The following is a 119,431-nucleotide window of genomic DNA, read 5'->3' as shown; positions in this document are numbered from 1 at the left end:
CAAGGACAGTCAACCCATCCCTAACACCTGTTGGTGCTCTATCCTCCTCCATTGCTGGCATTTTCCTAGGGGCGCACTGCCAGAACAGACTTGACTCATCAGCATTGTAAATTAGTTTGGGCGAAAGTTTTTCATCTGAAATTAACATAGCAAGCTCATCGATACATTTTCCGGTGGCCTCATGGTTTGCAGACACTTGATTACCACAAACTTTCAAAAACTTGATGCTTCTTGGATTTCTGTAACCAACTTGTCACAATTTCCCCGACGGGATTGTGATCTACACTTGTGCTAGAGGGAGAGGCTGATCTGGTCCTCAAGTCCTCTGCCGATCGGTGACATCACAGCCAGGTTGTGACTTATGGTGCCGGGCTCCAATGCATGAGGAGGGGTGGGTCCGTGTAATCTGACAAACGTGAATGCTGATACTCAGTTTATGAAAGCCCTTGAGTGCATTGGTGTTATAATTAAGTTCATTTGATTGAATCCTCACTCACATTCTGCAGTGCTGCTTGGAATTACTTGTGTACAATTTAGTAATGGTCAGAAATCCTGGGGACCATGTTGGTCTAGCTCCATCCACATAATCTCTGGATGCGTTGATTACCGAAGCAGGCCACAATTTAAACCACTTGCAGAGAGAAGCTGTTGCCGATTCTGATAGCCTTACTGTTGCCCCCTATCAAGACTACTCCAAGCTTTCACTGTACGATGGCAGCTTTGGCCTCAAGAGTTTTTATGCCAGGTCGCTCTTTTAATCCATGCAGAAAGCGTAGACTGCGAAGGATCAGTTCGCCTGCACACACAATTGTCGTAGTGCGTTTCTGCAAACACTATGAGAGCATGCCAAGTTCATGTAATGTGTCATACATCAGACCTAAGTCTATAGAGAAAATGTTTCAAGGAAATTCTCTTTAACAGACCCTCATAGGTTTTCCTGTCAGACACAGATATTGTTTAATCTTTCATTGCCAGTTCCAAATGAGCACATAATGTTTCATAGTTGAAGCACACAGCCGTCACTGTTCGAAATGAACTTGCTGCCCATCTGGTGCTTAAAATGTGGCCTATTTTGGAAATGTGTTGTTCTAATTCAGCAGCGCATTCTGCTAGTTGCCTCTGATTGAGAGGCGATCTGTTATACACAGAGTATCATTTATCCCTAAAGGAATGGAAATGGTTCTCTCCACTAACTTCTGTCACCGAATCGCCCACTGCAAATTCTAATCCATGGTTCAGGCAATGCCAAATAATAATATCTGGGTATTGCTCCATAAGTCTGTGAGCTATACTTGATTTAGTGCCCAGCATAACACTCACTCCATCAGTGGCAAATGCTATAAGATGCTGCTTCAGGTAGGAATCATCAAAACCATGTTTCGCGAAGATACTTAACTATTGTATCAGCTTTTTGATCTGGATGTTCAACCAGATCTAAAAACATGAAGTGTGGATCATCCTTATCACCCATACATCCCAGTTAAACTACTAGAGCAGTTTTGCTACTGAGGCTTGTAAATACCTCAATAAGAATTGAAATTTTACTCTCGGTTACTTTGATATCCTGGAAAATGTTCTTCCTCATCTGGGTAGCTATGTGGTCACTAACTTCGGCAGCACTGTCACAGGAATGCAACCCAATTCCCGTGTCAACACCATTTGCACTTTGAGGTTCCAGCAAGCCAAAGTGGTCAGAGTAAGGCCTGTTGTTTTGAGCCAAGTAGTAAGCAGAGTGGAAAACTGCAGAAGCCATCTTTCGATGAGATGTGTTCAGGCTGTCACAAAGTTTTCCAAGAGTGTTTTCCTCCTCGCTTTTTCAGAACTTGTAGCACAGCGATGTGAGCTTTCAACATTTCATGTTCTACAATTTTTTTTTCCTGAGTGATTTTAAACGTGCACTCAGATCGGATCCATTGTACGTCACTTTGTATAAACGCCATTCATTCGGAAGTTTCAATCCCTTGGATGTGAAAAGTGATAAGCTGCTAATATTTGCACATACTTTACACCCAGGTTTTTCACCCTTATAGTCTAACCAAGGATATGTCACTTTTTTCCACTTCCACATTTCCCCTGTCCACACTGGAAGGCCAGTAATGCAGAGATCCAGGATAATGCTCTGGGGACCAGTGTTCGAATCCCAACACAGTAGATGGTGAAATTTGAATTCAGTAAAAAACCTGGAATTGACAGTCTAATGATGACCATGAAACCAATGTCAATCGTCAAAAGAAAAACCAAGCTGATTCACTAATGTCCTTTAGGGAAGGAAATCTACCATCTTTACCTGGTCTAGCCCACATGTGACTCCAGACCCACAGCAACAATGCCCTCTTAAATTGCCTAGCAAGCCATTCAGTTATACCAAACTGCCGAAAAGACTAAAAGGAATGAAACCAGATGGATCACGTGACATTGACCTAGTGTTATGACACAGCAGTTGGTAAAGCTGTGTTATTTAAAAATCCCAGAGGGAAACTTTAAACAATTGTAATAATCTATATTTTTAAGTAGTATGTTTGGGATGCAGCTCTAAATTCAGGAATCAGACCATCAGTTCTCAAGAGGTTTTTTATATCAAACTACATGAGACATTTATTAATTTACACAAGTTAAATGTATACACATGGCCACAAATTACTACTATCATAACATTTAACAAATTCCCAAACTAATCTCCACTAAGGCAACAGCAACTCATAGACTTTAAGCAGACACGAGGCAAAGCATTTTCACCTTACAAATTCAAAATGAAGTTCCTTTCACTTTGGTTCCTTTGCAGACACAGTGATAGGCTTCAAGCTTTGATATTACATTGCCTCCGCTCTGCACACATAAAACTGCTGTCTGTTATACCCAGCACACCTCATTGAATGTAAATTCTCATTTTATCACCAGCCCCTTTGGACTCCACCTCTTCTAACAATAAAACCCCTTTCATAGTACCAGTTTTATTAGTAATATAAACATTGCTTGGTCTCGTCACTTATAGTGCCTAGGTGTCATGAAGTTATTAATATATATAATGTTGGAAATTATTTTTTAAAACAAAGGTTTAGTCTGTGGGTGTGTCTTAATTGGATTAAAGCCAGCTAGTCTGGGTGCTTTGATGTATACCAGTTTTGATGTGTAAGAGAGTTAGAGTGCATTTGCATCTTGTTGAATAAAGCATTCAAGAAGGGGAGTGAAATCTGGCACCTAGCTAGCAAAGGGCAAACTCAGCCTTGTCGACCCTGCAAATTCTTCTACCAGCTTACTAACATCTGGGGGCTAGTGCCAAAATTGGGAGAGCTGTCTCACAGACTAGCCAAGCAACAGCCTGATATTGTCTTACTCATGTAATCATACAGATAAGAGTGGGGAGATTATGCTTCAGTTATACAGAGCATTGGTAAGTCCACATCTGGAGAATTGTATACAGTATTAGAGTCATAGAGTTATACAGCACAGAAACAGGCCCTTCGGCCCATCATGTCCGTGCCAGCCATCAAGCACTTATCTATTCTAATCCCATTTTCCAGCATTGGTCTCCTTATTTAAGGAAATATGTCAATGCATTAGAAGCAGTTCAGGAAAAGTTTGCTAAATTAATACCTGGAATGGACGGGTTATTTTATGAGGAAAGGATGGACAGGCTAGGCTTGTATCTGCTGGAGTTTAGAAGAGTAAGAGGTGACTTGATTGAAACATATAAGATCCTGAGGGGTCTTGACAGGGTGGATGTGGGGAGGATGTTTCCTCCTGTGGGAGAATCTAGAACTTGGAGTCACTGTTTTAAAATAAGGGGTCGCCCATTTAGGACAGAGACGAGGAAAAAAAATTCTCAGAGGGTCATGAGACTTTGGAATTCTCTTCCTCAAAAGGCTGTGGAAGCAGAGCTTTGAATATTTTTAAGGCTGAGGTAGATAGATTCTTGATAAGCGAAGGGGTGAAAGGTTATCGAGAGGATCTTATTGAAAGGCGCAGCAGGCTTGAGGGGCCAGGTGGCCTATTCCTGTTCCTAATTCATTTGTACTTATGTTCGTATAATGTCCCAGCCTCCACCATCACCATCCCTGGGTATGTCCTGTCCTACTGGCAGGACAGACCCAGCGGAGGTGGCGGCACAGTGGTATACAGTCTGGAGAGAGTTGCCCTGGGAGTCCTCAATTTCGACTCCGGACCCCATGAAGTCTCATAGCATCAGGTCAAATATGGGCAAAGAAACCTCCTGCTGATTACTGCCTCCTCAACCCCCCCAACCACTCCAACCTCAGCTGATGAATCAGTGCTCCTCTATGTCGAACCCCACTTGGAGGAAGCACTGAGGGTGGCAAGGGCGCAGAATGTACTCTGGATGGGGGACTTCAATGCACATCACCAAGAGTAGCTCAGTAGTAACAGTACTGACTGATCTGGCCCAGTCTTAAAGGACATAGCTGCTAGACTGGGTCTGCAGCAGGTGGTGAGGGAACCAATGAGAGCATACTTGACCTCATTCTCATCAACCTGCCTGCCGCAGAAGCATCTGTCCATGACAGTATCGGTAGCGGTGATCTCCACACGGTCCTGGTGGAGACGAAGTACTGTCTTCGCATTGAGGATACCCTCCATTGTGTTGTGTGGCACTAACACTGTGCGAAGTGAGATAGATTTTGAATAGCTCTAGCAACTCAGAACTTGGGTTCCAAGAGGCACTGTGGGAAATCAGCAGCAGCAGAATTGCACTCTTCCAAAATCTCTAACTTAATGGCCCGGCATATTCCCCCAATCTAGCATTATCACCAAACCAGGGGATCAACCCTGGTTCAATGAAGAGTGCAGGAGGGCATGCCAGAAGCAGTACCAGGCATACCTAAAAATGAGGTGTCAACCTGGTGAAGCCACAAGACAGGATTACTTGCGTGCCAAACAGCAAAACCAGCAAGTGATAGACAGAGCTAAGTGATTCCACAACTAACGGACCAGATCTAAGCTCTGCAGTCCTGCCACATCCAATCATAAATGGTGGTGGACAATGAAACAACTCACTGGAGGATGAGGCTCCACAAATATCCCCATCCTCAATGATGGAGGAGCCCAGCACATCTGTGCAAAAGATAAGTCTAAAACATTTTCAAGAATCTTCAGCCAGAAGTGCCAAGTGAATGATCCATCTCGGCCTCCTCTGCAGGTCTCCAGCATCACAGGTACCAGTCTTCAGCCAATTTGATTCACTCCACATGACATCAAGAAATGGTTGAAGGCACTGGATACTGCAAAGGCTATGGGTCCTGACAATATTCTGGCAATAGTGCTGAAGACTTGTGCTCCAGAACTTGCTGCACACCTAGTCAAGCTGTTCCAGTACAGCTACAACACTGGAACCTACCCGGCTATGTAGAAAATTGCCCAGGTATGTCCTGTACACAAAAAAACAGGAAAAATCCTACCTGGCCAATTACCGCCCCCATCAGTCTACTCTCCATCATCAGTAAAGTGATGGAAGGGGTTATCAATAGTGCTATCAAGTTGCACTTGCTTGGCAATAACCTGCTCATTGACGCTCAGTTTGGGTTCCGCCAGAGCCACTCATCTCCTGACCTCATTACAACCTTGGTTCAAACGTGGAAAAAAGAGCTAAACTCCAGAGGTGAGGTGAGAGTGACTGCCCTTAACATCAAGGAGCCCACACCGATTTTGGGATCAAGCAGCCCTGGCAAAACTGGAGTCAATGGGAATAAGGGGGAAAACTCTCCGCTGATTGGAGTCATACCTAGTACAAAGAAGATGGTTGTGGTTGTTGGAGGTCAATCATCTTAGTTCCAGGACATCACTGCAGGAGTTCCATCCATCATAAGATCCGAAGTGGGGATGTTCGCTGATGATTGCACAATGTTCAGCACCATTCACAATTCTTCAGGTACTGAAGCAGTCCATGTCCAAATGCATCAAGACCTGGACAATATCCAGGCTTAAGCTGACAAGTGGCAAGTAACATTCAAGCCACACAAGTGTCAGACAATAACCAAGAGAGAATCTAACCATCACCCCTTGATATTCAATGGCATTCCCATCACTAAATCCCCCACTATCAACATCCTTGGGGGTTACCATTGACCAGAAACTGAACTGGACTAGCTATATAAATACTGTGGCTATAAAAGCAAGTCAGAGGCTAGGAATCCTGGGGCAAGTAACTCACCTCCTAACTCCCCAAAGCTTGTCCACCGTCTACAAGGCACAAGTTAGGAGTGTGATGGAATACTCCCCACTTGCCTAAATGAGCGCAACTCCAAAAACACTCAAGAAGCTTGACACCGTCCAGGACAAAACAACTGGTTTGATTAGCACCCCATCCACAAACATTCACTCCCCCCACCACCGACGAGCAGTGACAGCAGTGTGTACCATGTACAAGATGCACTGCAGGAACTCACCAAGCCTCCTTAAGAGACCCCTTCCAAACACATGACCACTACCATCTCGAAGGACAAGAGCAGCAGACACATGGGAACACCACCACCTGGAAGTTCTCCTCCAAACCACTCACCATCCAGACTTGGAAATATATCGCCATTCCTTCACTGTCACTGGGTCAAAGTTCTGGACCTCCCTCTCTAACACACTTTGGGTGTACCTACACCACATGGACTGCAGTGCTTCAAGAAGGCAGCTTACCACCTCCTTCTCAAGGGCAATTAGGGATGGGCAATAAAAGCTAGCCTAGCCAGTAATGCCCACATCCTGTGAATAAATAATAAAAGCACATCTGCACAGGAATACAGATCTAAACTTAAATAAGGATAATTACATCCCCTCCATCATCACTCAGTGTGACAGGACTTGAATGTTCTTTACTTTCTTCACTTTCTTTACAAAAGAAGGGGCTTATGCTTTTTTGTTTCATGGTCATTATATTGCTATCAGGCAGTTTTGAAGTTTTGTTTGTTTTTTTCCCTAATTATGAGTGTAGCAGGCTCATAAGCTTGGGGGTTTTAGAAACTGTCCTATTTCCTGTGGTCAACTGTTAGCAATTCTGACTGAGGCCTTTCCCCCTTCAGACTGACAGTGATTACTGAGCAGGCCTGCGGATTTTAGTCTGTTTTATTTCATAAGCTGTTAACCTGCCACTTCGAGCCGGGTGTTGGGGGAAAAAGACAAAATAGGGAGTGTTATGATCCCCAATGAGGTTACCCCTGGACAAGGCTGATCCCAGGGTGGAACCCAGCTTGATGGATCCTTTTATTTGTTTGTTTAGATACATGGGGAGGGGCTACTGAACAGAGTCACTGGTGTCAGCTAATGAACTTTTAACAAAAGCGTAACACATTTATTAAACAAGAAAGGATGAACTACATTACAATACTCCTTTACCCACAACTATACCTTTACAGGATATGTACAAGTTTGTAAGGATAATTCAAGTTACAAAAGCTATTTCATAACCTAATGTCCACAGTAAGTACACAATCCATGTAAACCAACTGGCGACCTGTGGTTAGGCACACCACACTCTGAAACCAAGTGACAGATGCCACGTCAGACAGATGCTATGGATCTCTCCTCAACTCCCCCCAGATGCTTGTCACGCCCTGAGCCAACCAGTCTCACTGCACACCGTCTTTCACATGAGGGTTTCCAATCTTCATTCTCCAAGAACTCGCCTTGGAATCTTTTCCCAAATCAATGCTTTCTCTCAAAGGTTCACCTCCAGGGTTTCGAACTCTCCTTCCAATGTTCATCTTCCCTGGATCACCACATGCATTCAAGCTGTCCTCCACATACTCTATCTCTCTGACTCAGCCGTCAACAGTACACCACTGGTTCACATGCCCATAGAAAGAGTTACAGACCTTCAGCTGTCTCTTTGGACCTTCTGGCTTCTTGCAAGCTATTCTTCCTTTAAACCTGCTTTCAGCAGCTTTTGTCTCTTTACATCTGAAGCTTGGAGCCTTTCTCTCTGCCCCTCACTCTTAACGTCACTTAACAGGACCTTTTCCAGGTTCCTGTCTTTCCCACTGGCTAGAAGGTCTGCTAGGGACTTTCTCCTGTTCCACTGCCCTGGATTTTGGGATCTTTTATTTAGCATGTGACTTGCTATCTGTCCCTTTTGCTCCAGCCTCTCTCTGGCAGCTACTTTCAACCAATTTTAGTTTGGCACTGGCTATCTGTCCCTTCTAGGTGGCTTCTGTTTGGCAGCTGTCTTCAAACTGAACTCAAAACTGCTTTTCTAGTTCTTTCCGTGTGTGTCTGTGGGAGGGACCTGCCTCTCTGGACCCCTGTTGCTAGGCAACAGCACTGTTTTTTTCCAGTCTTGTTTGTTCAACTTAGCTGCAACTGTCATAAAACTCTCATTTGAAACTCAGGCATGTTTTAAAGTGAAACTAAAATACAATTTGACCTTTGCTTAACACATAGATACAGAAATATGAATCAAACTTAAACCATAAAGCTAAAACTCATTCATAACTCACACAAATGCAAATTTAACTTACTTAAACTATCTCTATCTCCTAACAGTAGACACTAAACAGGCATTGACGGTGGTGGCATTGGAAACAGTAAGTAGTTTTGGCACGCTGTTCACCTTCAGGGTTTCAATGTCACCTTCAGCGATTACTCTGGATCTCCACATACACTCAAGCTTCACCTTCTAAGCACACTTTCAGATCTTCAGCCATGTCAAGCAGAACACCATTGCCCCAAAGGCAATTAGTACGGAGTCACCAACCTTCGGCTGCCTCCTCCGGTCTTCATGGCTTCTTTCAAGCTCACCTTGCATCAAGTCCACTCCCCGCAGTCCTTTCTTGAACTTGGATCCTTTTTCTTTACTCCTCTCATTTATCTTGACTCTGTGGGATCTATCTCTGATCCTTATCTTTGTCTGTTACCTGGGACTTTACATCTGGTACCTTTCTCCTGTCCCCCTTGCTGTGTTCTCGGTCATGGTGCTCCTGCTCAGGTCACCTGACCTGTACTTTCACGGTGTTTGGCTCTTTAAGACCTCTTCATCTGCGTATATGTTCAGGGCTGTTCCCAGCCCAAGGAACAATAAATTGCAAACTGCGCATGTGCCTGCCAGTTCCAGGCCAGAGCCTGTCAGCAGATGTAGTTCCTGGCCTCTGAGCTTGGTCTCAAATCCCGATCCAATCGGTGAACCACTAATCCAAATTCTTTAATGGACACTGCAAGGTTTCCGGCAATGCCAGTACCTTCCTTGGCACGAGTTGGCACTTGGGTTTGGCCCGGGGCTCCTGAATTGTTGGTCGGTCGCTTGTCAAAAGGAGGTGCCGTAGCGTTGCACCTGCACACTCCACCAGCACTACATCCCTGGTCATTGATGAAGCAGCTGAACATGGTTGGGCCTGGGACACTACCCTGAGGAACTCATGCAGCGATATGCTGGGACTGAGATGCTTGGCCTCCAATCACAACCATCTTCCTTTGTGCTAGGTATGACTCCAACCAGTGGAGAGTTTTCTCCAGATTCCCATTGACTCCAGTTTTGCTAGGGCTCCTTGATGCCACACTCAGTCAAATGCTGACTTGATGTCAAGGGCAGTCACTCTCAACTTACTTTTGGAAGTCAATTCTTTTGGACCTGTAATGAGGTCTATAGCTCATCTGTCACTGAAACCCTCATCTGTGCCTTTGTTATCTCAATTGCAATTGCCTGTTCCATTGTATTCCTGGCTTGCCTCTCACATTCTAGTCTCTATGAAAATGAAATCATTGAAAGCTCAGATGCCTATGTCCATGCATCAAGTCCCATTCACCCATCACCTGGGTGCTCGCTGACTGACATTGGCTCCCACTCCAGCAACGCCTCGATTTAAAAATTCACTTTGTTGTTTTCAAGACTTTCCAAGGGTTTGTCCTGACCTACCTCCGTGATCCAGCTCCACAACCTTCCAAGACATCTTTGATTTGATATTCAGATTTGATAGAGGTATTCAAAATCATGAGGGCTTCAGACAGGGTAGATAGAGAGAAACCATTCCCACCTGTGAAAGGGTTGAGAATGAGAGGGCACAGATTTAAGTTAATCAGCAAAAATGATATGAGAAAAATCTTTTTCATGCAGCAAGTGATTAAGGTCTGGAGTGCACTGTCTGAGAGTGTGGTGGAGGCAGATTCAATCGAAACATTCAGAAGGGGATTAGACAGTTATCTGAAAAGGAAGAATGTGCAATGTTACAGGGAGAAGGCAGGAGAATGGCACTGTGGGAATTGCTCATTCGGAGAGCTGGTGCAGACACGATGGACCAAATGACCTCTTTTTGCGCTGTAACAATTCTGTGATTCTATGATCTGCACTCAGCTAATTCTAACCTCTTGTGCATCTTGGATTTTAAACTCTCCAACATTGGCAGTCATGGCTTCAGCAGCGTGGGGCCTAAGATCTGGAATTCTCTACCTAAGCCTCTCTATGTCTCTACCGCTCTTTCCACTTTTAATATGTTCCTTAGGATCTACCTCTTTGACCAAGCTTTTGGCTACCTGCCTCAGCATTACCTTATCTGGCTTAGTAGTTAATTTTGTTTTATATTGCTCCCGTGAATCTTGGAATGTTTTATTACCTGGCGGGTGAGTAGCAAATAAACCAGAGCCAACATGAGAAATTTTATTTTTACGCAGTAAATGGTTAGGACCTGGAATGCACTGCCTGAAAGTGTGGTGGAGGGAGATTCAATTGTGGCTTTCAGAAGGAAATTGGGTAATTATCTGAAGAGAAAGAATTTACGGGGCTACAGGAAAAGGGACTACGTGAATTGATCTTACAGACAGCCAACACAATCAATGGGCTGAATGGCATCCTTCCGTGCTGTAACCATTCCATGCTGATATTTGGTTCAGCTTGCTTTGCCAAACCCACAATGTCCAACATGCCCAGTGGAAGGCCAGAGGTGGCATGGCTATAGAAGTTCCTCCCCTAAGCACCAAAGAACAATAATATGAGCTGCCAGTTCCATTGATGTCCATGCTGATCTTACAATGGACTCTCCGTTATGAGGGGACCCATCTAAGATGATGAAGTCACATAAAGCTCGGATGTACTTGAGTAACAGGTAGGGTTGCTAACAGTGATTAAATATATTCTTGGAGGTTTCATCACATGACTTGCCCCCCCCCCCCCACCCCCCCCATGCTCTTGCCGTTAATTGGCACAATCCTTGAGATGCACTGCCTTCCTATGCTAATTGGTGCGGTAAGGAGTGAAGAATAATGCAGACTCTGCATTCATTGAGCCATGAGTGCAGACCTGACTTTCTGACACAAGAACTTGAGCCAGAAGATATTCACGATTGTGACAAAACTGCAACTTACTTGCCTGATACTCCAGGTGTGACAGTGGCCTCTTAAGAAATATCACGGTTAAAAACTGGAAGGACGGAATGTGTAATTGGAATCTTTAGGGACAGGTGAAATAATGTCATTCTGCTCAGCAAGTCAGCATAACTGCTACCAAATCTCACTCACCGAAAACTGGTCCACGGCTAAAATTGGGGTCTAACATGCTTGAATACATTGAAGCACGAGGGAAAAATGAATCATGTATGCACAGAACTTCATCCAGATGAAAACTGTTTGTGCTTTGTTTGTTAAACAATTGCCAATTGGATGATTCTCTACTGTTAGCCAAAAAGCCTCCCCCACCTCACTGCACCCCCACCCCACCTCACTGCACCCCCCAACCCTTTGCAATATTTTTATACATGATAAAGAGAAACGTTTGAAGAAAAATGACAAATTCTTTTTTTGATGATTTTTCTCCAGGATTGCACACAGCAGTGTCCTGGAGATTGATATTCAATCGCAGGAGGCTCCAAGTTGGAGTGTTGGCAACCCTACCATCACCCAAAGTTGATGTATAGACAGCCTGTGGCTGTGGCTGGGTGAGGGGTGGGGTGGGCGAAGGGAGTGACCATTCCCCTGCCAATTGGACAGAATGTGCATCAACCCAATGGGCAATATTGGGCAGAGGGGCTTGGCCAAGGTGACCAACTGTCCCTCCCCCTCAGTGTCCTTTATTTCAGAGGCTTCTGATGCCGTGGCCATGGGTTTAGCTGTGCAAGACCCCGCCCCCCTGCCGCGCGCGCCCCCACCTCCTCCTCCTCCCGGCTGCGCGCGCGCCCCTTCCTTCTCCTCCCGGCTGCGCGCGCGCCCCCTCCTCCTCCTCCCTGCCGCACGCGCCCCATCCCTCATCCCCCGCCGCGCCTTGTCACGTAACGTCACGTGTACGCGCACGTCGTAAGCGCGGGATTCGTCAGTCCCCTTAGACACGCCGTGTGTGGTTGCTAAGGGGAGAGGGAGCCTGTGCGGCTAAGCCAGCCCCAGTCTCCTCAGGAGGAGCCGGATCGTCCGAACATTATTAATATTCTTTATTATGTAAAAAAAAACTACCCCCGATTTTAGTGAAGGGCGGGGGAAGGGGAGGGGAAGGGGAAATGAAGTGAAGAAGCGGATGATGAGGCGGGGGCTGCGGCGATGTGCGGCGTTAACCCCGGGAGCCGAGGCCTAGCGGAGAGAGAGAGAGAGCCCCGAGAGTCAGAGTCTCAAAGCCGGTCCGCCGACAGCGGGGACCCCGACATCCCGCCAAACACGAGCCTACACTGCGGGTAGCAGTTTCCTCAACACGCCGGACCGGAGGTGAGGATAGGAGGGTAGGGGGGTGAAGGGGTAGGGATTGGGGGGGGGGGGGGGTGGGGGGGTAGGGGGTGAAGGGTGGGGGGGGTTAGGGGGTGAAGGGTGGGGGGGTAAGGGGGTGAAGGGTGGGGGGAGGAGGGGGAGTAGGGAGTGGGGGGTAGGGAGTGGGGGGAGGGGGTAGGGAGTGGGAGGGGGGAGGGTAGGGGGTGAAGGGAAGGGGGTAGGGGGTGGTGAGGGGAGGGGGAAGGGGTGGGGAGGGGGAGTAGAGAGTGGGGGTAGGGGGTGGGGGGGAGGGGGGTAGGAGGGGGAGTGAGATGGGGGAGGGGGGTGTTGGGGGGGTGAAGGGAGGGGGGGTAGGTGGGGTGGAGGGGGGTGGGGGGTGGAGGGAGGGGAGTGGGTGGGGTGGTGAGGAGTGTAGGGGAGGGTGGTAGGGTGTGAGGGGAGGGGGAGGGGCAGGGGGGTGAGGGGGGAGGGGTAGGGAAGGGAGGGGGGAAAGGGTGATGGTGAGGGGTGGGGGGAAAGGGGGATGGAGAGGGGTGGGGGGAAAGGGGGATGGAGAGGGGTGGGAGGAAAGGGGGATGGAGAGGGGTGGGGGGAAAGGGGGATGGAGAGGGGTGGGGTAGGGTGGGGGGAAGGGGGTGGTGAGGGGTGGGGGGAAAGGGGGTGGTGAGGGGTGGGGTAGGGGCGGGTGGGGTGGGGTAGGGTGAGGGGAGGGTGGGGTATGGGGGTTGTGAGGGGTGGGGGGAAAGGGGGGTGGTGAGGGGTGGGGTAGGGGGAGGGTGGGGTGGGGTAGGGTGAGGGGAGGGTGGGGTAGGGGGGTGGTGAGGGGTGGGGGGAAAGAGGGGTGGGGATGGGGGGGTGGCGATGGGGGGAAAAGTGTTGGGGGGGAAAGGGGAGTGGTGAGGGGCGGAATGGGGTAGGGTGAGTGGTGGGGTGGGGTAGGGGGTGGCGAGGGGTGTGGTGGGGTAGGGGGGTGGTGAGGGGGGGAAAGGGGGTGGGGATGGGGGAAAGGGGTGTGGTGAGGGTGGGGGGAAGGTGAGTGGTGGTAGGTGAGTGGGGGGGTGAGGGGTGTGGGGAGGTGGGTAGGGTGGTGAGGGGTGGGGGGAGGTGGGTAGGGGGTTGGGGGGGAGGTGGACAGCGGGGTGAGTGGGAGGGGTGAGGGGAGTTGGGTAGGGGGGGTAAGGTGGGAAGGGCTGGAGATGGGGGGAGGTGGGTTGGGGGAGTAAGGGCGGTGGAGGCGGGGGAGCAGGGGAGGGGTGAGGTGGGGGGGAGATGTGCAGAGGGGAGGGGGAGTAGGGGTAGAAGTGGGTAGGGGGTTGGGGGAGGTGAGTAGGGGGGTGAGGGTTGGGGGGAGATGGGTAGAGGGAATGAGGGGTGGGGGCGAGGTGGGTAGAGGGGATGAGGGGTGGGGGGGAGGTGGGTAGAGGGGGTGAGGGTGGTGGTGGTGGGAAGGGGTGGAGATGGGGGGGAGGTGCGTTGGGGGTGAGGGGGTTGGAGGTGGGGGAGCAGGGGAGGGGTGAGGTGGGTAAGGTGGGGGGGTGGAGAGGAGGGGGGGTGGGTGGATGGTGTCGGGGGGGTGAGAGGGTGGGTGGTGGGATGGGAGGTAGTGGTGGGGAGGGTGGAGGTAGGGATGAGTGGAGGGGGTTGGGGGAGGGGGTTTGCGGTGAGCGGTTGGGGGTGAGGGGGCAGGACAGGGGGTGATGTCAGGGTGGGGGGCAGTGGGTATGGTGAGGGAGAAGAGTGGGGATTGTGGGGGTGAGATGAATGGGGCAAGAGGAGCAGAGAATAGAAGATCGGGGTTACGGGGGAGGGGCGGGTTTGTGGGGTGGAGGGAAGAATGGGGAAGGGTCGGGCGAGGGGAAGGGGTGAGGAAGGGGAGCATCTTCAACCCTCCTCGTTATCTTCTCAAAAAATTCAGTCAAGGTTTGAGTGTCTGGCAAAACTAACTCCATGAAAGAACATCCAACCATAAGAAGTACAAGGCTAAGGGTGTCGATTTGAATGTTGCTTGTCAGGCTAATGTAACTTAAGGAGCCAGAAGTTATGGGGATAATACGGGAATGTGAAGTTCAGGTACAGTAATCAGTGATCTTGTGGAATGACGGTGGAGGCTTGAGGATCAAATTGTGTTTAGAGCCATTGTTGAGGTTTCAGATCATTCATTGTAGTTTAAAGGCCATTTTCTGGTTGCTGTGGTACACTTAACAGTTTTCCTTTGATTTTTAAAAAAAAAATCCAAATGAAAATTTAATATTAACTTATATAATATTTTTGTGGAGTGATAGTTTGGGCAAGGTAGGGAGGCTTATTTCAGTCCTATGTCTGAGCAGACAAATCACAAGATGGGTACAGAAGAAGGCCATTTAACTATCTAGTTCATAATTCAGAAATAACATGCGCTGCCACCTTCTGTGTTTCATCACGGTACTTTTAAAAGTTTTCTAATTCCACCATCTACCCCCCCGCAAACAATATGTCCTTCCTGTTTTCAAATTAACCACCAGATAAAAGAACGTTATCAGGCTTCCATTTGCCTTTCACTAGTTTGAACCTTTTTGCTGTCATTTAATTTTCTGTAGTTTTCTGGAAGAACCTATTTGTAATGCTTATCTAGATTATTTCCAGGGTGTTGTCTCTGGTGCTTAATTTCAAGGTCGAAAGGCTGTGATTTGTCCACCCTTTACACATCCTTTGGTGCTGGCTGTCAGTCTTGTGGTCTATTTGCAAGGCCTCCAAGTTTTGGATGTCTCCCTATTGTCAGGCCAGAATTGGACAAAGTACTCAAGGTGTGGCCTGACTGGTACAGACTATAATTTATGCATGGATTGCTCCACTTTGCAACCTGTTCAATTTTCTGGTTGCGAATCCTATTTGGTGTATTGAATTTCTGCTTGACAAATAGTGAACATATCTTGTGAGAATCTAGATCTGTTTCAACTCTAGATATTTTGACATGTCTGCTGACAATCCCACCCTTTTCCCATTGTGTGATATGTTTGTGCTTCTATATAAGATTTCTTCTGCCCCTGATTGCACTTAATACCATAATTCCATTTTATAGGTGCCTGGCTACCTCTTGAGATGTACTTGTCTCCCAACTCCATCCTAATTGTCTGTAAATTTGAACTATGTAGTGTAACAACTGAATTCAGTATTTCTCTCCCTTTCTTATTTTCAGTTATCATTAGCAGCTGTTGACTTTTTCATGGAGCTTAAGAAAGCATACATTTGCCAGATTTATTTTTGAGCTCACAAATATGGGCCAGGAAATGCAAATAAACTATAGCAATCAACTTTTTTCCATTATCTTTTTGCACATTACCATTTACATTTGTGTCTGCAGTTATCAAATTTGATCTCTTAATTTGGGTTTGGAAAATAGCTCTTAAGAATTCTGAGATTCAATCTTTTTAAAAGAGCCCTGTTAATGCTGCAATGTTAACACCACCTGTGTTGAAAGTATCGAATCTTGGCTGGGGTGTGCTCTCTGATCTCTTGGCCAAGTGTCTGTTATGTGTGCGTGAACAGTGTCAGTCTAGTTGAAAGAGGCAGGCATTGAAGACAAAAGTGGCCCTGCATCCACCTTGAGAAGTCCACACAAACACTTCTGGATTAATGAATGAAAAATCATTTTTAAGTTCTTAAGGGCCATATGTAATGCCCACGTTGTCAAGTTTAGATCACATAACTCTGCATAGACTAGGATTCAAACCTGTGGCCACTGGTCTGTATGGTTAAGCTATTTGACTGATTAGATCATCTTTTTCTGACTGGCACAGACATGATGGTCTGAATGGACTCTTTCGCACCATAACTTTTCTATGGTTCTATGGCTAACATAAGATGTCGGGATTACTTTCAAAGGGACTCGACAGGAAACTTTATGCATGCGTCTCAAAATGTTCTGCATTCGTGCTTGGCCCAATTTTTTTAAAATCACTGATACATTCGTGACCTATAATCAATGTGTTTCAGTTCAGAAAACTGCCAGCACAAATTAGATCTCACTGGAAAATGTTACATGTAATATGCCACGTCGCTTAAGAATATTCTTGTATCATAAGGATCATGTTAATAGAACAGTTAATTTTATCAGTTTAAACTTCTCAAATTACTGATAGCTCCGGGAACCTGGTCCTAAGGTGGCAGGCAGTCCACTAGAGAGTATTACATTTGTGTGCTGGCATTTTACATGATCTTAGTCAACAAAATGCTCCTGAATATAAGGCAAGAGCGAGCTTCATAGCCATGTAAAATGTAATATGCTAAATGCTCTGGAAGACATGGCAAAATTAGTTACTCCCAATAGTCGCATCCATTAATTACATGAGAGATCTCACTGGTTACTCTTGAGTTCAGCATTGTGCATAGGAATCAAGGAAGGCAATGTCTTTGCGGATTCGGGTGGGAGCCTGTAAACCATTTCCGCAGACCACATTTTTAGGCTGTGTAATAGGTTCCATTCATGACAGCAGTCTCCACATGCAAAGCTGGCTGAATAAATTGCAGCTTATAATTACTGTTCTGAGGTATTTCTGGCCAAAAGTTACTCTTCTGTTTATAAATGCTGGGGGTGCTGAGAGAAAAGGGAGGGTTTTATTGTGAATTGTAACTAGAGAAAAACAAACTTGCATTTATTTAGTGACATATCAGCATGATCCCAAAGCACCTTGTATCTAAAGAATTACGTTTGAATTGTAGCTTTAATGATATATATAAATGCAGCAGCTAATTTGTGCAAACCAGTTCCTAGGAATCAGCAAATAAAAGGACTGGAAATTAATCTACTTTTAGTAGCTGATAAGATGCAGAAAAATTCTCTGTTCAAATGGTGCCATGAGATCTTCATCCACATCTAAACTAATGCACCAGACCTCAATTTAATGCCTTACCTGAAAATGGCAACTTTCACGATGTTGCACTCTCCTTTTTACTGCAGAATAGATTGTGTGCAAATCCTGGAGTGAGACTTGAAGCTGCAGTCTTCTGACTTTTCTGATAGCAGTTGATTTAGTTTTATTAGTTCCTCCTCCTATCTCTTGTGTTCTTGTGTACATTGTATAACAGCTTATAAAAAGATATATGCAAGTGACTTGCCTCAAAATGCATATTAATGTATTACATATTCATGTCATTAATTGTACAATGGCTTCATAATGTGTGTGAATGTAGGTGAACAATAACTTTGTGAAATATACATATATGTTTACTTGCAAGAGCAGTGCATTGCAATGTCCAGGCCTCCTGGCTTAACTATTTGCACTGGGAACAATGTACAGGACGTGGACAGAGAAGAGGGAGCTCAAATGCATAATTCTCTCGAATGATGAGTGTAGGTAGATAAAACAATAAAGATCAACAGCAAGAATAATAGTGGATACTTGGGTAAAGCAGGTGAGTAAGATAGTGCATTTGGTGATTGCTGTAGCAAAGAGCTGGAACAGACATGATAAACTAAATGGTCACTTTTGTGCTGTAAACCTCAATGGGTTTGGAGTTGAAGCAGTTTTTTAAAATCTTATTTTTGAGAGTTAATTTGGATGAGGGAAATATATTAGTTGTATAATAAAAATAAAATACTGCAGATGTTGGAAATCTGAAATAAAAACAAATTGATGAAAATGCTCACCAGGTCTAGCAACATCTGTCAAGAGAAACTGAGTTAACATTTCTAGTCCGATATGACTCTTTAGAACTTTACCAGTGGTCATGTTACTCTTCATTGTCAGAGGATGGGTTGCTTTAATGGGAGAGCAGTTTATACTGAGAATCTCTAAGGATGGGCTCCAGACTACTTAGAATTTCTCCAATTCTAGGTAGAATAACTGACTTCTAATGCCCCACATGTGTTTCAGCCATGTGGGGCAGTGGGGCTATATGTGCTATAGAGAAAAGGGATCATTTCAGAGCTGGTAGTGAGATTTTTGCTAACCTGCTAATTATAATGGTGGGATGAGGTGACAAGGGGACTTTATTCCTAGTTGACTGAACCAGCACTGAAGTTGATCCATTGTTATTAAAAGACCAGTCGTGACTTTAGCATTCTAATAGAACACTAGAATGGCTGGATTCGGGACCCCAACCAAAATGTGTTGTGGGTGTTGGTCTCGAACTCTTGAGGAATTGTATGGAGAGATTAAATTTGTGGGTCTTGTATAAACACGGTATGGGTGATATATTCTTGAGTTGGATTTGGTGTATTTTTCTGCAGGTGGTGATGTTTAAGATTTGACTCCATACCTCTTGCCAAGGAGAGAGAATGAAGGACTGTGCCAGAAGACTTGGATTTGGGCATTGGCTGAAATTTGTGAAGCCGAGTCCCTGTTTTAATTTTTGGTTTTATGTCATTGAAAGCTATTGAAGCATATTCCCAGCTTTGTTCTTGGCTCAAGGAACTTGGAGATGGGGAGTCCAGCTCATGGAATTGTCAACGGGAACTTTAATAAAGGGGACAGGAAGAATATTCATCTTGCATTCACCCTGTCCAGGAGAGATGTGAGCAAGTACAGTGTGCCATCTGGTTGGATTGACAAATGTGTTTTTTTTTAGGGGATGAAGGGTGGTCCTTTTTGTGGTGAGTATTTGAGGGCATGCCCTCTGCTTTGCTTTAGCTGTTGGTCAGTAAATTTAAATGATTTGTAGATTCAGGATTTTAAATACTGGATTTCAACAAATGGCTTATTCACATAGAGTATGCTGTTGCTCTGAGGCTGATTTTTAAAGAGCACCTACATTGATTGACTGGGATTATACTAGAGGGAAATAGCTTGGTCAGGGCAACTGTAATTGGAACTGCTATTAATCTTTATAGTCTTCGTGTGAATGAACAAATGTGCTATTCAACATTCAACAATATTGTCAATGCAAGAATCTATTTTACTTCAAGAGCCAAGTGCTTCCTTCCAACGTATCTGATCTCAGCCAGCCTGGCGGTAGCAGTGCTTATTTGGCCTCAGCACCTCTGGGCTACAGAGGGAAAAACAGTCAGGATTCCAACTCATGATCCATAGCAAGTGCCACGCACTGGAAAGCTATTACATTTGACTCCCACCAAAATGACTATACTCTTGTGCTCTTTCCTTTGTCTCCCTTTTTTTATTCAACCACAGAATCTCTGTTTAATTTGAGCCTTCAGCCATGTGTTTTCACCTATATAACACTGCCCAACTCTGCCCTTGCCTAACTGTTACTTCTGCTGAAACCCGTATTCATGCTCCTATCACCTCCAAACTCAACTTTCCTTCTGTCCTCAACTCAGACCTCCAAAGCATTGCCCTGCATCCACAATTCCCTTGCTTGTGTCCTGTGCTGCGCTACTTCATTTGCCTATTGCCCAAGTCGTGTCACCCTCCACCAGCTTCCTCTCTTCATACATTGAGCTTAGGTCCCTTGCTGTCTTTAAAAATCCCTCCATGGCCTTGCCTTGTATTATCTCTACAATCTTCTCCAGCCCTAGCTTGCATTCTCTGCTTGTCTGGTTCTGTCATATTGTGTTCACAGCCCATCCCCAACTTAAAATCAACTCTTAGCAGTCTTTTTTATGCACTGTAGAACTTTTTACCTTTTGCATTGTAGTATCTGTTCTCCATCTTTTTAATCCTTGCAAAAGAAGTGATGCATTCAGTTACTTCGCCTAATTTTTCTGCTCATTGTTCTCCTCGCCACTTTCTTTGGAAAGTATCCTGTCCTGTGGTATTTGCTATGTTAAAGTTGCTGTGGGCGCAAATTACTTTAGATCTGATGCTTTTGAAAACATTTCTATTTTAAGTAAATTTCTTCAAATCTATGTTTCTTTATATGTGATGTTTTCCATCTAAAAGTTGATTAGTTAATTAACTTGAGTTAATTAGGGGGAACTGAAGGGGCTGAATGACAGTGTTGCTGTGTGTTACTGTTAAGCTGAGATTTACAAAATTTAAACTGTTACAATTGAGGTTTATAAGATTGTTTCTTTTGGTTTATAAGATTACTGTATTTTGATACTGTAGCTTTAATGTAGGATAGATGAAAGAGGTCATGTGACCTGTGCTTGAGTCTGCCTGACAGTAAACCTGGGTGGTTTAGTTATTAGAATCAAAAGGACTTAGATTGTTTTGTTGAGAGGGAGATGCAAGGTATTTACATTTGGAGACAATGACAGCAGTTTTTAAAATCTACAATGAGTACACCCTGGGTCTCCCAAAGTCCCAGAAAGATGTTATCGGTATTGAGTTATAAATAGTTGTGTCGTAAACTATTTACTTCTGAGATGAAAGGAAGTTGGAATCAAAGGTAATTTATATTTCTAGTTGGATACAAAGCCAGCATGTTTCCAGTTGTCATGGAGAGGGTAGGGGAAGTCATTTTGAGATCAGGATGCAGGCTTCCCTATAATCCCAGGAATATCATTGACAGGCAACTGTTGCAGTTTTGTCTTGTGTGCTCTGCAGCCATTTGAGAGCGTGCAAAAGATAGAAGCAGCTAGGCCTCTACCTCAAGAAGAGAAAATGCTGACTATTATTCACTACACAGACCACAGGTAGGAACTCGTGCACAGATTGAAGACTGAGTTTGTGAGGAGTTACAGGAGGCTTGAAGATTTGTCTATCTTGGAGTTAGAGGAAGAAATCTGCAGTGTAATCTTCACAGTGAGGGAGTGTTCTGGGATTAGAGGTTACCTGGATGGAAAAATAAAAAGGAAGCAATCCATTGGAAGCTGGGAGAATCTGTGAACTGTTTGCAATAACTGTAATTCCCATGGAGAGTGTGATAAGTAACAAGGAACTGTTTATTTTTAAAGTATAACCTGCCTATAAAAGAGTGTTTAGTCAGAAATGTTTTTAGCCATTTGAAAGTGAAATTTTTAAAACTGGAAATCTTGATGTGTTCTTTCGGCTGTTAACTGGAATTTCAAATTTCTCTTTAAAGTTATCGGTCTCTATGGAGATCATAATACCTAATGCTACAACTCAGATGTGCTGCTCTATCTGAACAACAAAAGAAAGCTGGCCTTGTACCTTGTTAGTCTAAAGGAAAATTCAGAACCTATCTGCAACATTAAACTTTTGAGCTGTCTTCTGACCCCACCCATTGTAGTAATTGCCCATAAATTTATTATTGTACCTTACTTAAGTCATAATTACTTAAACAATAGAGTATTTGTCAATCACTTCAATCAGGTGTACCTTTCCAAAATAGTGACTTATTAAGCCACTTGCTGCTGATGCCCTGTCAATAAATGCAAGTGCTAAAATGACCCTTGTGTTGGGCTCCATTGCATGATTGCAGAGCTTAAAGATACAAGTGTTTTGTCAGCACTACTTGACCTGTTCTGTCAGGCACACAGGGCTGAAAGCATTGTAAGTTTAATTACACAGCAGAAGGATTTATAGTGCCTTTGTGAGTGAGTGAGTAATGGCTGTTGACGGCATAAGGGGGAAAATCATGCCTCTGGAACTGTCCTACTGGCTTATTGACCTGAACAGTTGTATTATTAACACAAAGCTCTGGTACATTTTCAGCTGAAGTAAGTAGTAATTATTGGTCCCTTTTATGCAGCCAATGCCTACAAAAACACTGGTTTCAGCAGCTACTCCGTTTTTATGTCAACAATTTAGTTTCTGCTTGTTCAGCATTACAAGGTTTTTAAAGAAAAAACACAGAATTCCTGGTCTTGTATTTTCCAATCCTAAGTAGTAGTGTTTTTGAGTTGAACTGTTGTTTGAGATCATTGTAAGCTGAAATGCATGGAAATGGATGGAATTGCAGAATTATGCTCTCGAAGCACTGATTTAAAAATCACATAATAAGAATAGTATTTTACTAATTCAATCAAATTCTGACACTGCAAAATTTAATTCTTTCATGGGATGTGCATGTCGCTAGCAAGGCCAGCATTTTGTTGCTCATCCCTAATTGCCCTTGAGAAGGTGGTGGTGAGCCTTGAACTGAAGTCCATCTGGCCTAGATACACTGTTACAATGTAGGCTGTTAGGGAGCTAGTTCCAGGATTTTGACCCAGCTACAGTGAAGGAATGGTAATATAGTCCTAAGTCTCAGGAGGTGTGGGGCTTGGAGGAGAACTTGAAGGTTGCGGTGTTCCCATGCATCTGAAACAGTGGTGGAAGTTGCTGTCAGAGGAGGCTTGGCGAGTTTCCTCCTTCAACAGTGCCTTCCAATCCACAACCCCTCCAACCGAGAAGGACGAGGGCAGCAGATGAGTGGGCTAAGAACCGTTACATGCATGCAGAAAATTTGTGGCCAGCCACAGTACTGTTCTACTATTTGTTCAAAACCTAAAGAATATCTGGTATCTGATCATAGCTCTGCCAATAAATGTTAAGAATTACCGTGAAGGTCTGCAGCTTGGAATGTCATATGGTCATTTGGAATGCTCCATTAAGATGATGCTGATGTCACAGAAATGAATTGTTAACTGCTTCTATGCAAATATGATGAGCTATTAAAGGGCTATAGGGTGATACATAGGTTAGTATGCAGATTTTAACTGTTGAATCATGAGTCCTCATATTAGGTAAGTGCCCTTTGGAATGAGTTTGTTGAAATTTGGCAGAGAGCCCATAACATAATACTGCAAGTAGAAAGTGACCAAGAAAGGCCACAGGACAGTTGGTGTGATTTGGAAGAAAAAACAGCACAGTAGCTGGAGCAGATTAGGGAAGCTTCGTCCAACATCTGACCTCAGTGATGTTTCATGTTGAATGGCATCCCCATAAATTATGCATTCTCTCAATTTCTGTGCATTTACACATGCACACATGTCCACAAATGAGGGAATGAGTGGTGAGTATTTTGAATGACAATTTAGAATCGAGTTGTTTGTCCATTCACCTCATCCTCAAATAGTCTTGAATCCTGGATTTTGGTGTCAAATATCAAAGGACCAGACAAATCGTCAACGTAACTCCTTGCTAAGGTGCCATTTGGCTTCACTTCTCATCATGTGTCTAGGAGTGAATTATGTCCAGGTTTGGCTTACTGAACTGTCTTGTATCACCCAATTTTGATTGCGTTTGTCTTACTGTCCATCAATTAGGATACCTGTTTTTGCATTTGTTCTTGAGATGTGAACTCAAGGCCAGCATTTATTGCCTATCCATAATTTCTCTTAAGGTAGTGGCACCATCGCCTTGAACTGCTGCAATCCATGTGGTGTAGTGTTAGGGAGGGAACTCATTTGGTGATGTTCCCAAGCATCTGCTGCCCTTGCCCTTCTAGAGGTTGCGGTTCAGGGATGTGCTGTCGAATGAGCTTTGGCGAGTTGCTGCAGTGCATCTTGTAGATGCTCTGCACGGCTGCCATTGTGTGTTGGTGATGTAAGGAGTGAATGTTTAATGTGATGGATTGGTTGCCAATCAAACTGGCTACTTTATGCTGGATGGTGTCAAGCTTCTTGAGTGGTGTTGGATATGTTGGATATGCACTCACTCAGCATTCAAGACTTGTGTCTCGTAGATGGTGGACAGGGTTTGGGGAGTTAGGAGATGAGTTACTCACTACAGAATTTCTAGCTTCTGGTTTGCTCTTGTAACCACAGTATTTATATGGCTGGGCCAGTTAAGTTTCTGGTCAACGGTAACACTTGGGGTAATGATGGTGAGTGAATTACCTTTTCTTGTCAAATCACCAAAGAAGTCAGACAACAGAGCATGAACTAATATGTATCTATTTCAAAACTACAATTATCACTACTTAAAATTAAACATTTGAGTGTATAAGTAATAGGAGAGATACATAGTAGTAGGAAGGGTCACTTAGCAAGAGGAAACAATAGTGCCTACGAAGGCAGCTCAGTGTAATTCAGCATTAACTGGATCACTGTTAGATGAATCTCTGATTTCAACTATAGTCTAGGATTATATTTCTTGAAAAACTGACATTAACAGCATTGGATAGCCAATTGGCTATATTAGAGTCTATTTGGTGGTCATCAGTGTTTCCAGAGTTTATACAATTTTGTCTTTATAGATGATAAATTTATCTGTTTGTTCCCTTTGATGTCATTGTTCACCAAAGTCAAGCTGATGAGCCGGCTTTGGTGGGGTTTTCAGTTGCACTTGAATTCTCGACTCTCACTGAATTCGCCTTATGCACTAGTGAATGTATCTGAGCTAGTTGGCTTAACTTCATCTGCCTGAACTTGTACAATTAAGTGACATGCTTAAGTTTTACTCTAGCTGGCTTGTATGCTCTCTTGTTTTCTGTCGTAAATATACCTTGTATTTGTAGTCATATGAAAATATAAATCCTTTCAGTTTAATTGGCTTCAGAAGCTATCACGGCTATATAGTTAGTTTTGATTTCCTGGTATTCAGTTTAACTATCAATGCCATTCTGTTTCCAAGCACTACTGAGTGATTAAGCATAAATAGGCTCAATTTTACTTGCTATCTATTTTGATTAATGTGACATTCTTTATTTTTTTTAGAGATTTTATGTGTGTGCATGTGTGTATGTTACATATATGTAAATGAAATTTTGTCTGTATGAAACTAATATCAGGAATTGTAAGAGTTTTCAATGTCCTGTTTAATCCTCCAAAATAGTTTTATTTGGTTTGGGGAAAGGAGCATGAGGGTAACTGTAATTACCTAAGGGTTCTGAAGGAATAATTTGTGTCAAATATCAGTTCAGTTCCTATGATGGTCACTTATTTCGGAAAACCTTATGGTTGTGATAGCCATTTCTTTAAATAGCATTTTGCCAACGATAAAAGTACTAGCACTTACGAAAAATAAATAATTATTGAATAATTCCTGCAATGGGAGGATTGGAATAGGCCCTCAGCTGCATTTGGATACGTGGGCAATTCTAGTTGTGCAAAGAAGAAAGCTGAAATTAGCAAGACTACATGTGAAGTTGATATATATCAAGGCTTTTATTGATTCAGCAGCTGTGAAAAAGATATGTGAAACTATGGCCTGAATTTTGCAGGTAGTGACAAATGAACAGCACTTAAACAACCCATATACTTTTAGTGGGCTTTTCTGTGACAAATTATGAGAGAGAGCCATTTCAGTGCAAGCTTCCCGTACAGAGAATATTGGATCTCTGTAAACAGAGCAAGTGACAGTGTGTGCCCTTAACCAATTGGATTGAAGAATCCTTCTTAAGAAATGCATACTCTAAACCAATGTGTAAGTTAAAATATTTAATTACAACAAAATGGGGAAAGGAAAATGGGATTGAGAGAGGGGGATAAGAGTCAAAGATAAAGTAAAATTATTTTTTAATTTTAAAATATCTCCAACAATTAAAACCTGAAGGAATCCGACATTAACATTTGTAAAAGTATATTTTCAGTAATAGAGAGGTGGTTTGGCAATAATTAAGACTTAGCACACTGTTGTCCATTCAAATGCAAGTTAATTTTTAAACCCCAATGTTTTATAATGTGTTTAGTTCATAACAAGTGGGTGAGTACTGTAATTTCACTCCCTCCGTGTGTTTGAATGCCGAGTCTCTGGGGAAGGTACTTGTGCGGCAAAGTTCGAGAAGCAGCAAGCACCTGTCGATTCTGATCCAATTTTCTAGCACGTGGCCTGTAGCCCTGTATGCTATGGCGTTTCAAATGCTCATCTGAATACTTCTTAAATGTTGTGAGGGTTCCTGCCTCTACCACCCCTTCACCCCTCTGGTTAAAAAATCTTCCTTCAAGTCCCCTCTAAACCTACTGCCCTTTACCTTAAATCCATGCCCCCTGGTTATTGACACTTCTGCTAAGGGGAAAAGGTTTTTTCCTATCTACCTTCTCTGTGCCCCTCCTAATTTTGTATACCTCTCTCAGGTCCCCTCTCGGCCCTTTCTGCTCTAGGGAAAGCAACCCTAGCATATCCAGCCTTTCTTCATAGCTGAAATGCTCCAGCCCTAGCAACATCTGCTGAATCTCCCCTGCACCCTCTCCAGTGCAATCACATCCTTCCTATAGTGTGGTGATTAGAACTGCACAAAGTACTCCACCTGTGGCCTAACTAGTGTTTTATACAGCTCCAACATAACCTCTCTGCTCTTACACTCTATACCTCGGCTAATAAAGGCAAGTATCCTATATGCCTCCTTAACCACTTTAGATCCCTGAAGGCAGCAGCATAGGTAGCTATGGACATGTACATCAAGGTCCCTCTGATTCTCTACATCCTAGGGTCCTACCATTCATTGTGTATTCCCTTGCCGTGTTAGTCCTCCCAAATTGCATCACCCCACACTTTTCTGCATTAAATTCCATTTGCCACTGCTCTGCCCATTTTACCAACCCATCTATATCGTCCTGTAATCTAAGGCTTTCCTCCTCACTATTTATGACACCACCAATTTTCATGTCATCTACGAACTTACTGATCAAACCTGCTATATTCACGTCTAAATCATTAATGTACACTACAAACAGCAAGGGTCCCAACATCGATCCCTGCGGTACACCACTCGTTACAGGCTTCCAATTGCAAAAACAACATTCGACTATCACCGTCTGCCTCCTGCCACTAAGCCAATTTTGGATCCAATTTGCCCTGGATCCCATGGACTCTTACCATCTTGACCATTCTCCCATGGGGTACCTTGCCAAAAGCCTTACTGAAGCCCATGTGTACTACATCAATTGCACTACCCTTATCTACACAACTAATCACCTCCTCGAAAAACTCAGTCAGATTTGTTAGACATGATCTCCCCCGACAAAGTTATGCTAACTATCCCTGCTTCTCCAAGAGATCATCAATCCTGTCCCTCAGAATTTTTTCCAATAGTTTCCCTACCACTGTTACACCCACTGGCCTGTAATTACCTGGTTTATCCCTAATACCCTTGTTGAATAATGATACCACATTCGCTGTCCTCCAGTTCTCTGACACCTCTCCTGTGGCCAGAGAGGATTTGAAAATTAGTCTCAGAGCCCCTGCAATCTCCCTTGTCTCATAGAGCAGCCTGGGATACATCTTATCTGGGCCTGGGATTTATCCACTTTTAAGCCTGCTAAAACCACTAATACCTCCTCCCTTCCAATGCTAATTTGTTCAAGTATATCACAGTCCCCCTCCCTGATTTGTACACCTACATCGTCCTTCTCCATAATGAACACAGACGAAAAATAATCATTTAAAACCACACCTACGTCCCCTGGCTCCATGTACAAATTGCCACTTTGGTCCCTAATGGGCCCTACTCTTTCTGTGGTTATCCTCTTGCCCTTAATATATTTATAAAATGCCTTGGGATTTTCCTTTATCTTGTCCGCCAGCATTTTTTTCATGCCCCTCTTCGCTCTCCTAATTTTTTAAGTACCCCCCCTACACTTTCTATACTCCACTAGGGCTTCCACTCTTTTCAGCCCTCTATATCTGCCATAAGTCTCCTTTTTTTCCCTTATCCAATCCTCTATATCCCTTGACATCCAGGGTTCCCTGGAGTTGTTGGTCCTACCCTTGACCTTTACAGGAACATGTTGACCCTGAATTCTCTTTATTTCTTTTTGAATGACTCCCACTGGTCTGGTGTAGACTTTCCTACAAGTAGCTGCTCTCAGTCCACTTTGGTCAGATCCTCTCTTATGGAGATCGGCCTTCCCCCAGTTCAGGACCTTTATTTCTTTTCCATAATTACCTTAAATCTTAGAGTTATGGTCACTATCCCCGAAATCCTCCCCCACTGACACTTCTACCACTTGCTTGGCTTCATTTCGTAAGATTTGGTCCAGTAACAGCCCTTCTCTTGTAGGACTTTCTATGTGCTGGCTCAAAAAGCTCTCCTGGCTATGCTTTAAGAATTCAGCCCCCTCTAAGCCTTTCACACTAAGATTATCCCAGTTAATACTGGGGAAGTTGAAATCCCCTACTATTATTATGCTATAATTTTTAAACTTTTCTCTCTCTTCCCCCCCTGACTGTTTGGAGGTTTATGGTATATTCCCAGCAAAGCGATTGTTTGTTTTTTAAGTTCTACTTATATGGCCTTATTTGAGGAACCTTCGAAGATACCATCCTTCCTTACTGCAGTAATTGACCACCCCCCTCCCCGTCATGCCTGATGATTTTATACCCTGGAATATTGAGCTGCCAATCCTGCCCTTCCCTCAACTATGTCTCTGTGATAGCAACAATATCTTATTCCCAGTATTAATCAACGCCCTCAATTCACCTGCCTTACTTGTAGGACTCCTTGCATTACAATGATGTAATCCAGCCTTGCATTGTTCCCTTGTTCCTTAACAGGTCTATATTTGCCCTGCCTTCTAGACTGACTTAATTTATCTTCTATTTTTGGCTGTGCATCACCCCATACTGTACCTCATCCCCCTGCCAAATTAGTTTACACCTCCCCGCTAGGATATTGATCCTGTTCGGATTCAGGTGCAACCAGTCCAACTTGTATAGGCATCAAATTGGCAGAAACAGTGATCCAGGAAGCTAAAGCCCTCCCTCCTGCACCATCTTTTCAGACACACATTCATCCCCTCTATCCTCCTATTCCTATACTCACTAGCATGTGGCACAGGGAGTAATCCAGAGATTACAACCTTTTGAGATCCTCTTTAATATGCTACCTAGCTCCCTAAATTCTTGTTGCAGGACCTCATCCCCCTTTCTGCCTATGTTGCTGGTACCAGTGTGAACCATGACCTCTGACTGTTCGCCCTCCCCCTTCAGAATGCCCTGCAGCCGTTCTGTGACATCCTTGACCCTGGCACCAGGGTCAACACACCATCCTGGAGTCATGTCTATGGCCACAGAAGCGCCTGTCTGCAGCCCTCACTATTGAGCCTCCTACCGCTATTGTGGATGCACTGCTGTCTCTCCAACTGACGCTCAATTTCTGAAACCTATTGGTCAAGCCAGTGGCACTTCCTGCGCATGTGGTCATCCAGACTGCAAGGAGTGTCTAAGAATTCCCACATGCAGGCCGTACAACCCACGGGACTAAGCTCCCTTGCCATACTTTTTGTTTGCTTTTAATTAAAAGATTATTTCCTTAAATTTAAGCCAAGTAGAAAACTATTTATATTTTCTTTAAAAAAAATTGCTGAGACTCTTACCTTCTGTAATGTTGCTTTAAAGTGGGGAAAAAACAACTTAACCCACCACCTACTAATCTGCTCTCTCCCTTGTCTTGACGTCACTCCTTTCGAATTCCAGTGCCGCCAAGTGTCTGGGTGAGAACTGGCTCCCTCACAGGTGAACTCCACTCTGCTCTTTATAAAGCCACTCCGCTGCCTTACAGGTAAACTCCCGCTCTTTATACAGTCGCTCCGCTCCCACTCTATACAGTCGCTTTGCTCCTCTCCACTGTTTATACAATCACTCCGCTCCCACTCTATACATAGTCGCTTTGCTCCTCTCCACTGTTTATACAGTCGCTCCGCTCCCACTCTATACATAATCGCTTTGCTCCTCTCCACCGTTTATACAGCCGCTCCGTTCTCACTCTTTTTTGTTGTTTAACCTTTATTTATTTAATTTCCCCCTATCCTTAAGTTACTAATTTAATAATAATCAAGTTATAGTTACTCAGCTGCTAATTTAACTCTAAAACAAAGCTAAAATACAGTCACCTGTTTGCTCTCCTGCGACGTCACTTTGTTTCTTCAGTGTTGGTTTGAATCGCTGTTTTAAACTGAGAGAATCCTGGCTCTCCTCTCGCTGCTTTAAACCGTGAGAATCCCGGCTCTCCTCTCGCTGCTTTAAACCGTGAGAATCCCGGCTCTCCTCTCGCTGCTTTAAACCGTGAGAATCCCGGCTCTCCTCTCGCTGCTTTAAACCGTGAGAATCCCGGCTCTCCTCTCGCTGCTTTAAACCGTGAGAATCCCGGCTCTCCTCTCGCTGCTTTAAACCGTGAGAATCCCGGCTCTCCTCTCGCTGTTTTAAACCGTGAGAATCCCGGCTCTCCTCTCGCTGCTTTAAACCGTGAGAATCCCGGCTCTCCTCTCGCTGCTTTAAACCGTGAGAATCCCGGCTCTCCTCTCGCTGCTTTAAACCGTGAGAATCCCGGCTCTCCTCTCGCTGCTTTAAACCGTGAGAATCCCGGCTCTCCTCTCGCTGCTTTAAACCGTGAGAATCCCGGCTCTCCTCTCGCTGCTTTAAACCGTGAGAATCCCGGCTCTCCTCTCGCTGTTTTAAACCGTGAGAATCCCGGCTCTCCTCTCGCTGCTTTAAACCGTGAGAATCCCGGCTCTCCTCTCGCTGCTTTAAACCGTGAGAATCCCGGCTCTCCTCTCGCTGCTTTAAACTGTGAGAATCCCGGCTCTCCTCTCGCTGCTTTAAACCGTGAGAATCCCGGCTCTCCTCTTGCTGCTTTAAACCGTGAGAATCCCGGCTCTCCACAGTAACTCTAAAATACCTCCTTTCACTTTCATCTCCGGTTCCATTGTCTTCGCACCCCTTTGAAACTCAAATCCTCTGAAAATAGAAAATCTTTTATGCCTCTATCTTGTCTTTGCTTTTGGGTCAATAAAATATAATATCCCCACTACTAATTACCTATGGAACTCCTGCAAATTGCAAACATGTTCTTTGTGACCTCTGAATCCCCTTTGATATTCAAACAAACTCACAACTTGCCTAAAAATGCAAATGTTGGATCTAATCTATTTACTTGTGCGTCAAACTTAACACTTCTATCCTTTTCATGTTTTAACCCCCCCCACCCCAGACAACCTGACTGCTGTCAATCTCTTGCCCAGCTTAATTAAATCTCACACCTAACCTTCTTTACAGAGTAACGCAATATTCCCCAAAAATATTTTTAAAAAACACCCATTCTCAAAGTAAGCAGTTCGATCCTGGGGATTTGTCAGATTTTAGTCCCTTGAGTTTCTCCTGCACTCTTTCTCTGATGCTATTACCTTGATTTTCTCACTGTTATTAGTCCCCAGGTTATGCTTGATTTTTGGTATGTAACATGCCTTTTACTGTGAAGGCCGACGCACGATATTTGTTCAGTGCCTCGACCTAATTGGCTGTGGGTGGGAGGTGGTAGGGCACATTCAGCATGGAAGTCATTGCTGAATACTTGTGAAAGTGAATGGAATGCCATCTAACAAATTTGCAAATTTGTGACTGTCCTATCTGTAGCACTTATGACTTTATTGGTTTCTCATTAAATGTCGTATTTGGCTTAGGGTGCTCTGTGCATTCTGTTGTTTTTATGTGGAGATTGCTTGTATCTTTATGCTGTTCATTTTTCATTATAATTGTATTTTTTTCTTTTTCCAGGTTCAGTGAAGATGTTTCTTTCCTATTCTTCCTTCTATTGCACAGCTTCTGTTGAGTTTGCCAGTGTTGTGAATAAAATGGCAGTTCATGGCTGCACTCAAGACTGAGGATTGTTCTACAGACCCCAGTTACAAAAACAGCCACAAGACTTCACTGAACTCTAGTTCAAAACCCTTCTATTCTGTTCAACTACTGGAGGGTAGGCCAGCTTATTCTGTTTCCCAGCATCCACTATGGGAATGGGATGGCTATAATGTGATTGTACCTGTAAGGAAACAAAATACTTGCTCAGGAACGTCTCAGCATGTTGGTTGTCACCCGTATCCTTCTCTGCCTGGAGGTAATGGCAAATCAATACCGTCGAGTACCCACACTGGTTGTCGTTCAAATGTTTTGATCAGTCCTTTTGAAAACATACCCATTCATAATCAAAATGGCCATGGCTATAGATCTTACCAGAGACTTGAGTCCCTGGGTTCACGGTTTAGTAGACTAGGAAGTAAAGCTACAGCGTCAAATTCAGAATTCATTAATTACTTTATCCCCTCTCTCCCCTCTAGAGCAATCTCTTGTGAAAACCTGATGAAACCCAACGGTGCCATTACCCCAGTTTCTCAGCACTGTGGTTCTCGTAGTGCAGGTTATGAAACTTTGCTCTTGGGCAGAAAAAGCCTGAGCCATGCAGGTAAACCTACCTCACTATATTGCAAACCTTTGCTGAACACAAATGCGTTCATGAGATCCACCAGTGCCAAAGTGCCTATGCACCAGAAATGGGACAAGACTGTCAAGCCTACAACTTTAAATGGAAACAATGAGTTTGGAGACTCAGAAAATGCAGCTAAATACAATGGCAGCAGTGCTAGGGCTATCTCTGGAAATGCTGTTAATGTTAGCACAGACCTTAAAATCGAGCGACCTTTTCATCAGAATGAACATTTCCATGGTAACTTGAAGAGTGCTATCAAGCTAACGAAGAACAATGTTGGCGATCCAGAACTAACGTTTACAGAAGCTACAAAAAAATTAGCGGAAGACCGCATTCTGAAAAATCATGCGTATGAGCGATGTGTGACATTTTCAAAAGAAACGGAAATTTTACCTTCCCAAGGCTTCCATTTTCAGAATGGTCCCTTTAGCAGTGCTGCAGGATTGCTGAAAAGAGCTGTGCCAAATCTCATTCAGGAGAAGAATAATTTCCAGGCAGTCTTAAAAGCTGAGCGGATTTGTACCAATGCATATTTGGAGCCTGCAGCTAAAGAGAACAGTGCAAGTAAAGAAAATGTCAATGCTCATACTAACAAAACTCCTATTGGCATTTTATCCACCAATGTGCACATCCAGAACAATAGCCCAGTCAGTTTTATGGGATCCCCTCTCTTGCACCATGAGCCTGACCAAACCAAGAAACTGATCTCTGTTTCTGTCCCTAAAACAAATGTTGGCTCAGTCACACTACAGATAGCTGCCATGCAGCTCAAGTGTGCAGATAAGATTGAAAAAGCTCTGGAAAAGCCCAAGAATGAGACCGGCTCTCAAGACTCGGAGTAAGTATTCTTTCAGTATTTCCCACCATGTATTTGTGTTGTCAGTATCCCATCAAATATGAAGTTAAGCTGTTGCAAAGAACTGATTAACGTGTAAAAATGTGGTTGGGAGGTTGGGGAAGTGATGGTTTGGTGAACAAACTATCTGGAATGAGTTGCTGAGCCTAATGTTTGTTGCTTAGTTCTCAAGCCATTAGGGATGCTAGCATACTTTGGAATGATTGCCTGTATTTCTGCTGGCTTTAATTATCGTGCACTTCTCCTTTAACTCCACTTTCTAACTTAAGTAAGCGTTTCCATGTGTTTCTTGCATATCACACTTGTAAGCATTGCAGCACATTTTCAACTTAACTTTGCATTAAGCTCCAGTCCTTTTTGAAAGTGCCATTTGAGTTTGTATATTCATCTTATCTAGCTGCTCATGATCTGTAAATTTTCAAAATGTTTGTGTATTTTGTGCCCACTTGGCTATAGTAACAACCTAGTGCTTCTCTCAAATTTAGTAGAATGTGTACTGGTTTGTTTTCTCCTGGAGAACTCTAGGAAACCTAGGTGAATGGCCAAACCCTGGAGTGCAGTACCCTAACAAAGTTGATAAGTGACACTTCCATTCCCTTCCTTGACCTCTCTCTCAATTTTTGGTGATAGACTATTCACCAATATTCATTACAAGCCCACCGACTCCCACAGCTACCTCGACTACAACTCCTCACACCCTGCTTCCTGTAAGGACTCCATCCCATTCTCTCAGTTCCTTCGCCTCCGTCGCATCTGTTCCAATGATGCCACTTTCCAAAACAGTTCTTCTGACGTGTCTTCCTTATTCCTTAACTGAGGTTTTCCATCCACGGTGGTTGACAGGGCCCTCATCCATCTGGCCTATCTCCTGCGCATCTGACCTCACCTTCCTCTCCTTCCCAGAACCATGATAGGGTCCTCCTTGTCCTCACTTATCACTCCACCAGCCTCTGCATTCAAAGGATCATCCTCCACCATTTCCACCAACTCCAGCATGATGCCACAACCAAACACATCTTCCCTTCACCCCCGTCGGCATTACATAGGGGCCGTTCCCTCCGGTCTGACCACAAGCACGACCCAGACCTTCCTGTCACTTGCCATTTCAACACACCCTGCTGTCATGCCCACATGTCCGTCCTTGGCCTGCTGCAATGTTCCAGTGAAGCTCAATGTAAACTGGAGGAACAGCACCTCATCTTCCAACTAGGCACTTTGCAGCCTTCCGGACTCAACATTGAGTTCAAGAACTTCAGATCATGAACTCTCTCCTCTGTCCTCACCCCCTTTTTTTTCTAATAATTAGTTATTATATTTTTTATATATATTTTTTAAAAAAAATTATTTCCATCCATTGTTTTATCTCCACCTTTTTAGCCTATTTCGATCCCTTCACCCCCCCCCACTAGGGCCATCTGTCAAATTGCTCATCCTGCTTTCTACCCTTCATGTCACCATTATTACATTCTTTAGCTAACCCCTTTGTCCTTTTGTTTATGGCATCTTTGGCAATCTCTCCTTTGCTCCTATCACTGGCCCTCTATCCAGCTCCATCTGTCCCACCCCCCTTAAGCAGCTTATATTTCACCATATTTCTATTCCTCTTTAGCTCTGAAGAGCCATACGGACTCGAAACGTTAACTCTGTCTTCTTCTCCACAGATGCTGTCAGACCTGCTGAGTTTTTACATCAATTTTTGTTTTCGTTTTTTCAGATTTCCAGCATCTGCAGTATTTTGCTTTTATTTTTGATAAGTGAGAAGTTGGGTGCAGGGAAATGGGATGTGGGGGATGGGAAGGGAAAGTAATCAAGGTGTAATGTGAACATTTCATCAGTTTTTATAGATACACTATGATAGATATTGGGCGGAGAGTTTTCTAGCATGTGCCCACTTGCAGATGGAAAAACAATCAACAGGAAACTGCCTCTGTACACTCATGTCAATTTATGAATATCTGAGGGTGAATATAAATAATGAAATCAGTACAAACATCTTTTGCTAAAACTGCAAGAGCAAAAATGTAGCTGTTTATATTATTGAGCCTCTGGATGGCATTACTTTCTTGGAATCACCACCAGGCATCAGTTGTTCTCCACTGCAACATGCTTATTATAAACAACTAGTCTGCTCGAAGATACAATAGTGACAGAAATATCCGCATTCTTCTTTCAACTGTTAATGGTTGGCATGCTCTACGTTAACTACTCTCTAATATTCAGAGATGTTGGCTGTCGTTGCTTGCACTTTGGTTCCACAGATGCCGGCTGCCCTCTGGTTCCTTAACTGACCTGCTGAGCGCAGTGGACTTCACAGATGTGCTTGATCCTTTCCTCACTCGCCATCCATGAATTTGCTTCCTGTAGTGATATAGAACAAGAAGCCTGACCAATTTACCTCACTCCAGCTTGGAGGTAACATATCCAGTACTAACCCCCTGCTGAGATGAACTCGGCACATCAGGCTCCTGCTAGTGTGTGTCTGCTGTGTGAAAGCAAGATCAAGCTTAGTTGTGATACACCAGCCTTCTTCCAAACCTCCCTGTATTAGTACATACAGGAAAGGTACACTGAAACTGTGCCTGTTGTTTTGTTCTGGCCATAGAAATTAATCCGACCTCTGAAGTGAAAAACTCTTTAAAATTAAACTTGTAATTTCTTCCCATGAGTAGACACAAAGTGTTTGTTTCTCTACAAAACAAAGCAAAAGCTTGCAGATGTTGGAAATCTGAAGTAAAAACAGAGAATGCTAAATGGTCTGGCAGCAACCGTTTGTTTTTCTAGTTTTGGGTTCATATTAGCAACTGTGAGGCTCCCCAGGTCGCTCAGCGTGTTTAGTGAATAGCAGAGTTGTTCAGGCTGGCAGTTTGCTATTCAGTCCTCAATCTGTGCTGATCTCAGCTGGGCATTACAGTAACCTCAGTACCTCAACTTAGAGAGGGGAGAAAATCATCCAAGATTACCACTCCCAGTCACAGTGCATCAAACTGATCACTCAAGTGTGTCTGCTGCAAAAGACCATGGTCCTGAACCTTGTGGAGTGACAAGCAGAGCCAGATTTCCACTCTGTTCCTAGTTTCTTACCTTCAAATCCAGCCACTCCTTTCTCACCTGAACTTCAAGCTTTACAGTACTAGCAGGTAGGTTTAAAGGTTCAGCCACTTTGAGAAACCAGGGAGAAGATAAGTTCGTAAGGTAAATTGGTATGATTGGGAGGGGGTGCTGGAGATCAGGTGTTTAGGGGGGCATCCAGTGGGGGATGGGGATGGGGGTATATGATTGGGGGGATGGATGGGGAGTCTTATCGGGTTTTGGGGGGTGCTGGTGGTGGGTGGGTGAGAGAGCGGGTGGCGTTGTGGTCAATGCTATAGTTACCCAGGAGTTAGAAGAGCTTTTAATTTTACTAACTTTTCCTGGGTGACTATTCTGGTAAGACAGTCGGAATCATCTGAAGTTTGAGATTTATATTGTACTTTCAATGGTTCCAATTACAGGCAGGTGCCCAACAGAGGTTTGAACCTCCCAGGCAATTGCTGTGCCGCCCTTACTGGGGACTTCCAGGGGAGTGGGGTGGTTCCCCAGTGCTTATTTGGGGCTCCCCAACCCCGTCAATTACAATGCCTTGAAGCTCAGAAGCTATGGGCCCAAAATCAGCCTCGACTACAATGCTTTCTCCTCTCCCTTCCCTGCAGTCAAACAGCCTGTCAAGAGAACTGGCTCATACTTGGGTAAAAGGATGGAGGGTATCCATCACAAGTTAATTTCTCATAGGGAAGAGGAAAATAAAGTTTATAGAGACAATTTGAAGCTGTTGGATACCAAGTCAAGCACTTAGAATTGTTCTAAAAATATACCTGAAAATCAACTGGCGAATGCCATATTGAACCAGCACGACAGATCTATTTCCCATCGCAAACTTTCTTCTGTTAATCTGGTTTGAATTGAAACTGGGGACCCAATATGAAAGGAGCACACACTTAAAGCAGTGTACACCTGCCCCTGAAGCATTTTGTTTGCATTGCCAAAGCAGACCCTTTGAGAGAAAATTGTATGCTCTTACCAAAATGTGAGCATGCACATTTACCCTGCATTTTTCTACATGAATTCCTTATCTCAGCTATGCTATTCAGGTGAGAACCAAATGCAATAAGCGATTCTCCTCCTGTACTGTCCCTGCCTTATTAAAAAATATCAAACCGAAACAAGACTGCTATTTGTGCAATTGCTACTGGCCAACTACTGAGATTCCCCCTTGTTTGTTTTAGAAAATAGGTGGAGAAGATGTAGTTTTTAAAAGAAATAGTTAGTGCTATTTAAACTCAAACTGCAGTGCTCTGATGCAGGCTATCTAAACCATGCTCTGATCCTTAACAGGCCAGACGCTGATGAGGAAGAGTTTGCAGATGAACTGGAGGACACCAGCAGCCAGGAGTGTGATGGTAAATTCAGTGCATCATGTCCTTCAGTAGTGTTTTTTTTTATCTTTGGGTTCCTCCTCTGTCCTGAAAGGACCAGAGACCATAAGAGCAGAAATTAGGCCATTTGGCCTATCGAGTCTTCTCCGCCATTCAGTCATGACTGATAAGTTTCTCAACCCCATTCTCCCGCCTTCTCCCCATAACCTTTGATCCCCATACCAATCAAGAACCTATCTATCTCAGTCTTAAATACACTCAATGACCTGGCCTCCACAGCCCTCTGTGGCAATGAATTCCATAGATTCACCACTCTCTGGCTAAACAAGTTTCTCCTCATCTTTGTTCTAAAAGGTCTTCCCTTTACTCTGAGGCTGTGTCCTCGGGTCCTAGTCTCTCCTACTAATGGAAACATCTTCCCCACGTCCACTCTATCCAGGCCTTTCAGTATTCTGTAAGTTTCAATCAGATCCCCCCTCATCCTTCTAAACTCCATCGAGTATAGACCCAGAGTCATCAAACATTTCTCATATGTTAAGCCTTTCATTCCTGGTATCGTTCTCGTGAACCTCCTCTGGACCCTCTCCAGGGCCAGAACGTCCTTCCTGAGATATGGGGCCCAAAATTGCTCACAATATTCTAAATGTGGTCTGACCAGAGCCTTATAAAGCCTCAGCAGCACATCCCTGCTTTTATATTCTAGTCCTCTGAAAATAAATGCCAACATTGCATTTGCCTTCCTAATTACCAACTCAACCTGCAAGTTAACCTTAAGAGAATCCTGGACTAGGACTCCCAAGTCCCTTTGCACTCCAGATTTCTGAATTCTCTCCCCATTTAGAAAATAGTCTGTGCCTCTATTCTTCCTACAAAAGTGCATGACCTCACACTTCCCCACTTCTTTGCCCATTCTCCTAACCTGTCCAAATCCTTCTGCAGCCACCCCACCTCCTCAGTACTACCTGTCCATCCACCTATCTTTGTATCATCTGCAAACATAGACAGGATGCCCTCAGTTTCTTCACCTAGATCATTAATGTATAAAGTGAAAAGTTGCGGTCCCAACACTGACCCTTGCGGAACTCCACTAGTCACCGGCCGCCATCCTGAGAAGGACCCCCTTATCCCCACTCTCTGCCTCCTACCAGACAGCCAATCTTCTATCCATGCTAGTACTTTCCTCTAAAACCATGGGCTGTTATCTTACTGAGCAGCCTCCTGTGTGGCACCTTGTCAGAGGCCTTCTGGAAGTCCAAGTAGAAAACATCCATTGGCTCTCCTTTGTCTAACCTACTTGTTACCTCCTCAAAGAATTCTAACAGATTTGTCAGGCATGACCTCCCCTTGATGAAACCATGTTGACTTTGCCCTATTTTACCATGCACTTCCAAGTATTCTGAAATCTCATCCTTAATAATGAACTCTAAAATCTTACCAACGACTAAGGTCAGGCTAATTGGCCTGTAATTTCCCATCTTTTGCCTCACTCCCTTCTTAAACAGGGGGGGTTACATTAGCGATTTTCCAGTCCTCTGGGACCCTCCCTGACTCGAGTGATTCCTGAAAGATCACCACTAACGCCTCCACTATCTCCTTCAGAACTCTGGGGTGTAATCCATCTGGTCCAGGTGATTTATCCACCTTCAGACCTTTCAGTTTTCCTAGCACCTTCCCCTTGGTAATGGCCACCATACTCACCTCTGCACCCCCCCCCCCCCCGACTCTCTTGAACTTTGGGGATGTTACTCGTGCCTTCCACCATGAAGACTGACACAAAGTACCTATTCAGTTCCTCCGCCATTTCTTTGTTCCCCACCACTACTTCTCCAATGTCATTTTCCAGTGGCCCAATGTCCATTTTTGCCTCTCTCTCACCCTTTATATATATATCTAAAAAAAACTCTTGCAATCTTCTTTTATATTACTAGCTAGTTTACCCTCATATTTAATCTCCCTCCTTATTTCTTTTTTAGTTGTCCTCTGTTGGTCTTTGTATGCTTCCCAATTCCCTGGTTTCCCACTGACCTTCGCCACATTATATGCTTTCTCTTTAGCTTTTATTCTGTCCCTGACTTCCCTTGTCAGCCATGGTTGCCTTGTCCTCCCTTTAGTATGCTTCTTCTTCCTATGGATGAATTTTTGCTGTGTCTCCCAAATTACTCCCAGAAACTCCTGCCATTGCTGTTCCACTGTCTTTCCTGCTAGGCTCATCTCCCTGTCAATTCTGGCCAACGCCTCCCTCATGCCTCTGTAGTTGCCTTTATTCAACTGTAATACAGTTACATCTGATTCCAGCTTTTTCTTCTCAAATTGCAGGGTAAATTCTATCATAGTATAGTCACTTCCTCCTAAGGGTTCCTTCACCTTAAGCTCCCTTAAGCTGCCTCATTACACATCACTAAATCTAGAATTGCCTGTTCCCTAGTCGACTCTACCACAAACTGCTCCAAAAAGCCATCTCGTAGACATACCACAAATTCCTTTTCTTGGGATCCACTACCAGCCTGATTTTCCCAGTCTACCTGTATATTGAAATCCCTCATGATCACTGTAACCTTGCCTTTCTTACACGCCTTTTCTATCTCCTGGTGTAACTTGTGCCCCACATCCTGACTACTGTTCGGAGGCTTGTACATAACTCCCATTATGGTTTTTTTACCTTTGCAGTTCCTCAGCTCTACCCACACAGATTCTACATCATCTGACCCTACATCATTTCTTGCTATCGATTTAATTTCATTTCTTACTAACAAAGCAACCCACCCCCTCTGCCAACCTGCCTATCTTTTCGATAGGATGTATATCCTTCGATATTTAGCTCCCAGTCCTGACCCCTTGCAGCCATGTCACCGTGATGCCCACCACATCATACCCGCCAATTTCAATCTGCGCCACAAGCTCATTTACCTTATTTCGTATACAGCGCTGCATGATACTTTTCTGTAGCCATTGGCACACGTTTGAACATTTTGACATAAGATGCCTTATGAAAAGTGCTAATAATGGAACAGCTGGGTGCAAGCTTATAAGCAGTTTTTGTGATTATATTTTAAAGCTTGTCTCTTGTTTCAGCTTTAGTCTCATTTTATTGAAAAGAAATGTTTGGTCCCTCTTTTAGTGTAAGATTTTGTTCCCAGATTTTAATCTTAGTCATGGGAAAACACAAGCCAAAATTTGTTTATTGCTTTCCGCAATTTCATTCTAGACTCATAGCTTTTTTGGAGAAAAAAATCTTTAAGTTACTGTATTTCACTTTGCATAGCTCAGGAGGCCATAGGAAAGGGTGAGAAATAATAAACTGGGGCTCAAATGACAATTCAGATGTTCATATGTTCCATTTTCTCATGGGTCTCAACTTATACACTAGCCACTAGTGTTATTTCTAGAAATGTTTTTTTTTCTTTCTACCTCTAAACTTTAAAACTAAACATTTTATGAAGCTTAAAATCAAAATTGTTTAGTTGACATACTTTAGTCAATGACACTTTAATGGTCTGAGTACAGGAACATAAGTAGGAGCAGGAGTTGGCTATTTGGCCCTTCAAGCCTACTATGCTATTCAAAAGACATGGCTGTCATATAAATATAATTTTCATAATGTTATTGGGATTTATTATTAAGTAGGAATAGTGGGGTCTGGATAGTCTGTGTGTGGGACTTAATTGAATTAAAGACAGCTGGTCTGAAGGCTTTGATTTATCAGAAGAGAAGCTAGGTTTGAAATGCTAAATAAGTAAACATCTTGAAATAAAAATACAAATTGCAAAACAGTTGTGGCAGTTGTTTCACGTTTCCCTCTGGGATTTGAGCAACTTGGTATTTACCATCCGCTGTGCCATAACGTGGCTGACCTTCTATCTCAACTCTGCCTTCTCACACAATGCCCATAGCCCTTAATTCCCAAAATATCTATCAACCTCTATCTTACTTAATGACTCGGCATCCACAGCTGGCTGGGCAGAGAATTCCAAAGCTTCATAACCCTCTGTTGTGAAGGAATTTCTCCTCATCTCCATCCTAAATGGTTAACTCCTAGTTCTGGGCTCCCCAGGCAGGGAAACATCCTACTGAAAGAACAGTCTTTCTTACTGATATCTCCCTTTTGTTTTATTTAGGCTAATTTGTGATTCAGTTCAATATATTTTTTCCCTTTTAAGAATTGCACCCTCTGAGATGCAACTGAGGGCTATGCTCATTACTGTTAAAGTTGATTTTACAACATTTAAGAAGCTATATAAATACTAGTTGTTGGTTCTTTTCAGAAGATTCAGAGTGTTCCACCATCTCAGATTCCTTTTCTACTGAATCAGCAAATGGTTTATCTAAGGTGGCCTTTAATGAACTACCTGAATCTGCTGATGCCAAGTAAGTTTGCCAAAACTTGTTATCGCATTTGACTGAAGACCTCACTGAGATGCTTTGCTCTATTTTCCTTGTCTTCTCTTCTTAGTCTCCTCTCATGAATTTAGTTTATTCTCTCCCCCTCTTCCCACATCCTGTACTTTAAGAAGCGTTACTGTTTTTAAATATACTAATCTCAATGAGCAAAAACAGTTTATTATTTATGTTCAAGATGCATATAGGTATAATGTCAGAAGATGTAGGAAGAAGCTTTGCTTTTAACATGGGACATAGTTGATAAGGTTTTTTATTAGGGTCAGAAACATTTCTTAAATGGCAGTTGGAGACTTGTGCAGTTGATTAGATGTTGGTTACTTTTGGGATTAAAATCCTGATTATAGAGAAGAATGAGTTTTTCACTGAAATAGGTGTACTACAGCCAACATGTGCACAGTCTTACCTACATCTTTTTTGGTTTTCATGTCCTTTCAAATGATGATTCCCTAATGATTTACCATATGATTTTTAGAGCAAAGAATCTTCCCCATCTCCAGTTTTTAGAAATGAATGTTCTCCTATTCATTCCACAATCCAAAAGTTACTGACAATGTAAATCTCTACTTACCTCCTCCTGGCAGTTAACATTTTCATTTTAAAGGTGTCTTTAAAATTCATTCTTGCCTGGTTAAGTATGTTACAGTAAATAGGAAAGTTATGATCTGTCGTCTCCTCCCATCTGAGTTGTGTGAGCTAGCTTCCAGCTACTCCACCTCTAAGTGTTTGAAGTTCTGTATTTTTCATGTTAACGTTTTGAAAAATCTTTGCATTTCTTTTAATTCTCTAAGTCAGCATTATTTCTTATGACGGTATTTAGAATTTATCACGGTACCCTGATATACAACTAATTATTCTCTGTCCTCCTTCTGTTTCTCAGGAATGTTTTTGCTTCTTGCTACCCGCAAGGACCTGAATGTAAAATTCAAATTGTTAAGCCAGCCTTGATAAAAAGCCTGTTTCATGATATGCCTCTGACGATTTACTTTGGGACTTCAAATGAGAAAAGTAAGGAAGAAAGCCTAAATTTACTTGTATTTTTAATTGTTTTAGTAAATATTATATAAATTGATTATGCTGTGGCAATGTTGAGAAACAAAAATAAAATTTGCATCTTTTTTCCTGTTACTGTTTGAGTCTCATACTTTATCTTTTGTTTTCCCAATAAGTCTCCTTCCTCTATCATTCTGCATGACTTTTCCTTCCTCTTTTTGCTACTGAGACCTGGAACCACACTTTGAGGCACAGAAATAATCTCTGCCTCGTGAATTCATCCTGAAGCTGCTCTGTAAGGGTTTTGTTTTTAATTTCATCTTGATTCATGGCATTTTTTTTACCCATCGCTAGTTGTTTTGGACTAGTTGGTGGTGGTCTGCTCTGTTGCAGCCCCTGTGGTAGGGGTGTCCCACAGTGCTATTTTTTTTGGAGGGTGTGGGGAGGTGCAGGAAGGAGTTGTGTGACACTTGGGTCAGACCAGGTAAGGACATCAAGTTTCATCCAATAAAATCATGTTAGTAACGGCCTTCGCAGTGAATCATGGTCACATTTAATGCATTTTTTTTCAAATTTCTGCATTATTTCAAAATTCATATTCTTCTAGATTTCCGGTCTGGAACATAACCATTACACAACCACCACAAACAATCCAGGCCTGGGAAGAAACAGAAAATTTGAAGGCTGGCCCTGGCACTCAATTTTTAACCTTTCCAATTTTTAATAATAGGCACACATCGATTCAACTAATTTTATAATGGTGTGAAAGAAGTAGACTCCATATTTGAGGACCGAGAAGGAGAAAAACCGTGTTTTTTGGGCAAGAGAGAGGGACGGCTTCCTAGTTTGAAGGTGGTGAAGAGAACTTACCAAAGGAGTGAATAGATTTGAGAGGGGGCGTGGGTCGTGGCCAGGGGAGAATAAAAAAGAGATGGCAAGACACAGACAGGAACGGCTTTGCAGGAAAGGATGGAATTTGCTTGGTTTTGGTTTCCTGAACGAAATCGGCTGATCAATAAAATTCATTGTCCTGCAGTCAGATGTGCACACAATTAAGAATTTGAAATGTACATCTAAAATAACTAGACTGAAAAAGTATTGCCCTACTAACGAATGCTATCAGCTGATTTTTAGCAGATAGAAGTCGATTGATACTCAAGAATTATGACATGACTGCCACTATTACACTTTCTTTGTGTGATCCTAGATAGCAAGTATGAGTAGACTGTTTGAGCTTAGTATTATCGCCAAACCCAGCAGCTGTCATCGATGCACTCATTTCTTCCTCCCCCAGTCTCCTTTTCCTAAAGCAACTGCCTCATGCTAGGATAAGCAGTTGTCTGCTGCTACTTCTCGGTAACTGTCCTTGATGCTAGAGTCAGCATATCGTTCAATCATGGAGAGTACATCATAGCCACCCTTCTGACATCCCAACATGCACTTTCCAGTGGGATGACTAGATAGGAACAGGAATCCCTGAGGTCAGTTGCATCTTCCAGGTATTAGCATTTGATCATGGAGAGTTGAGTATGAATTTGCATGATCCAACAGCATTGATGGGCTGTTCTTTTTTCTGGTTTGTATATTTGATTCTATACAAATCCAAGCAGTATGTGTACCAGTTATGTCATCACACAACTGCCCAGCTTGTGGGCCCTGTAAAACAAGAATTTTTTTACTTGGCAACAATAAAGTTTAAAGAATTCAGTGCTAAGCAATGGAGGAGGAGGACTGTAAATGCATGCGGTAAATATACAAGAGCAGGAGCTCTTAATATTCAGTTTGTAGCAGTGACTGGGTGAGCGTTAAAGCCATTTCTTTTCCTGCCAGCCTACTCCCACTCCCTCCTGAGGGGAGCCTGTCTCATTTGTAGTAAATGCCATACGGTAACTCGTAGGTGGCCATTCTTTAGATGTTGGCTTGGTCAGTGATTTTCAACAGGCTGTTTGACTGAGGCAATGGCCATGCATTGTGCTGTCCTCACAAAAGGACTGTGAATGCTGGGCCACTTGAAATATATATGACTGATTTTGTTAAGCAAATGAATATGAAAAATGGAAGTTATTATGCTTGAAAGAAATCATCTTGGGAAAGTAGAGGTCAAGATAAATGGTCAGCAGCTGGAATAGGTATCACAATTTAAGTACCCAGGAAGCATCTTGTCAGAAGATGGCTACTGCCATAAAGAAATCAGAGCTAGAGTAGCAATGGCAAAGAATGCATTCTTCAATCATAAAGAATTGCGCAGCATTGGAATAAGTAGGAACCTTAAATAAAGACTGTGTATTAGGAATATGGGAGCAGGAGTCGACCATTTAGCCCCGTGAGCCTGCTCCGTCATTCAACTAGATCATGGCTGACCTTTTACCTCAAATCTATCCCCATAGCTCTTGATGTCAATAGTATCTAGAAATCTATCGAACTCTGCTTTGAACATACTCAATGATTGAACTTCCACAGCCTCGGGTACAAAATTACAAATATTCACCACCCTCTGACTGAAGAAATTCCCCTTGTTTCAGCTCCATTAATTTCTCCAGCACTAGTACTTTGCTAATACTAATTTCTTTCAAGTTCTCAATCTCACTAGTCCCTTGGCACCCCAGAGTGTTTTTTTTAATCTTTCTTTGAAGACAGACGCAAAGTACTTGTTTAGTTTCTGTACTATTTCCTTATTACCCATCATGAATTCTCCATTCTCTGCCTGTAACGGACCCACATTTGTCTTTACTAACCTTTTCCTTTTTACATACCTATGGAAGCTTTTACAGTCCGTTTTTACGCTCGTTGCAAGTTTACTTTCATATCCTGTTTTCCCGCTCTCTTCAATTTAATTTTAAAATGCTCCCAATCCTCAGGTTTACTACTTTTTTGGCAGCTTTATATGCCTCTTCCTGTGAACTAATAGGATCTTTATTTCCCTTGTTAGTCATGGTTGGATCGCTTTTCTTGCTGGCTTTTTGTGCCTTAAAGGAATGAAAATTTGTTGCAACCTATGTATTAATTCTTTAAATACTAGCCATTGCTTGTCTACTGACCTACCTTTTAATGTAGTTTCTCAATCTACCTCCGGCAGCTTGCCCCTCATACCTTTGTAGTTTCCTTTGTTCAGATTAAAGACCCTGGTTTCGAGTTGAACTACACTTTTAAACTTCATGTAATATTCTCTCTCATTATGGTCACTCCTCCATAAAGGCTCCTTTATAGCGAGATTATTAATTAACCCTTTTTCATTGCACAATGCTAGATCTAAAATAGCCTGTTTTCTGGTTGGTTCCTCAACATACTGTTCCAGAAAACTATCATAAATACATTCCAGGAGTTTGTCGTCCTTAGCATTAGGGTTAATTAGATTTACTCAGCCTGTATGTAGACTCCAGTCCTCCATGATTATTGTTGTTACCCTTGTTACTTGCACCTAATTTCCTGATTTATACCATGCCTTACACTACCATACTATTTGGTAACCTGTAAACAACCCCTGCCAAAGTTTATTGCCCCTTGCCCCTTGTTAGTTACACCCAAACTGATTCTACATCTTGAGCTTTTGATCTAAGATCCTCTCACTAATATACTGATCCCATCCTTTATTAACAGTGCAATGCCACCTCCTTTTCGGTTTTTCCTTCCTAAATGTCGAATGCCCTTGAACTTTCAGTTCCTAACCTTGGTCACCCTGCAGCTACCTCTCTGTAATGGCAATTAGGTCATATCTGTTTACTTCTACTTGTGCCGGCAATTTATCTACTTTGTTGCGGATGGTGTGTGCATTCAGATAGAATGTATTTAATTCTGTCTTATTATTTTTCGCAATCTCTAGTCTTAATTGCTTGTGCACTCTGTCCCTTCCTGCCATACTCCGATAGCCATGTTTCCCTTATTGCTATCCTGCTTTCTTGCCTTCTTTCTCTTTAGCTTATCACATCTCTCCTCACCCCCACACTATTCAGTTTTTAAAGCCCTCTCTACTGTCCTGGTTATTCACCTCGCCAGAATGCTGGACTGCAGATTTGGAGTGTTTTGTTGAATGGGGCTGAAACATGGACCTTGAGGAAAAGGTGACATCCAAAGATTAGAAAGTTGTGAAATGTGGTTCTGGAGAAGGAAGGAGTGGGTCAGTTGGAGAGAACGCCAGAGCAGTGAAGAAGTTCTCAGGGCGGTGGAGGAGGAAAGATCATTGATGAATATCATCAGGAAATGGCAAGATGGCTGGATTGACTATATTCTAAGGAATAAGAAGTTGCTGAAGGAGGTGATTAAAGGAGGATTAGAGGGATGTAGAACCAAGAGGGAGAAAGAAAATGATTATAATAGACCACTTGAAATTGAAAATGGAAGGCTTCTACAAACAACTGAAGAGGCAAGTACAAAACCATGAAAACAGAGAAATTAACATGGAATCCCCCCTTGGGCAGATATTGACTAAACTGAAGGATTTTAAGGAAACAGAACAGGGACAGTAAATGGGGCTGAGGAACAGATAAGCCATGATCTAATTGAATGGTTGGACAGACTGAAGGAGCTGAATGGACTCCTACTCTGCCTGCACTCCTAACAAGGATTGCTGGAAAGCAATCAGGAGTGGAACCCTCCTTAACCAAGTGATACTGAAGCCATGTGTACATAACACTAACTCAGCACAAGATGGGGATCAAGCTTCAGATCTTTGCTGATCTGTATGGCACCGCTGTACATTGTCTTTAAACAGCCAGGTTTTCTTTGCCACTGGAAGTCTTAAGTTTATGGCCTGTAGAATGATCCATTGTTATAGCATTGCATCTCTTAAAACAGAATCAGTGTAAACTCTTGTTTGTTTTACTGAATGACTGACTTAATATTCCACAGTTGAACTGTTACCATGGGACCAACGAAGACAGATGAAATGGAAAATGTCCAATGTGACGCCAGTAGTTGTGAAGAATGTCATTGCCAGATCCCATTTCAAAATCACTAAAAGTAAGTCATTAATCTTGAATTTGTTAGCATTGACAAATTAATCTAAACCCATTGATTACACTTATTTTAACTTTGATAATTGCATATGTTCAGTGCCACTGGTTTGAGGATTTCATGGGAAAAAAAACTAAGAAGAGTCTTGGATTGTGATATCCCAAGGTAGCAGTTAAAATTCCAAGAACAGCAGGCAGTTAATGGTACCAAATCTAATAAACATGGAATTTGGTTTAATCAGTAATTAAGCCATTGACATTTTAGGGAAACGCACTGCATTTTCATGGTAAGAAACCACTCAGATAGTGGGATTTAATCCCATATGGTAAAAATACAGTTTGACCTACTCAGTCACCATAAACCAATGACCCAGCAATTCTAAACGGAATTGAAGAACCTGAATGTACAATTGAGCATTAACTGACCTTGAACTTCTGAAGGCTTAGTGGTTAATGCCCATCAATGTTGCTGCACTGTACAGACTAGGAATGTCCCAGTTAGCTGATCATAACTGAGATAACGGTTGCTCTTGCCACTCTGAACTAGAAAGGGGATAACTTGGTATACAGACCAAGCAGAATAATGTGGTCATAGAGTGCAAATGTCATAGTGCAAATTGTACCAGACTTGCCTGTGGTGCTCCACTGCCGTTACCAGCACTCACTGTGTACATACGGACATATGAATTAAGAGCAGGAGTAGGCCATTTGGCCCCTCAAGCCTGTTCCGCCATTCAATAAAATCATGGCTGATCTGATTGTGGCCCCAACTCCACATTCCAGTCTACCCCCAATAACCTTTGACTCCCTTGTTAGTCAAGAATCTGTCTACCTCTGCCTTAAAAATACTCAGTGACCCTGCCTCCATCACTCTGGGGAAGAGAGAGTTCCAAAGACTCCTGACCCTCTGAGAGGAAAAATATCTCTTCATTTCAGTATTAAATGGGTGACCCCTTATTTTTAAATTGTCCCCTAGTTGTAGTTTCTCCCACGAGGGGAAACATCCTTTCAGCATCCACCTTGTCAAGTCCCCGCAGGATCTTTTATATGTTTCAATAAGACCGTCTCATTCTTCTAAACTGCAATGAACACAGGCCCTGTCGTCTAATCTTTCCTCATAAGATAACCACCTCCATCCCAGGTATCAGTAGAGTGAATCTTCTCTGAACTGCTTTTAATGCATTTATATCTTAAATAAAGAGACCAGAACTGTACACAGTACTCCAGATGTGTTCTTATCAATGCCCTGTACAACTATAACAAAACATCCCTACTTTTATATTCCGTTCCCCATGAAATAAATGTCAGCCTTCCATTTGCTTCCTCTTCACTTGCTGTACCTGCATTCTAACTTTTTGAGATTCATGTGCCATGATAATTAGATCCCTCTGTACCTCAGAGTCCTGCAAGCTCTCTCCATTGAAATAATATGTTGCTTTTCTATTCTTCCTGCCAAAGTGGACAAGTTCACATCTTCCTATATTATCCTCCATTTGCCAAATTTTTGCCCACTTATTTAACCTACCTATATCCCTTTGCAGACTCCCTATATCCTCTTCATAACTTACTTTCCTACCTATCTTTGTATCGTCAGCAAATTTAGCAGCCATACATTTGGTTCCTTCATCCAAGTCATTGATATAAATTGTAAATAGTTGAGGCCCCTGCACTGATCCCTGTGGCACTCCACTCATCACATCTTGCTAACCTGAAAATGACCTATATCTCATTACTGTCTGTTTCCTGTCAGCTAACCAATCCTCTGCCTGTGCTAATATGTTATCCCCTATACTGTGACCTCTTATTTTATGTAGTAAGCTTTGATGTAGCACCTTGTCAAATGCCTTCTGGAAACCTTCAGCACATCTACAAGTTCCCCTCAATCCTTGTTACTTGCTGCTTCCTCAAAGAACTTCAATAAATTAGTCAAACATGATTTCCCTTTCACAAAGCTACGTTGACTCTGTCTGATTGCATTGAGATTTTTAAAGTGCACCATTATAACCCCCTTAATATTTTCCCCATGACAGGTGTTAAGCTAACTGCCCTGTAGTTTCCTGTAGGTTCAAACATGACAAATGGCCACTGGGATGAGATGCATGTCTGTCCCTACATGAGCAATCAGAAGAGAGAGATACTTGGCTTAAAAGTGGAAAATTCACATGTTATACTTTTCAGAATGTTATGATTGGCTGGGGTGCTGGGGGCATCACATGAAATCACCGCTATTCAAGACCCTCCGGGAATATCAGAAGGTAAGCAGTTGGAATTGCAAAAGCTTTACCGTATCCTCCCTCCCTTCCTTCTGTGCGCTTTTTCCATATTTGTTGAAATATTTGGCATGAGCAAAATCATGATGAAAATCTACTTGTTATTGCAATTATCTTTCCTACTTCGAGCTCCTAAAACAAGACAAAAGCGGATGTATGTGCCGTCAGACTTTTGAGCCAAACTCGACTTTTGAGCCAAACTCGACTTTTGAGCCAAACTCGACTTTTGAGCCAAACTCGACTTTTGAGCCAAACTCGACTTTTGAGCCAAACTCGACTTTTGAGCCAAACTCGACTTTTGAGCCAAACTCGACTTTTGAGCCAAACTCGACTTTTGAGCCAAACTCGACTTTTGAGCCAAACTCGACTTTTGAGCCAAACTCGACTTTTGAGCCAAACTCGACTTTTGAGCCAAACTCGACTTTTGAGCCAAACTCGACTTTTGAGCCAAACTCGACTTTTGAGCCAAACTCGACTTTTGAGCCAAACTCGACTTTTGAGCCAAACTCGACTTTTGAGCCAAACTCGACTTTTGAGCCAAACTCGACTTTTGAGCCAAACTCGACTTTTGAGCCAAACTCGACTTTTGAGCCAAACTCGACTTTTGAGCCAAACTCGACTTTTGAGCCAAACTCGACTTTTGAGCCAAACTCGACTTTTGAGCCAAACTCGACTTTTGAGCCAAACTCGACTTTTGAGCCAAACTCGACTTTTGAGCCAAACTCGACTTTTGAGCCAAACTCGACTTTTGAGCCAAACTCGACTTTTGAGCCAAACTCGACTTTTGAGCCAAACTCGACTTTTGAGCCAAACTCGACTTTTGAGCCAAACTCGACTTTTGAGCCAAACTCGACTTTTGAGCCAAACTCGACTTTTGAGCCAAACTCGACTTTTGAGCCAAACTCGACTTTTGAGCCAAACTCGACTTTTGAGCCAAACTCGACTTTTGAGCCAAACTCGACTTTTGAGCCAAACTCGACTTTTGAGCCAAACTCGACTTTTGAGCCAAACTCGACTTTTGAGCCAAACTCGACTTTTGAGCCAAACTCGACTTTTGAGCCAAACTCGACTTTTGAGCCAAACTCGACTTTTGAGCCAAACTCGACTTTTGAGCCAAACTCGACTTTTGAGCCAAACTCGACTTTTGAGCCAAACTCGACTTTTGAGCCAAACTCGACTTTTGAGCCAAACTCGACTTTTGAGCCAAACTCGACTTTTGAGCCAAACTCGACTTTTGAGCCAAACTCGACTTTTGAGCCAAACTCGACTTTTGAGCCAAACTCGACTTTTGAGCCAAACTCGACTTTTGAGCCAAACTCGACTTTTGAGCCAAACTCGACTTTTGAGCCAAACTCGACTTTTGAGCCAAACTCGACTTTTGAGCCAAACTCGACTTTTGAGCCAAACTCGACTTTTGAGCCAAACTCGACTTTTGAGCCAAACTCGACTTTTGAGCCAAACTCGACTTTTGAGCCAAACTCGACTTTTGAGCCAAACTCGACTTTTGAGCCAAACTCGACTTTTGAGCCAAACTCGACTTTTGAGCCAAACTCGACTTTTGAGCCAAACTCGACTTTTGAGCCAAACTCGACTTTTGAGCCAAACTCGACTTTTGAGCCAAACTCGACTTTTGAGCCAAACTCGACTTTTGAGCCAAACTCGACTTTTGAGCCAAACTCGACTTTTGAGCCAAACTCGACTTTTGAGCCAAACTCGACTTTTGAGCCAAACTCGACTTTTGAGCCAAACTCGACTTTTGAGCCAAACTCGACTTTTGAGCCAAACTCGACTTTTGAGCCAAACTCGACTTTTGAGCCAAACTCGACTTTTGAGCCAAACTCGACTTTTGAGCCAAACTCGACTTTTGAGCCAAACTCGACTTTTGAGCCAAACTCGACTTTTGAGCCAAACTCGACTTTTGAGCCAAACTCGACTTTTGAGCCAAACTCGACTTTTGAGCCAAACTCGACTTTTGAGCCAAACTCGACTTTTGAGCCAAACTCGACTTTTGAGCCAAACTCGACTTTTGAGCCAAACTCGACTTTTGAGCCAAACTCGACTTTTGAGCCAAACTCGACTTTTGAGCCAAACTCGACTTTTGTTCCTTTGCCTTGTACGCATATTCTACATGTAATTTATGAATTTTTTCCCCCCCTGTCCATGCCTGCTATAACCCTGCCCTAAAATGGAGTCTCTTGAGCCAAAGACTGAGTGGCTTGGTTCAGTTTTAGCATCAGCTTGCCTTTGTTTATCACCTTTCATATGATAAAATGTGTGCTGTTCGCCCGTGACTCTAGCCCTGCACAGATCTGAGAACTCTGTGCTCCTCCAACTCTGATGTTGGGTGTACTAGTGCTAACTAACAGTACATAGAGAGTCACAATAAATGGGTTGTTTTCAGGTGAGCAAACTGTAGCTAATGGGGAGCCACAGGGATCAGTGTTGGGACCTGAACAATTTGCAGCCTATATTAATGACTTGGATGTTGGAATTTGCTCTTGATACAAAGATAGGTAGGAAAGCAAGTTGTGAGGAGGACACAGTCTGCAAAGAGATATAGGTAGGTTAGATGAGTGGGCAAAAATTTGGTAGATGGAGTATAATGTGGGAAAATGTGAAGTTATCCATTTTTGGTAGGAAGAATATGAAAGCAAAGTATTACTTAAATGGAGAGAGATCACAAAACACTGTGGTACAGAGGATTCCCGGTGTCTATGTACATAAATCGTAAAGCATTAACATGCAAGTACACCAAGTAATTGGAAGACAAATGGAATGTTGGCCTTTATTGCAAAGGTGATGGAGTATAAAACTAAGGAAGCCTAAGGGGGGGATATACTTGCATTGGAAGCAGTTCATAGAAGGTTCATTAAGCTGATTCCTGGGATGAAGGGTTTGTCTTATGAGGAAAGTTTATGCAGGTTGTTCCTAGACTCACTGGTGTTTAGAAGAATGAGAGATGATCTTATTGAAACATATAAGATTCTGAGGGTCTTGTCAGGGTAGATACTGAAGAGGATGTTTCCCTTTGGGGGAAATTTAGAACTAGGGGGCACAGTTTGAAAAGATGAGGAATTTCTTCTGAGGATCATTAGTCTTTGGAATTCTCTCTCCCAGAGAGCTTTGGAGACTTGGCTATTGAATATGTTCAATACCAAGATAGATTTTTGAGCTACAGGGGAGTCGAGGAAAGTGGAGTTGATGTTATGATCAGATCAACCATGATCTTATTGAATGGTGTGAGCAGGTTCGAGAGGCCAAATGGCCTACTCATGTTTCTTAAGATCTTGTGGCCTCTTGAGCATCCACTACTCTCTTTGAACCCACTCTTACCGGTGATGCTTTTAGCTGTCTGGGCCCGTAGCTCTGAAATTATCTCCCTACACCCCTATTGCTCTTCACCTCTCCTTTCTTACAACCCTCCTTAAAACTTGCCTCTTTGACCAAGTTTTTAGTCATCCCTCTTAACACCTTCTCTTGGCTCAATGCTAGTTTTATTATTCTATTATGCCTCTGGAGTGTTTCTGGACAATTATGTGCATTATAGGTGCTACGCAAGTGCAAATTGTTCATTCTGCAACTGAAAAATCTCACTTTCTTTGTAATTTTAACCTGAAATTTTACATATTGCATTGTGGAATTGGTTTTTATTTTCTATTACACCGCTCAAATCTGGTAAACATCATAAAATGATGGTGCATTCTTGGAAGGGGGGGGCAAGAGAAAATAAACCATCTATATTTTCCTTCCTAGCTGAATCATTTTCCAGGATCATTTCAAATTGGGCGCAAGGACCGTTTGTGGCGTAACTTATTAAGAATGCAGGTGCGATTTGGGAAAAGGGAGTTCAACTTTTTCCCGCAGTCCTACATTCTCCCTCATGACATCAAACTGCTGAAGAATGCGTGGGGGGATAGCTCCAACAGGCAGAAATGGATCATCAAACCGGTAAGTTAAAGCTTAGTTAAAATAATTGGAAAAGGGACCAGAGGGGAGACTTTATTTTCTTATGCAGCAAGTTGTTATAATCTGAAATGCACTGCCTGAAGGCTTGATTGAAGCAGATTCAGTATTAGCTTTTAAAAAGGAATTGGGTATATAATCGTAAAGGGAAAACATTATGGCTGCGGGGAAACCGTGGGGAGGTGAAACCAGTTGGATAGACATTGCAAAGATCTGGCAGAGAGATGATGGGCTGAAGAGCCTCCTCTGTGGTGTGGTTCGGGTAGTTTAATTGGTGAACTTTAACTTAAGTTTTCCAATTTCTAATTACACTAAAGATGATAAAAAGAAAGTCTTGTGCTTATACTGTGCCTTTCATGACCTTGATGTCCAAGTTATGTAGTTTTTGAAGATTGTTCTTTCATGGTGTGAGAGCATTGCTGGTAAAGCCAACATTCATTGCCCATCCCTAATTGCTGTTAAGAAGCTGGTGGTGGTGAGCTGCCCCCTTGAAATGCTGCGGTCCATCTGGTTTAGGTATCCCCACTGTTCTGTTAGGAAGGAGTTTCTGGTTTTAGTCCCTGCAACAGGAAGGAACGGCGATATAGTTCCAAGTCAGGACTCTGTGTGACTAGGAGGAGAACTTGAGGGTGTTGGTGTTCCTATGCATCTGCTGCTTTCATCCTCCAAGGTGGTAGAGCTCAGAGGTTTGGAATGTGCTTTTGAATGAGCCTTAATTAATTGCTGCAATGTATCTTAGAGATAGTACATACTGCTGCCACTGTGCACCATTGGTGGAGGGAGTGAATATTGAAGGAGGTGGATGGCTTGCTAATCAAGCGGGCTGCCTTAGTGTTGGCACTGTTGTAATGTAGGAGATGTGGCAGCTAATTTATGCACACCAAGTTCCCACAAATAACAATGTACAATAAGTAGATAATCTGTTTTAGTGGTATTGTTTGAGAGGTCAGTGTTGGTCTTGATGCTAAGGAAAATTCACCCCTGCCCCTCTTGGGATCTTTTACATCCAACTTGAGATGGCAAACAGTGCCTTGGTTTAATATCTCATCGGAAAGACAGCACCTCCAATAGTGCAGCGCACACTCAGTACTACATTGGACTGTCAGCTTGGATTTTGTGCACAAGTCTCTGAAGTGAAACTTACCTCCCAAGTCAAATTTGTGGGGGTGAGAGCACTGCCATGGCTGACAGGGGACTGATAATTAAACTTGACCTGTGAATTTTAAAATTCTTGAAGCATAGTCTGAGGGCTGATAGGTTGTGCATCAAGGTCTTTTGCTAGACAGCAGTCTTCATAACTACCAGAGACCAGCAAAAGATTCACAAGTCAAATATGTAGACCAATCGTCTCAGCTTGCTCCAGCCCCACAGAACTTATTTCTCGTTATCTTGACTCCCTTCTCTCTCCCCTTGTCCAGTCCCTTCCCACCTACATCCGTGATTCCTCTGACACCTTACGTCACATCAACAATTTCCAGTTCCCTGGCCCCAACCGCTTCCTCTTCACCATGGACGTCCAATCCCTCTACACCTCCATCCCCCACCAGGATGGTCTGAGGGCCCTTAGCTTCTTCCTCGAACAGAGGCCCGAACAATCCCCATCCACCACTACTCTCCTCCGTCTGGCTGAACTTGTTCTCACGCTGAACAATTTCTCCTTCAACTCCTCTCACTTCCTCCAAATAAAAGGTGTGGCTGTGGGTACCCGCATGGGCCCCAGCTATGCCTGTCTCTTTATGGGGTATGTGGAACATTCCTTGTTCCAGTCCTACTCCGGCCCCCTTCCACAACTCTTTCTCCGGTACATCGATGATTACTTCGGTGCCGCATCATGTTCTCGTCGGGACTTGGAAAGATTTATTAATTTTGCTTCCAATCTCCACCCCTCCATCATTTTCACGTGGTCCATCTCTGACACTTCCCTTCCCTTCCTTGACCTCTCTGTCTCAATCTCTGGTGATAGACTGTCCACCAATATCCATTACAAACCCACCGACTCCCACAGCTACCTCATCTACAGCTCCTCACACCCCGCTTCCTGTAAGGACTCCATCCCATTCTCTCAGTTCCTTCGCCTCCGTCGCATCTGTTCCGATGATGCCACCTTCAAAAACAGTTCCTCTGACATGTCCTCCTTCTTCCTTAACCGAGGTTTTCCACCCACGGTGGTTGACAGGGCCCTCAACCGTGTCCGGCCCATCTCCCGTGCATCCGCCCTCACGCCTTCTCCTCCCTCCCAGAAACATGATAGGGTCCCCCTTGTCCTCACTTATCACCCCACCAGCCTCCGCATTCAAAGGATCATCCTACGCCATTTCCGCCAACTCCAGTTTGATGCCACCACCAAACACATCTTCCCTTCACCCCCCCTATCGGCATTCCGTAGGGATCGCTCCCTCCGGGACACCCTGGTCCACTCCTCCATCACCCCCTACTCCTCAACCCCCTCCTATGGCACCACCCCATGCCCACGCAAAAGATGCAACATCTGCCCTTCACTTCCTCTCTCCTCACCGTCCAAGGGCCCAAACACTCCTTTCAAGTGAAGCAGCATTTCACTTGCATTTCCCCCAACTTAGTCTACTACATTTGTTGCTCCCAATGTGGTCTCCTCTACATTGGAGAGACCAAACGTAAACTGGGCGACCGCTTTGCAGAACACCTGCGGTCTGTCCGCAAGCATGACCCAAACCTCCCTGTCGCTTGCCATTTTAACACTCCACCCTGCTCTCTTGCCCATATGTCTGTCCTTGGCTTGCTGCATTGCTCCAGTGAAGCCCAACGCAAAGTGGAGGAACAACACCTCATCTTCCGACTAGGCACTTTACAGCCTTCCAGACTGAATATTGAATTCAACAACTTTAGGTCGTGAACTCCCTCCCCCATCCCCACCCCCTTTCTGTTTCCCCCTTCCTTTTTTTTCCAATAAATTATATAGATTTTTCTTTTCCCACCTATTTCCATTATTTTTAAATATTTTAAAATATTTTATGCTCCCCCCACCCCCACTAGAGCTATACCTTGAGTCACCTACCATCCATTCTTAATTAGCACATTCGTTTAGATAATATCACCAACTTTAACACCTGTGTTCTTTTGTTCTATTGTTGTTGACATCTTTTGATGATCTGCTTCTATCACTGCTTGTTTGTCCCTACAACCACACCCCCCCTCCACTTCTCTCTCTCTCTCCGCCCCCCCACACACACACCTTAAACCAGCTTATATTTCAACTCTTTCTTGGACTCGAACTCAAGTTCTGTCGAAGGGTCATGAGGACTCGAAACGTCAACTCTCTTCTTGTCCGCTGATGCCAGACCTGCTGAGGTTTTCCAGGTAATTCTGTTTTTGTTTTGGATTTCCAGCATCTGCAGTTTTTTTGTTTTTATTTATATTTATGTTGCAACAGTACTACTTTAAATGGAGGATTTCAAGTTATTCTTTCACCAAAGACTGTGAATCAAAACTTCACTCTGGAAAAAGCTACATAAGGCCATCCCAGGCCATTCCATCCTTCTGATGCCAACCCCCCTCTCCCACTCCTCACGTGCCCCTCTCCCATGCTATCCCCATCCATACCATCCCTATGCATTCCATTTTTCCCATGCCACCCCCATCCCACCACATTCCCACATTGACCTTGATGTTTCTCTCCCCACCACCCCCAAATCAGCAGTTCCTCAGCTGACATTTTGAAAATTTACATAATTAAAATTCAATAGGATCGAAACTAAACTCAGCAGCGTTGATTCACAGAATGGAACAGGATCTTTGCTTCACTCCTTTATGCAGCAGTGGGCAGGGGCTACCTTCCTTGGTCAGTTCTGCTGCAACCCTGATTGCTGACCAATCTCGGTGGTGTTGTTGAGGTGATTCACGGTCACATTCAATCACACTCACCTCCCAGTTATTGTACCTTCTCACCAGCCGAGGGAGTTGAGAAGAAAGGACGAATTCGTGCTGATGTCCGCCCCAGCTTTAAAAAAAAACAACCAACCTTCATAACTGTTGGAGAGAATCCACACAGCTCCATACACACACCCCATCGTTGCATGGGGACAGTGCCGCACCAACCGTTGGGAGCCGCACATGCTTCATGTGCTCCAGACACCAGTGTACCAGCCGCCAAACCAACCCACTGACCAATCATAACAGTGTGGGCAGACAAAAACTGCATTATTATTATAATTTGTCACAAAAAGAAGTTATTAAAATCATTCCTTAGCTTCTTCCCTTCCCTCTCTTTAGATCTACCTCTGCCAGAATTAAGGTCAGTTCTTGAGAGCAGTTAGGGATCAGCAATAAATTCTGGTTGTGTCAGTGACACACACATCCCATGAAATAATTTTTTTAAAAGTCATTTTTTGTCTTGCACTGTTGGAGAGGAGCTGTAGGCAATACTGAATGTAGCTGTGTTGCAGATCCCTTGCTTCTGCAGCATAGCACAGTGCAGTCTACCACCAGTTCAACTTAGTTATTGGTTAAAGCCTGTTTCAAATGAACCTTTCTGGAAACTGCATTAAATGAAGGGAACAGGAAAAGGTAAAATTGGTACATTATATTACAGCCATGAGTACATTTACCAGATAAGTTGAGATGAAGTGAGTCCCACCCTTTCCCTATAGTACCTAACTGACCAGTTTTCTGTCACCCTCCTCCAGCTGTTTATCACCTTGCGTATAAATATGTATCTATGAGGATCAATAGGGGATCAGAACAGAGCCTTGGGGGTACCCCAGTCAATAGTGTAGTTTCAGGTTTGGCAGTGCAATTATAGCTTTTGGATTTTGCTGTGTGATATTTTTGTTTAATATGATCAAGAGGACTTGCAAACTTGTGACCAGGCCAGTATCTTGAGCCACTGTATAAACAGTTGCATTAAGATAATCGCATCGGAGAAATAAAGTCATTGCTGTTTTGATCTATGGTGCTGACACTTACATTATGAGAAAAATATTTTTAAAACTACCTATTGGCATACTGATTTTCTCACCGCTTCTGTGGTCTTTTTTATATAGCCTGCATCTGCCAGAGGAATTGGCATTCAAGTCATTCATAAATGGAATCAAATCCCCAAGAAACGACCTCTGCTAGTTCAGAAGTACGAATTTATTTCTGTATATAATGTGCGTGTTTTGTATATTTTAAAAGATAAATATGCAACATGTAGGTGTGTATACATGCCAATTCATATTTATGTACATATCCCTTTGCTCAAGTGGGGTGTGTGTGTTATATTCATGCTGTCAGTCTAGATTATGAACACCAGACTCTTTTTTTAAATGCTTATAAATTGTAGGAATAAGGGAAAATTGAGGGAGGTAAAGAGGTTTGTTGTAGTGAAGACCCAGGAAAGTATATGTTAAAGTAGATGGTGCAGGGAGAAGAAAAATCAAAGGAGGCTGGATGGAAATAACGACAAAGCCCTTAAGCTACATAGCTCTTTTGATTCAGATATCGCTTTGGATTTGAAAACTGCAAATTATTTAAGAAAAGAGAAGGGTAACTGTAGGGTTGTCAGTTTAACATCAGTTATGAGGAAGTTATTGGAATCTGTCAAGAGGAGAAGAGTGATGATCATTAGGATGGTTATGTGAGCTGATCAGAAAGGATGGGCATGGATTTGTGAGGGGTAGGTCACATCTTACTGTTCTGGTTAAATTTTTTGAGGAGACCACTAACATGGTTGATGGGGGGATTATCTATGGAAGTTGTTCAGATGGACTTTCAGAAGGCAATTAATATGGTTTCACTAGAGATTATCAGCAAAAATAAATGCCTGGAATTGGAGGTAATCTTGGAAATTAGCTTTGAGATAGAGAGTAGGAATAAAGGGAATAATCTCTGGTGGGATGTGACAAGTAGTTTTCCCCACAGATCTGTACTGGGGCCTCAGATTTTCACCATATAGCTTGGGTGAAAGATTAAAATGTTGTATATCCACATTTCAAGATTACAGTAGATGGGCGCATTAAGTTATAAAGGGATAAAAACGGTGGGAAAAACTATGGAATGCATTGTGTGGAAGGGTGAAGTCCACCATAGTTTTAAGTTTGAAAAATGAACTGTGAATAATGATGAGAGGCTGGGATCTGTGGAAGAGCAAAAACATTTTGCACCCCTGTTCCTAGATTGCTAAAAGCTCAGGCACAAGTTCAAAGTGGTTGATTCACTGTTGGGTTTTGTCTCAAATAGGTAGGAGTATAAAGGGGAGAAAGCTATGCTTCAGTGTACAGAGCCTTGGCCAGGCCCCATGTGGAGTACTGTGTTTCATTTTGGCTAGGCCACTGCTGCTCAGGACGGATATATTAGCCTCTGAGAGGGTGCAATGTACAGATTCACAAATTCACAAGCATCAAATCAGGAATTAAAGAAGTAAATTAGAAGGGCAATTTGCTTAAACTTGGCTTGTATCCCCCTGGGTTTGGTAGGTTGAGGAGCAATTTAATTGAGCTCTTTAAAATGATGAAGGCTATTTCCTCAGATGGTGCAATTCAAAAGAAAGTGTCCATAAACGAAAATAGAAGTTGGGTCATTTAGGAGTAAAATCAGGAAAAATATTTTCACATTAAGGGTAGTGGTTATTTGAAAATCTCTGTTCCCCCACCCAGCCCTATCTCCCAAATAGATATTAATTGATATATTCAAGACGAAGATCAATGAAGTGGACCAAATTTCCAAATGCAAAAACAGAATCTTGAAATAAAAGATAAATTTGACTTATTCAGTCAATAGAAGCTGTTGGACCTACTTACAAAGTGTTGACATCACTTGTGATGTTTTGTGGGTTAGCATGGTGAGTCTTGCATTTATTTTCAACAATTTCAAACGTTATTGCGAAACTTAATTTTCTTTACTCTAGATACTTGCACAAACCCTACCTCATTGGCGAGAGCAAGTTCGATTTGAGAATTTATGTCTACGTGACTTCTTACGATCCTCTTCGGATCTATGTGTTTACAGACGGCTTGGTCCGTTTTGCAAGTTGCAAGTAAGTTTAAAAAGAGAGGGGTTAGAGGGAGGAAATGGATGACTACTTACTGACATGTAATTTAAGTTTGGTGGGGCATATAGTAGCTTTAGAGTTGCTGCCTGACCTTATGACTGGTCCCACCTGAAATGCTAATCTACTTTGCACAAGTATATTGTTATCTTTAAATTGAATTAGTTATATAAAATATTTGAGTTTGTAATACTGTTACTCCCTCCCCACCTCCCAAAACAACTGGTAACTCAGTCGAGTAATGCCGATTATTTGTAATTGCTCCAGGGATGGTGCTATAACCTCTCTCAGCCAATTGCACCAAACAGCTTTAGCGCACACAGGAGCAAGTTTTAACCACTCCCAAGCGAAGCAATGATTTTCCTCTACTACTTTCAATTTGGTATTCTGTTTTCGCTGCTCACAATGTGGTGGTGTCTACATTGCAGAGACCAAATGTAGATTGGGTGACTGCTTTGTTGAATACCTCTGCTCAGTCTGCAACCAAGACCCCCAACTTTCCAGTTGCTTGCCATTTTTATTCACCACCTTACTATCATGCTTACACTTCAGCCCTTTGTTGGTCCACTGAAGCTCAGTGCAAGCTTAAGGAACAGCACCTCATTCATCTTCTGATTCTGCACTTTACAGCCTTCCAGACTCGTCATTGAGTTCAACAATTTCAGACCATAAACTCTGACCCCATTTTTGCGGTTTTACTGATATGAATCTTGTTTTTCGTGTTTTTGCTTTCAGATAGAGCTGGTCATTATTTGTCATTCACACCGGCTCTGGACCAGTGCTTTGGTTCTTTACTACAACCATAACCACTTCCTTTGTCTTTTGTTTCATTACATCCTTGTGTCCCACCCTCTCCTCTTTCCTCGACCTTCCCTTTTTCCTTCTTCCTCCTTACCACCACCAACCCCCGCCCCCCGCCGCCTAACACACACACAGACACACGTACACACACGCCGGCATAAAACCCATCACCCCATCACATTTCCACTGACCTTCAGTTCTGGCGAAGAGTCATATTCAACTCAACATTAACTCTTTTTCTCTTCAAGAATACTGCCAGACCCAAAGCATATTTCCAGCACTTTTTTTTTAAAAATTGCTTTTAATTTTAATTTAACCCGCCAGGCAGGAATCTATTGACTTTGTTTGAAATTACCAGCACTATTTTTGCTGACCAGTCAGACTTGTGGTTCTGTCCTAGGGAAAATGGTTCATTAGAGTTGTGATGGAATGCTCTCCATTTACCTGGATAGGGCCAGCCTCAACAACACCCTACACCATCTAGAACAAAACAGTCAGTGAATTAATATTAATGCAGTGTCAATTGGTATAAGTTTCATTGATATTTGCCTCTGATGTTTAATGATTCCTTCTGCACTGCTATTGCTTGTGAGTATTATTTTCTATTGTGTTGCTCAGGTATTCGTCTTCCATGAAGAGCCTTGGTAACAAGTTTATGCACCTTACAAACTACAGTGTGAATAAACTAAATGCAGAGTACAAGCCCAACAGTGATGGAAAGCTCTGTCAAGGTCACAAATGGTAAGAGTGTAGAAATCTTGGGGCTATTGGCGTAAAGACTGAACTTATTGGTTCTGTTCTAGGCAAAATAGGTGCATTAGGAGTGTGATGGAATACCCTTGTCAGAGATAGACAGATCCAGGCAACACTCAAGAAGCTTGACACCATCCAGGGCAAAGCAATCCACTTGATCAGCAGCGCTTGGCTTTCTTAAACATCCACTCTTGTCATCACTAGCACACCATACCTGCAGTGTACTAGCCACAGATACCCTGCAGCACCTCTCAAACACATGGCCTCCATTGTCTAGTAGTTCAAGGGCACCAGGTACATGTGAACGATGTCACCTTCAAGTCACACAGCGTCCTGACTGGGATATAAATCACAGTTCCCTTCATCCTCACTGGGTCAGAATCCTGGAACCCCACACCAAACATCATTGTGGGAATACCTTCACCACACAGACTGCAGCAGTTCAAGAAGAAGGCGCACTACCACTTTCTTGAGAGAAACTGGGAAGGGCAATAAATGTCTGCCTTACTAGCGACACCCACATCCCAAGAGCATGAATAACTTTTCTTGAAAAAAAAGTATTCTTGTACCTAGCCCACAACTGGGAAAATTCCATTTACCTGCTAGCCTGGAGGTGACACTTAATCAAATTAGAAAATAAAGCTCAACAGTGACCCCAGCCTGCATATACTCCAAGAATTGCTTCATTAGGTTTCATGGTGCTTCTGAGCCTTTGCAGCATGTTGCATTGCTTTCCTTTCTCCCCCATCCCTAGATATTTCTCAGCCACAGCCTCTAATTTCAAAATTTGTATCACTTGCTTGCACTGCTTTCTCTTCCTTCTCGTCTATTTTATCAATACTAAGATTGTGCTCCTCTGAATTTTCTCTCTCTGCTCCCCCACTCCTCAACACAATTTCCCTCTTCCATATAAAAACAAAAAACTGCGGATGCTGGAAATCCAAAACAAAAACAGAATTACCTGGAAAAACTCAGCAGGTCTGGCAGCGTCGGTGGAGAAGAAAAGAGTTGACGTTTCAAGTCCTCATGACCCTTTCACAGAAGATAGGCAAGCAGTGATAGGAGCAGATAATCAAAAGATGTCACAGACAAAAGATCCTTTGAATGAGGAGGCTGGTGGGGTGATAAGTGAGGACAAGGGGGACCCTATCATGTTCTGAGAGGGAGGAGAAGGCGTGAGGGCGGATGCGCGGGAGATGGGCCAGACACGGTTGAGGGCCCTGTCAACGACCGTGGGTGGAAAACCTCGGTTAAGGAAGAAGGAGGACGTGTCAGAGGAACTGTTTTTGAAGGTAGCATCATCGGAACAGATGCAACGGAGGCGAAGGAACTGCAAACATCAGGAGGGAAATGGAAAGCAGTGAAAGTGAACAAGGCAAAAGAGAGATATGGAAATCTTGTCGCAGAGAGGAACGTAACTTCAAGGTAGGCATTTCTTGAAGAGTACCTTCTTCGCCTCTGTCGCATCTGTTCTGATGATGCTACCTTCAAAAACAGTTCCTCTGACATGTCCTCCTTCTTCCTTAACCGAGGTTTTCCACCCATGGTGGTTGACAGGGCCCTCAACCATGTCCGGTCCATCTCCCGCGCATCCGCCCTCACGCCTTCTCCACCCTCCCAGAAATATGATAGGGTCCCCCTTGTCCTCACTTATCACCCCACCAGCCTCCGCATTCAAAGGATCATCCTCCGCCATTTCCGCCAACTCCAGCATGATGCCACCACCAAACAGATCTTCCCTTCACCCCCCCCCCTCCACCCCAGCGGCATTCCGTAGGGATTGTTCCCTCCAGGACACCCTGGTCTACTCCTCCACCCCCTAATCTTCAACCCCCACCTATGGCACCTTCCCATGCCCACGCAAAAGATGCAACACCCTGCCCCTTCACTTCCTCTCTCCTCACCGTCCAAGGGCCCAAACACTCTTTTCAAGTGAAGCAGCATTTCACTTGCATTTCCCCCAACTTAGTTTACTGCATTCGTTGCTCCCAATGCAGTCTCCCCTACATTGGAGAGACCAAACGTAAACTGGGCGACCGCTTTGCAGAACACCTGCGGTCTGTCTGCAAGAATGACCCAAATCTCCCTGTTGCTTGCCATTTTAACACTCCACCCTGCTCCCTTGCCCACATATCTGTCCTTGGCTTGCTGCATTGTTCCAGTGAAGCCCAACGCAAACTGGAGGAACAGCACCTCATCTTCCGACTAGGCACTTTACAGCCTTCTGGACTGAATATTGAATTCAACAACTTTAGATCTTGAACTCCCTCCTCCATCCCCACCCCCTTTCTGTTTCTTCCCCCTTTTGTTTTTTCCAATAATTTATATAGATTTTTCTTTTCCCACCTATTTCCATTATTTTTAAATCTTTTATGCTTCCCCCACCCCCACTAGAGCTCTACCTTGAGTGCCCTACCATCCATTCTTAATTAGCACATTTGTTTAGATAATATCACTACTTTCAACACCTCTGTGTTCTTTTGTTTGTGACATCTTTTGATTATCTGCTCCTATCACTGCTTGCTTGTCCCTACAACCACACCAACACCACCACCCCCAATTCTCTTCCCCCCACCACCCCCACCCCACCCAAAGCAGCTTATATTTCACCCCTCTCCTTATATTCGCTCAGTTCTGTGGAAGGGTCATGAGGACTCGAAACGTCAACTCTTTTCTTCTCTACCGATGCTGCCAGACCTGCTGAGTTTTTCCAGGTAATTCTGTTTTTGTTTCCCTCTTCCATATGCCTTCACTCTGCTGACATTGAGACTGCCCTCAAAACTTCCTGTCTTCCCTTTCTACAATCTACAGACCTTTAAAACTTACACTGGATGTCAGTGCTGGTTAATACAGATCAGAAGAATCCAGGTTCAATTCTTGGCCTGTGTTGATGTTTCTCTGTGCTTCCCTCTAGGAGTCTTAAGGCATTGTGGGCATACCTGAATCAAAAAGGAGTGAGGACTGATCTGCTATGGGAGCAAATGAAGGATGTGATCATCAAAACCATCATAGCGTGAGTAACGAGAAGGATCTTAATGGGTAACAGTCAAAAACTGCAGAAATTGGAGAGTGTAGCTAAAAGTTTCTCTATCGTACCCTCTTCAAGCAAAGTCAGCGTTTTGTCATGTGTGTATGTGCAGTGAGGAGAATGGCTTCTGTTTTAGGTGTGCTTTTCCTTTTTGGCAGCTGCATTTTCCTCAAGATAAACATTGGGAGGGCGGAAGTCGTAACTTCTGCCCCAACTGCATCCCTTAGCCACTGAGTGTGTTTTCTGCATCCCTTAGCCACTGAGTGTGTTTTCTGCATCCCCTAGCCACTGAGTGTGTTTTCTGCATCCCCTAGCCACTATCTGAAGCCAAACCAGATAGTTTGCACGTTTGGCATATTATTTGTGCTAGAGAAGGCACGTGATCTACGGCTTGGCTTGGAGACAAAGGAGGCCGAGGCATCCTAACTGTGCTGCAGTCTCAGCTGATCTGCCAATACCTTTGATATCTTTATGATTGTCAGACTCACCTGTCCCAACAATACCTGGCTGACCACTCAACCCTCACCATTGGGTCACTTCATCTCATCCAAAATACTTCATGCGGCCTTTTCTGCATCAAATCATGGCATCCCTATGTTTCATGTTCAACATTCTCATCATCCCATTTAATTTCTTTCATAGTTTTGCTGCCTTGTACTTCTGAAACCTTCTCCAGCCTTACAATCCCACCCAAAGAGTCCAACCTCTTGTTTGCTCCTTTCTTTTCTCACTCCAGCATTTGAAGATATGCTTTCAGGCTTGCCTTCGGGAACCCCAGTGCCTCATCACCTCATTCTTCTTTATTCCTCCCCTTTAAAATTTTGGCCATGCTTTTGCTCACTTCTACATTCCTAATGCTGCTTGGGCTCGGTATATGATTATATCTCCATGAAGTGCCTTAGGCTACTTATTCTATGTTAAATATACAAGTTGTTGCCTCTGTCCTACGTTTTTTTTTGTCTTGGGTCATGTTGGCTTGGTTCAGATGCTTTGGAGTTGGAAGGTTGCAGTTTCAAACCTTCTGTCAGACTTGAGCACATCAAGGCAAACTCTGCAGTGTAGTATTGAATGAATGCTCTATCGTCTAAGGTGCTACTCTTTATAGTCTTGTATATTTTTTTACCATCGTCATATGTCTGCATTTATAATGGAAACTTCCTCTGTTAATTTGTCATGCTGCAATTACCCCTCCTTCCAGTGGTAATACTGCATAGATACATGTAACGATATGTCATGAGGAGCAACAGATACTAAACAGGCAGTAGACAGCAGTTAAGGTTAAAAAGGTAAGTTTTTAATGAAGAATGATTTTAGAGGAGAAAGAAATAACAAGTCGCTAAAGGTTTAGCAAAAGAATTTGAGTTCAGGGCTATATGTGGATTTTTTTAACCTGTTATCTTGTATATTTAATGTTTATGCATATGGGAGATCAGGGGAAGGGCAAGGCTGATGAGTTTTCTGGCATGCTAAAATCTGACAGTTCTGTCAGGCTCTTTACAAATAGATAATCTCATTTTGGAGTTAGTTTGTTTTCATTGGCGATCGTGCAAGTCTATTACAATGGAAAGATAGATTCCATTATTTGACAAATTTGCATTAGTGTCTGCAGAATTCAAAAGAAAGTGAGAGGTGGTGTTTAGAGGGACTGCACAGGATACCACTTGGCAAGCAAAAGGAGGAGGTTTTTAATGGTATGATAAACCCTTAAAAGGAGCATTTAAAACTGTATTGTGAATTGCATTGCATTAATTACCCATTTGTGAGAGAGTTCCAATTTGTAGCAGCAAGCCTTGAATGATGGAACTTTTTCATCTGAATTTGGTATTGGTGAAAGGTGCTATATAAATGCAAGTTGTTAAAACATTTGAGAAACGGGCCATTATGCCCATAATGGGCCTATGCAGATGTTTATAATTAAATTGTGTCATGCCACCCTACCCCAATACCCCCTTTTTCCTTTTCCCTCATGTATGCATCACATCTCCCCTTTAATGTTTCAATGTTATCTGTTTCAGCTACTCCATGTGGCAGCCACTTCTACATTCTGAACGCACCATGTAAATACATTCCTCCTAAGGCTTTTTTTTGATTTGTTAATGGCTATTTTTTTAAATTATGCCCTTTTGCTCTGGACTTGCCCATAACAAAGACTTCAAACATTCCTCATCAAATATGAAGCACTTCGGACATCCTGAGGATCTGAAAGATGCAACATAAATACGAATTTGGTCTTTTCCTCTCCTGCTTAGCCCAAAACAATAAGGCCAATGGTAGCTTTCCCATTGCACAAAAATAAGGATCCAGCAAGGCCAATAGTTTCTGTACTGTGATTTACTGATAGGAAGCCCCTCCACTTAATTCCCTTGGGTGTAATGCAAAGTTTCCCTGTGGAATCTAGAAATATATTGCTATAAAATGTGTCAACCACAGTAGGAGCAGTTGACATTTTTCACAATCTGGCCAGGAAATAACTGTTTCTGTCTGTCTGTAGGGGTGAGAAAGGCATTGTGACTGACTGCAACATAAAGCATCCACATATGAATTTCATAAATAGTTTTGAAAAGTTCCAAGTAGCTTTTCATTTTTAAAAACTACGGTTATTTTCTTTTTAATTGGTTTCAGTTTTTATTGACGATTTCTATCTTGCTCTGCAGCTCTGAGTCTTATGTGAACAGCCAAATACATTTGTATGTACGGAACCGTTACACTTGCCACGAACTCTTCGGATTTGACATAATGCTTGACGAGAACCTGAAACTATGGGTACTGGAAGTCAACATCTCCCCAAGGTACCAGTATAACGATTGCAGTAATTAACAACCTGGATGTTTCATAAGAACATAAGAAATAGGAGCAGAAACAGACCCTTTGAGCCAGACGCCAAATTAACTGTTTATTGTATAACTTGCCTGTTAGGTGCACAGTAGCAAGGACCACAACTTAACCCTGCAGCACTCAGCAATTAGGATAGTCTGAAGTAAGAGAGTCATGAATGAAATTAGTGGGTAACCTTATAGAGTAGAGCAGTTGGATTGTAATAACCTCTGTAATGGCTTTTATATTGATTGAGGAATCCCAAGATCATAGCCACTGTTATGCGACCAGCCTGTCCATCAAAGCATGACAGTGAGTAGTTGATTAAAAGTCACATCCATCAGGATGGGATCTATCCCCTTAAGGCCAACCATGTCAGCCTGTAATTGGACAGCACAGCTGCTCATCAGGGCAGACGCAGCCACGGCTAATCCCACACTGGACCCACGATGTCCATGCACTGGCAGGCATTAAACAATGTGCCATTTTGCCCTATCTCGCAGCTGCCAAAACCCTGTTGCTGTGTCTGCCATTTGCTAGAGTACCTGAATCTCAAAGTGCAGTCCTGGCAGAAAAATCCTGTATTCCGTAACCCTCAAAGTCTCAAATGAGCTTGATTTTCACTGAGAAATCATCCAATGAGATCAATTCGCGAGTGTTGGCATGTCTGCATCTTTGACACATTCAGACAGGATACATGAATTACTACTGACTATATAAAAAAATATATATTTGGGTTTGTGTTACTTGTTGTCTTTTGCCAGCGTTGTAACATATTGGTGACTAACCCATTGGTGCATTCACATGAAATTCCAGTACGTGGCTCTGAAACAAAAGTTTGGCCTTTTTATATTAAATGGATAACGTAGAATTTATGGCAGTGAAACAGGGCATTCAACCCAACTGGTCTCTGCCAATGTTTATGCTCCATTCAAGCCTCCTCCCACCCCCATTCATCTCACTCCATTAATGCATCCTTCTATTCCTTTCTCCTTCATTTACTTATCTAGCTTCCCCTTAAATGAATCTCTGCTGTTCGCCTCAACCCACTCTGTGGTAGTGAGCTCCACATTCCCACCACACTCAGTAAACAAGTTTCTCCTGAATTTCTTATCGGATTTATTAGTGATTAATGGACCTTAGTTTTGGACTCAACCACAAGTGTATTAGCAACTTCTTTAAAATGGATTTTAAAGGGACTCATGCAAAAACTGATTGTTCTTTATTTCTTATAGCATAGATTTTTTTTTAACCCATATTTCCCTTTGCACGGTAGCTCCTTCAGCTTACTAGAAGCCCAGAGCTGTTAAACTTAAGTTTTGGAGCAATAATGCCTCCACAGAGTCAACCTAAGAAGGCCGTAGGTTCAAACTGCACCCCAGGACTTTTGCAGGTCCAATTTGTTCCCCTGTCCAACTGAATGCTGCGCCATGCCTTAACTTTGCAGCAAGATTGAAGTTCTGTACTACCAGTTGACTTTTTCACGCATGTTCTGTTTGCATAAAGCTTGTGTTTGATTTCTTGAAGATGAAAACAATCTTTCTGTAGCTGTGTGACTGCTTTTTGCTTTAAAACTTTATTTTTCATTGGGGATGTTGAGCCAATTTTTCCTTTTGATCTGTTTGCAATTCCACTTTTTCTCAAGACCACACATTTTATCATGCTGACCTGAAGGCCACAATCAAGAGCATGGAGGTCCTTTCCCTCACTTAATCATCAGTGCTTCTTGTAGTTGGCCGTCAGGAGGCGCAAGACATCAACCTAAGCATTGATTTCCTTAATTTATTCTGCTCTCACTTCAGGAGATGGGTGATGGGAGGTGTAGCTTCCTCTGCTCAGCATCCACCTGCCTGGAAAATAGCTTCTGTCATGAGCTGTGGAATTGGGGGCTTCTCATAGCTTCCATTCGCAGTCAGTGATGCTGAACATTACTGTGCCAACGTCCAGTAGCATCATGCTGCACTGTAATACCTTAACAGTAAATGCTGTTTGGAGGGATGACTTTCACCAAGTTTTGTATAATTTCATGAAAATTATAAATGCAGAAGGAGGCCATTCAGCCTATCGAGCCAACACAAAAGAGCAATCGCCACTCCCTGTTCTTTCCCCATAGTCCTACAAATTTTCTTTTCCTTTTCATGTCCTTACTTAATTGCCTTTTGAGAATTACTATTGAACCTGCTTCCACCACTCTTTCAGGCAGTTCATTCCAGATCATAATTTCCTGTGTAGGGAAAGAAAATTTTTCCTTGTCTCGCCACTGCTGCTTATATCTTTAACCGAGGTCCTCTGGTTACTGACCCACCCATCAGTACATAATGCAAATCTATATCTTATGAAAAGATACAGTCCGCTCTGAGCACAGGTCCTGGTAGAAACAGCTCAGAACTAGGCACTAAATTGTCATTCCCTTGCTCAATTGTTGTATTATAGTTTCAGACAGCCAAACTCCAATAATACATTGCTGCCTGGAAGAGCAGATTCAATAATAGAATTCAAAAGTGAATCGGATCTTTACTTAAAAGGGGAAAAATTGCAGGGCTTTTGGGGAAAGAACAGAGGAGGGTGGGATTGCTTTGTAGCTCTTTCAGCAAGGCTGCACAGGTTTGAAGGGTTGAATGGCTGTATGATTCTATAATGCAGTAAGTTTTACTCTTCTGTAACTGAGATTAAGGCGTATGGTTGATTGTGGGCGAACATCTGGTGTGCCTGACTTGAATCCACGAGCTGAAAACCATTCCCCAGGAGAGAAAATTCAACACCTCAGAAAAAAGTCAGTTGTAAGTGAAATATCGAGTATTGCTATTTTTTAAACCTTGGTGGTGCCCCTGTCTTTCATGTGCTTATTGTAGGTGTGATGTGGAATGCACTGCCGGTAAAGGTGGTGGACGTAGATTTAGTAATGTTCCAAAGGGAATTTAGATATACTATATACTTGGAAAAAGAGATTTGCAAGGCCATGGGGAAAGAGCAACGAAGTGGGGTGTTAATGTTTTGTCAATTACAATAAGTTTAAGCGAAACAAGTGATGGGTGTTAATTGTCTGAGCGCATAGGGATTCCTGTATGGCTCCCGCTGCACACCCTTTCCTCCTTTGCTCTCGTCAACTGTCCAAACAAGCTGTGACATTCTGCCCTGCTGCCTGGCGATGGCGGGGGTCCCCAGTGGAGGGCTATTTACCATCGGTGACCTGGTGTGAAGGATGTTGCATGCAGCAGTTCTATGCAATCGTAGGTTCAGATGGCTTACAGACTCCTGGGGCACCTGTGTTTTCTGTGGCCTTGTGTCAGTGGTCCATGTTTATATAGGTTGTCAGAAGTCGGAGCCCCTTTTTGACTATTTGAAGAGGCTGCACCTCAAATTTTGGCGACACTTCAGCCTTACGCTCCTATCTTTGGCCACTCAGTGTGGAGGAAGGCAGGAAGGGAGCAGGACCTATTTTTTAAGCATGTTGATGGCCATGGTGGCTATTAACAGGTCCAGGCAGTAGGCAGTCGAGCGGGTCGTCCGGCCTGACTGACTGCCCCTCTTCCACGGCTGTGTTTGCCACTGGGTGTCCCTGGAGAGGGAGCACGCGGTGTCCACTGGTATACTTGAAGCCTTCTGCGACTAGTGGGCACCGCAGAGGCTGGAGTGCATCATCGGTCCCAGGAATGTTATTTTAATTTGATTAGTTAAGTTTCCTTTTGAAGTTTGATTTTTGTTACAGTGCTCCATCAGGGGCTATCACCCTCCTTGGTTAGCTTATTTTACTGGTTTACAGTTTCTTTTAAAAAGATCATATACATATGGAACAGCTGAGATACTGGGGGAATAGGCAGGAAAGCTGAGAGACTGAACAAGTCAATTAACTCTCAATAAGAAAAAGTTCTGTGTATTGGTTTCAGCTTCACTGATTGGGCTTGGATCCTATTAGCATGGGGTTAACTGGATAGTTCTATAAAAGGAGCTCTGCCCAGGCACATGGGCCGAATGCCCTCCTGTGCTATATGATTCTGTTGCCCACCTGAGGTCTGATCCAGTTTCCCAGGGTTGCTATACGTGACAGCACAAAACTCTGAGATCAATGATATTGAGCATAAGCTTGCTGAATTATTTCAAATATTGTTTAAGGAAAATATAACCCATGGAACATAATGGTTTGCGAAATTTACTTAACCTTATAAAGGTTTATCATGTATTCCAAAGTCTTAAAATGGTTTATACAATTAATTCATTTTCACGCACAGTGACTTAAATATGATCCTTTTAAGTATGGCCCCTTTTAAATGAAATTCATTTTGTTGCTGTGTTGATGTAACCTTTAATTCTCTTAACCTCTTCCACTCAGCTTACATTCAAATTCCACACTGGATATTGCCATTAAAGGACAGATGATTAGTGATCTCCTGAATCTGGCTGGATTCATTATTCCTCATAAGGATGAAGTAACCCCAAGCGTAAAAAGGTAAAAAAGCCCAATCTGTTTCTCCTCTTGTCAAATTATGCTGGTGCAGTGGGTGTTAGGGATATTCGTTGTTGTTGGAGCAAAATCGAGCTTTATTCTGAATCCAACTGTACCATACCTGAGTGGGGAGTGCATGATGGTGACTCAAATGAAAAGGGTTCAATTCCTCAGCATTAATGTCCTTCAGTGCGATGAATTAAAGCTTTTTTCTCGTTCTGTAGTACTTCAACCTCCAAGCCAAAAAGCAATGAACTTTCCCCAGAAGAGAAACTGAAGCGAGTTTACTACCTGAGCCAGAAATCACCACCAATGGTAACTAGCCTTTTCATTGTATCATCTGAAGTGTAAAGAGACAAGATGTTAGTACCCCTGACATAACTGCTGATCACTAATTATATATGACAAACAGTTCATTCATTTTGAACTGTCTGAATTCTGCTTGTTAGAGTTTGGTTCTTCTGCCATTTTGTAGCTTGACTGCATGTAATTGAGCAGGTGCAGCAGTTTGCTGCCCCATTGTATTCAATAGGGTGTACTGTTAACAAAAACCTGGTGCATTTTTTCTTTCACCAAAGGCTTTGATGGTTTTAAGACTTGGGGTTTGCATAGTTTATTTTAAAAGGACGTTGCTCATCATATTCTAATTTTGTCCAAGCCAGTTTCAGATGCAAGGCATGCTTTTGCTATTTATTACTGGCTTTCCCTCTTTGTTCAGTTCTTGGCATGTTAGATACTCTGGATGTTAATCCGCCCCCTACACCTGTTGCAGGCACCTCCCTGGTACATCAGTACAATTGATGTACTCCTCTTTTCATGCGCAATCTGATGAATGTAATGTTTTATGTCATTCTGATGAATGGATGTAGGTGTTGTCAGATTTGTTGGTGCTTGGAGTACAAATTAACTGAAGGGAAGGACATTTGATTTCTGTATCAATTGGCCTATCTCCGTGGTTCTTGGCAATCAGACGGGGTTGTACCAACTGTCATGACTCACTGGGAATGGTGCGCTGTAATATCAAGCCCCACTGTTCTCCCAGCCGCAACAAGTGTGAAAAGTTTGATCAAACCACCAGATTGCCCCAATTCTACCGAACTGTTTAATTTAGAGTAACACAATACGAGCACCAGGTTTATAAATTTAATAAGCAAATGACTGTTTATTGAACAAACTGTCGTTAACCAGTGGCCAAAGAAAGACACATGAACTGTTAGTTTCGAACTGTATAACCTAAACTCTACCCCTTCTATCCCTATACACGTGCATATAAGACACACAAAACATGGATTTTAAGGGTGGGATAAAACAGTTCAATAGCACCAATTCCAGAGTACAGGATTCGATGGGTTGATTTTGATCGATGTCTTCCAAATTCCTTTCAGTTCTTGTTGATGACAAGAGGTAGTCTTCCAGCACTTTCAGTATTTAGTTCACTGGTTAAATACTTGCCTTTCAATGTCTCTAACAGTGATTTTCCCTTTTACCGCTTGATAGGGGTTTTCAGAGAGAAACGTAAACATAAAAAATAGGAGCAGGAGTTAGACCATTCGGCCCTTCTAGCCTGCTCCGCCATTCATTATGATCATGGCTGATCATCCAACTCAATAGCCTGCTCCTGCTTTCTCCCCATACCCTTTGATCCCTTTCGCCCCAAGAGCTATATCTAACTCCTTCTTGAAAACATACAATGTTTTGGCCTCAATTACATTCTGTGGTAACAAATTCCACAGGCTCACCACTCTCTGGGTGAAGAAATTTCTCCTCACCTCAGTCCCAAATGGTCTACCCCATATCCTCAGATTGTGACCCCTGGTCTTGGGCTCCCCCACCTTCGGGAGCATCCTTCGTGCATCTACCCTGCCTAGTCCTATTAAAATTTTATAGGTTTCTATGAGATCCCCCCCCTCATTCTTCTGAACTCCAGCGAATATAATCCTAACCGACTCAATCGCTCCTCATATGTCAGTACTGCCATCCCAGGAATCAATTTGTTAAACCTTCGCTACACTCCCTCTATGGCAAGAACATCCTTCCTCAGATAAGGAGACCAAAACTGCACACAATATTCCAAGTGTGGTCTCACCAAGGCCCTGTATAATTGCAGCAAGACATCCCTGTTCCTGTACTCGAATCCTCTGGCTATGAAGGCCAACATACCATTTGCCTTTTTTACCGCCTGCTGCACCTGCATGCTTACCTTCAGCGACTGGTGTACAAGGGCACCCAGGTCTCGTTTCTCATCCCCCTCTCTCAATTTATAGCCATTCAGATAATCTGCCTTACTGTTTTTGCTACCAAAGTGGATAACCTCACATTTATCCACGTTATATTGCATCTGCCATGCATTTGCCCACTCACACTCAGTTTGTCGAAATCACCCTGAAGAATCTCTGCATCCTCCTCCCAGCTCACCCTCCCATCCAGCTTTTGTGTCATCTGGTCGCCACATTACTAGAAGGATGTGAAGGCGTTGGAGAGGTTGCAGAGGAGGTTTACCAGGATGCTGCCTGGTCTGGAGGTTATTAGCTGTGAGGAGAGGTTGGAGAAACTAGGATCGTTCTCACTAGAACGGCGGAGATTGAGGGGCGACTTGATAGAAGTTTACAAAATTATGAGTGGCATGGACAGAGTAGATAGAAGCTTTTTCCCAGGGTGGAAGAGTCAATTACTAGGGGACATAGATTTAAGGTGAGAGAAGAAAACTATAGAGGAGATGTGCGGGGCAAGTTTTTTACGCAGAGGGTAGTGAGTGTCTGGAATTCACTGCCAGAGGAGGTGGTGGAAGCAGGTACGATAGTGGTGTTTAAGAGGCAGCTTGACAAATACATGAATAGGATGGGAATAGAGGGATATGGACCCCGGAAGTGCAAAATGTTTTAGTTGACGGGCAATATGATCAGCGCAGGCTTGGAGGGTCGAAGGACCTGTTCCTGTGCTGTACTTTTGTTTGTTCTGTCTGCAAATTTGGAGATATTACATTTAGTTCCCTCATCTAAATTATTAACATATATCGTGAATAGCTGTGGTCCCAGCACCGATCCCAGTGGCACTTTTGTGCAATTACTGGAATCTTCCACATACAGGGGAAAGAGGTTTTAGGTCTTATTCCTTTCAGGCTAGGAGCTATTCAGCTGCACTGCTCTCACAGCAAAACCCTGGTCACCTGGTCAAGAGCCTATTAAAATGTTGTTGCCAGGCAGCTCCCCTGGTCCAGGACTCCTTTCTGGCACCATCCTGTCTTTCATGGCACACTCTTCGAGGACTGCAACATTGTATATATCTCTCATCCTGTTCCAGTGGATATGTCTTTCAAAGTGCAGCCATTGTAATGCTAATCCACAGTCCAACAGAAATAAAAAGTCATGTTCCTTACACAACAAAAACAACTGTTGCTCACTCACTGACCCAAATTCAGTTAGTTTCTTTTGAAATTCATTTCTCACCAAGCTTTGTGTAATAGTTTCCAGCAGTTGAGAAACCCAGAGCTAGGTGATGGGTTTTGGATAGGGGTGGGCTGGGGTAGTAAAAAAGTTGTTCTGTTAAATCAGGAAGTAATGATAAAGTGACATAAATCTTGGATTTTTGAAGATTGAAGGAGAATGCTGAGGAACTGCATGGTTTTGAGGCTCATGTTACAATAGCAGACAATGCAGAAAGTTTTTATCTGAGCATAACAGAGCTTACGGAATGACATTGCACTGTACTACTTTTGTGTACCTGCTGTAAAGATGCTAAAAAATCTCTCCTAATGTGCAATTATTAAGAATCCACTCGGAAATCAGTCTGACAGTGTCTATAGTCTAAATATTAACCAATCTCTTTACAAATGCTAACAAATTTGTGTATTTTGAACTTCGTATTAAAGTCAGGAAGGTGATGATTTGATTTTTAAAATATATAAAATACACACACACACACACACACACACAACCATAATCTATAATATATATAATCTGTCTTTCAGAATTTCTATTCCACTTTGCTGGACATTCTTACTCCTGACGATATCCGAATATTAATGGAATCTGAGGATGAGTACAATCGACGGGGACAGTTTGAACGGGTGTTCCCCTGCCAGCACTCAACCCGCTATCTCCGCTTCTTTGAGCAGCCCCGTTACTTCAACATCTTGCTTGACCTGTGGGAGCAGAAATATGGTCGGAACAGAGAGGCAGGTACTGTGACACGTTTTAATGTTTTCTGTGAAGCTGCCTGGGAAAGAAAGGAAAGGATGGGCTCCCTTCTGGTAAATCCTTGTCCCAAATATGCATTGTGCCATGAAGTAGGTGCTGATTGCTGCTACCAGATTTACTGGGTATTGGGTGTCATTTTCTGTTGTGCATGCTGTGGCAACGACATGACATTCGAATCTGGAGAGACCAGGAAGCTAAAAAAATGAGTTGAGGGGAAAATATTTTTGGATGAGAGAATGGCAGATGAAAAACAGCATACAAATACTTGTTTGTTACTACAGATCTTAAGTATTGCTGAAAAAAGAAACTTCTTTTGTCTAAGCTTTTTGTCTTGCACTCATCAGGATAATTCACAAGAAAAAATCAATGTCAGGGGAAACCAGATATTTATAATGTATGAGAAGAGAGTGCGGGATGGTTGGCAAGTGGACTCTGATTGGTAGAGGCATTGCCATGGGGAATGCACTGATTGGTGACTGACAGTTAACTGCCAAGCATTATTTGAAATTCAAACCAGGCAGCTTGATTCTGATTGGTCTAGATGTTACCCTAGGGAATTAACCAGCGAATGGCTGTCACTTATTTTGTTTAGCTGAAACCAGTGCAATGTGTGCACATGTTCTTTCTGTCTGCAAAGAACAGCGCCCTGTATATTAATATATGTAGCTTTCAGGACACGCAAATGCACCACACTGTGAGCCTGACTGACAATCTTAAATTAGTTGTCAGTGTAATTCGTAGAACACTGAGGATTATTTAGCAAATGTTGTCCAATCGTGGAATCACATTTAATGCTGGGCACTGTTTTGAGTTTTGCAAGCATGGACTGGTTGGGTACGGTTGGTACCTTGCCCATTGCAATAAGCAGAAGGGACAAGCTGTTTGATACGATCCGCCAGCCTTTGGGGCATACGGCCTACATGCATAACATCACACTGGCACTGAGATTCATACACCACATTACTCATTTGTTTGATAAGCAGAACAGGATGGCAGCATCCTGTTAGTGGTGAATACCACTCAGGTATAGTAGCAGCGTGAAACAGCTAGCTTCACCTGTTGCTCAAATTTTTGAGATATCTTGCCCTTCCAGGGTAATGTGAGGTAGACTGGGCACTTTTCAGGGTACGAAAGTGATGGCCTTGGGAGGTTGAGTTTGTGCGATATACAGCACAAAATGATCTGATTATGGTAGTCATTATCTCGCAGGATATATTTGATGCATCTTCTTTCAACACCATGGTAAACAAACGGCTCGGGCACTATTTACGAGGTTGTCAATAAGGCCAATCTTATATTGTGTGGAACTGTAAGAGTCTCAATGCGTGTTTCCCCTGACATTGGTATTTTCTTGTGAATTATCCTGATGAGTGCAAAACAGAAAAGCATCGCCAAAAGAGATCATTTTTTTTCAAAAATACAATATAATTATAAGTGTAGGGTATTTCACATGGTTATCCATGGTGTCAAAATAGTTAAGAATAAAGTCAAGAGGATTTAGGCACATCAGCATACTGTGTTTAATGTGTTCATCACTGGAACGAAAAACCAAATAGACTCCAGAACTGTACAGTTACAATATAGTGCAAGTTGGAAAAAGTCTATGCTTAAGACTGGCACCCAGAACTGGACACAGTATCCCAGATGAGGCCTACCTTGTGTCTTATACAAGTTCAACATGACTTCCTCACTCTTGTACTCCATGCCCTTATTCATAAAGCTTGTGATACTATATGCTTTCTTAGCTGCTCTCTCAACATGCCCTGCTATCTTCAATTATCTATGTACGTACAAACCGAGTTCCTCTGCTCCTGCACCTCCTCTGGAGGCTCTCCCTTTATTTCCTATATTCCCCTATACTGTCTCACTATACCTTTCCTGCCAAAACGAATTACCTCAAACTTCTCTGCATTGAACTTCATCTGCCACTTGCCTGCCCAATCCACCAACGCAACAATCTCCTTTTGAAGTTCAAGACTACCCCCACCCGCTACAATTGACAATATTTCCTATCATTTTATCTGCAAATTTTGAAGTCATGCCCTGCACACCAGTCTGTCATCAATATATATCAGGAAGAACAAAGGTCCCAACACTGACCCTGAGGAACTCCACTTCAAACTTTCCTCCAGTCTGAAAAACAACCATTTATCACTACTCTCTATTTCCTGTCACTCAGCCAATTTCTTATCCAAGTGTCTACTTTCCCTTTTATTCCATGACCTAGAATTTTGTTCACAAATTTGTTATGTGGCACTGTATTAAATGCCTTTTGAAAATCCATATGCACCACATCAACAGTGTTTCCTTTATCAGATGTCTGTTATCTCCCCAAAAAACTCCAAGTTAGTTAAACATGATTTTCCCTTGATGAATCCCTGCTGGCTTTCCTTAATTATCCTGCATTTGTCTAAGTGATTATTGATTTTATCCCGCACTTTAGTTTCCAGAAGTTTCCCTACCACTGAGATCAAACTGACTGGCAGGTAGTTGCCTTTATCCTAGCACGTCTTTTTGAACAAGGGTGTAACATTCACAGGATCCCAGAATTGTTACAGTGCAGAAGGAGGCCATTCGGCCCATCGTGTCTGTACCCGCTCTCCGATTGAGCGATTCACGCAATGCCATTTTCACACCTTTTCACTGAAACTCTGCACATTTTTCCTTTTCAAGTAACAGACTAATATCCTTTTGAATCCTTTGATTGAACCTGCCTCCACCACACTCTCAGGCAGTTCATTCCAGACCTTAACCACTCGCTACATTAAAAAGTTTTTTCTTATATTGCTTTTACCTCTTTTGCCAATTACTTTAAATCTGTGCCCTTGGCTTCTCGATCCTTTCATGGTTGAGAACAGTTTCTCCCAACTACTCTGACCAGACCAGATTTTGAAAACCTCTATCAAATCCCCTCTCAGCCTCCTTTCCCGCAAAGAAAATAGGCCCAACTTCTCCAATTAATCGTCATTACTGAAGTTTCTCATCCCTGGAACCATTCTCGTGAATCTTTTCTGCATTTCACATCCTCCTCAAAGTGCAGTATAAAGCCATCTGGTTTTTTTTGTTTCAATAGACTCCACTGTTCATATTTCTCAGGGTTTATTATTACAGTTTTTAGTTATTATTTTTTATTATTATATTATTTTTAATCGCAGTCCTCTGGCACCTCCTGTATCTAAGGAAGCCTGGAAGATTATCACTAACCTCTTCAATTTCCACTTTCACTTCCCTCATTACCCTTGGCTGCATCTCATCCGGCCCTGGCACCTTATCTATTTTAAGCAAAGATAGCCTTTCCATACCTCCCCCCCATCTCAATTGTAAGCTCTTCTAGTGTACCAGTTACCTCCTCTCTCATCTCAGCCTGGGTAACAAGCTCTTCCTTTGTAAAGACAGATGCAAAGTACTCATTCAACACCTCTGCTTTTCCTCCAGCCTCCATATGCAAGTCCTCTTTTGTTGCCCCTAATCGGCCCTACTCTTTCTTTTATCCCCCTTTTATTATTTATATGCTTATAGAAGATCTTGGGATTCCCTTTTACGTTCATTGCCAGCCTCTTTTCATGCTCTCTTGCTTTTCTTAATAGTTTCTTCACTTCCCCTCTGGTCCTTCACCATTCAGCCTGATTCTCCATTGTATTTTCTGCCTGACATCTGTCATATGCGCACTTCATTTTCATCTTTATCTCTGTCATCATCCAGGTCACTCTGGATTTATTTGTCCTATCTTTCCCCTTCAAGGGAATGTGCCTTGACATTGTCCGCAATACTTTTTCTTTGAAGGTGGCCCATTGTTCAGCCACCATCTTTTTTGCCAACATTTGATTCCAACCCACTCCACTCATGCATTCTCGTCCCATCGAAGTTGGCTTTCCCCCAATTAATTATCCCTGCTCTGGATTGTTCTCTGTCCTTTTCCATGATTAACCTAAACCTTATGGTACAATGGTCATTGTCCCCTCGAGGCACTCTCACTGATATTTGATCCACTTGGGCCAACTCATTCCCCAGAATCCAGCCCAAAAGTGCATGTCCTCTCATTGGACTGGAAACATACTGCTGTAGAAAATTATCTTGATCACATTCCAGGAACTCTCGCCCCTCTTGTCCTTTTCTACTATTCCTATCCTAGTCTATATTTGGTTAATTGTAGTCCCCCATTATGATTACTCTATAACTCATGCACCTCTCAGTAATTTCTTTGTAATTTTGTTTTTCCACATCCCTTCCACTAGGTGGTGGTTTATATACTACACCAATCAATGTATTGCACCTTTCCCAATCCTTACCTCTAGCCAGAGAGATCCTGTCCTTGACCTCTTTGGAACATCCCCTCTCTCCGGTACTTTAATGCCGTCCTTAACCAATATTGCCACTTCACCACCCCCCCCCCCCCCTCACTTTTCTTTCTTTCCTGTCTTTCCAAAACACCTTGGACCCAGGAATATTTAGCACCCAGCCCTGCCCTCCTTGAGCCAGGTATCTGTTATGGCAATGATATCATAGTTCCATTTGTCAACCTGTGCCTGCAGTTCACCAATTTTATTAATCACCATGCATTCACATACATGCACATTAGCCCTGATTTAGACTTTTTTATCTTCCTGCTTATTCTGACCTCATCTAATGACTTACTGTTGCCCTCTCTAATTCTATCAAACTCTCTATAAATTCTGTCTACCTTGATGCAACTCTCTGATATATCCTCGTTATCAATTGATACTTCACTACTTCCCACTGCCAGTTTTTCTCCTCTGCACTCTGAATTTCCCCCCAGGTTCTCATCCCCTTGCCAATCTAGTTTAAACCCTCCCCAATAGCACAGCAAACCTCCCCGCGAGGACACTAGTCCCAGTCCTGTTAAGGTGTGACCTCTCGTTCTTGTACAGGTCCCATCTGCCCCAGAACCGATCCCAATGCATCAGAAATCTAAAGCCCTCCCTCCTACTCAATTTCTTCAGCCATGTGTTGAACTGTTCAATCTTTCTATTCTTATGTTCGCTAGCACATAGCACTGGGAGTAATCCTGAGATTACTGCTCTTGATGTCCTGCTTTTTAATTCCCCTCCTAACTCCCTAAAATCTGCTTTCAGGACCTCATCCCTTTTCCTACCTATGTCATTGGTTCCACTGTGGACCACAACCTCTGGCTGTTCACCCTCCCCCAAAAGGATGTCCTGCAGCTGCTCTGTGACATCCTTGACCCTGACAGCAGGGAGGCAACATACCATCCTGGAACCACATCTACGGCCACAAAAACATCTGACTGCTCCCTGAACTATGGAATCCTCTACTACTATAGCACTTGCACTCTTCCTCCCATCCTGTGCAGCTGAGCCACCTGTAGTGCCACGGACTTGGGTCTTGCTGCAGCCCTCTGAGGAACCATCTCGCTCACCAGTATCCATAATAGAAAAGCGGTCAGAGAGCGAGTTAGCCTTGGGATTCCTGCATTACCCGCCTGTTTCTCTTAGATACTCTGGCGGCCACCCATTCCCTCTCTGCCTGTGTACTTCTTAGCTGCAGTGTGATGACCTCTCTAAACGTGCTTTCCACGTAATTTTCTGAAGGCCCTGTGTGTGTGTAAATGACTTAATTAAGCTGGGGAAAGGTTACTAGAAGATTGTCTAGGAGGTTTAAAACATAAAAGGATAGTGGTGTTAGTTTTGTGCATTTATGAAGGGTTTGAGGTATAAGTGAATAGGTTGGATCTAACATTTGCATTTTTAGATAAGTTGAGAGTTCATTTGAATATCAAAGTAAAGTCAGAGGTAATAAGAAACATGTTTGCATCCTGCAAGAATTCCATAGGTAAAGAGAAGAGGGTATATTACATTTTATTGACCCAAAAGTGCAGACAAAATAGAAAAATGAACAATTTTATATTTGGAAGGATTTAAGCTTCAAAGAAGTGTGCGAACAATGGAACCTGAGATGAAAGCGGCGGCGGTGGTGGGGGGGAACTGGACCTGTTACCTGTTGGCTGTTAGCTGTAGCTGTTGGCTGTGTGAGGACGATCTCTGGGAAACTGCTCTGGGCTGGGAGTAGATGCAGTTTGAATCAGCCGCCCAGCTAAGCCAAAAAAGTCTTAGCTTGCAAAAAGCAGTCTTGTTCTAAAGTCTTGGATTTCCACAGCAAAGTGAGAGAGACTTTAAGAGATCGTGTGGTGTGCCTTTATTAAAGCTACAGCAGTTTGACTTGGGTAATACTGGATTTTTATAGTTAAACATCTGTAAGGGAGTGTTGCCTGGAAGGTGTTTACTTACGGGTCTAAGTAGGGAGTTTGGGGAAATGTTTTGTAAAACTAATTTTAACCGTGTAACTGTAATCTAGTGTGCTTAAGTTTTCTTTTATTCTTGTTAATAAAAGTTTTATTTTTAAAATCCTAAAAGTGTTACTGGACTTCTTGCTGCTGAGATCAGTACACTTTCTTCTCATTTTCAGAATACAAAAAAAAGGGTATGACCTGTTAGCCAAGTTTCCTTCTAGGATTTGGTTTGCTCAGCAATTAACATCTGCTATGGTCATAACACAACATATCCAGAATCATTTAGGAAGCTGGCTGTTGCGTAGGGTGTGGGGGCCGGCACAGAGGATGAACCTGAATAGGCCAAATGTCATCTGTATTTTACTTTGTGAATTCAGTTTATATTTTCAGGTAAAAGCAAAATACTGCTGAGGCTGGAAGAAGAGTCTGAAGAAGATTCATACGGACTCAAAACATTAACTCTGTTTCTTCACAGATGCTGCCAGAACTCCTGAATTTTTCCAGCATTTTTTGTATTTTCAGATGCCTGTAGGGATCTGTGTTGTGGTAAACCATTTGTTTCAAATGCTGAATCCATGGTGCAGAATTGAGATTCTCACACTGACTTTCCTTGGTATTGCATAGAATTTACACAGAAACAAGCCTTTAGGCCTATCTGACCTATACTTTTATGCTCTATGTAAAGTGCCTCTTGCCCTTCTTTATCTAACCATTATCAGCACATTCTGATCTTTTATCCCTTATGGTATGTACCCAGATGTTCCTTAAATCTATGCTTTTTAACTACTCCATGTGGTAGCAAATTCCAAATTTTAACCACTATGCTTCAGTAAATAAAATTTATTACATAAATGTAATGAGTGGCTACAGCAATTGTATATGCAAAATTGTACCAAACTGCATGTGTTCAGTGAGGGTGTCTAGTAGTGATCATGTATTTTTGAAAATAAGAAAAAAAATAGAACAGTTGAAACTTTCACTTTCTTAGAATCTGCTTTTAAGAAGCAAATGCTGCCCCCACCCCCCCACCATCCCCAGATATTGCTGAGTGAATGAATTGGAGAGAATCACAAGATTTATTTGGCTCATCCCAGCTCATTCACCCAAACCAGTTTACAATGCTTCCATCACAGCTTTCAACTATCTTTTAAACGTTTGCTATGTTTTTGCCTCCACTATCATAGCCCGGAAGACAGATCAAGATTTGATCACTTTTTAAGAACTTCCTGACATCAGATGCTGAGCCAACGGTTGGGTTAATATCTAAAAAGGTGTGATCATTAATCCAGTGTGCTTCACCGATCTTGTAATTTAATACTGTAATCAGTTAGTCCTCCAATTTTAACCCTGATAATTCCTCCAAGCCATTTTCCCCAACATGATTCCATTTAAACAAAATCAAAGACCGAATATGAATCTAAGTTTTGGTTTAGATTTAGTTGTTTGTGTTTATTTTGTAGACGGTATACTGTCAGATTCTGGTTTAAAGATTATTGCACTGCATGCCCTGAAGTGTGCACAGATTGCTGTCAATCCAGTCATCTGACAAGTCAGTGTGCACTTAACTAACACCCCAAATTTATATTATGATCTGACAGAATTACGCCTTGGTTTACTGTGTACTCAATGGCTCTATGTATTAGGGAACAGGAGGTGGCGATCTGATTTCCTTATAACATATAATCTGCACTGTTCACACTGTAACCATATTTGTTCAAGTTGGTAATTGCAATATTTCTTCTGACAAGCACCATGCTATACATGTCGCAGCGGATTCCCAGATTTGAATTCCTACCGGACCACAGCTGCAACAGCAGTACTGGCGCTTCAGCGGGGGCTCCATTGGTTTAGGAGGGCTAGGGAAATGGAAATTATCGCGCTTTACCGCACACTGAATGTTGACTAACTATCCCTGTTGAAAAGTGAAAGGAAAGACACGATTGGGTGTGGCTCCAATTACCTCTGTCTGCACATACATGTGAAGAATGGCTGATTGAGTGAGATGACAAAGTATGACTGGTGCCTGGAAACCATATCCCATGGAAAACTGGAGAAGGGCAGAATGCTTTAACAAGTGAAAAGGAGGAAGCATTTTTATGCATATTTTATTCTCTATTACACTTATTTTCCTACAGGAATTCATGTGTTGAAAGAATTGAGTTATAGAAGGGTTCACCTGGGACTATCTGTTCATCCTGCACATATTGTGAGTAACCTCAAATATTGTCCTTTTGCTGTCTGCTGTCTGTAAAATTTTCTTTCTTTTTATCATTTATTTGGATGATAGTGAGCTTTGTATGATGCAAGTTGATGCTATGATTTAATTGTGCAGTAATTTTGACACAGGCCAAGTCACCTGAGGGGAAGTGGAGTGACAGGTAAACATCCTCCAAAGGGAGGAGAAAATAGTCACCATGGGCCAATTGACTAACTCTTGGCATTAGAAAATTTGGGATTTTAAAGGTTCAGGATCTTAACAATGTCTCTTCAAGCTGTAAGATGTGCATCTGTATACTCTATCACTGAATCCTCTCCTAGATTTCCTAACTTTAGACCAGGTATCTTAAAATCTGAGTCGTAAATCATGCAGGCAAGCTCCTACCAGTAAAACAGCCACTAGACGGTTCAGCCAGTTTATCTCTACTGAATATAATAGAAGGGACGATACCCCCTGATCTTCCCCTCTGCAATGCTGAACGTTTAGTGCTCAGCAAAGGACTTAGTTTCATACTCTTACGCCCTCATCTCAATGAATTTCGGGCTCGGCACGATGCTGAACTCTTCTTCCGCCACCTTCGTCTCCATGTTCACTTCTTTGGGCAGGAGTCCTCTCCCCATTCAACAGATCCTTTTACCCACCTCCAGTATTCTCCCTCCACCTGGACCCCTCCCTCTGGTTTCTTACCTTCTCTTGATCTTTTCATTGAGAACTGTTGGCATGACGTCTCAATTTCTCTGCTCCTGTCACCCAGTCTAACCTGTCACTCTCTGAACTTGCTGCACTCTGTTCTCTCAGGTCCAACCCTGACATTGGTCATCAAACCCGCTGACAAGGGTGGTACTGTTGTTATCTGGCGCACCGACCTCTAACTCGCGGAGGCTGAGCGTCAACTTGCAGACGCTTCCTCCTTCCTCCCCCTGGACCATGACCCCACCACTGAACATCAAGCCATTGTTTCCAGGACTGTTACTGAACTCATCTCCTCTGGAGATCTTCCTTCCACAGCTTCCAACCTGATAGTCTCCCAATCTTGGACGGCCCGCTTCTACCTCCTACCCAAAATCCACAAACAGGACTGTCCCGGCAGATCGATCGTGTCAGCCTGTTCCTGCCCCACGGAACTCATTTCTTGCTACCTTGACTCCATTCTCTCTTCCCTTGTCCAGTCCCTTCCCACCTACATCCGTGATTCCTCTGACAGCCTACATCATGTCAACAATTTTTAGTTCCCTGGCCCCAACCGTCTTCACCATGGGCGTCCAAGCCCTCTACACCTCCATCCCCCACTGGGATGGTCTGAGGGCTCTCCGCTTCTTCCTCGAACAGAGGCCCGAACAATCCCCATCCACCACTACTCTCCTCCGTCTGTCTGAACTTGTTCACACACTGAACAATTTCTCCTTAAACTCCTCTCACTTCCTCCAAATAAAAGGTGTGGCTATGGGTACCCGCATGGGCCCCAGCTATGCCAGTCTCTTTATGGGGTATGTGGAACATTCCTTGATCCAGCCCCCTCCCACAACTCTTTCTCCGGTTCATCGATGATTACTTCGGTGCTGCTTCATGCTCTCGTCTGGACCTGGAAAAATTTATTAATTTTGCTTCCAATTTCCACCCCTCCATCATTTTCACATGGTTCATCTCTGACCCTTCTCTTCCCTTCCTTGACCTCTCTGTCTCAATTTCTGGTGATAGACTGTCCATCAATATCCATTACAAGCCTACCAACTCCCACAGCCAGCTCGACTACAGCTCCTCACACCCCGCTTCCTGTAAGGACTCCATCCCATTCTCTCAGTTGCTTTGCCTCTTGCATCTGTTCTGATGATGCCACTTTCAAAAACAGTTCCTCTGACATGTCCTCCTTCTTCTTAACCGAGGTTTTCCACCCACGGTGGTTGACAGGGCCCTCAACCGTGTCCGGCCCATCTCCCGCCCATCCGCCCTCACACCTTCTCCCTCCCAGAAACATGATAGGGTCCCCCTTGTCCTCACTTATCACCCCACTAGCCTCTGCATTCAAAGGATCATCCTCCGCCTTTTCCGCCTACTCCTGCATGATGCCACCACCAAACACATCTTCCCTTCACCCCCCCCCCGACAGCATTCCACAGATATCGTTCCCTCCAGGACACCCTGGTCCATTCCTCCATCACCCCCTACACCTCAACCCCTTCCCATGGCATCTTCCCATGCAACCACAGAAGGTGTAACACCTGCCCCTTTACTTCCCCTCTCCTCACCGTCCAAGGACCCAAACACTCCTTTCAAGTGAAGCAGCATTTCACTTGCACTTCCCTCAATTTAGTCTACTGCATTCATTGCGCCCAATGCGGTTTCCTCTACATTGGAGAGACCAAACGCAGACTGGGTGACCGCTTTGCGGAACACCTTCAGTCTGTCCGCAAGCATGACCCAGACCTCCCTATTGCTTGCCATTTCAACACTCCACCCTGCTCTCATGCCCACATGTCCGTCCTTGGCCTGCTGCATTGTTCCAGTGAAGCTGAAAGCAAACTGGAGGAACAGCACCTCATCTTCTGACTAGGCACTTTATAGTCTTCTGGACTGAATATTGAGTTCAACAGTTTTAGAGCTTGAACTCTCTCCTCCATCCCTGCCCCCTTTCCGATTTCCCACCCCCCCACCCCTTTTTTTCCAATAATTTATATAGATTTTTCTTTTCCCACCTATTTCCATTATTTTTAAATGTATTTCCATCCATTGTTTTATCTCAACCTTTTAGCCTTTTTTGATTCCTTCACTGCACCCCACCCCCACTCGGGCTATCTGTACATTGCTCGTCCTGCTTTTTACCCTTAATTAGCACATTCCTCAGATAATATCACCACCTTCAACACCTCTTTGTCCTTTTGTCTATGACACCTTTTGGTTATCTCCACTTATCGCTGGCCCTCTATCCAGCTCTACCCCCCACCACCTTCAAAACCAGCTTATATTTCACCTCTTTTCTATTTTTACTTAGTTCTGTTGAAGGGTCATTCAGACTCGAAACGTTAACTATGACTCCTCTCCGCAGATGCTGCCAGACCTGCTGAGTTTTTCCAGGTATTTTTGTTTTTATAATAGAAGGGCTGTTCAGTATGAAATGCACAGTGAATGCTGGCAATGCTAAGCTATTGCCTTCTCAGACCTGTGCCTTTGGTGATATGGGTTTATTGGGTTATCTTGTCTGAAGGACAGATAATTGGCCTGCATACAGGTGTGCTTGACCAAGATAGCCTGGTATAGGTGTGAACCACTTTTATGTGAAGACTCTGCTACGTCCAACCGAAATTTGGGTACTTCAATAGTTTCACTTATGCCGACTTGCCATTCTTTGACTGAAAGCAGTTGCTTTTCATGACTTTTGACCTTTAGGAAATGAGCCTGAAAGGGAGGGTGAATCCTAATGTTTCCCCCGCAAGTATTTGTGATGAAAACCCTACAATAAACTCTGACAACATCGGTAACACAGCTTCTGAGAGAGAGCAAATGAGAGAGAAGATAGGTTAATGTTTTGCTTGTAACCATTAAACTGAACATTGAAAGTTTAACCCTACCTACCTTTCATTTCCAGAGGTTGATCATTCACGAGGCCTCTGGAACTTCCATTTTCATTCAAATTTCCAATGTTCAGTTTTCATTTCTGCCTCAATTGGCAAGTGCGGCATCATTTGCCACTAAAACCCAAGTTGATATTCATCATTTTTAATCTTGAAGTTAATGCCTCCCTTGTAAAGATGGGGCAGAGCAAAAGACTTGAAAAAAGCTTTTGGTGGCTTTTGTCACTCACAAGATTAAGGGGCAGTCTGATTAGGGTTTCAATCATTAACTCTTTCTGAGAGGGTGAAAATTTTTATGTCGAGAGTCAGTAGGGAGAATAGACTAGGGATCACAAAAACAATGGGGTAAGTTGTTGTATTCAAGAGGGCCATGTGGTGAAGGATAGAACTAGAGTCAACCTTTACATACTTTCATAAGAATTTTATTTACAGAGATGCACATTATAAACTCACACCTCCTAACTCAACAACCACAGTTTCAGTCTGTTCCTATTTTTTGGGCACAAGTTAATGCCACTACCTGCATACAATTAAATCAATGAATATACAGTTAACAAAAGTATTTTTTGCGAACACATTATAACATAGAAACACCCAAAAAAATGGCTTGACAGGTTAAATGCTGAGAGGTTGCTTCCCCTTGTGGGAGGGCTTAGGACCAGAGAGCCATAATCTCAGAGTAAGGGGGCGCCCATTTAAAAAAGAGATGAGGAATTTCTTCTCTGAGAGTAGCTAATCTGTGGAATTCTTTACTACAGAGGGCTGTAGAGGCTGGGTTGTTATGTCAAGGCTGCGAAAGACAGATTTTTAATCAGTAAGGAAATCAAGGATTATGGGGAAAAGGCAGGAAAGCGGAGTTGAGGATTATCAGATCAGCCATGATCTCATTGAATGGTGGAGCAGACTCAATGGGCCGAATGGCCTACTTCTGCTCCTATGTCTTATGGACAAGAAAGACTAACTGGTTTATCCAGACATGGTACTCTTTGCCCCTACCACCCATCCCTCCTCTGCAAGTCACGACATTTAATCAGAGATGCAAAAACAAGGGAAATTACTTTTTAATTTAGAGGTGATGGGGAAAACTTCTGGTTCTTATCAGTACAATCCCCAGAGATAATTGAACATGTTCCTAGAGTCTGTAGTAATAGATATCATTATACATGGCTAGTGCTCCACCTACTCTGTGTAATTAAAGATGTCTTCCACTGTCAGGAGCTTGTCTAGCTGATTTTTTTGAAGGGCTGCGGTGAATCTACACTTGCCACACGATCTGGCATTCTGTTCCAGAGGCTGATGACTGCCAAAAAGAAGTAAAGCGGAACCAAGCTTCGTAAATTGTGATAAAATAAGAATTCCTATAAGGCAGGAAGCAACAAAAGTCAACACATATTCTGGTGCATAGCAGCCTTTTATTTGCTGAATTTTACATGGGAGACCACAGTATTACATCTTAAAAAAAAATAAAAGAAAAATACCACCTTGAGTTCTGTTATGCAGTGAAGAATTATTTACAATATTTTGCAATATGATCACCAACCAGGTTGAGAAGTTCAAGTCTCATTAAAGTGAGATTTCTGCAGGTCACTTCTAAATATAAAGGGGAATTGCATTGAAGCAGAGTTTTCATAACCAGATGTATAGGAGGGAAAATGGGAGTTTAGAAATGGTTGCATTAAAATGGAACTTGCAATTGGACGAGTTGCAAATACATGAGTATGATTATACCTGCTGGCAACTTACTCAATTCTAGATGTCTTTGTAATTTGTATTAACGTCCCCTAGTCCTTCCCTCAAGTCTAGCTTAAATACCTATCCACCCGAACAAAACTAGTTCCTTCATTATTTTAAAGATCTGACCTGTATCACCTCGAGCTTTACCTTTCCTGGAGACCCTGCAGTGAAAACAGCCCCAGCTCATTGAGCTTATCTTGCTAACAACCCTAAGACTGCGTGTTTTTCAAGTAGCTCTTATGGACCTACTATAGGACCTCAATACCCCCAACAGGTAAAGGAACCAAAACCAGATGCAGCCATATCAAGGCCTTATAAAAATTAAGTATTATGTTTCTAGTTTTCTACTTAACAGTCGTAGTGATACATCCTACAACCCTGTTCACTTTCCCAAGGCTCCTTGATGCTTGTTGTGCACCTTTATTATTTCATATGTGTATCCCCTGCCCCCCTTTTCTGGAATATCCCACCAGAGGAAATATTTTTTTCTCTATCCATCCTATCTAATCTTTTGTCATCTTAGATACCTGGGTGCGATCAACCCTAAACCTATATACAAAGGAATACAAGGCACATTTATGCAACCTGGCTTCGTAAATTAATCCTGTCATTCTGGGGAATCTGCTCTGTATATCCTCCAAGGCCAATGTATCCTTTCAGAGTTGCAGTGCCCAGAACTGAATTCCAGGTGGGACCTGAACAAGGCTCTGTAAAACAGAAGCATCACTTACTGCCCTTATATTCCAGCTGCTTCCAGATAAAAGCTGATCTTCCATTAGCATTTCAGTTACCTTACTACTAGCTTGTAGTGATTTATGTACATGGGCGCTGTTATGATCCCACCTGATGTTATTATTGGACAAGTCAGATCCCAGAATGGAACCTGGCTTGATAGACCATAATTTTTTTTTCAACAGTGGAGGGTACTTACTGAAACAAATTTACAGGAGTCTGCTGTTGACTTTTTAATAAAAAGATAAAACATTCATTAAACATTCAAGAAACATTAATTATATTGCACTAGAGAATAAAAAGGTTGGAAAAATTTCAACACAGACACCAAGGCAAAAAACGATTCAAACTCAGGCTATCCCTTTTATCCCAGCAATACCCTTACAGACCCAACACTCCAGTGAAGAGGTACCGCTATTTCCAAATCAAGGCTAGAGTTGGGTCAGTTCCAGTGGACTTCAGAGCATTTCACTAGAAGTCCTTCCACAATTGGTACGTCCCTTGAGATATCCAGATAACTCACTCTAAATTCACTATTACTTTAACTTTAGAGTCATACACATGAGTTCCTTAAATGCATTTCCCCAGCAGTCTGGCATCATTTCCAGCTAGATGGAGTCTTAGACCTTTTCTGCCTTCACTCTCTGATGAACCCATACCAACTAAAGTAAAATCTGCCTGTGGTCCCCATGTGTCTCTGTGGGTCTCTCTCTGATCCCCTGTTGCTAGGAAACGGCACAGCTTTTTTTCTACTTTGTTTTAACTTACCTAAACTACTAATTCCTTGGCAACCCATCTCTTCACTTCAAGAGTCATAAAACCTCACTAAAAATGTATGTATACAAACAGAGCCTGGAGACCTCCCTGCTCCATCTCAAAAAAAACTATAAAATGCAACCAAACCCAGGTTTCTCCTTTTCTCAACACACGAATTTTAAAAAAGTACAAATTAAAGCTATATTTTGCCACTAACACCCACAAATACAAAATATAATACAAATATAACACTTAAAACTACATCTAGTTCCTAACCAAATCATTTTGTTCCTCCACGGTTCCTAGTTTCTCACCAGTAAGAGAACAATCTGATTTGTCTCTCTTGGATCCAAAATTCTTTCCTACTTGGAACTTAGTTCTTCATATTCGATTAATTTGCCTGTGTCCCTTTGTAAATTGCTGATTCTATCACTGTGTCTCTTAACTTAGTGCCAGTTGCAAACTTAGATATCCAACTCTCTACTCCTGCATCCAAATTATTGATCCATATAATGGTGAAAAGTACCTAAACTGTCTTATTTCCCTCAATAACAATTATTTTATTAGAAAGTTATCCCATCTATTTACAGTGGGGAGCACTACTCATCATATCCGGCTAATCAAATTACATTCCCATTATCTCTACTCACCACCTAACAAGTCACAAGATTATTTCCAATTTTGCACACTTTCATGTTTGGCAAAATTCCCTGCTGTATCGACTGCCCTCTTGAATCTGCAGTGGCTACAGACGATCCTCCTTGCTATAATTTCAGTTATTAATTATATTTGAGTTACCCCAGGTAATAATGAAAATTTCAATTTTTCCTCTTGCCAGTGGCACCCACCTGGACTTAATTTCACTCCAAGGCTGGACCTTAGCTTAATCGGAGAATGCAAGATAAATCCTTCCCAGACGTAAGAGCATCACACTGTGAATTGGAGGTAGGGAAAGTCAGCAGTTGCTAATGTTTGGAACCAAAGCTGATTTGTGCCTTGATACTTTAAAGTTTCAGTTAATATCTAATCCTTTTTTGAGCATATTTGGTGTAATAAAACAAACTTTGTCAGGTATGAGTCCTCTTCAATATTTTCATTTTGTTTTGCAGTAGTTCTCTAAGAGGAAAGGAATCTCATTAATGTAACTCTGTTAAAGACCTGTGGATGTTCTAAATTGCTTTACAAACTTTGTGAAGAATAGTCACTGTTGTTAAATAGGAAATGTGCAGCCAACTTGCACACAGCAAACTCCAAAAACAGCAATGGGACAAATGACCAGCTGATCTATTTTGGTGATATTGGTTGAGTAATTTTAATTGCTTCATTTCCACCAGTGCCTTTGGCTGCTCAGGCACTGAGCTCTGGAATTCTCTCCACAAATTTCTCTGTCCCTCAACCTCTCTCTCCTTTAAACCACACCTCTTTGTTCAAGAACTTAACCATCTGCACTAATGTTGCCTTATGTGACTTAGTATTAAATTTTGCTTTGACGCTCCTGGGACATTTTATTACCTTAAAGCCACTGTATAAGTACGAGTAATTGTTGATAAATAGTGGCTAGGACGCTCTGAGAATGCCCCTTCCTAGCAGGAACATCCTGGGTATTTTGCGTCCACATTAGAAGCTGGAAAGAGTCTTGTTGCATTGGAGTGTCAATCTAGATAAATCATGTTCAAAGCCTCTAGCAGGGAGGCTTGAGCCCACTGAACCTGGACCATGCAAGAATGTTACTACAGAACCAAGACTGATGGTGTAGCTATAGGGAGGGTTATGCTTTGATTTGTTTAAACCACATTACGTAAGGCCTTCATAGCCTTACTTGATATCCACTGATAAGTTTGCTGAAACCCAAAATGGAAATATGTTGCATAAGTAGGACACATATTGAAGGGTGGCTGCTTTGTAAGGATCATGGGTGTCATAGGTTCTTAGAGTATCCTCTGTCTAATAATTAAAGCTAAATGGGGGGGTGACGCAGAGGTGCAGAACTAAACCTGTTTAACAGGAGACCTGTTTTGTTTTATTCGCAGTCGAGAAATGATGCCAAAAAAGAAAATAACTGTGAATCAAGAACCTAATCTTACTCCACAGCAACCAGTGGAAATCCAGCAGTCACCCTGATGGCCAACAGACTACCAAAGCTGGCTCATGGAGTATTCCTTGTCATCCACCCAACACCTCTGGAAGTGATGCTTACAGCTGATTGACGATAGCTTGATCTCTCAGATTCATAAGTCTACCTCAGTTGAGGAAGAAGGCAGGGGAGGAGGGCAATGAACACTTGCCAAAAGCAGGTCTTGCTTCACTTTGTGTTTGACACAGACCCTCCTTGATTTAATTTCCTATGACACACCAGCTATTCACCACATTGTAAAACGTACACTGCATCTAAACGATTCTAAGCCTTATTGAACTGCCAAATTAAAATTTTACCAGCTTTCCGCCCAGCAGCCTTTGATGTTCAAGAATCTTCACAGAACAATCCTCAGGCTGCAAAATGCAGGATAACACCATTGCTGTCTCTCCATAGTTAACAATTTTTACAGTGTGGTGAATGGCTTTACAGTTGGCGTGGGAATATTTTATCTGCCAAACAAAATCACCCAGAAAGTGTCTGTACCCCACAAAGATATTTTAAACAGCACAGTGACCTGCAGGAACAGTTACGATGAGAAAAGTGGATATTCTCTTGTCCCTAATTTTGATTTATTAATTTTTAAAATTTATTGTTGAGACCTGGTGCACTCTTTCACTAAGTTATTTAGTCCATTCCTTACCTGCTGTACTGGGCTGTGAGAATGTTTACTGCACTCCGCTGACACAGTGAGTACCTCGTTAGGTTAAAGATTATCACTCTTTTATAATGAAGCCTTTGAGACCAAAAATGGAGTCTTATATTTAGGAATTGCCTTTGAAATCACTGTAACAAGATATTGCTGTAGGATATTATACGAGAGTTCAGTTCTCAAAAGAAAATATGTTAGCAATTTAGCAATTCTGTAATATTTCATCTTGGCTACCTTGATGTATTGGGTATCGGTGGGAATCAGTTTTTACAGACACTGCAAAGTCTTGCCTATCGGCAGAAGCAATAGATAATTCAAGCTCTTGTATGGATGAGAACTAATGCGTAATTACCCACTGGTAAGTATCCAGACCTGTTAGAGGCTTTGGTAGAGTCAAGACAAACAAGCCTTTAGATCAGAGTTTCAGTACTTCTGGTGAAGTCCTGATCCAGATCTGCACACTGTTGTGACATGCATACTGCTATTACTGAGAGGCTGATCTGCAGTGCCTGCGGTATGGAAAAGGCTGTGCTGTTAAAAGGATACTGGTGCAGGATTCCTCATCTTTCTACTGAAGATTTTGTGCATTCTGATGTGGATGTCAAACTTGATTGTTCATTTTGTGGAGATTAAGTTATTTCACTCTCCACCCCTTACCGCCAAGTTTCTATGCACTTTTCCCATGTGATTTTTGGACCTTTTCCAGGCTGAGGACCAGCCCCTCTTCTCCTCCCCACCTCTTGAGGAAGAGTCTCAGCTCTGCTCACCAACTTGGCACTTTGTTGTTGCAAACTCGTGGGCATACCCACACTGCTAAGCCACTCAGCTGTTTGGAGATGAGAAGGGCGGAATTAACATTGAAGCTGCACTGGCCAATCTTACAATGTGTCAAGCAGCCTTGTTGAATTTTAGCTATTTTCTTCCATTTGATTCAAAGCAACAAAGTGAGGTGGAAGCTTGAAGCTGAACTTCTGATATTTTTTCAAATCTACTTAGAAGTGCTTAAGTTTATTTGTCATTTCCCAATAATTTAGCGCTGTGCATGTGTGTTGAATTAAATATTGAATTGAAGCAGACAGAATTGGCATTTGATGAAGAAGTCTTGCACTGCTGCCAAGTTGCACATCAGAAGATTGCATGAATGGAAGAGGTCTTTAGCCTGTTGTTCAACTCCTGGATTGTTGGAAGCTTGCAAGTACAAGTACCTTGAATGAAAGTAGAAGAGGTGGCAGGAGGACAAATTGGTTGAACATCTTGAACTGAGCAATGAGTACGAACGAGCCTTATGGGGTAGAGTTACTGCCTTTTGCTTTCTGATGCAGGTTTTTGTGACTTTATAGATGACCAGTTGAGTGCTTCATGTCCATTTTAGTTTCTCCTGTCCTGCCTGTCATCCCATTCCCTCAAAAAAAAATCCAAACAGGTTATACAAGGGAAGCATTTTTGTACTCAGGCTTCCAAATTTATTGGAGCAAGAACTTGGAGTTTCTTATAAAAGAGCGTTGCTGGTTTTGCATACATCTTTAACCCTTTCCTGGCTAAAGCAGAGGTAGGATCATCCTCTACAGGAATTGAAGCTCTTGAGTGAGAAAGGGTTAACGTGTCTAGCTGATGCCGTTAACTGCCCAATGATCAGTGACCATACTGAGCACTCAAGGAGTTCTGGCACAGCTGTGCACTGGAGTTTCCTGTTGCACTAACCCTGTAACTGGTGGCCGTGTAGTGATTGCCACAAGGCTGCTCTCTCAATATTTAATTTCTCCGATGATGAAAATGCATGTACTTTTTTTTTTCCTTAAAAATCTGTCGAAAGATCACAACCACGAGCTCCTCGGCTAATTTCTACCCTAGTCTTTTGCTGTGCGATAGAAGTCAAAAAGCTTTTGATCATTTTTAAATTATCTTGTGTATTCACCAATTTTGACATGTTTACAAGTTTGCTGTGAATTAGGAATGAAAGTAACTCTGACCGCCTTGAAATGATAACTGAAAGGTGATAGCTGCCTTGTGGGATTTCCGATGCGCTTTGTTTTAATAATGATGAATCTATCGTTGCAAGAATAATTAGTGATTCTCACCACCTAATGTCTCCCTCTTTCCCCTTGAGGTAATGGACAAGATTGCATTTGTAGCAATAATTCAAATAAATAAATTGTTTTTAAGAATATTTGTGTGCATGTTAATTAAAGTCATAGATGTCTAAAGCAATAGTGAAATATTACATTGGCTTAAACCTAGCAATTCTAGTGATGTAACTTTGAACCCATACCCACTTATACATATATATGGCTGCTTTAAATTGTATGCAGCCTATATTTGCGGCTTGCCCAGTGTCCTGTCTACTGAAAAGGACTATGTAAGAAATTCAACAAGGGCCTGCGTATCACCTGATTTAACCCATTGGTAAGGAATTGTTTACAAGACTGGCAGGGCCTGTGAATTTTTGCAAGTATTTAGTCTTTGGTTTTTCCACCATGAGTTCTGTTTCTACTCGACTGCATGGCCTGCCCTCCAGCACAGGCAGAGAGCTCTGGCCCCAGGGGCCAGTGTTCTAGGAAAAGCGAAGGGAATAGATGCCTTTCTCAAATTGTGATACATATTTAATGAGAAGCAATTTTATAATCATTCAAAATCTGTTTTGTGATAAACAGATATTTTTTACTGCGAATTACTTACAGAACTATGTATATTCTGGCACTATGTTTACCTATTTCTGTAATGCCTCGGAGGGTCTGTTCAAGATCGGTTTCTAAAAATAATACAGAAACTGTTGAGGACTGCAGTTTGGGGCTGAGCAATAAATTGAGAATCCTAATAAAGATATCTTGCATTTAATGTTATACCTTGTCTATTGTCCATTCCTTTACTATTTTCAACACCCACTGATGCATTCTGTCCTGAAGCAAATGTCGATAAACCATGGGAGAGGCGAGTGAGTTAGCTTGGATTTTGGATGGAACTTGCAGAAGCACAAAATCCAAAAGCCTTGAATAAATTCAGAGATCAAACAATAGTGAAAGTGTGGAACAAGCAGGCCGAGAAAGAAACTTAATTACGAATTAATTGACAATACGAGAAAAAGGAACTGAATCAAGAGCCCTGTAGTTGAAATAAATACAGAAGATGCTGGAAAAACTCATCTATGGGGAGAGATGGTGCCTGCGAACACGACTCCTCTTCAGAGCTCTGAAGAGCCATGTTGACTCAAAACATTAAGGGCAGGAATTTCCCCCCGTCGAGGGCAAAGTTGAATTGCGGGCGCACGCAGGCATGCCTCCGATCGGCGAGCTAATTAAGTCCCGCCCAGTGTGAAGTCCACTCAGAAGCGCTGTGCGGGTGGGGGGGGTGTGGTGGATTCCCTAAACCCGAAAGTGCGCCCTTTTGCGCATGCGCCCGAAAGAGCCCACTCATCTCCCTGGGGCTAAGGGCTGCCTCGGGGAGATCAGCTGTTCTGTCTCAAGTATTAAAAATAAAGAGAATTAAAAAATCCTGACATGCCCTCTCATGTGACACTTTTTTTAAACTTTGATAAAAAATTTTTAAAAACCTACATGAAACCTCATCCCGCCCGTGAATGAGGTTTCATGCTTTTTATAGTTCTCGCCAGGGCTCCTGGCCTGCTCGCCAACCTTAAGGCTGGACAGCCTGGTCCATTAATTAGTTAAATGACTGTCAATGGCCTCAATTGGTACTCATCTTAAGTCAGTCTTCCCTGTTGATACTTCCCCATAACTGACGTAGGACTGATCAATAGTTACCTGGTTTCTCTCCCGTTTCCCTTTTTTAAATAATGGGAAATCTGCCATTCTCACCTGGTCTGGCCTACATGTGGACTCTAGATCTGCAGTAACATGGTTGACTCTTAAACAGCCTAACAAACCACTCAGTTGTATTAAAGTACTAAAAAGTCAATAAAAAAGGAATGGAACTGGACCTAGGCACTGGAAGTGGAAACTCAGCCCTGTCAACCGTTGTCCTGACTAACATCTGGGAGCTGGTGCCAAAATTGGGAGAGCTGTCTCACAGACTGGTCAAGCAACAGCCTGACATAGTTATACTCACGGAATCATATCTCACAGATAATGTCCCAGATACTATCATCACAGTGTCTGGGCATATCCTGTCCCACCAGCAGGACAGACCCAGCAGAAGTGGCGGCACAGTGGTATACAGTCAGGAGGGAGTTGCCCTAGGAGTCCTCAACATCGAGTCTGGTACCCATGAAGTCTCATGACATCAGAAACATGGGTAAGGAAACCACCTGCTGATTACTATGTACTGCCCTCCCTCAGCTGGTGAATTAGTGCTCCTCCATGTTGAACACCACTTGGAGGAAGTACTGAGGGTGGCAAGGGCACAGAATGTAGTCTGGATGGGGGACTTCAATCTCCATCACCGAGAGTGGCTCAGTAGCGCCACTACTGACTGAGCTGGCCAGGTTCTAAAGGACGCAACTGCTAGAATGGGTTTACCAACAAGAGGGAAAAGCATACTTGACCTCATCATCACCAACATGCCTGCTGCTGATGCATCTGTCCATGACAGTATCGGTAGGAGTGACCACCGCATAGCCCTTGTGGAGGCGAAGTCCAGTCTTCACATTGAGGATACCCTCCATTGTGTTGTGTGGCACTACCACTGCTAAATGGGGTAGATTTCAAACCAATCTAGCAACTCAAGACTAGGTATCTTTGAGGTAATGTGGGCTATCAGCAGCAACAGAAGTGTACTCAACCACAATCTGTAACCTCTTGGCCCGGCATGGCTCTACCATTACCACAAAGCCAGTGGATCAATACTGGTTCAATGAAGAGTGCAGGAGGGCATGCCAGGAGCAGCACCAAGCATACTTAAAAATGAGGTGTCAACCTGGTGAAGCTATAACACAGGACTACTTGCGTGCTAAACAGCATAAGCTGCAAGCGATAGACAGAGCTAAGCGATCCCACAACCAAAGGATCAGATCTAAGCTCTGCAGTCCTGCCACATCCAGTTGTGAATGGTTTTGGACAATTAAAACAACTTACTGGAGGAGGAGGCTCCATAAATATCCCCATCCTCAATGATGCAGGAGCCCAGTACATCAGTGCAAAAGATAAGGCTGAAGTATTTGCAACAATCTTCAGCCAGAAGTGCTGAATGGATGAACCATCTTGGCCTCCTCCGGAGGTCCCCATCATCACCGATGCCAGTCTTCAATTCAATTCACTCCACTTGATATCAAGAAACAGCTGAAGGCACTTGAGAGCGCAAAGGGTATGGGCCCTGACAAAAGTCCAGCAATATTACCGAAGACTTGTTCTTCAGACCTTGCCGCACCCCTAGTCAAGCTCTTCCAGTACTAGCATCTACCCGGCTATATCCTGTGCACGAAAAGCAGGACAAATCCAACTCGGCCAAACGAATTTTAAAAAATCTTAAGACTTCTTATTCTTAAAATGTGTTCCCTAGTTCTCCCACAAGAAGAAACATTTTCTGCCCTTTCAAGATCCCTCAAGATCTTTATATGTTTCAGTAAGATCACCTCTCATTCTTCTAAACTCTAGTGGGTATGGGCCCAACCTGTGATGTTTATTCATTAGATAAGTCTTTCATCCCAGGAATGAGCCAAGTGAACCTTCTCTGAAGGGCTTCTAATGCAATTATATTTTTTTTTCCAAACAAGGAGACCAAAACTGTGCACAGTATTCCAGGTGTGATCTCACCAAGGCCCTGTACAGCTGTAGTAAAACTTCCCTACTTTTATATTCCATCCCCCTTGCAGTGAATGACTAATTCCATTTGCCTTCCTAATCACTTGCTGTATCTGAATGCTCACTTTTTGTGATTCCTGTAGCTCAGAGTTCTGCAATCTCTCTCTATTTAAATAATATACTGCTTTTCTATTCTTCCTGCCAAAATGGACAAGCTCACATTTTCCCACATCTGCCAAATTTTTGCCCACTCGCTTAACCTGTCTAAATCCCTTTGCAAACTGTCTACCTCCTCTTGACAACTTACTTTCCTGCCTACCGTTGTGTCTTCGGCAAATTTAATAACCATACATTCGGTCCCTTTGTCCGAGCCATTGATGTTGATTGTAAATAGTTGAGGCCCCAGCACTGATCCTTGTTGCACTCCATTCGTTACAGCTTGCCAACCCGGAAACAGCCCATTCATTCCCACTCTCTGCTTTCTGTGAGCTAACTAATGCCCATTGGAACAGGCAAGCAGGCTCTTGTTTTATTACTTCATCCAAAGAATCGCAACTCTCAACAATACAGAACCTTGTCAGTCCTGTTCTGGAATGCCAGACTGGATCGTGTGGAAGTGAAGTGAAGAAAATCATTCTAATGAAAGATTTATTCTCAATAATATAAGCATTTGTAATGTGTCATTTAAAAGTGTCTGCTACAAACCAAATTAAGAGGTTTGTTATTATTCTGCCTGCTGTAACATGTAATAGTAGCATTGCAATCATCAAGATGAATTGCAAGGTCCAAGTTGTTATATATAGTTTGGAGGTGACAGGTGGTGGTGAGGGGAGAGACTCTGCTAAATATAGCAGTACTGGCCTGGTAGGCATGCAGCACATGTTGGCTTATGGTGACTGGGTGTACTTCATATCATCTCATCTACATGAGTTGTACAAGCTCAGCATACTACAGTCATTGTGCATTGATTCAGATTCATATATCCTCAGCCCAGTTTGCTTTGGGCATTATAGATCAAGACTATCCTCTAAATCTCCTGCAAGAACATCTTATATTGCCATGGCAATGGCAACTCACATTTACAAAGTGCGTTTAATGGAGTAAAAACATCCTGATGTGCTTCATAGGAGTATTAACAACAACAACTTATATAGCTTCCTTAACATCATAGAATCTCAGAATTGTTATGGTGTTGGACAAGGCCATTCGGCCCATCGTGTCTGCGCGGCTCTCTGTGCATTTTAACTTAGTGCCAATCTCCTGCCTATTCCCTGTAACCCTGGACGTTGTTTCTGTTCAAACAATCATTTAATGCCCTCTTGAATGTCTCAATTGAACATCCCTCCACTGCACTTCCAGGCAGTGCATTCCAAACCCCAACTATTCGCTGTGTGAAAAAGTTTATTCTCAACTCACATTTGCTTCTTATGGCAAACACTTTAGAACCGTGCCCCCTGGTTCTCGATCCATTTATGAGTGGGAACAGTTTCTCCCTATCTACTCTGTTCAGGCCCCTCATGATTTTGAAATTTGCTATCAAGTCTCCTCTTAGCCTTCTCCCTCTCCAAGGAAAACAGACCCAACTTCTCCAATCTTTCCTCATCACTGAAGTAAAAACTCAGCAGGTCTGACAGCATCTGTGGTTAGAGAAACAGAGTTAACGTTTTGAGTCTGTAAGACTCTTCTTCAGAGCACAATCCCCAGCACGTTACCCTGGGTCTCGGGATCACCAGCCCAGTGACAATAGCGCTACGCCGCCACCTGGAAACTGACAGCACTTCACAGGAGCATTGTAAACCAAAAGGAGGTATTAGGTTAGATGACTCAGAGCTTGGTTTTAAGAAATATCTTAAGGGAGGAGAGCGAGGTCGAAATGTGTAGGGAGGGAATTCTAGAGTGGGCCTAGACCACCATTGGCATGGCCACCAACGGTGGAGCAATTGTAATTGAGATTGCACAAGAGGCCAGGATCAGAGGAGCACACATATCACTAAAACAGATTATTTGGTCATTGCTGTTTTGGGAGTTTGCAGTGTGCAAATTGACTGCCGTGTTTCCTACATTATAGCAGTGACTACACTTTGAAGATTACTTCATTGGCTGTAAAGTGCTTTAAGGTTTATGGTGGTTATGAAGGACGCTATTGTTAAAAAAATATTTTTTCTTTTCAAATATGGAAGGACACTATTATCTGGTTACTTTGAAGCTGACCTGGATTTTTAAAAAAAAGTCATAAGTTCACCCTTGGACTGGGAGCAAGCATGCCTTTTCCAAAACCATCACCTGACCAGCATGGTACCTGAGGGGAAAAGAATTGTTTGCTTGTTTGCACCCCAATTATTTTAATGGATGGGGAAAAAAAAACTGGTTTAAAGGCAAAGGTTGGTGACTTATTGGAAATAAGCTTTAAATTTTGGACTTGATTTTTTTGAATTCAGCTGGAACTGAACTGAGAAAGTGAAAATCTGCCCAGCTTGCACTCTTGTTGCCTTACCTGAAACCAGGTGATTGTCAGTGTTCAGCTAAGAATCATCGTCTCAGTGGAATGTGTCTGCCTTTGGACACCTGAGGCTGAGACAAGAAGGATTGATCTGGCTATATTCTCCTCTACACTGAAGTTCCATTGGTGAGAACCTCCAGACATCCACTGGGACAAGTGGCCCATCTTCACACGAGGGAGATCCAGGTCGACAGTGTCAAAAACGCTGCAAATGTTATCCTTTATTTTATAAGGTCTATCCTTCAAAGCCCATCTCTGCAGAGACCCTATCGGTTTGACCTTTGTGTCTGTGTGTGCTGGGGAATTTTAAAAGGGATAGATAGTTATACTTTCAGATTACAATTGTATGTTAACCAGCTCCTGCAACTTGTTTTTTAAAAAATAGTTTTATTTTTTTAATAAATCAATCATTCTGAGTTTATTGAAAAAAGATTGGTTAAAGTCTCTTTTATTCTGGTTCTAACAGTAGCAAAGGAAGATAATTGACCAGTTTGGTGAGCAAATTAAACCTTTAAACTAATAGTGCAACCTGCGGGGTCATGGGGCTAGATAAACTGCACACCCCTCCCATCCCAGCTGTAATACTATATAACTGCAAGTCTTTCTTTCTTTGACCAGTAGGAAGGAATTTAATAAAGTATCACAAACAGTGATGTCTAACTTTTGTCACTTTTGGCTACTCCTTTAAAATGAGGAGGTACGGGGAGAATTTGGCTAATCCTTATGACGTTAGAGGTAGCACAAGCCCATTGGCCTGTGTTAAAATTAGGATGACTCGGTGTAATCCATGTGAATCGGTCTTCTCAAATTTCAGTGGTGTTTCCTATTTTCAGTAGGGTTGGGGAGTGCTTGCAGCTCTCCCATGAGATTGGGGCAATTTCCAGCCGCCGGCTGTGGCCTTTCATGTTCAATTTGATCCATGCTTTTCATTTTGGCACTTTCCTCAACATTTTAATGTGACTGTGATGCATTGCACCCTATAAAGATACTGCAATCCCATGACTCACTGTCCTGACCAATTCACCATGTAGATCTCATACTTCTTCTACCAATATGCAATAGCTTCTGCTTAACCACCAATAACCTAGCTGCCATTCTTCAGCTCATCGCTTTGAATGATCATCGCATAGAACTGCACAGGAGGAGGCCATTCAGCCCAACGAGTCCATCCTAGCTCTTTCGAAGAGCAATCCAGTCAGTCCCACTCACCCACACTTTCACCATGTCCCTGAAAATATTTTCTCCCTTGAATCCAATTCCCTTCTGAATGCTTCTATAGAATCAGTTTCCACCGCCCTATCAGGCAGCGCATTCCACATCCAATTTTGTTGCATGAGAAAGCTTTTCCCTCTTGTCACCCCGGTTCTTCGGATAGAGGTAACTTTGCAATTTTGAAAGGAACAAGATTCTCTTCTCCTTTGCCTTATCTTACCATCCTGGTAGGCAGCTTTACTGCCTCACTTTAACCACAATGAAGAAATGTTCCAGGTGGAGGCCAGTGCCCCAGGTATCCAGTGACTCCAACGTGAAAGTGCAGCTAACTGGAAGGTGGGTAAGGACAGGATTGATGCCAGCAATGGTTGATGCCTCCTCGCTTAAATACCCTGAGTCATTTTCTGGCTACGTTCCTCTGAAGTGGTTGCCAGGAGGGGTGCTCATGCTTATGCTCTGAGTGCCTCATTTCCAGCCTGTACGTCACTCCTGGGTACCTGTTATTCTATCTATAAGCAACCTGGACCCTTCAATTAAATTCCAGTCTGTAGCGCAATTTGGGTACCCGTTATTCTATAAAGAAATCATTCAAACCCCTCGATTAGATTCCAGTCTGTAATGCAATTTGGGTACCCATTATTCTATAAAGAAACCATTCAAACCCCTCAATTAAATTCCAGTCTGTAGCGCAATTTGGGTATCCATTATTCTATAAAGAAACCATTCAAACCCCTCAATTAAATTCCAGTCTGTAGCGCAATTTGGGTATCCGTTATTCTATAACTAAACCACTCAAACCCCTGTTTAGATTCCAGTCTGTAACTCGCTCCTGTGGTATCTGATATTCTATATATAACTCATCCAAACCCCTCGATTAGATTCTAGTCTGTAACTCACTCCCCAGTGCTATTATTCAATATATAAATCACCCAGAACCCTTCAAATAGATTCCAGTCTGTAACTCACTCCCGTGTGTCTTTTATTCTATATATAAATCATCCGAACCCCTTAATTAAATTCTAGTCCATAACTCATGCCCAGGTATCTTTTATTCTATTTAACACTGCCCCCAGCCACCCGAACCCCTCGATTAGATTCCAGACTGTAACTTACTCCTGGGTTATTCTATACATAAACCATTTGAACTTAACCCCTCAATTGGATTCCAGCCTGTAAGTCACTCCAAGGTATCTATTATTTTGTATCTATTATTTTATATATAAACCCCCTGAATCCTTCGATTAGATGTTAGCCTGTAACTCGCTTTAGTGTACTGTGATGATCCGTGTGTGAGGAAAAACTCATATTTTCTGTTGTGTGATGATATCCTTTTAAGAGCAAAATGGGTTGGGGTATATTTTGAAAGAGGGTTAATTGGTTTTCTGATTATGGCCTCATTAGGTTCCAAGAAACGGTGACCTGGGTTGCCCTGAGGATGAACAGCTAATAAGCATAGGATAAATAAAAAGATAATTGCAATGGGTGAGGTCAGCCTGTTTTTCTTATGGTTGGCAGGTCAGAACACTGGGAATTTGTGCAAAGAGAAAACAAGCAAGGCTCCCTCTGAATGGAACAGTTTTCTGTTTTTCCAGTCTTTAAACAAATCCTGGTGCTGAAACAAGTCTCGCTTCAGAGGTTAGAGCAGAGAATGTCTTACTGTGTGTGTTATACAGTTGGAAAGGACAGAACACTGAAGACAGGAAGGATGAGGGACTGTGGATTGGACAATACCCATTGTTGCTGTTGAAGTGGTGCCAGAGCCCACCAGGCTGTCTAAAGGTTTCAGAGAAGGGAGTTGCTAGGGATTCTGTTGCATCAGGACTGTTGTGACATGAGTGAGAGAGGGTTTGTAGGTATGCACCTTGTTGGTGGTAAATGTGTCCGGGGCTTTGTGTAGAATACAACTGCTGAGGAATATGACTCAAGGGCCAAAACAATTGGATGTGAAGCGAGAAATCCTACAAAATGGAGGCCATGTTGCAAAGACTGTAAGATTGCATGTGACACCACATTTGTGTGGGAAGTAATGCAAGTGTCATAGAGTCATATAGTCATTGAGGTCTACAGCACAGAAAGAGGCTCTTCAGCCTATCGAATCTGCACCAGTCAAATAAGTACCTAACTATTCTAATCTTATTTTCCAGCACTAGGCCCATAGCCTTGTATGCCATGGCATTGCAAGTGCACATCCAAGTACTACTTAAATGTTATGAGGGTTTCTGCCTCTACCACCCTTTCAGGCAGTGGGTTCCAGATTCCCACCACCCTCTGGGTGAAAAAATTCTTCCTCACATCCCCTCTAAACCTCCCGCCCCTTTACCTTAAATCTATGACTCCTGGGGAAAGGCATGGCCCAGGGAAAAAGGGAGCGGGAGTACACGAACTATCGCCTTCAGCCCTCCACCTCTTCCAAAACAAAAATCTTCATTTGGCCACAAGGAGGATGTGGTGGGAATCTCACTCTTGCAGCACCGCGGCTCAATGACACTGTCTGGGCTCTTGGCATGTGGTGATGGGGGTGAAAGACAGAAAGAGAGGGGTCAGTAGCCTCAGCAAAAATGAGTGAGGGAGGGGAGGGAAGTATCTACTGCAGTGATGCTGATCACAGTTCATTCAATTCAACATGAACACAGCAATTTAAACTTCACCTTAGCCCGGGTTTTCTTGCTAACAAGGCTTTTAGCATCTGAAGGCACTTGTTCACCACGCATATGATTCTTCTTTAATGATGCCATTAATGTATTAAATATGAATTTGTAGACTCTCTCAATGCCAGAATGGTAAAGTTCAATAGATTGACTCAGATTAAAAGTCATCACCTTTGTTTATGTGGCGTACAGCCCTCAGACTATCAGACTCCAGCCGTTCTAACAGTCCAGCCTCTGCAAAAACAAACGTTCACAGAATTCAAAATGACCTTTCCGACACCTCTGCATGCTCCTCAGTTCGCTCCTGCTCAAGGATGATAAGTTTCCATGCCACCTCTTCATATTTGCGACTATATAAGGCACATCGTTGTTGTATCAACTACATAAAATGAAATTTAACTTTTTATTCCAAATATCCGTCATATGTTAATTAATGTCTTAATAATGTATCTATTATTTATGTATCTATTATTCTACAAATTAACCATCTGAACCCCTCGATTTGATTCCAGCCTGTAACTCACTCTGCCATGTGATTTGAGCCTGATCCTTCAGTGACTGAGCAGTGTAGAGCAAAGGGCTTAGTGAAGCTCTGGTATGTTTTTTTAAGCCACAGGCCACTCTGTCCCAGTAAGGAGAACTCCCAAAACAAGTCTGCCAAACAAGTGTGACAGATTTAGGCAGTGAAGCAAGCTGTTTGCATTCCAAATCAGGAATGGAAGTGTGATAGTCTATGGAGACACACTTGGTCTGAAGTTTAAACTCTATCTCTACAAGAAAGACAGGGGCAGAATGCAAGAAGCTAGTGAGGAGCCAATAGAGAAGGTACTGGTAATGTACAATGGAGGGTCAGTGCGAGCAGTGTCTTGTGTTTTTGCCCTCATTTGTACTGCAATTAACTATCTGTGCAACACTTTTTGTTCTTCTCCCTTGCTTGCTCTCACTGCCTTTTCCTCTTGGTGCAGCCTTCTGACTCATTCCTGACTTTGATTTACACCCGTAACTATTCCTTTTCAATCTCTCTTCCTCATTCAGTTTTCTTATCTACACACCTTTTCCTCACTCTATATGTCACTCTCCGCAACACACTTCCACTCCCCTTTTCTTGCTCTCTCTCTCTCTCTCTCTCTCTCACTCTCTCTCTCTCTCTTTCTCAGGCTCCCTGGAGTAGGACTGTGAGTAGCTTTCCCCCAAGACGCAGATCAAATCTAAAAGCTTGTTTCGAAGCCAGTTATAAACATGGTTTTCCAGACCTGTGCTTGCACAAAGGGAAGTAGCACAATTGGGCCAGTGGGTATAGCAAACAGTCAGGGGTAAACTGAACAGTTCCAGCCTGCACTTTATATGGAACTCATATGATGTGTTACCGCAATAAAAATTCTTCCATCTGCTTCTCTACACATTGACGGTGGCTGAGAAATTTTCCACAATACTTTTTCTCCCATCCCCACTCCCTTCCCTCCACCCCGTAAACACGCACATGCTCAGTCTTAATTCTTCCTGATCCCCAGAAGGCAGGCCGAACAAATCAGTGTGTGTCCAGTTTTATTCTTTTCACCTTTATCCTGATCTGACCATTTGACAGCATCGCCTCTCCTGCTTTGGTCTCTTCACCAGCTTTTTCTGTGCTTTCCCTCTTATTCTCACATCTTCCTCTCCTGTTTGTACCCGCACCTTGTTCATTTTCTGTCTCCTCTTTGTCTACATATATTATTCCCCATTGTCCTCTCTCTGTTCCACAGCTCTGGATCGATAGAGCTCTCTCTCTGACCCCCCACATTTCTCATTCTTATTCTCTTTTCTGACTGCAAATTGTTTTGTTTTCTCCCCAAGATCTTCTTCTCCCTTCCTCTCTCACACACCCCCCAATTCTGTACTCTCTTTCCACTTCTCATTTTCCCTGACCCTGTCTTTCTTTCTTTCACTTGCTCTATCTCCCTCGTTCACTCTGCCTCGTACCATGCTCTATGATGGACTGTCCAATTTTAAAAGTTCCAGATCTTTCTACGCTGTACGCTGTTACTTTGCAGTTCTCAGAGACTATACTACGAAATCTAAAGTCTCCATTCATGTTACTTGTGAACCAGAGTAATAAATAAGGGATCATTATATTTCTATAATGCCTTTGGTCACTGATGCTTATCATCAATATCTTTCCATTTAGAGTGTGGTGTTGCTGTGTTTTATTGGCTAACTCTAATAGCAAATTTGACCAAACTTCATAATGTTCACATGGGTGCCTGTTGAGCTTTTAAACAGGTCATAGATATTGGTGACCTAGATGATTGACAACCTTTGTAGGGAACAGGACCAATGCCATAATTACAAGGAGGTGTAGGGATGGGCTATTTATTGTCCATCCCTAATTGCCCCTTGAGAAGGTGGTGATGAGCCACCTCCTTGAACTGCTGAAGTCCATGTGGTGTAGGTACACCCACAGTGCTGTTAGGGACAGAGTCCTAGGATTTGACCCAGTGACAGTGGAGGAATGATGAAGTATTTGCAAGTCAGGATGGCGTGTGGCCTGGAGGGGAACTTGCTGGTGTTGGCGTTCCCATGTGTCTGCTGCCCTAGTTCGTTTAGATGTTGGAGGTCACAGGTTTTGATGGTACTGTCAAAGGAGCCTTGGTGAGTTGCTGCAGTGCATCTTACTGTGCACACTTCAACCATTGTGCATCGGTAGTGGAGGGGAGTAAATGTTTAGGGGAAGTATTGAGAGGTTTGGATTGGCACACTGCATGGAAAGATGATACAGAGTGGGTCCAACACATGCTGTGTTTGTGTGTCTGCGTGTGAGTGCATGCATGTGTGTTTATTCCGTTATCATTGTTGTGGTCTTAGTCATGGATCTGGGTTTACAGATTAGGCTGGAGGCTAGACTGTTGGTAAAGTTTGCCCTTTATTGAACATGATACCATGTACAGTATAGACTCAACATGAGGCTCTACATAGAACTGTCTCTCTCCATGCTCTGTTTTTTAACATTTTATTTATTCTTTCATAGCTAGGCCAGCATTTGTTGCCCATACCTAATTGCCCTTGAACTGAATGACTTGCTAGGCCATTTTAAAGGGCAGTTAAGAGTCAATCACATTGCTGTGGGTCTGGAGTCACATGTAGGCCTGGCTAGACCAGACTAGGTAAGATTTCCTTCCCTAGAGGCATTATTGAACCAGATGGGTCTTTACAACAACCAATGATAGTTTCATGGTCACCATTACAGAGGCTAGCTTTCAATTCTGGATTTCATTAATTCAAATTCAAATTTCATAAGCTGCCGCAGGCCCACATGTCCCCAGAGCATTAACCTGGCCCTCTGGATTACTAGTCCAGTGACATTACCACTATACCATCATCTCCCAATGTTACGTGACCTTATGTCACAGATGTAGACCATATATTTACATATCTAACATTAACCCTATATACTACATCTCCCCCAAGTCTCTGACTCTGATAAATACTATTTACGTTATCCTACATATCCCTCAACAATTTCTCGAGATATTCATTTGCAAATTTTGGCCATTGTCTGAAATGGCAAGACCTGGAATGCCATGTGTGGCAAAAATTTATTTTAGTGATTTAATGATTGCTTCTGAGGTTGGACCATGAAGATATTTAACATCAATCCACCTGGAGTAATAGTCAACAACTATGAGGAATGTCTTCCCCTTGAGGTCAAAAGGGTCCATTCCCAGAAGTTCTCATGGTCTGGATGGAAATTATACTATCAGCAGTTCCTTTTGGTCTTAGCGATGAATTGCACAGGTGATGCAGCTTGAAATCATCTCCTCTAGTGATTTTGAGATTCCTGGCCACCAGACTAAATTTCACTCCCTAGCATGCCACTTTGTAATGACTAGGTGATCCTGGTGTATTCTCTGAAGGATCTCGAGTCTGAAGACACTTGGTACAAAGGACTTCTCATCGTAAATTAACAAGTCATCCACAACACTGAAATGTCTTTGTTGTTCAATGTATTGTTTCAGGATGAGATTGTTTGGAACATATCCTGGCCATCATTTTTACAGTATTCTCAACTTCTAGCACATTGTTCATCTGTTTTCTGTGCTTGCTGTGTTTCATTCAATCTTTATGGCAGGAATTTTGTGAGCTATATGACTTGACATCCTCAACAAGGTTGATGGCCTCCTGTTCAGGCTTCTCACCAGGAATGCCTAACAAAGCATCTGCTGATTGCCTTGTACCTACTCAGTCGTGGCATCTGGCCTCATCAGTCTCAGCTGGAATCTCTGGACTCTCGGTGGCATCTTTGCTAATTCCTTGCTATTTAATAAGGTGAGCAATGGCTTGTGGATTGTAAACTGGAGGCCTAAGGTGTAGTCAGCGCACTTTGCACAGTCCCATGTGGCTATCAATGCTTCCTTCTCAATTACAGCATATCTATTCCGTTTCAGTCAATGACCGAGATGTGTAATGAGCTGGTCTGGGTGTTCCATCTTTTTTGGATTTGAAAGCATACTGCTCCTGGTCCTGTCGCTGATAAATCCACAACAACTATTGTGGGGATTCCAGGTCATAGTGTGCCAATATGTCCGGTGAAATAAACATGTCCTTGGTATCCTGGAAGAGGTTTGATGATGTTCTCCCCAACACCATATGCCTAGTCTTGTCTGAGCAATTGTTGTGGTTGTTCGCTTATCAGTGCCAGATTAGGGAGGAACTTCTCTATCTGACTGACCATCCCCATGAAGGGAGTTGCCAGAAGCCACTGTTTGCATTGAACTCTGTTAAAATGGTACTTATTGCTGGCTTTGCCAGGCTCTCATCCATAGATGCCATTGGGCAGATCTCCATTTGCACTGCTTGTTTAACTGTGTGAGGTCAACGCAGATGTGCATTGAGCTACTCGGGAACCATGCACCAATTGGTGGGCTTGGCGGCAGGTGAGATGTTTCCCTCCCGTGTCACTGGCTCAACTTGTTGTTTCACTTTTTGTAAAAGTTGGTGCGGAGCCTTCCTTGGGGTGGACAAGCACACTGGTTTTGTATCCGGTCTGAATGTAATGTGGTAGTCAGCTTTCAGCTTCTGCGGGCCTCTGAATAGTTCCAGGGATTCGGTCCTGAATTCTATTAATTTTTCTGAGCTTCCTAATTCACCAACTTTGTGGATGAGCTGGAGGTGCTTTTCGACTTAGCAGTGGACATTCTTGATTGTGGATCACATACAAAGTTTCTGTGATTTCTCTTCCTTTTTACTAGAGTTTAACAGTCAACTGTCTCTTGACTTTCAGCTGAATGTCAATGCAATTTTCAACTAATTGATATAACTCATTAATAAAGGAATCTACACTCTCTCTTGGCATTTGGGTACACTGATTGAATTTTGCTCTTTCTATAATAGTGTTTTCTCGAAGACTAATATAAGTATCAAAGGCTTTGATAACATCTTCATGACTCACCGTGTCTTCATTTATGCCCTGTCTGACCATTAAGTCGTCTGCACTATTGCCTCTGGAGTAGAGTAAAGTACTGACCTGTTCCTTGCTAGTCTTCTCTGCTAGTTCCAATGCTGCTCTCTACCTGGTAAACCTGCAACGCCAGTCTCTGCCACTTCTCGGCTTGGTCCGGTCCTTCTACATGGCCGAAGCACTCTGGTAAAGGTAGGAGTTCTTTCCATGTCTTCCTTTTGCTGTAGCCTTTTCTGGAGTTCGGTTGAAGATTTTCCTGCAGTTGTTTCTCTTCCATTTGCTGGATTCTTCACTTGTTGCTTTTCTCGTCATGCTTAAACGCTGTTATCATCATTGTCAGTCTTAGATATAGTAGTCATGGATCGGCATTTAAAGATTAGGCTGGAGACCAGACTGTTGGCAAAGTTTACCCTTTATTGAACATGGCACTAAATATGTACAATCCAGACTTTAGCATGAGGCTCTACATAGAACTGCCTCTCCCATGCTCTGATGTCATAAGATCTTACATCACTGATGATGTAGACTATTTATTTACATATTTAACATTAACCCTTTCTTCTGTACTACATTTATGTCTGTGTTATAATGACTGAGATGGTGTCTAGCACCTGCTAACCTGGATTTAGATGGTTTGGAAGGTGCTGTGTAAGGAGCCTTGGTGAGTTGATGCAATGCATCTTGTAGATGGTACACACTGCTGCCACTGTGCGTCAGTGGTGGAGGGAGTGAATGTTGGAGGTGGTAGATGGGGTACCAATCAAGCGGGCTGCTTTGTCCTGAAAGGTGTCGGGTTTGTTGTTTGCTAACCAGTTAGGTAATAATCTGCAGCTTTCATTCTGTTTTCAGCTTCCAGATCTGGACAGCAGTCTGTTTGATAAGTTTCTGCCTGACAAGATTGGTGAGTAAAGAGTTTAAATCAATAACTATTCTTAAAACACATTAAATACCTGAAATTGCGTAGAACCTGACCCAGAGATTCATTGCCTGTACAAAGACATTTAACACTCTTAGAGTCAAAACCCACATTAAAATTAATATTTCAACTGAATAGCCTCATAAATTCCTGAATTATGTTAGATTTTGATGGGAGAATTTACCAATTTATGAAGTTATGACAAAGCCCCTTGAGGACCCACTGATGGGCATTAACCAAGCTCTGGAAGTATCAAGTTGTGATGCTCCAGACATCAGGATTGTGCGACTTGATGAATCCTTCATTTCTGTATGTTTATATGTTCATATGTTCAACAAGGGGAGGTGGTGGTGTAGTGTTATTGTCACTGGACTTGTAATCCAGAGACCCAGGGTAATGCCCTGAGGGCTGGGGTTTAAATCCCGCCACAGCAGATGGTGGAATTTGAATTCAATAAAAATCTGAAATTAAAAGTCTGGTGACGGTCATGATACCATTGTTGATTTTTTTTGTTGTTGTTAAAAAACCCATCTGGTTCACTAGTGCCCTTTAAGGAAGGAAATCTGTCATCCTTCCCTGGTCTGGTCTGGCCTACACATGACTCCAGATACACAACAATGTGGATGACTCTTAAAATACCTTCTGAAGAGGCCTAGCAAGTCATTCAGATATATCAAATCTCAAAAAAGGGATGAAACCGGACAGACCACCCGGCATCAAACTAGGCACCTCAGCCCTGTCGACCCTGCAAAGTCCTCCTTACTAACATCTGGGGGCTAGTGCCAAAATTGGGAGAGCTGTCTCACAGACTAATCAAGCAAAAGCCTGACATAGTCATCCTCACAGAATCATACCTTACAGATAATGTGCCAGACACCACCATCACCATCCCTGGGTATGTCCTGTCCCACTGGCAGGACAGACCCAGTAGAGGTGGTGACACAGTGATATACAGTCGGGACGGAGTTGCTCTGGGAGTCCTCAACGTCGACTCTGGATCCCATGAAGCCTCATAGCATCAGGTCAAACATGAGCAAGGAAACCTGCTGACTACCACGTACCTCATCTGATGAATCAGTGCGCCTCCATGTTGAACACCACTTGGATGAAGTACTGAAGGTGGCAAGGGTGCAGAATATACTCTGGGTGGGGGACTTCAATGTCCATCACCGAGAGTGGCTCGGAAGCACCAAAGGGACATAGCTGCTAGACTGGGTCTGTGGCAGGTGGTGAGGGAACCAACAAGGAGGAAAAACATACTTAACCTCATCCTCACCAACCTGCCTGTCGCAGATACATCTGCCCATGACAATGTTGGTCGGAGTGACCACCGCACAGTCATTCTGGAGATGAAGTCCCGTCTTCATATTGAGGATACCCTTCATTGTGTTGTGTGGCACTACCACCATGCTAAATGGGGTAGATTTCAAACAGACCTAGCAACTCAAGACTGGGCATCCAAGAGGCATTGTGGGCCATCAGCAGCAGCAGAAGTGTACTCGAACACAATCTGTAACCTCATGGCCAGCGTATCCCCCATTCTACCATTACCACCAAGCCAGTGGATCAATGAAGAGTGCAGGAGGGCATGCCAGGAGCTGCACCAGGCATACCTAAAAATGAAGTGTCAACCTGGTGAAGCTACAACACAGGACTACTTGCATGTCAAACAGCATAAGCAGCAAGTGATAGACAGAGCTAAGCGATCCCACAACCAATGGATCAGATCTAAGCTCTGCAGTCCTGTCACATCCAGTCATGAATGGTGGTGGACAATTAAACAACTCACTGGAGGAGGAGGCTCCACAAATATCCCCATTCTCAATGATGGAGGAGCTCAGCACATCAGTGCAAAAGATAAGGCTACATTTGCAACAATCTTCAGCCAGAAATGCTGAGTGGTCATGATCCATTTCAGCCTCCTCCAGAGGTCCCCACCATCACAGATGCCAGTCTTCAGCCAATTCAATTCACTCCATGTGATATCAAGAAACGGCTGAAGACACTGGATACTGCAAAGGCTCTGGGCCCTGACAATATTCCAGCAATAGTACTGAAGACTTGTGCTTCAGAACTTGCCGCGCCCCTAGCCAAGCTGCTCCAGTACAGCTATTACACTGGCATCTACCCGGCTATGTGGAAAATTGCCCATGTATGTGCTGTTCACAAAAAGCTGGACAAGTCCAACTGGCCAATTACCGCCCCATCAGTCTACTCTCCATCATTAGTAAAGTAATGGAAAGGGTCATCAACAGTGCTATCAAGCGGCACTTGCTCACTGACACCCAGTTTGGGTTCCACCAGGGTTATTCAGCTCCTGACCTCATTACAGCCTTGGTTTAAGCATGGGCAAAAGAGCTGGACTTCCGAGATGAGGTGAGAGTGACTGCCCTTGACATCAAGGCAGCATTTGACAAAGTGTGGCATCAAGGAGCCCTAGCAAAACTGGAGTCAATGGGAATCAGGGGGAAAACTCTCCATTGGTTGGAGTCATACCCAGCAAAAGGAAGATGGTTGTGGTTGTTGGAGGTCGGTCATTTCAGAGCCAGGACATCACTGCAGGAGTTCCACAGGGTAGAATCCTCGGCCCAACCATCTTCAGCTGCTTCATCAATGATCTTCTTTCCATCATAAGGTCAGAAGTGGGGATGTTTGCTGATGATTGCACAATGTTTCGCACCATTTGCAACTCCTCAGATACTGAAGCAGTCCATGTCCAAATGCAGCAAGATCTGGACAATATCCAGGCATGGGCTGCCAAATGTCAAGTAATATTCACACCACACAAGTGTCAGGCAATGACCATCTCCAACAAGAGAGAATCCAACCATTGCCCCTTCATGTTCAATGGTATTACCCTCACTGAAACCCCCATTATCAACATCCTGGGAGTTACCATTGACCAGAAACTGAACTGGACTAGCCATATAAATACTGTGGCTACAAGAGCAGATCAGAGGCTAGGAATCATGTGATGAGTAACTTACCTCCTGTCTCCCCAAAGCCTGCCCACCATCTACAACGCACAAGTTAAGAGTATGATGGAATACTCCCCACTTGCCTGGATAAGTGCAGCTCCCACAACACTCAAGAAGCTTGAAACTGTCCAGGACAAAGCAGCCCACTTTATTGACACCACATCCACAAATATTCACTCCCTCCACTACCAACACACAGTAGCAGCAGTGTGTACCATCTACAAGATGCACAAATTCACCAAGGCTCTTTCGACAGCACCTACCAAACCTATGACCACTACCACCTAGAAGGACAAAGTCAGCAGATACATGGGAACACCAACACCTGCATGTTCCCCTCCAAGTCACTCACCATCCTGACTTAGAAATATATCACCGTTCCTTCATTGCTGCTGGGTCAAAATCCTGGAATTCCCTTCCTAGCAGCACTGTGGGTGTACCTACACCACATTGCCTGCAGCGGTTCAAGAAGGCAGCTCACCACCACCTTCTTAAGGGCAGTTGGGGATGGGCAACAAAAATGCTGGCCCAGCCAGCGAAGCCCACATTCCATGAATGAATATATATATATTATATATATATATAAAAAAATTTTTATTCTTTCATGGGATGTGGGCTGGGCCAGCATTAATTGCACATCCCTAACTGCCATTGAGACGGTGGTGGTGAGTCACCGTCTTGAACTACTAATGGCGTACCACAGGGATCTGTGCTGGGTTCCCTATTATTCATCATTCATATTAGCAACTTAGATGACGACGTGGGGGGTAGGATTAGTAAAGTTTGTGAATGATGCAAAGATTGGCCGGGTGGTTACCAGTGAGATTGAGTGTCTTGGGCTACAGGAAGATATAGATGGGATGGTCAAATGGGCAGATAAGTGGCAGATGGAATCTAACCCTGAAAAGTGTGAGGTGATACACTTTGGAAGGAGTAATTTGACAAAGAAGTATTCAATGAATGGCATGACACTAGGAAGTTCTGAGGAACAAAGGGAACCTTGGCGTATGTGTCCATAGATCTCTGAAGGCGGAGGGGCATGTTAGTGAGGTGGTGAAAAAGGCATATGGGACACTTGCCTTTATCAATCAAGGCATAGATTACAAAAGTAGGGAGGTCATGTTGGAGTTGTATAGAACCTTGGTGAGGCCACAGCTGGAGTAGTGTGTGCAGTTCTGGTCGCCACATTATAGGAAGGATGTGATTGCACTGGAGGGGGTGCAGAAGAGATTCACCAGGATGTTGCCTGGGATGAAACATTTAAGTTATGAAGAGAGATTGGATAGACTTGGGTTGTTTTTGTTGGAGCTGAGAAGACTGAAGAGCGACCTGATCGAAGTGTACAAGATTATGAGGGGCATGGACAGGGTGGATAGGGAGCAGCTGTTCCCCTTAGTTGAAGGGTCAGTCACAAGGGGACATAAATTCATGGTGAGGGGCAGGAGGTTTAGGGGGGATGTGAGGAAAAACTTTTTTACCCAGAGGGTGGTGACGGTCTGGAATGCGCTGCCTGGGAGGGTGGTGGAGGCGGGTTGCCTCACATCCTTTAAAAAGTACCTGGATGAGCACTTGGCACATCATAACATTCAAGGCTATGGACCAAGTGCTGGTAAATGGGATTAGGTAGGTAGGTCGGGTGTTTCTCACATGTTGGTGCAGACTCGATCGGTTGAGGGTCTCTTCTGCAGTGTGTGATTCTGTGATTCTGTGATACTGCAGTCCGTGTAATGTAGGTACACCCACAGTCCTGTTACGGAGGGAGTTCCATATTTTTTAACCCTGTGACAATGAAAGCACAGTGATATATTTCCAAGTCAGGATGGTGAGTGGCTTGGAGTGAACTTGCTGGTGGTGTTGCCATGTATCTGCTGCCCTTGTCCCCCTAGGTGGTAGAGATTGTGGGTTTGGAAGGTGTTGTTGAAGGAGCCTTGGTGAGGTGTTGCAGTGCATCTTGTAGATGGTACACACAGCTGCTACCGTGTGTCGGTGGTGGAGGGAGTGAATGTTTGAGGTGGTGGATGGGGTATTGTTCAAGCGGGCTGCTTTGTCCTGGATCGTGTTGAGTTTCTTGAGTGTTGTTGGAGCTGCACTCATCCAGGCAAATGGACACCACACTCCTAACTTGTGCCTCATAGATGCTGGACAGGCTTTAGGAAGTCAGGAGTTGAGTTAGTCACCACAGGATTGCCAGCTTGGTGATAGGAAATAGACAGGCAGGAAATGCCAGTTGATTTATCAAACCTTCCCCTTGCCCTGGTTGTTGAAGCTTCACGTTGGACATCTCTTCATTCCCTGTGGCCCTCACCCTCCATCTCCCCTCCCACCTCCGGCTGAGTGATCCCCGGGAGATGAAAAATAAAAAGAAAACCCAACGCCAATAAGGGAAAAAAGACAATTAACCAGAGAACCATAGAAATGTTATGACACAGAAAGAAGCCATTCAGCCCATCATATCTGTGCAGGCCAAAAAAGAGAAAAAAAAGAAACTAGCTGCTCATTTTAATCCCACTTTCCAGCACCTGATCCATAGCCTTGCAGGTTACAGAACTTCAGGTGCAGATCCAGATTCCTTTTAACTGAGTTGAGAGTT

General features: G+C 43.0%; 1 protein-coding gene across 5 annotated transcripts; it reads left to right on the top strand.

Moving 5' to 3' along the window:
• Nucleotides 1-12,399: 12,399 nt before the first annotated feature.
• Nucleotides 12,400-98,300, top strand: ttll4 (tubulin tyrosine ligase-like family, member 4). Of its 5 annotated transcripts, none has more exons than XR_005944610.1 (19): nucleotides 12,400-12,612; nucleotides 31,812-33,358; nucleotides 37,748-37,812; nucleotides 42,051-42,153; nucleotides 43,064-43,191; nucleotides 48,022-48,132; nucleotides 50,304-50,380; nucleotides 54,149-54,343; nucleotides 59,377-59,459; nucleotides 61,221-61,349; nucleotides 62,781-62,903; nucleotides 65,830-65,928; nucleotides 68,598-68,732; nucleotides 73,088-73,204; nucleotides 73,426-73,516; nucleotides 77,169-77,379; nucleotides 84,850-84,936; nucleotides 85,801-85,871; nucleotides 93,513-93,571. XR_005944610.1 is itself a non-coding variant. In XM_041201430.1 (19 exons), exons 2-18 carry the CDS (start codon nucleotides 31,899-31,901, stop codon nucleotides 93,594-93,596), a joined length of 3,282 nt encoding a protein of 1,093 aa, XP_041057364.1. In that variant the 5' UTR covers nucleotides 12,400-12,612; nucleotides 31,812-31,898; the 3' UTR covers nucleotides 93,597-93,619; nucleotides 94,705-98,300. The 5 variants fall into 5 exon arrangements, 4 of the variants coding, with proteins under 4 accessions (XP_041057364.1, XP_041057365.1, XP_041057366.1 ...); XM_041201430.1 differs by lacking the exon at nucleotides 84,850-84,936 and adding an exon at nucleotides 94,705-98,300 and having other exon boundaries at nucleotides 93,513-93,619; XM_041201431.1 differs by lacking the exons at nucleotides 12,400-12,612; nucleotides 84,850-84,936 and adding exons at nucleotides 29,734-29,820; nucleotides 94,705-98,300 and having other exon boundaries at nucleotides 93,513-93,619.
• Nucleotides 98,301-119,431: the final 21,131 nt, after the last annotated feature.

This window comes from Carcharodon carcharias, chromosome 12, assembly GCF_017639515.1.
Source record: "Carcharodon carcharias isolate sCarCar2 chromosome 12, sCarCar2.pri, whole genome shotgun sequence".
Taxonomy (NCBI): Eukaryota; Metazoa; Chordata; class Chondrichthyes; order Lamniformes; family Lamnidae; genus Carcharodon; species Carcharodon carcharias.
This window is presented reverse-complemented; position numbering and strand designations above follow the sequence as displayed.

Coding starts and splice junctions, on each gene's coding strand:
- ttll4 (XM_041201430.1), top strand. CDS start 31,899: ATGGCTGCACTCAAGACTGAGGATTGTTCTACAGACCCCAGTTACAAA. Junction 33,359..37,747: donor ACCGGCTCTCAAGACTCGGA/GTAAGTATTCTT, acceptor GATCCTTAACAG/GCCAGACGCTGATGAGGAAG. Junction 50,381..54,148: donor CCCTCCGGGAATATCAGAAG/GTAAGCAGTTGG, acceptor TTTCCTTCCTAG/CTGAATCATTTTCCAGGATC.